Consider the following 144,179-nt stretch of genomic DNA (forward strand, 5'->3'; position numbering starts at 1 on the left):
CAGACCGAGGGAAGGCGTTTGGGGAAATTTTGGGGGTCGCCGCAAAAACGATGCGATTAGTCGCCAGGCGACCAAATCTCCCCAAAACGCCCAGTGTGGCCTGACCCTTAAATTGAAGCCATAGAGATTAGTGATACAAAATAAATGTTTGCCCAGAACTTACTGGGCCCCGCAATGAAAACACCCGAGGGCCCAACGAAGCTTTGGGACATTTCCATAACCATAGTCAGACTTACACTGAACTCATTTGTATAATCTTTCAATATATGCTAGGGCTTTTAACCCTTTCTTCCCCTGAATCAAATCTGCTAGCACCAGGAAAATAATTCCTTAATGTCACAAGCCAGATTTTCCTGCCGTTACCTTTATTAGCTTAGTTGCAGATCTCTGTACTTTGTAAGCGAATAAAGGGATCGATGGCACGGACACACAGAAGGGGGCCGGGAGACTTCAAATCTCTTACAAAAAGCCGGTTTAATTACATAAATAAAAAAAAAGCGAATGACCGGTATAATACTGATATGGTCCGGGCAGAATTCCCGCGTTAAACGCGTCACGGCATCAGAAACACAAGGGTCCATCCACAGGTAACAGAATCCACCGCACAAACACATTCGCACTCGGGGGTGTACATGCAAGATGGGTGCCCCCCACACACGTTACTAACAGATGCTCACATTTGGGTACAAAACACAGCTTTTCGGGTGCAAAAGGAACACAATCAGCGCCGGTACATCCAGTCTGTAGTCTTAAAAGCTACAAAGTTGAGCGGCGGCCATATTGGTCACGTGATCCTTTTCCGGAAACAGATTATGGTAGGCAGCCATTTGGAGTAGAGAGTCGGACACTTACCAAAGGGAAAACATTGAAAGGTACAGGAGTCTGGAATGTGGCGTTTGTATATCTGTCCTGAAGCGAAGACACAAGTCCCCCAATTAAAAACCCCACGGATTCCCCATCCCTATGAAAGTGGGTGGAACTCCAGGTTGGATTCACATAAATGTGTGGGGCAGATATGCCCATTGGTCTTGCCCTTTACCCCTTGAGGGGCATCTCTATTCATTCATTAAGTTCTGGCAAGTGACAGCGCCCCCTGTAATGTCATGGCAGTGTAATGAGACCCCCGAAACTGGTTGTCAGGAGACTATGAAGAAACGGCAACGCTGTTATTCTCTATATCCATTTTGCCCGTGGATCTGCCCAGGGGGACACAGCAGGGTTTGGCCCCATCCCCATCACAGAGGCCGTTCAGTGGCTTCTTCTCTTGGGATCTAGTCTCTGAAAGCTTTATCGTTTCTGGGGTGCTGCACCCCTGGATTTTACTCCTGGCTTTTATTTTGTCTCTCAGTGAATAGAGGGCAAGTCCCACGCAGGCCAATAACGTCAGAACCAGGAGCACCGTGACCACCACAAACTGGTTGTAATAATCCCGCTCGGCAATATTGGGGGACACCAACGGGCAGCCAACGGGCGTGACCCAGTAATGGGCAACTTCGTATCTGTAGCCGTTCTCGGTGGCCCAGCACTCGTACAGCCCCGCAGTGTCGTCCCGCACTATAATCACCTGCGTGTCCTCCCCAGTCACCATCTGCATCTCGGGGGTTAACAGATCGGGGGTCTTCCAGTTGTAACTGGCCAGGGCCGAGCGATGGGGGCACTTCAGCTCCAGGATGGAGTTAAAGCAACTGCTGTAATTCTCCTCTGGGAACAGAGAAAATGTTACAAATTATATTTTTTATAGCACAAATATCACCTAAACATCCGTATGCCCGACACTGGCACCCTATGTAGGTACAGTCTTACGGAGTTGGCACATTTTTGGACCGCGGTTCTTACCTTTGATTGACGTGCTGGGAGGACGGATTACTCTGGGTGTGCCGACACGGAAGCAGCTGGTATTTGGGTTTCCCGTCTCAATATCCTGCAGCCACGATTTCCTGGAGGAAGAGAAGGAACGTCAGGTTTCCCTGTGCTGTCAATCAAACATATAAAGGGCACCCCCTTCTTTGCCCCTCCTTCATGTGCCCACCTAGATGCCAATTGGATAGCGATGAGTAAATTTATTCATGAGCCATGGATTGGCAATGAAATTTTGAATTTCACCATGTGCAAAAAATTCGCTGCAGAAAATTCTCCACGAAAAAACGGCCATAACAAAAGAACGGCCATTGACTTTAATGCATTAGGACAAAAAAAGTCGCCATAAGAAAAAACGCCCCCTTGACTTTTAAGACGGAGACAAACGGGGAGATTTAGTCACCCAGCGACTAATCACCTCGGGGCAACCCCCAAAAGCCTTCCCGCCAGCTAGAATGTAAATCGTCGGCGGGATGGCACTTGGAGCTCTTCATTTTCCGAAGTCGCCCGAAGTTTCCTTGTGAGGCAATTTCAGATGACTTTGGAAAATGAAGCGCTCCGAATGCCATCCCGCCGGCGATTTACATGCTAGCTGGCGGGAAGGCAGTTCGGGGAGATTAGTCGCCCAAAGAAGAGGCGATGTATTGCTGGGCAACTAAATCTCCCCGAATCTCCAAGTGTCTCTGCCCTAATGAATTAGAACTAAACAAGTCGCCATGAGAAAAAAACGCCCATTGACTTTAATGCATTTGTTTGACTTTAAAAATGTGTTCCTCGTAAAAATGCCCATTAAATGCGTTTTGGGAAATTTTGCCGCTTCGAGATTTTTTTTTACAGTTTCGCTAATTTTTCGATTCGCTCATCACTACAATTGGATAGTACTGGAACCGGTTAAATTTTTCAACGGCTGCTCGACACCGCTCCAAAGGGGGGCTGGGTATCCCTGATCTGCGGAAATATTATACTGCTGCCCAAGTTGGTCAGTTACTCCATTGGCATGACTCCCCAGACAATCCGATCTGGGCCACTATTGAGCAGGATACCCTCCCTGTGGGATCTTTACATAACCTACTGTGGTCTAATCCTCCCCCCAAGCGAGGCAGCTACAGTCCGGTAGTCTCACACTCCTTGAGAGTCTGGAAGTCTGTTCCCCTTTCGCACAAGTTATTTTCCCCCCATAAACCGGTGGTCAACTTTAGCCTCAACACGGAGTTCTCACCGGGGGCTGGGAAGGGGTCTTTTCAGTGGTGGAAACTGAACAACCTCCACAGCATACATGCTTTGACCAAAACCGGCCAACTACTGTCGTGGCAACAGTTGCAGGACTCTTACCAAGCCCCTCAGTCTGAATATTTCCGATACCTACAAATCAGAAGTTATATATTTTCCCCCTGGCCTGACAAAAAATTTCCTAATCCCACCTTGTTTGAGAAAATGTGTTTACAAATACTCCCACGGGAGAAGGCTCTTTCTGCGCTTTATGACCACTTGATTCATCTGGTTCCTCTTAAGGACCTCCGTTTTATTCAACTGTGGGAAAAAGACTTGCGTATCTGCATGGAGGCAGATCAATGGCTTCATATCATTAACGACAACATACATTGTTCCGTGAACATTTCCATTCAGGAAACCTCCCAAAAGGTTCTTCACCAATGGTATTTGGTCCCCTCTACATTGGCCAGGTGGTACCCTGCTTGCTCCCCCCTGTGCTTTCGGAACTGTGGCCGCCACGGTTCGTTTCTCCATGTGTGGTGGGAATGCCCCAAAGCAGTCCGATTCTGGATTCGAATATACACGATGATTACAAATGTGACAGGACTTTCGCTTAAAAAAGACCCGGGGGAAGCATTGATCAATAAGAGAATCCCAAGGACTAACAAGTTCACCAGGAAATTATTAACACATATTTTCTCTGCCTCCAAGCAGGTCATTGCTGCAGCCTGGAAGTCTCCTATCCTGGACTTTCCTGAGGTTAAAAGGAGGCTGGACAACGTCCTAATCCTTGAGAAATTGACTAGCCACACGAACGGTTCGCAGAAATCTTTTCACAAAGTCTGGTCCCCCTGGTTATCTTACCGAAATATTTCCTCAACCTAATTTCTTTTGCATGTCCTCCCACTCTGACTCCGGGGAATCCCTAAATTTTCTTGTCCTATGCTGTCCCAGTTAGTGCAGAGATGTTGACAGTACTCACAAGTGTTATAGGCAACTGTTTATTCAGTTCTTGGTTTACTTTTGCTTATTTCTTTTCTTTTCCTCCTTTTTCTGTTTCTTTTCCTTTTCTTTTTGTTTAATTTTCTTGTCAGCTACTTGGGCTACTTTGCTATACTACTCAGGAATAATGGTTTTGTGCTTATGTGCCGTGATATTACTGCAGCCTGGGGATTGTCCAGTACCTGCAGTTTCTGAGTTTGACTTTGTGCCACTTATTGCTACCTGCTGATATTTGAAAATAAAAATTTTAAATACAAAAAAAAAAAAGGATAGTACTGGAACATCTATGCAACCCATGGACGGTGCTAGCTATCTCCACAGAAATAGTGCAACTCCTGTATGAGGCTACTTACCCTTTATTTTCCCCAACACTGCGGCACCTCTGGCTCACCCTGTCCCAGGCGCAGTAAGGGTCTCGGGCCAAAATGCAGTCGAAGCAGCTCTGGTATATACTGCAGTTAGCCAGCAGCACCCGGTGGACCCCGGCAGAGTAACCGACGTACAGGACACCCTATCAGCAGCAATACAAGGGGAGATATCAAATTTAAAGTGCAAGCTCTGTAGGACAGAGATCATTCATAATATTTCTATTAATGCATACACAGAGTAGGAATGCTCTGGGCAAATCATTTACCCAGAAGCCACCTCTCACCTCATTGGCTGCCAGAAGCAAGTTCTCCACGGGTTCCTCTGGGTTCAGCACCTCTATCTCCTCAATAATGTGCGACCCCCGGCCATTGCTCAGCAGCACAGCTTTGTGTAAGAAGCCTTTATCTGAGGGACACGAGGGAGACAGAGAGGTGTAGTTTTACCATCCTGACACAGGAGCTGGGGATAGTTTAGAGGTAAAGGGGCAATACCTGTTCCCAGGAACATGACGGTGTAGTTGAGACCGGACACTGACTGGACTGAGTCGAGGGCAATTCTGGTGTATTGGACGTTCTGTTTGACCAGGACTGGTTCTGAGCCGTTGGGAGAGACCACTTCGTCCATAAGGAAATGTTCCTTCATGAAGTTCAGGTCTGAGTCGGAGAATTTGCCCCCTGAGCACTGTGGGGAGAAAGTGGAGCGTATACTCATGGGCTCAACTAATAACCCTTTCCTCCCCAATACCCTGTGCTCTCACACGTCTCCATCCCATAACCATGTGCTCTGAAACATATCCCCACCCCTAAATAACGATTTCCTCCCTGATACCATGTGTAATGACACTTCTTCCTACCCCCTAAATAACCCTTTCCTCCCTATACAATGTGCCCTGACACTTCTGCCTACCCCCTAAATAACCCTTTCCTCCCTGATATTCTGAGTTCTGACACTTCTTCCCACCCCTTACATAACCCTTTCCTCCCTATACAATGTGGGACCGTTCTTCCCACTCCTAAGTAACCCTTTCTTCCCTGATACCATGTGTTATGACACTTCTTCCCACCCCTTAAATAACCCTTTCCTCCCTACCATGTGTTCTGACACTTCTTCCCATTCCCAAATAACCCTTTCCTCCCTATACCATGTGCTCTGACACTCCTCTGCGTCCCTAAATAACCCTTTCCTTCCTACTACTATGAGATCTAACACCTCTTCCTGCCCTCTTAACATCCCTTTCCTGTCTGACACTTTACCCTACCCTCTATTTAACCCTTTCCCGGCCAGTACCTGCCCCCATGACAATTGAAATTTGAAACCCATCCCCAGCAACCAGATGTGCAGTGTAGATTTGCACCAATAGGAGTCAGTCTGGCCCAGTATCTCTAGTAGATGGCGCATGTCTCAGTGATACTTACGCTGCCTGGACGTGGGTCGGATACAGGTTTCATGTACCGGGTCCATTTTGAGTATTCCTTATTCTGTTCCTTGTAGGGCCCGTTGAAGACTTTCTCAATCTGGGCCAATGTGAACATACAAACCGCAGAGCTTCTCAGCCCCCCAACTTGCCTGCCCAACACAGACAAATGCAGGGGGTTATGTTTCTTTAAGGGTGAGAGGATTAAGAAAAAAATCCAACTGCTTTTAGTAGAGGGGTTGCTAAGTGTCCGTGGGCTGGGGCTGGAGCGTGGGATATTCTATTTATAATAATAAATAAAACCCCAATCACAAAGCACAAGTGGGCAGCCATATTGTGTCAGGAAGAAGGTAGAAACAATCACATGACTTCCAGGAAATACACCTTCTCTGTATAAAGCAACAGTTGTGCTAAATATGTTACAATGTAACTTTATAATGTCTCTTATCATTCATATTCCCCAAAGCCCCAGAGTCTAATTTGTTCATTTCAGTCCATAGGCTCTGGGGCCCTTTGTCAGGAGCTTGGGATATTGTTGAACATCAACTTTCTGCACCACTAAAAGAGGATTAGCAGCCTACGGAGCTTCCAATCCCTCCCCAAGATGAATGGTGTGTAATTGTCCTTCCGGATCAATTCTTCCCATTCTCATTATGGTTCCTGCTAAGTGCAGAGACGGCTGCTTATCAATATATTGGCCACTTACTCCTTGTTATCGGATTCCTTACAGGAAACAATTCCATCTCTTGGGAACGTCTGGGAGGCCTGGATAATGATGGACCATTATAAGTCATCATGAGGTACTGAGTATCTGTGCTTGTTAAAGGGATTAGCCCTGGCATGAACTCTTAGACTTACACAGCCATATCTATACTCCACAAACCTTCAGCTACTCTCTGGTGTCCTTCCCCTTCCGCTCATCATTTCTACTCCCACCCCTTGTACTCACCATTGGGTGCTGAACACCCCGTAGAAGATGCTGTGCTCTGGGTCAGGGTTGTTCCGTAAGGCCACGTGATGCAGAATATTGAAAGGGACGTGATTGTTTAGGGAGCAGCTCAGTTGGGCCTTGAGGAACGTCGTCCATTTTTTCTGGAGAACCTTCTCCCCTCCAACATCATTCTGCAGAACAAGGGGTGAGATTTCAAGGGACAAGCCAATGAGCTTCATGGGCCAATTGATATGAATTATTATGTCTCTTTAGTTCCCCCTCAAGCACCATTTTAGGGTCACTTACCTTGCACACCCGGGCAACTCGTGCCACCGTCATCTTTTCAAAGAAGTCATATTCCTTTGCAGTCTCATCAAAGAAGAAATAGACCTTGCTGTCCAGAGAGGAACCCTGAGGATTGAAGGACCCCACAAACACAGCGTCCGCTGCAGGATCCAAGATAGAGAGAAAAGAGAGTTAAGTGATGCCAGGCACAAGTACTCAATGCCTACCCTGATCTTCCTGGAACCTCCTAGAATTCTGTATTGTGGCTGGCAAGGTATGGACATGAGCGATTTACAGTTACTCAGTTTAATATTTTGACCATATTTTATATTTATGAATAGATTGTGCATTGTGCCACTAGGTGGCGAGGACAGGAGGATGAACTGAAAGCTAAAACATCAGCATTCTGATGAACAAGCGATTATATCCACTGAAACGGAACATTTATGGGTGTGGTGTAAAGGCCAAATAGTGCACAACTTACACGTCAGCCAGCCGTGGGACCCTTCTGTCTTTAGGTTGACTTTTGTGCCCATATTCCGGAAAATAACAGGTTCGTTCCCTTGGAAATTATACATGGTGCCGGTGTACAGTTCTCCATCTACACAAGAAGAGATTCCATAAGCACAAGAATTAGCTCTGTGGTCCTCTGGCACATGTTCCACTGTATCATTTACCATCACTTATCTGTGCCCACACTTTTGTCTTCATCTTGCCCAACTATCTTCATACTGCCCTACTGTCTTCATCTTGCTCTAATGCTTCCTTGCTGTCTTTATCCTGACCTTCCATTTTACAGTTTCCATCTTGCCCTACTGTCTCCATCTTGTCCTACTGTCTCCATCTTGCCCTACTGTCTCTAGCTTGTCCTACTGTCTCCAGCTTGTCCTACTGTCTCCATCTTGTCCTACTGTCTCCATCTTGTCCTACTGTCTCCATCTTGCCCTACTGTCTCTAGATTGTCCTACTGTCTCTAGTTTGACCTACTGTCTCTAGTTTGACCTACTGTCTCTAGTTTGACCTACTGTCTCTATCTTGCCCTTCTATATCCATCTTGCCCTGCTGTCTCTATTTTGCCCTGCTGCCTTTATCTGCTTGTCTTTTCTACTGCGCTAGTCTTGTCCTATAGTCTCCATCATACCCTGTTCACCCTTTTGCCCTAATACATCTATCTTCTAGGTACAACTGCTGCTCTGTTATTTTATTAGGCTGAGGAACTCATTATAACTCTTGTGTTATTAGTGTTTTCATAGACCTAAGTCTCCTGCTGCAAACAGGTCACTCATGCTGCGAGTCCCATACCAACAGCAGGAACAGTTAGTTGTATGTATCACTGGATATTTGTTAGGCAAAGAAGAATAACAACAAAGTTGTGCCTAGGAAGGTTTATAAGACCCCCTTACCTACGACGATAGACGTGTGATTATGTCGGGGGTCGAAGGGCGACTGGCCCCTTCCATCTGTTGTGATGATAGTTCCATTGGAATTCTTAGGCAATGTGAAATGGTCCAGTTCCTGGAGGAGACAGAAGCACGTTGCACAGAAGAGAGTCAGGCTTTGTCACTTGGTTGTGACCCGCTAGTAGACTGTCAACTCCTTGAGAAAGTACTAGGCTAAGCTCTCTGGGGCTGGATCTGCTATGATACTAGGGACAGTGACTGTGTTGAACAGGAATTAGTAATATACCACTAGATTGCAAGCTTTGATCCAGTCACCTGCAGCCATGAGCCCTTTGGGTGCTGTTTATAACATGTCAAGGTTGGGTGGGCTTCAGACTCCCGACAGAGACAACAGCCGCACCTTCCTTGATCCCGTCTAAGCCATTTACACTTAATGTTCAGCACTCAGCCAGCAAAGCCCGACTCACATATAATTAGCACAGGCAAAAGGCTAAAGCTGTTTTCAAGGGTAAATGTGAAAGCTTTTTAACCCCTCCCTAACTGTTGATGGCCTAATTGCAGTTGGTCAGGCTAATGACACATTTCAGGAAGGGCTTAGTACTTACAATGTAGGTGCAGGCAGGGTTGAAGGCGTTCGTTCCGCAGGTATACAGATGGCTCTCATTCAATGGCACCAGTATACGGATGAAATTAAAGCACTCCGTCTGTGGAAGTCAATGATGATTATCAAGAGAGTGACCTGGTTGTGACAGATCTATGGTTTTGGCTTTCATCATCTACATCCCCAATAATAAACCAACACAGCTTCTGTAGATGAGTTCTTACTACTGTATTATATAACAACAGAATGTTCATCCATCTTGTCCTACGGTCTTCTTCTTGTCCTGCTGTCTCCGTCCTGCCCTACTGTTTCTGTCCTGCCCTACTGCCTCCATCATGTCCTACTGTCTTCATCTTGTCCTACTGCCTCCATCATGTCCTACTGTCTCCATCTTGTCCTACTGTCTCCATCTTGTCCTACTGCCTCCATCATGTCCTACTGCCTCCATCTTGTCCTACTGCCTCCATCTTGTCCTACTGTCTTCATCTTGTCCTACTGCCTCCATCATGTCCTACTGTCTTCATCTTTTCCTACTATCTCCATCTTGCCCTACTTTCTCCATCTTTTCCTACTGTCTCCATCTTGCCCTACTGTCTCCACCCTGTCCTACTGTCTTCTGCTTGTCCTACTCTCTCCATTCTGTCCTACTCTCTCCATCTTTCCCTACTGTCTCCATCTTGCCCTACTGTCTCCATCTTGCCCTACTGTCTCCATCTTGCCCTACTGTCTCCATCTTGCCCTACTGTCTCCATCTTGCCCTACTGTCTCCATCTTGCCCTGGGCATAAAGAAATATGAAAAAGAGCCACAAATGAGAGTTCAAGTTTGTGGCTTTGGGGCAGATACGTGAGAGAGGTTTAGCAGGACAAGTTCTGCAGCAGTTCAGAGAAATTAAGATCAGGTTCTTATTACAAAGTTTGTTTTAACCTAGCAAATTAAAGGGGAACTCCACCCAAAAGTGTTACATTTGCCTTTGCATAATGAGCAACGTCATTTTAAGCAGCTTCCCAATATACAGTACATGCAGTGATTGTAGAGTTACAATGAAAAAGCAGCGTCTGTCTGTCCCTGGGCTATACCCCAGCCAAGACTTCAGTTCCCATGATGCCTTGCACACTTCTTCTTCTTCTTCTTATGTCTGCTGAGTGCAGAGCATGCAAGGTATTGTGGGAAAAGGAGTCTTGGCTGGGAGATAGTCCCATATCTATATGATTTAACATCCTTTGTGTGATCTTCATTACTCACTGGCAGGGTACACTGCCCCTTTAACTGACTGTTTTAATGCTGCTCCTCATATTGTACTTATTCTGGAACTGAATCCTGACAGGCAGAAGTAGCAGAATTCGGGGAAGTTCCAGACAGAAGCTGAACCAAGGGGGGGGGTGGGAAGTTTCACTACCGATTTCTGCCATCTGTACGGTCAATAAACAATAGCGGTGACTGCTGGGAAATGTAGTTCAGCCAATGAACAAGAAGATGGGACCTCAGGATGAATTGTCTCACCTTGTTGCTCTTCGCTTTGTTTACACAGTTGGAAATGGAAGTATCATTGGCAGGCCAGGGTACCTGGGGCAATAAAGAGATAAAAAGGACTAAATGGGTGAGACAACTTTATATTATCCTTTAAAACTCAGCACTCCTGAAGTATTGCAGTGCCCCGATATACCCAATCCCTCGTTACCAGTGCCCAGATATACCCCAATCCCCCTGTTATACCCAGTGCCAATATACCCCAATCCCCCGTTATACCCCAGTGCCAGATATACCCCCAATCCCCGTTATAACCCCAGTGCCCAGATATACCCACCAATCCCACCCTGTTATACCCCAGTGCCCAGATATACCCCAATACCCCTGTTATACCCCAGTGCCCAGATATACCCCAATCCCCTGTTATACCCAGTGCCCCGATATACTACCATCCCCAGTGCCCAGATATACCCCAATCCCCTGTTATACCCCAGTGCCCCGATATACCCAATCCCCCAGTGCCCAGATATACCCCAATCCCCTGTTATACCCCAGTGCCCAGATATACCCCAATCCCCTGTTATACCCAGTGCCCAGATATACCCCAATCCCCCTGTTATACCCAGTGCCCAGATATACCCCAATCCCCCAGTGCCCAGATATACCCCAATCCCCTGTTATACCCCAGTGCCCGATATACCCAATCCCCCAGTGCCCAGATATACCCAATCCCCTGTTATACCCCAGTGCCCAGATATACCCCAATCCCCGTTATACCCCAGTGCCCCAGATATACCCCCAATCCCCTGTTATACCCCAGTGCCCAGATATACCCCAATCCCCCTGTTATACCCCAGTGCCCCAGATATACCCCAATCCCTGTTATACCCCAGTGCCCCAGATATACCCCCAATCCCCCTGTTATACCCCAGTGCCCAGATATACCCCAATCCCCCTGTTATACCCCAGTGCCCCAGATATACCCCAATCCCCGTTATCAGTGCCCAGATATACCCCAATCCCCGTTATACCCCAGTGCCCCGATATACCCCAATACCCCCAGTGCCCATATACCCCAATCCCCGTTATACCCAGTGCCCAGATATACCCCAATCCCCCTGTTATACCCCAGTGCCCCAGATATACCCCAATCCCCTGTTATACCCCAGTGCCCAGATATACCCCCAATCCCCCTGTTATACCCAGTGCCCAGATTACCCATACCCTGTTATACCCCAGTGCCCAGATATACCCCCAATCCCCTGTTATACCCCAGTGCCCCAGATATACCCCCAATCCCCTGTTATACCCCAGTGCCCAGATATACCCCAATCCCCTGTTATACCCCAGTGCCCCAGATATACCCCCAATCCCGTATACCCCAGTGCCCCAGATTACCCTAATACCCCTGTTATACCAGTGCCAGATATACCCCCAATCCCCCTGTTATACCCCAGTGCCCAGATATACCCCAATCCCCTGTTATACCCAGTGCCCCAGATATACCCCCAATCCCCCTGTTATACCCCAGTGCCCCAGATATACCCCAATCCCCCTGTTATACCCCAGTGCCCAGATATACCCCAATCCCCCTGTTATACCCAGTGCCCCAGATATACCCCAATCCCCTGTTATACCCCAGTGCCCAGATATACCCCCAATACCCGTTATACCCCAGTGCCCCAGATATACCCCCAATCCCCTGTTATACCCCAGTGCCCAGATATACCCCCAATCCCCCTGTTATACCCCAGTGCCCAGATATACCCCCAATCCCCGTTATACCCCAGTGTCCCAGATATACCCCCAATCCCCCTGTTATACCCCAGTGCCCCAGATATACCCCCAATCCCCCTGTTATACCCCAGTGCCCAGATATACCCCCAATCCCCCTGTTATACCCCAGTGCCCAGATATACCCCAATCCCCCTGTTATACCCCAGTGCCCAGATATACCCCAATCCCCGTTATACCCAGTGCCCAGATATACCCCAATCCCCTGTATACCCCAGTGTCCCAGATATACCCCCAATCCCCCTGTTATACCCCAGTGCCCCAGATATACCCCCAATACCCTGTTATACCCCAGTGCCCCAGATATACCACCCGACCCAGTGCCCGTAATATACCCCTAATCCCCCTGTTATACCCCAGTGCCCCAGATATACCCCAGTGCCGTTAATATACCCCTAATCCCCCTGTTATACCCCAGTGCCCCAGATATACCCCAGTGCCGCTAATATACCCCTAATCCCCCTGTTATACCCCAGTGCCCCAGATATACCCCCAATCCCCCTGTTCTACCCCAGTGCCCCAGATATACCCCCAGCACCCCTTTATACCCCCAGTGCCACATTTTCTAGTGACCATTCAGACCTGGTGCAGTAGTGTCATGGGGCCGCGGCCAACTCGGAGGGACAAGATATTATCCCGGGCCCCCACATACAGGGTCCGTTCATCCGGGCTCAGCAACAACTGATCATAATTGTGCACGTTATTCAGGCTGAAGCCGACTAGTGACCTGCTGGGATCCCCTGAAAAAGAAAATTCAATAGGAAGTCAGAAGTCTGAGCACCCCTAGAACCCTCAGTGTGGCCCTCAGTGTGGCCCTCAGTGTGGCCCTCAGTGGGAATCACCCGCCTATTTTGGCCCTTTGTGTGAGTCAGACGTGTCTGCTGAAAGCAAAACACAAGGTATAGTCGTATAATAGGAGATAATAACTGTTATTACAACACCAGGTGGTTTAGGCTCCGCCCAGGTATCGACTGCAGAAAGATTTAGGAAGTTGCAACTGTCAACAGAAACATTCTTAAAGGGGAACCGCTCCAAAAAACTCTTTCTTTGCCGAATGAAAGAAAATGGAATTCTGAAAAACCTCACAATAGACATTCACTACTGGTTTAACTTCTAGTTTGTTATAGAATGCAACTTTACAGTTGGTCTTCCTTTTTTTAATTACTTTATATCTTCTTCTTCTGACTCCAGCAGCCAAAAAAATGATTGCTCTGCGAGGCTACAACTTTATGGTTATTGTTACTTTGTGTTACTTCTACATCTGGCCTCTCTTGTTCATATTCCAGTCTCATATTCAAACCACTGCCTGGTTGCTAAGGTAATTTAGAGCCTAGCGACCCAAAATGTGCTGAAATCCCAAACGGAAAGAGCTGCCAAACAAAGCCAATAATAATAATTAAAAAAAAGAAAGACCAATTGCAAATGTTCTCAATATCCAAATTTAATTTTTAAGGGGTTGTTCACCTTTAAATTAACTGTTAGTATGATGTAGAGAGTGATATTCTGAGATGATTTGCAATTAGTTTTAATTTTTTAATTATTTGTGGTTTTTGACTTATTTCGTTTTTTTTGTAGTTTTTGAGTTATTTAGCTTTTTATTCAGCAGCTCTCCAGTTTGTAATTTCAGCCATCTGGTTGCTAGGATCCAAATTCCCCCAGCAACCATGCACTGATTTGAATAAGAGACTGGAATATGAATAGGAGAGGCCTGACTAGAAAGACGAGGAATAAAAAGTAACAATAACAATATATTTAGAGTGTTTCAGAGCATTTGTTGTTTAAATGGGGTCAGCGACCCCCATTTGAAAGCTCGAGAGAGTTAAGGTGGCCATACATGGAGAGATCCGCTCTTTTGACGATCTCTCTCCGATATGCCCACCTTGAGGGCCCAACGATTGGATCCTAGCGAACGGGCGGATCGCGGGACCGCATCAACGATTTTTAGTCCTGTCCGATTGAGATCTGGCCAGATCTCGATCGGGGAAGCCCGTTGGGGGCCCTATACACGGGCCAATAAGCTGCCGACTCGGTCTGTCGGCAGCTTTTATTGGCCCGTGTATGGCCACCTTTAGAAGAAGAAGACAATGAATTCAAAAACGATAAAAAAAAATAATGAAGACCAATTGAATAGTTGTTTAGAAGTGGCTATTCCATTACATTAGTGATGTGCGTACCGATCCGATACCTGCGGGTTTGGGCCGACCTTGCGCGCTTCTTTGTGGGTGGCGGGTGCGGGTTGAGCTCGTCTCCTGCTCTCCCACCCGCCACCGTCAAATTCCGATTTCCGGGTTTGTCTTTTATAGATGCGGCACCTGCTCGCCCCGCCCCTTTTGTGATGTCATCGGCGGGGTGGTGCGGGTTTATAAAAGCAATCCGGAAGCGCAGATGCAGGCGGGCTAAGGGTCGGGTGCGGGTTGGGGAAATCCACCCCTTTCAGGTGAATAAACCCTGATAATTGTTTATATTGTAGCGGAAGGCAGCTGACCCAGAGGGGAACTGAATCCTGTGACACTGAATCAAGAGGAAGACGCTGCTTTCAATAGCAATGCGGTTTAATTGACTGTGTCTGCTTATAAAAGGGGCAACCGAGGGGTTAAACTTAAAGGGCCAGTGGCAAGGACATGAATTGGAAAGTGATGGATAGTGAAGGCTCCCCCTGCTGTCATTTAACCCCTTCTTCTCCCAGCCCCCCAATTCCCTGCCACTCACCGTAACTGATTGTGATCCTGGGAAGCAGGTCGGAGGGCACACAGGGCAACAACATCAGCATCAGCCACAAACACGTGGGCATGGTTAGATCTCCTCCTCCTCTACTCACAGTCCCCGAATTTCTCTGATCCCCCGGCACTGCAGAGACACACAATCATGAGTGATGAGCGCCCCCCAATCATTCCCATCCCTTCATAGATATATATATATATATATATATATATATATATATATATATATATATATATATATATATATATATATATATATATATATATATATATATATATATATAGTCTGTGCCCCGGATTAGATTGTATATGGCTACTAATAAACCTCTGCAGCCTGCGGCATGAATCTCACCGGTCCAATGATAAATAGAAATAAGTAGCGGCCCTTGCTGTGAAATATTAAGGAGAAATGGGTGACATTCAATGCAGTTTTCCCATCTGTCTCAAAATATCTATTAAAGGGGGTGGAAGAAGAAGAAGGAAAGCTACCAAAGCAGTTTATTTCCAATAGATCAGCCACAATAGTGCAAGCTATAACACTATATTTATTCTGCAGAATGCTTTACCATACCTGAGTAACAGCTCTAGAAGCTTTCTCTGTTTGTTTAGGATAGCAGCTGCTATATAAGCTTGGTGTGACATCACTTCCTGCCTGCGTCTCTCCCTGCTCACTCATAGCTCTGGGCTCAGATTACAGCAGGGAGGGAGAGAGGAACAAACTGAGCATGCTCAAGCCCTAGCCCTGGAGATTTAAGCTGAAAACAGGAAGTCTGATACAGAAGCCCATGAGTACACAATAGAAGGAAAGAAATGTGCTGTTCCTTTTGACAGAGGACTCAGAGCAGCATTACTTTTCCTGGATTTATTCTTTTACAGCAGGATTTGGATTTGGCCAAACCGAATCAGAATCCTAATTTGCATATGCAAATTAGGGGTGGGGAGGGAAATCTTGTGTCTTTTTCGGATACTGTTTGGTATTCGGACGAATCTTTCGCAAAAGATTTTGGGGGTGGATTTGGTGCATCCCTAATTCTAAGCAACTTTTCCATTGGTTTTCATTATTTATTTTTTTATAGTTTTATAATTATTTGCCTTTTTCTTCTGACTCTTTAAAATGGGGGGTCGCTGACCCCATCTAAAAAGCAAATGCTCTGTAAGGCTACAAATGTATTGTTATTGCTCATTTTTAGTCTATTCAGTCCCACTCCTATTCATATTCCTTTGAGTCTCTTGCTCAAATCAATGCATGGTTGCTAGGGGAATTTGGACCCTAGCTACCAGATTGTTTATAATGCAAATTGAAGAGTTGCTGAATAAGCTAAATAAAGCTAAATAAGTCAAAAACCACAGATAATAAAAAATGAAAACCAATTGCAAATTGTCTCTGAATATCCCTCTGTACATTATATTAACAGTTAACTCAAGTGAAAGAGGTTAGTGTTGTGACTTCTGCAGCGGAACTGATATCCAGCAGCAGTGGGAAGTGCAACAGATAAATAGCGGAGCCTCCTGATGGGAGAAGTTTTTTAGGGTCCCTTTACTTGCTTTCTGTATGAATATAAATCAACCCAATATCCATTCATTCCTCATAACTGTCAGTGGTATCTGTTTATATTCTCTGCTGCACTGCCAGTTCTGACTCATGAAACAAAATAGCAGCCAAGTAACAGAGCTCTGCTACATTGTCTCAAGAGTCAGAATATCAATTGCATTTAAATCGCATGAATTGCATGAAATCTTTTAAAAAGTAAATGTCCCGACTGATTTTAAAATCCCAAGTGACTGTAGTGAATTCATGAATATATTTTATATATCCCGCTTTATCCCTGATCTGATCCCTATTGGAAGTTCCAAGAAACAGCCCAAGTCCCAGTCAATTCTGGCAGAAAACCTGAGTGAAGCTTCACATCCCCCTCCTGTGGTCTCTTCTTCCCCTCAGCAAAACCTCATCACTCGCCCCCTATGTTGTACTGTGTATGGGAAACAGTATGGCAGCTCCCAGCCACAGGTATAATAAATACAGGTACAGAGAAGGAACGAGCACAGAAATGCAAGGATTGGATAAAGGGGTGAGAATGTGACTAATATTATGTGGATATTGACTCACATAATGTGATTTGTCCCATTTCTAAAGAAATATTTCCTTTTTCTCATAAAAAAGAATTTGAGAGTTTGAGCAGTTGCAGGGAGTCTGGAGTTATGGAAACGAGCAACTCCCAGCAGCCTCCCCCTCACCCAGTACTGGAGTCTCAGTCCGTTGTCTGCAGCCGGAGGGTCTCTCACCCCCGGGCAGGTACAGGCCTGTGGGTTCTGGCAAATGCCAGAGGGGCTGCTCTATGGTTCCATAGAAAGTTACCATATAGTGGGCTGGTAGGGGGCTGTTTGGGCCTCTGTGTACTTGGAATGGCAGGGCCTATTTTGACTCCCAGTCCAGGACTGGGCAGGTACATTGGGAGAGGCCACAGGCTGAGCCCCAAACATATTCCTCTGAAGGCCAATAAGATTCTGACTCAGTATGGGGCGGCCAATCAGCAGCCAGTATTGGGCCACTAGTCTGAAATTTAAGAGACAGATGATCCAGGAATAATAACAGGAAGTAATATTATACAGCTGCCAATAGACATTACTGCTCCGGCTCATCAATACAAACTGTTCCATTTTAATTTCCTATTCAGCTGCCAGATCTGCGGGTCGGAACCAATTTGTAATTCACTGGCTACTGACTCTCAATCACACCTTACTGACTACTATGGACAGAACCTCATCACCCCATGTGAATCCTATGCTTCCCAGTGGGGTTAGCGAGTAGAGAGACAAATGGGGGAGAGGAGAAATATAGAAGGGGAGAGAAGAGGGAGGATGGGGGAGAGTAAGGCCAAACAGTTGGGGGAGAAAAGGAAAGGAGAGGGGATGAGAGACAGAAGGAGAGAAGGGAAAGGGGGTTAGGGAGTAGAGAGACAAATGGGGGAGAGGAGAAATATAGAAGGGGAGAGAAGAGGGAGGATGGGGGAGAGTAAGGCCAAACAGTTGGGGGAGAAAAGGAAAGGAGAGGGGATGAGAGACAGAAGGAGAGAAGGGAAAGGGGGTTAGGGAGTAGAGAGACAAATGGGGGAGAAGAGAAATATAGAAGGGGAGAGAAGAGAGAGGATGGGGGAGAGTAAGGCCAAACAGTTGGGGAGAGGAAAGGAAAGGAGAGGGGATGAGAGAAAGAAGGAGAGAAGGGAAAGGGGGTTAGGGAGTAGAGAGACAAATGGGGAGAGAAGAGGGAGGATGGGGGAGAGTAAGGCCAAACAGTTGGGGGAGAAAATGAAAGGAGAGGGGATGAGAGACAGAAGGAGAGAAGGGAAAGGGGGTTAGGGAGTAGAGAGACAAATGGGGGAGAAGAGAAATATAGAAGGGGAGAGAAGAGAGAGGATGGGGGAGAGTAAGGCCAAACAGTTGGGGAGAGGAAAGGAAAGGAGAGGGGGTGAGAGACAGAAGGAGAGAAGGGAAAGGGGGTTAGGGAGTAGAGAGACAAATGGGGGAGAGGAGAAATATAGAAGGGGAGAGAAGAGGGAGGATGGGGGAGAGTAAGGCCAAACAGTTGGGGAGAGGAAAGGAAAGGAGAGGGGGTGAGAGACAGAAGGAGAGAAGGGAAAGGGGGTTAGGGAGTAGAGAGACAAATAGAGAGAAGATCAGATTGGGAGAACAGAAAAGATTGAGAGGAAGGAAAAAACAATAAGAAGTTGTAGCGCTGCTTAGGTGACCTGGGACCCAAAGGCTTTGAAGTGTTGCTCAGAAGTCCTCTCCCTGCCCAGCTGGATATTTGTTCAGTAAATAGAGGGAAGAACAGTAGCAGGAAGGGATCAGATTCACTGGCGCAATCAAAGCACGAGGGCCCCAGGAGAATGTAAGGGCCACTATTGACCTAGTAGTCAAACGACAAATTCCAGTAATAGTATTTCATTGTGGGACAGGGATTCATGTGAATATTGAATAATGTCTGGGGTATAGGTTAGTGTTATATAAGGAATAACAGCCCCAGTGCCCATGGTGTAATTATAAGCAGGGTGGGGTGTCTGTATAGGACACAGAGTGGCTGCCAGGGAATGCTGGGAGATGTAGTTTAATGACTGCTTGGCACAGGCTGCAATATGGAAAATCAATAAAGGTGGGACCTTTGATCTCCCCCATCCTCCCTCTTCTCTCCCCTTCTATATTTCCGCTCTCCCCCATTTGTCTCTCCCTAAAAGCTCAGGAACATTCTGCTCCCCCAGACGAGGCACAGGAGCACTTGCCGGGGGATATTACACTATTTCGGTAACAATGGACGGGGCTCCCAGGCAACAAGACTCATTCACAAGCTCCTTCATTATTAATGGAAAGTGCCAGCGGCCCATGTTCACTAAGCAGTGCTCCTGTCCCGTGTCTCTGTGTTTCAGTCAAGAGCTCAGACTTTACAGACATGGGACCCAAACAAGCGACTTCCTGCTGGTTTCACAAGTTCCCTTCCTCCTCGCACACTCGCTCGCACACTCGCTCGCACCTCACACACTTGTGAAAGCAGCCGGTGTGTGTTTGTATATTACACTGCAGGATGTTTTCAAATCTGAGCTCCACCGCACTGCTCTGTTGTAGCAATCGCTCAGCCTACAGCTGCAATACTGAGACAGGTAGTGGGTACAGGGAAGGGCCTCTCAGTACAGAAGGTATAGGGAGATGCCAAGGTAACGTATTGTCCGGTATTTAATGGGTACAGATTCACAGGAGGGGAGGCTTTTTCCCTTTACAAGAACTGGGAGGGCACCTGGGTAGAAATCACCCCCTGGCACCTCAATACCAGCTCTCATATCCCTATATACAAATGTATATATACAAATATATATATATATATATATAATGTAGCAACTGAACAGCTGCAGGATTTTCATATTAAAGGGGAAATTCATTCACTTTAAAGCCACTGGAAATGGATAGTGCAAAATAATTGTGTTGGGTGGAGTTCCCTTTAATCTCCCAGTACTACTCACAGCAGGGAATTGGGGGCGGAGTCACAGTTACCTGTTCCTTATTTGGCACCAAAAATTCTCATAAACAAATCTACCTGAGGTCTGTCTTAAGGGGCAGATAATGTGTATTAAACAACAGAAGCAGTGGAGAGGGGGTTAAGTGTGTTGGGGTAGATCTAGACACTTCTCCCAAAGAGCTTACAATCTAACTGAAAGTGGGAACAGACACTAACAAATAATATAATGCAGAGAGGTAGTGGAGTCGGAGAAAGGGCGTCCAGCAGAGAAGGTGCCTCCAGGGGGTACATGTGAGTGCTGAGCCCATTTAGGGGCAGTTGTGATACAGGAATGGGCTGAGAGTCGCACACGCACTTCTTACACAACTCAATGGCACCAGACAATGGATCTCTTGTGTACTGGACTGTTTGTGTGTAGGCGAGAGTCCCCGTGACCACAACAGAGAATCCCAACAACCCACATGATGCAGGGGGCCCCCAAAGGAACTGGACAACAGAACCACAACTAATCCACATGATGCTGGGGGGCCCCTGGACAACAGAACCATAACAAATCCATATGATGCTGGGGGGCCCCAAAGGAACTGAACTGATCCAACAGAACCACAATAATCCATATGATGCTGGGGGGCCCCAAAGGAACTGGACTGACCAACAGAACCACAACTAATCCACATGATGCTGGGGACCCTGGACAACAGAACCATAACAAATCCATATGATGCTGGGGGGCCCTAGATCTGGACTGACCCAACAAAACCATAACAAATCCATATGATGCTGGGGGGCCCCAAAGGAACTGGACTGACCCAACAGAACCACAACTAATCCACTAATACTGGGGGGGCCCTGGACAACAGAACCACAACAAATCGAGGCTGAAACTTGTTACTTTGTATCTTTACACATTATTTGTTATTTTAGATCACAGGGAGTCTGGAAACCTTAGAAGCAGAGAATTGATTTAACCCCCCCCCTCATCACTAGAAACATTCTCCCACACCTGGACCCCCAGACCCCCCAGCGCTGCTACTTACCGAGTCGGAGAGAAGGTTTATGTGACAGTGAGTCGGAGCTGGTGAGTCTGACACTTCGGAATGAAGAAGATACTTAGTAGGACTGACACCCAAACCCCCACCCACCCAAGGAGCCTTAAAGGGCCAGTGACCGGGGAGAGCAGAGAGGACACGGAGCAAGACTGGGGGTAAGTGACTGCTGTGGGTAAGTGCCTGTGAGACTGCTCTGCTGAGTCTGGATTGAGCGCAACTGCCACACCCAGGAACCTGACTCACTGTCACTTATAACTGCCCTGCGGGGGGAGGGGAGTCACTAATGACTCTGCAGCCTGAATATACCTGGGAGGGAGGCTGAGACCCCCCTGCAGTGCCTGACACCCCCCTCTCTGTATCTATTGCACAGACAGGGACCCCCCAGTACACAGAGTTACACTAGGAAACTGACACTTGGTTATGGCCCCTGGGAACCCCTATATGAGATCTACTATAAATCTGCTCCTGGAATATCCGCTGCACCTTTGTTAATCCTGATTTCAGTGTTTGTGGGTTCTTATCTGCTCTTGGGATAGTAGTTCTATTCCACACTGCAGTTGGTCTTCATTTATTGCATTTGTTTAATGCTCTGCAGCTCTCCAGTTTGGAATTTAAGCAGGTATCTGGTTGCTAGGATCTCACACACCCTAGCAACATGGGAGAATGTAGAATGGGACATCGGTTAAACGAATTCCATTGGATTGTAAGCTCTTGATCCAATCGTGCTTTGTTATCCTGTAGCCCTGGTTTGTTTATCTACTAGAAATCCCTGAGGGAATAATATCAGGGTACAGTGCTGTATAAATATAATTTAGGGGGGTCCCATACAAACAGCCATAAATTGGCCCAAACTGGCGGTTCTGTTTGTGCTGCCACCTAAAGGGGTGGGTCACCATTACGTTAACTTTTAGTATGTTATAAAGTGGCCAATTCTAAGCAACTTTTCAATTGGCCTCCATTATTCATGTTATATAGTTTTTTTTAATTATTGGCCTTTTTCTTCTGACTCTTTCCAGCCTTTGAAATGGGGGTCACTGACCCCATCTAAAAAAAACAAAGTCTCTGTTTGGCTACAAATGTATTGTTATTGCTACTTTTTATTACTCATCTTTCTATTCAGGCCTCTCCTATTCATATTTCAGTCTCTTATTCACATCAATGCATGGTTGCTAGGGGAATTTAGACCCTAGCAACAACATGGCTGAAATTACAAACTGGAGAGCTGCTGAACAAAAAGCTAAATAAGTCAAAAACCACAAATAATAAAAAATGAAAACCAATTGCAAATTGTCTCAGAATATCCCTCTCTGCATCATACTAACAGTTAATTTAAAGGTAAACAACCCCATTAAGGAAACCCTTGAAAGCAGTAGTGGGTCCATGGCACTGGCACCAGGCAGAGCAGGTCGGGCCACCTGTGTGAGTGACTAGTGAAGTTAGAATGCAGTTGCCAGCTCAGGCCACGTGCCGGGAGTGTTGGTTACCTGGCTCAGATACTGGTTAAACTGGTCCCTAGGGGAATCCAGTTCATAATAAGAATACAGTGGCTGCTGGGCCCTGGCTGGACTCACCCTCCCACCTGCCAGAACCCGGAAATGTCTGGCACTGCCAGTTCCACTCACAACATCCAGCAGATCTAGGACCCAGTGGAGCCCACTCACCCCAGCTATCACCGAACTGCAACTCCCAGGACCCCTTTTTGTTCATCAAGTTGCTGAGTATTGTGCAGTTAATTCCAGGAATTGGCAGATTGTCTCCTGCCTTTTCTACCTGCAGGGTCCAAACACGGGATCCCATTGCCAGTTCCAGGAATGTAAAATGCAGCCCATGATTTGGCAGCTCTGTCTCTACCTGCAGGGGATTCACATTCCTCCTCTCAGGTTACAGGTCCCTGTGTATTAACCCTGTCCCTTCTCTACTCCGATCAGCACCAGCCAAATTCTTTAACATTGTCACAACATAACCCCCATATCATATACACACAGACAGTAAGTGTATAATATATAGACACCCCCATATCATATACACACAGACAGTAACTGTATAATATATAGACACCCCCATATCATATACACACAGACAGTAACTGTATAATATATAGACACCCCCATATCATATAGACACAGACAGTAAGTGTATAATATATAGACACCCCCATATCATATACACACAGACAGTAAGTGTATAATATATAGACACCCCCATATCATATACACACAGACAGTAAGTGTATAATATATAGAACACCCCCATATCATATACACACAGACAGTAAGTGTATAATATATAGACACCCCCATATCATATACACACAGACAGTAACTGTATAATATATAGACACCCCATATCATATACACACAGACAGTAAGTGTATAATATATAGACACCCCCATATCATATACACACAGACAGTAAGTGTATAATATATAGACACCCCCATATCATATACACACAGACAGTAACTGTATAATATATAGACACCCCCATATCATATACACACAGACAGTAACTGTATAATATATAGACACCCCCATATCATATACACACAGACAGTAAGTGTATAATATATAGACACCCCCATATCATATACACACAGACAGTAAGTGTATAATATATAGACACCCCATATCATATACACACAGACAGTAATGTATAATATATAGACCACCCCATATAAATATACACACAGACAGTAACTGTATAATATATAGACACCCCCATATCATATACACACAGACAGTAATGTATAATATATAGACACCCCCATATCATATACACACAGACAGTAATGTATATATATAGACACCCCCATATCATATACACACAGACAGTAACTGTATAATATATAGACCCCCCATATCATATACACACAGACAGTAATGTATAATATATAGACACCCCCATATCATATACACACAGACAGTAAGTGTATAATATATAGACACCCCCATATCATATACACACAGACAGTAAGTGTATAATATATAGACACCCCCATATCATATACACACAGACAGTAATGTATAATATATAGACGCCCCCATATCATATACACACAGACAGTAACTGTATAATATATGACGCCCCCATATCATATACACACAGACAGTAAGTGTATAATATATAGACACCCCCATATCATATACACACAGACAGTAACTGTATAATATATAGACACCCCCATATCATATACACACAGACAGTAACTGTATAATATATAGACCCCCCATATCATATACACACAGACAGTAATGTATAATATATAGACACCCCCATATCATATACACACAGACAGTAACTGTATAATATATAGACGCCCCCATATCATATACACACAGACAGTAACTGTATAATATATAGACACCCCCATATCATATACACACAGACAGTAACTGTATAATATATAGACACCCCCATATCATATACACACAGACAGTAACTGTATAATATATAGACACCCCCATATCATATACACACAGACAGTAACTGTATAATATATAGACACCCCCATATCATATACACACAGACAGTAACTGTATAATATATAGACACCCCCATATCATATACACACAGACAGTAAGTGTATAATATATAGACACCCCCATATCATATACACACAGACAGTAATGTATAATATATAGACACCCCCATATCATATACACACAGACAGTAACTGTATAATATATAGACACCCCCATATCATATACACACAGACAGTAAGTGTATAATATATAGACACCCCATATCATATACACACAGACAGTAAGTGTATAATATATAGACACCCCCATATCATATACACACAGACAGTAAGTGTATAATATATAGACACCCCCATATCATATACACACAGACAGTAAGTGTATAATATATAGACCCCCATATCATATACACACAGACAGTAAGTGTATAATATATAGACACCCCCATATCATATACACACAGACAGTAAGTGTATAATATATAGACACCCCCATATCATATACACACAGACAGTAACTGTATAATATATAGACACCCCCATATCATATACACACAGACAGTAACTGTATAATATATAGACACCCCATATCATATACACACAGACAGTAACTGTATAATATATAGACACCCCCATATCATATACACACAGACAGTAAGTGTATAATATATAGACACCCCCATATCATATACACACAGACAGTAACTGTATAATATAATTACCCCAAACTCTGCCTCTTTTTAACTCACAAATTGGAGTTTTTCATCTCGTGGGAGGTCCCTCCTGCAATTGGGCCCCTGACTGCCGTCCCCCCTGCACTCCCCTCATGTAGATCCTGTAGATCTTGTATAGAAATCACAGTCACACCATGAAGTTACTTTAGACTGAGGACTAGAGGCACATGTGTCACTTATTTCTGATTTGGGGGATCCCAGGCATGTGACACCCCATATGGTATGTGACTGATCCCCTCCTTGTACCATCTCTGCTGGGCAGCTGCCCATTGTGTGTGAGACTCTTTCAGAGAGTCAGGAAAGAGAGCGCTGGATACAGGGATGTGAGAGCTCAACATGAGGCATCTTGCCTGAGAAGCACGGCCCCCTGGGAATTAATGGGGGTATTGTTCCTTCCTGGGACTCAGCCATGGGATTCTGTATTTTATCCAGAAATATTCTCTGCACAGAGCGTTCCATGTGCTACTGACTGAGCTCAGGCCTGGGGATAATAATATGGTGACACGGCTCCTCACAGGAACCCCAAGAGCTAACAATCCAAACAACTATTCTTATGGAAACTTTCTTTTCAGGAGGTTTAGGTTTTAATACACACAAGTTGGTCCAACCTGTGAATGTCCTGATGCTGTGATTGGCTGCAAGTTGTTTCAGTCCTGTATTAATTCTGATGTTCTGATTGGCTGCAAGTTGTTCCAGTCCTGTATTTATTCTGATGTTCTGATTGGCTGCAAGTTGTTCCAGTCCTGTATTAATTCTGATGCTCTCATTGGCTGCAAGTTGTTCTAGTCCTGTAATTGTGATGCTGTGAGTGGTTGCAAGTTGTTCTACTCCTGTGTTAATTCTGATGCTCTGATTGGCTGCAAGTTGTTATAGTCATGTGTTAATTCTAGGGATGCACCGAATCCAGGATTTGGTTCGGGATTCGGCCTTTTTCAGCAGGATTCAGATTCGGCCGAATCCTTCTTCCTGGCCGAACCAAATCCGAATGCTAATTTGCATATGCAAATTATTGGCGGGGAAGGAAATCGGGTGACTTTTTGTCACAAAACAATAAAGTAAAACATGTTTTCCCCTTCCCACCACTAATTTGCATATGCAAATTAGGATTCGGTTTTGGCTCGATATTCAGCTGAATTTTCCGCAAAGGATTCAGGGGTTCAGCCAAATTTTTCACAAAGGATTCGGGGGTTCAGCCAAATCCAAAATAGTGGATTCAGTGTATCCCTAATACATTCTGATGCTCTGATTGGCTGCAATTTGTTCTAATCATGTGAATGTTCTGATGCTCTGGTTGGCTGTAAGTTGGTTTAGTACTGGGTTAATTCTGATGCTCTGATTGGTTGTAAATTAGTCTAGTCCTGTGTTAATTCTGATGCTGTGATTGGCTGCAAGTTGTTCTAGTCCTGTATTAATTCTGATTTCAAGTTGTTCTAGCCCTGTATTCAATTTGATGCTCTGATTGGCTGCAAGTTGTTCTAGTCCTGTGTTAATTCTGAATGCTCTGATTGGCTGAAAGTTGTTCTAGTCATGTGAATGTCCTGATGCTCTGATTGGCTGTAAGTTGGTCTACTCCTGGGTTAATTCTGATGCTCTGATTGGCTGCAAGTTCTCCTAGTCTAGTCCTGTGTTTATTTTGAATGATCTGACTGGCTGCAAGTTAGTCTGGTCCTGTGTTAATTCTTTAGTCCTAGTCTAGTACTGTGTTAATTCTGATGCTCTGATTGGCTGCAAGTTGTTCTAGTTCTGTATTAATTCTCATGCTCTGATTGGCTGCAAGTTGTTCTAGTTGTGTATTAATTCTCATGCTCTGATTGGCTGCAAGGTGTTCTAGTTCTGTATTAATTCTCAGGCTCTGATTGGATGCAAGCTGTTCTAGTTCTGTATTAATTCTCATGCTCTGATTGGCTGCAAGTTGTTCTAGTTCTGTATTAATTCTCAGGCTCTGATTGGATACAAGCTGTTCTAGTCTTGTGAATGTCCTGATGCTGTGATTTAGGATGAAGGGAGCGGTGAAAGCGCCTCAGTCAGTCAGTAGTGATATCGTCAAGGAAAACAAGACCCGCAGCCGACCCAAACCCGCTGCACCTCTCTTGTCCTCTTTAATTAAAGATCAGTGCCGCCCCTCTGCTGATGACATCACAAAAGAGGCAGGGCCTATAAAGCCAGAAGCCCACCCACCAGGATCTTCCCACCAGGAGCCCATCTGGGTTACACTGTATTTATATATTAATATTGTATTTCATATTCTGTCCCTCATTCTATTGATTCCATATACACCCCCCCCCCGTCTCTCTATTCTAATTACAATCCCAGATCAATAAAAGGAATGTGCTTATGAAACATAAAGGAGATGGACTTGTTTACTCTGTGTCCCTCCTGGGGGGGGCTCCTACTCCTACATCCTGCACCAAATCTGTCTGTCTGTCTGTCTGTCACTGCCTTGTCTGCTGTAGACCCAGTGTATCCTATAGGCACTTGTCTAAATACCCCTTGTACTATTAGCCTTACTCTTACTGTCATTTATCTCCTCCTCTACTTACCCCCCCCACTAACCTCACTAAATATCATTCTGTCCTTTCTCCTCTCTCTCTTCCTTCTCAATTTATCTTTCTTTTCTTTTCTCCCCCAACTGTTTCCTACTCTCCCCCATCCTCCCTCTTCTCTCCCCTTCTATATTTCTCCTCTCCCCCATTTGTCTCTCTACTCCCTAACCCCCTTTCCCTTCTCCTTCTGTCTCTCATCCCCTCTCCTTTCCTTTTCTCCCCCAACTGTTTGGCCTTACTCTCCCCCATCCTCCCTCTTCTCTCCCCTTCTATATTTCTCCTCTCCCCCATTTGTCTCTCTACTCCAGTGATCCCCAACCAGTAGCTCGCGAGCAACATGTTGCTCTCCGACTCCTTGTATGTTGCTCTCACGGTCCTCAAAGAAGGGGCTTATTTTTGAATTTCAAGCTTGAAATGAAGTTTTAATTGCATAAAAACGTATTACAGTCCCAAGTAGAGCTTCTTGTAGGCTCCCAGTCCACATAGGGGCTACCAAATAGACAATCACAGCCCTTGTTTGGCACCCCAAGGGACTTTTTTCATGCTTTTGTTGCTCCCCAACTCTTTTTACATTTGAATGTGGCTCACGGGTTAAAAAGGTTGGGGACCCCTGCTCTACTCCCTAACCCCCTTTCCCTTCTCTCCTTCTGTCTCTCATCCCCTCTCCTTTCCTTTTCTCCCCAACTGTTTGGCCTTACTCTCCCCCATCCTCTCTTCTCTCCCCTTCTATATCCTTGTAGAATCCTTGTGTAACTGCCCCAAACTCCCCTGCTCCTAGTAGCCAATCAGCCAGGCCCTGGAGGGTAGTTTTAGCCCCATGCTCTGTTTGGAGATGGGAGGGCCCCATTAGCAATTTGTTACTTCTCAGGGGTCCCTAGAGAATAAAAGTTTATGCTTTCCTAACAGAAGCGCCTAGTATTGGTGCCGTTGCTCATAGCAACAAACCAGATCTTTGCTTTCATACTGAAATTTGTAATGAAGTGATGGAACCTGAGTGCTGATTGGCTGTTATTGGCAATGGCACGGGTGCAATCCTCAGCTCCAATAGTATTAGTCAGTGATACATAGGTGTATATGACATGTACAGGCAGGGAATGGACCCCAATATACAAACAGAAAGCTGCACCCCATATATATATATAAGCAAGGGCTGGAACCCTTATATGCATACTGAAAATCATACCCTAATATACAGGCAGGGAATAAAACCCCAAAATGTAAAAAAAAAGAAATCAAATCAGACCCCAATATACAGTCAAACATATCTCAATATAAAAACAGGAAACTGATATTGGGCAGCTCGTGGGTGGGGTTCTGGCATGATGGGGGTGTGACTGGGGCAGATCAGGGGCGTGGCCATGGATGGGCAAACCATTTGGGGTCCAGTTTCACTGCTAATTAAGTTGAATTGGGCTTCATGATTCCTGGTGGTCTCCTGCCTCTTATGTTTAGGGCCATAACTTGGATTTTCATCTTTGTGAATTATATTGGTGCCTCCCTACAGATTAGTGCAAAGTATTCTTATGGGTGCAATATGCAGGTAAATAATATTTACCCCCCCCCACAATAATTTTATCTTTTTTGTTATTAAATATCAGAGACATTTTGGGGGAGTCCTTTATATTGGATCCCCTCATTCCTCTAGTGCAGTTTAAATCTGGTTTTGTAACTGTAGGTTCAGACTCATGAGTGGGGGACACAGTTAGATGGGGGGGGTATTGGGACACTTCTCTATTTGCCCATTATTTCCTGTGAAGATGGAGAAGTTCAGTCGTGGTCGGAGCCACATCTCTTGCCTGAGCCACATCCCATCTGACAGTTTCACCCACGCTGTGGAATAACCACCACCCTTGTGTAACGGCACAAAGTCAGACCTGCAACAAGGGGTGCAAACACTTGCTGCTCCCACTCTAATGCTTCATGCCCCCTGCCTTACTATGCACACTACTATGCACACTACTATACACACTACTATACACACTACTATGCACACTACTATGCACACTACTATGCACACTACTATGCACACTACTATACACACTACTATGCACACTACTATGCACACTACTATACACACTACTATACACACTACTATGCACACTACTATACACACTACTATGCACACTACTATACACACTACTATGCACACTACTATGCACACTACTATACACACTACTATGCACACTACTATGCACACTACTATGCACACTACTATGCACACTACTATGCACACTACTATACACACTACTATACACACTACTATACACACTACTATACACACTACTGGACAATTACAGACCCTTTGCCTTACTATACACACTATGGTTAAAGTGTCTCCCCAGTGGAGGAGTGAGGTGTAATGGGGTTCACAAGTGGGTGCTGCTCTGTGAGGAGACACTAAGGGGAAGACCCTCATATTCAGTGCAGAGAGCTGAGTGCAGAGGGGCAGTGGGTGTGACTGGCAGTTGGGAGACCCCCGCACTAAGCTGACTGTCAGGGAAAGCCCAGAGCTGGGAATGGTATCAGAGGAGAACGGACTATGTGTATAAAATGCCCCAGTGATATTTGTGGGGTATGAGAGGCACCTACCTTCAGGGTCTCCAGCCTCTTGTACACGCAGACCCCTCCCTATGGTCTCATGCACGGGGCTACCTACCCTGCTCAGTCGGCAGCAATGCACCTTAAGGGCGACTCATGCAGCTTGTACATCCTCCAGTTGCCATGGCGACCATTCAGCGTTTAACCCCTGCATGGCAAGTGGTCCAGCCAGTAAGGCAATCGGTGGCTCCAGATGCTCAGATAAAAGCCTTTTCCAGTCATTAGGGGAGGGGGGGGAGAAGGGTGTTCCCTGCTATTGTGCACTGGGCTTGGGTGGGAAATAAAGGGACGGCAGCTGTCAGTCCCCTCCCCCAGAACATATTTACTACATTGTCTGTAGTACTACTGGTACCTCCCTACTCACTCCACCATCAGCATAGGAAGGGGATCTTTACTGTAAGGACAGTCAGGTTATGGGATTCCCTACCAAGAGAGGGGGAATGAGTGATTCATTGGTGGGGAGGAAAGGAGATCTCACCATCAGCATAGGAAGGTGTTCTTTACTGTAAGGACAGTCAGGTTATGGGATTCCCTACCAAGAGAGGGGGGAATGAGTGATTCATTGGTGGGGAGGAAAGGAGATCTCATCATCAGCATAGGAAGGGGATCTTTACTGTAAGGACAGTCAGGTTATGGGATTCCCTACCAAGAGAGGGGAATGAGTGATTCATTGGTGGGGAGGAAAGGAGATTTCACCATCAGCATAGGAAGGGGTTCTTTACTGTAAGGACAGTCAGGTTATGGGATTCCCTACCAAGAGAGGGGGAATGAGTGATTCATTGGTGGGGAGGAAAGGAGATTAAACCAGCAGCATAGGAAGACAATGACCATTCCATTGATTACATTACTCAGACTGACATGAGGTGCAAATAGAAACAAATTTTTCTGACACTGTGACTTTAAGATTTAGAGTCCAGAGTTCGGCACAGACAAGAAGCCGCCCAATGGGAGCCCCAGACGGATTAACTTTCCTCCTGTCTAATTAACAGATTGGAGTTAATGAGAGCACCTGTGTCCAGTCACGCTACCTGTATCTGAGCAACTTCCAGCACCTTTCAACATAGAACCAAAGCTTGCTGGGAGTTGCAGTCCAACAACATCGGGGGAAGCCCTAAGATATGGCACCTCACACCTGTATAAATAAATAAATACAGATACACACAGAAGTAATATTCCAGAAGGGGAAGTGCCCCCTTACATCCGGTCCCCATGCAGATACTCATTACTGATCTATACGGATACAGCTGAGCAGGGCCGCAATTAGAAATCACGGGGCCCCGTACAAAAACATTTTCAAGGCCCCCTGGGCCCCGCCCACACTAGCGCCCTAGCCCCACCCCAGATCCTGCCCACTCCACCCAAACCCCACTCCAGCCCACCCAAATACCACACAGACATCAGCGCTAAAAAAGTAACCCCCCCCACACAAGTTATAAAAAGCTATTGGTGGTCAGGGCCCCCCTTACAAGTTAAAAATTGGGGCCCCCAAAAATTTTTTTTAAAAAAACATTGGTGCCACGGCCCCCCTTACAAGTTAAAAACAATTGGGCCCCAAAAAATATTTTTTCAAAAAATATTGGCGCCAGGGCCCTCCTTACAAGTTAAAAACAATTGGGGCCCCCAAAAATATTTTTTAAAAAAACATTGGTGCCAGGGCCCCCCTTACAAGTAAAAAAAAAATTGGGGCACCAAAATTTTTTAAAAAAAACATTGGTGGCAGGGGCCTATAGAGTATTAAAATAAAACATTGGTGGACAGGGGATTACAAAAAACCCCACATTGGTGTCGGTAGAATTGAACTCGTGGCTTCAGCACTTCAACTTCGCCCCCTTTTGTGACTTCGAGTCTTTTCGCCGCTTCAGGAGTTCGGCTGTTTTCGTGGCTTCGGGTCCTTGGTCTGTTCTCAGCACTTTCGCATTTCGGCTATTCGCTGGCCACACGCACGGCTTCACACTCTCAAGGGGGGTCCGACTCTTTTCAAAAGACAAAACTGCAGCACTGCCGGGCCCCCTTTGATGCCCAGGACGCCTGTCCCCCCCTGATGGCTCTGCAGTGTTAGAGCTTCGTGAGAACAAGTTTTGGGCAGAGAGAGGCGACAGGGGGAGGTTTCATGTGGAAATCCTTTAAACTCTAATTCCCCACATTCCTCTGGGATATTTCCTAACTCTGCCCAAGGACAATGGTCACTTACAGCCCACGCGCTGCCCACAAGTCTTAAAGGGGAAATCCCTGAGCGGACGCAAGAGATAAAATGAAAGAGAGGGGCGAGCGACAGGGGGTGCGAATGTTTCCTCCAGTCATTTCCTGCCCTGTGATCCCAAATGAGACCGAGTTTCTTCACATTGATCGTCTGTTCCACGAGATAATGGGGAGGGGGGGGGAAGAAATACTGCCAAGCTCTTAAAGTTAGTTACAGGCACCTGTATAGAAACTAGTGACGCTCGGTACTGATATATATTGACTCTTATCTGATGTGATTCATAACTGATACATTATATCCTGTCTCCTCTGCCTCCCGTTCCCCTAGTACTAGGTAATTATCTCTGTACCCATGAAGGAAAGACCTGTGAGGGTTGAGCAGCTCTGTGCCCATGAAGGAGAGACCTGTGAGGGTTGGGGGGCTCTGTGCCCATGAAGTAGAGACCTGTGAGGGTTGGGGGGCTCTGTACCCATGAAGGAAAGACCTGTGAGGGTTGAGCAGCTCTGTGCCCATGAAGGAGAGACCTGTGAGGGTTGGGGGGCTCTGTGCCCATGAAGGAGAGACATGTGAGGTTTGGGGATCTCTGTGCCCATGAAGGAGAGACATGTGAGGGTTGGGGAGCTCTGTGTCCATGAAGGAGAGACATGTGAGGGTTGGGGATCTCTGTGCCCATGAAGGAGAGACCTCTGAGGTTTGGGGATCTCTGTGCCCATGAAGGAGAGACCTGTGAGGGTTGGGGGGCTCTGTACCCATGAAGGAGAGACCTGTGAGGGTTGGGGGGCTCTGTACCCATGAAGGAGAGACCTGTGAGGGTTGGGGGGCTCTGTACCCATGAATGAGAGACATGTGAGGATTGGGGAGCTCTGTACCCATGAAGGAGAGACGTGAGGGTTGGGGAGCTCTGTGCCCATGAAGGAGAGACCTGTGAGGTTTGGGGTTCTCTGTGCCTATGAAGGAGAGACCTGTGAGGGTTGGGGAGCTCTGTGCCCATGAATGAAAGACCTGTGAGGGTTGGGGAGCTCTGTGCCCATGAAGGAGAGACATGTGAGGGTTGGGAAGCTCTGTGCCCATGAAGGAGAGACATGTGAGGGTTGGGGAGCTCTGTGCCCATGAAGGAGAGACATGTGAGGGTTGGGGAGCTCTGTGCCCATGAAGGAGAGACATGTGAGGGTTGAGGAGCTCTGTGCCCATGAAGGAGAGACCTGTGAGGGTTGGGGAGCTCTGTGCCCATGAAGGAGAGACATGTGAGGGTTGGGGAGCTCTGTACCCATGAAGGAGAGACCTGTGAGGGTTGGGGAGCTCTGTGCCCATGAAGGAGAGACCTGTGAGGGTTGGGGAGCTCTGTACCCATGAAGGAGAGACCTGTGAGGGTTGGGAGCTCTGTACCCATGAAGCAGAGACCTGTGAGGGTTGGGGGGCTCTGTACCCATGAAGGAGAGACCTGTGAGGGTTGGGGGGCTCTGTACCCATGAATGAGAGACATGTGAGGATTGGGGAGCTCTGTACCCATTAAGGAGAGACGTGAGGGTTGGGGAGCTCTGTGCCCATGAAGGAGAGACATGTGAGGGTTGGGGAGCTCTGTGCCCATGAAGGAGAGACCTGTGAGGGTTGGGGGGATCTGTACCCATGAATGAGAGACATGTGAGGATTGGGAAGCTCTGTACCCATGAAGGAGAGACGTGCGAGGGTTGGGGAGCTCTGTGCCCATGAAGGAGAGACCTGTGAGGGTTGGGGGGCTCTGTACCCATGAATGAGAGACATGTGAGGATTGGGGAGCTCTGTACCCATGAAGGAGAGACGTGAGGGTTGGGGAGCTCTGTGCCCATGAAGGAGAGACCTGTGAGGGTTGGGGGGCTCTGTACCCATGAATGAGAGACATGTGAGGGTGGGGGAGCTCTGTACCCATGAAGGAGAGACGTGAGGGTTGGGGAGCTCTGTACCCATGAAGGAGAGACATGTGAGGGTTGGGGGGCTCTGTGCCCATGAAGAAGAGACATGCAAGGGTTGGGGAGATCTGTAGAAAAGTAAGGCTGTAGTTGGTGACAATGACTCTGTTTCAGGACACACATAGACTACTAAATGAATCAGTAGGATATAAAGTTATGTACATTACAGAACAGTCATGGAGAGACCTCCCAGCAGAAGTGGTACAGCACAGACTTCTCTGCCACCTCTCATTCAGACTACTGGATGCCACTGGAGAGTCAGCAGATTCCCAGCATGCACAGCAAGAGCAGAGCCAGTGGCAATTCTTCCCCAAATCTTTTCCCTGTTGCGCCTCACCCCCACAATCAGTTCTCATGAACACAACCAGCTTCACTTACACAGTCCGACGGTCTCGCACCTAATGCTGGCATCTCGGGCGTCTGTCTCAGCCAGTGCCGGGGTCAGTGTGAGCTCCAGAAAAGCAGATTAGTGGAGCTTTAAAGGCAGAGCTGCCCCTCTCTCTCTCTCTCTCTCTCTCTCTCTCCTCTCTCTCTCTCTCTCTCTCCTCTCTCTCTCTCTCTCTCTCTCTCTCTCTCTCTCTCAGCCCCTCCCATAACTCCATTAGTGACACAGCCTCCTGCCAACAATTAGCCTGGGATAGGAGGGAGGGGGCACAGATCAAACTCTGGGGTCAAACTTCCCAAACAGACTGTGACCCACTGAGCTAGCACTCGCCACCAAGCTGATCTAGAGACCTCCTCATAATTCAGTAATGAAATAGAGAAAGTACAGAGAAGAGCGACTAAGCTGATAAAGGGAATGGAAGGGATCAGTTATGGGGAAAGGCAATTTGGGATTGGTTACACTGGAGAAGAGACAGTTAAGAGAGATATGATCACTATATATAAATATATAAGGGGGATATGATCACTATATATAAATATATAAGGGGATATGATCACTATATATAAATATATAACGGGATATGATCATTATATATAAATATATAAGGGGGATGTGATCACTATATATAAATATATAAGGGGGATGTGATCACTATATATAAATATATAAGGGGGATGTGATCACTATATATAAATATATAAGGGGGATATGATCACTATATATAAATATATAAGGGGATATGATCACTATATATAAATATATAAGGGGATATGATCACTATATATAAATATATAAGGGGATATGATCACTATATATAAATATATAAGGGGGATATGATCACTATATATAAATATATAAGGGGATATGATCACTATATATAAATATATAAGGGGGATATGATCGCTATATATAAATATATAAGGGAGAATGTGATCACTATATATAAATATATAAGGGGGATGTGATCACTATATATAAATATATAAGGGGGATATGATCACTATATATAAATATATAAGGGGATATGATCACTATATATAAATATATAAGGGGGATATGATCACTATATATAAATATATAAGGGGATATGATCACTATATATAAAATTATAAGGGGGATATGATCACTATATATAAATATATAAGGGGATATGATCACTATATATAAATATATAAGGGGGATATGATCACTATATATAAATATATAAGGGAGATGTGATCACTATATATAAATATATAAGGGGGATGTGATCACTATATATAAATATATAAGGGGGATATGATCACTATATATAAATATATAAGGGGATATGATCACTATATTTAAATATATAAGGGGGATATGATCACTATATATAAATATATAAGGGGGATATGATCACTATATATAAATATATAAGGGGATATGATCACTATATATAAATATATAAGGGGATATGATCACTATATATAAATATATAAGGGGGATATGATCACTATATATAAATATATAAGGGGGATATGATCACTATATATAAATATATAAGGGGATATGATCACTATATATAAATATATAAGGGGGATATGATCACTATATATAAATATATAAGGGAGATGTGATCACTATATATAAATATATAAGGGGGATGTGATCACTATATATAAATATATAAGGGGGATATGATCACTATATATAAATATATAAGGGGATATGATCACTATATTTAAATATATAAGGGGGATATGATCACTATATATAAATATATAAGGGGGATATGATCACTATATATAAATATATAAGGGGGATATGATCACTATATATAATATATAAGGGGGATATGATCACTATATATAAATATATAAGGGGATATGATCACTATATATAAATATATAAGGGGATATGATCACTATATATAAATGGACATGATCACTATATATAAATATATAAGGGGATACGATCACTATATATAAATATATAAGGGGATATGATCATTATATATAAATATATAAGGATATGATCACTATATATAAATATATAAGGGGATATGATCACTATATATAAATATATAAGGGGATATGATCACTACATATAAATATATAAGGGGATATGATCATTATATATAAATATATAAGGGGATATGATCACTATATATAAATATATAAGGGGATATGATCATTATATATAAATATAATAAGGGGATATGATCACTATATATAAATATATCAGGGGATATGATCACTATATATAATATATAAGGGGATATGATCACTATATATAAATATATAAGGGGATATGATCACTATATATAAATATATAATGGGATATGATCACTATATATATAATATATATAAGGGGGATATGATCACTATATATAAATATATAAGGGGATATGATCACTATATATAAATATATAAGGGGGATATGATCACTATATATAAATATATAAGGGGATATTATCACTATATATAAATATATAAGGGATATGATCACTATATATAAATATATAAGGGGATATTATCACTATATATAAATATACAAGGGGATATGATCACTATATATAAATATATAAGGAGATATGATCACTATATATAAATATATAAGGGGATATGATCACTATATATAAATATATAAGGGGATATGATCATTAAGGGGATATGATCATTATATATAAATATATAAGGGGATATGATCACTATATATAAATATATAAGGGGGATATGATCACTATATATAAATATATAAGGGGGATATGATCACTATATATAAATATATAAGGGGGATATGATCACTATATATAAATATATAAGGGGGATATGATCTCACCATCAGCATAGGAAGGGGTTCTTTACTGTAAGGACAGTCAGGTTATGGGATTCCCTACCAAGAGAGGGGAATGAGTGATTCATTGGTGGGGAGGAAAGGAGATTTCACCATCAGCTTAGGAAGGGGTTCTTTACTGTAAGAGCAGTCATTTTGCTTGAGTCTTCTTTCAGCCTGTGTTACTTTGGTACATAAGGTCAGGGTGAGACATGAAAGAGCCAGAGCCGGGATTTGTTTATTGGATCCTTTATTAGTACAGTCAGTCGCAGGGAATCAGATTATATATATGGAGAGTAGAGTAAGTAGAGATACAGAACTAGAGATAAGGCACTAGTTTATCAGACGGAGGCACAGGATTGGCTGCAGTATAATCTGTATATCAGCAAAGCTCAGAAGCTCAGGAGTCAGAAGCGACGCCCCCACCCCAAATACAAAGGATTCTGCTGTCACATAATTAGTCCCCTGTAATTAATTCCTCAGCCAAAGCTTGTAGCCCCACCCCCTTCCCAAATCCATCACATGCCCCTACAGGCAGCATTAACCAATGGAATTGTGTCGCCCAACAAGCTACATCCACTCATGTAGATTTCCCCCAATATGAAGCTAAATCTCCCCACTCCCCGTTATATTGATCCTTATTAACTCTCATGGTCCAAGGGGCGGAGTCAATAAATGCAAAGCTATACAGTATCATTAGATATGGGCGAGGTTTGTTCTGGGTACCACCCCCTAGATTATATATAGTGAATAAAGTACCCCAAGTTGTAAAATATAAGGATATTATAAGTCACAAGGAGTTTGATGATCATATAAAAATACGAGGCCGAAGGTCATGAAACTCCGAGGTAACTTCTAATATCCTCATATTTTACAATAGGGGAACATTATTTATTATAATACACAAGTTTGTGAGTCATGTGACACAAATGACATCAGAACTCACCGTTTATAACTGATGACATCACTAGTAACCGTTTAGAAGGATATCATTTACAAGATATTCATGGCTCTTATGTATTATATATATCTCGGGCTCAGCCATATTTCTATACCATTCCTTCAGCTCCCCACTTGTTGCACGATTGCAACTCCCTGCATGCATTCAGCCTTGCTTCTATGTTGCAGGTTGCTGGGAGTTGTAGTCCATCTGGGGACCCCAGTATAAACGCTGCACATGTACTCACCCCCGGGGGAACGTACACAATTACACTTATTTCTTCATATTCCATATAAAAAGTCTTATCCCTCCCCATTTCAAAACAAGATAATTATGTTACAACTCCCAGCAACCCCTGGTGGAATGAGCCAATTAGTATATTCTTTGTAAATAAACATATTAAAATGCTGATATTTTGTTGCATAGAAAGTGCCAGTGGGACTAATGAATAAGGTCTGGGCATGGAGGGTTGGTCAGTTTGGGGCCCGAACCCCTGATACCTAATGGAGTAACGCTAATGCGCTTGTGTGACCCCGCCCCCTTGGATATTGCCCCTCCCCCCAGTGGTGCAAACAGTTAGTGGTCATCTGAAAAGACTTTCTGCCCCGTCCCTATGGGGGTTTCATCTCCCAACCCAAGTGCAGCGCATAGTGTAATTACAGACGCAAGTCGCCATGTTTTTTACCCACAATGCCGTGTTTCCACATAAACATAAGGGCGGGGCTTGCTAAGGCGCCAGTACTGTTAATTGATGTCGTCAATATGCACAACTGCATTTCTGCATGACGGAAATAATGGCTGCAAATGAGCCCTGATTGGGTAAAGTAATACTTGTATGCAGGGTGTACAGCAACTCCCGGCTACCTTTGCTCAGCGTAGCCCCCCACACACCTGTTGCTATTCCAGTAGCATCACTGAACCAAATACAACTCCCTGCACCTTTGGTTTCTGCTATTGCAGTCGCATCATTGAAGCAAATACAACTCCCTGCACCTTTGGTTAAATCAAATAGAAATCCCTGCACCTTTGTTTTCTGCTATTCCAGTAGCATCAGTGAAGCAAATACAACTCCCTGCACCTTTGGTTTCTGCTATTCCAGTAGCATCATTGAAGCAAATATAACTCCCTGCACCTTTGGTTCCTGCTGTTTCAGTCACAGCATTGAAGCAAATACAACTCCCTGCACCTTTGGTTAAATCAAATACAACTCCCTACACCTTCGGTTAAATCAATTTACAGCTTTGGCGTAAAACGGAGACATTCACCCCCCTTCAAACTGTGTGTGAACTACAAATCCCAGAATTCTCTGTTGGCAATGCTTCAGAGGGAAGTGTTTGGGCTCTAGCACATCAATTGAGCCCCAATATTAGTAATACCCCAATCCCTGTGACCCACAGAGTGAATCCATCACTAATCAGTCCAAATTCTTCTTTTAGCTGCAGTACATGGCTCCGCCCATTGGTGGCGCTGTCATTAATGTGATAAACACTGGGAAACCATTGAGAGCCGCAGGTCTAGCCACAAGGGGGCAGCATTACGCTCTAGGCTGAGATCTGTCCATTATGTTTGGCTGTAGGGGGTGGAACCATTCTCGAGGCATTGGGGGGGGGGGTCCGGAGCAAACAGAATATACTTTGGTTTCTGCTGTAATAGATACAGGGAAATGTTGCCTTAAAAATATTTGCATATTTTTTCCTTTATAAAATTCTTGCAGTATAAAAAAAAAATAAAATACATTAAAAAAACAAAAAATTCTCTTTAGCTTGGGCACTTGGTGATAAGAACAGTGGTGGCATCCGGTTACATTATACTGCAGTTCTGCGGGGCGACCTGTAGGTGGCGACAAAGAGAGAGAATTGCAAAGGGTGTAATCAAACACAGCAAGTACTATAGGCAGCTGCTGCCACCTAGTGGTAAAATAGAAGTCTTTCAGCCTTAGCATTATTATTTGGCCCTTCCATAGAGAAAACAGCACCAGAATTCTATAAGTTCTATCAGATGACAGTTCTATCAGGAGTAGGTTCTATCAGGAGTAGGTTCTATCAGGAGTAGGTTCTATCAGGAGTAGGTTCTATCAGGAGTAGGTTCTATCAGGAGTAAGTCCTATCAGGAGTAAGTCCTATCAGGAGTAAGTCCTATCAGGAGTAAGTCCTATCAGGAGACAGTTCTATCAGGCGAAAGTTCTATCAGGAGTAGGTTCTATCAGGAGTAAGTTCTATCAGGAGTAAGTTCTATCAGGAGTAAGTTCTATCAGGAGTAGGTTCTATCAGGAGTAAGTCCTATCAGGAGTAAGTCCTATCAGGAGACAGTCCTATCAGGAGACAGTCCTATCAGGAGACAGTCCTATCAGGAGACAGTCCTATCAGGAGACAGTCCTATCAGGAGACAGTTCTATCAGGAGACGGTTCTATCAGGAGACGGTTCTATCAGGAGTAGGTTCTATCAGGAGTAGGTTCTATCAGGAGTAAGTCCTATCAGGAGTAAGTCCTATCAGGAGACAGTCCTATCAGGAGACAGTCCTATCAGGAGACAGTCCTATCAGGAGACGGTTCTATCAGGAGACGGTTCTATCAGGAGACGGTTCTATCAGGAGTAGGTTCTATCAGGAGTAGGTTCTATCAGGAGTATGTTCTATCAGGAGTATGTTCTATCAGGAGTATGTTCTATCAGGAGAAGGTTCTATCAGGAGTAAGTTCTATCAGGAGTAATTTCCAATCAGGAGATGGTTCTATCAGGAGTAAGTTCTATCAGGAGAAGGTTCTATCAGGAGTAAGTTCTGTACCCACCTGGGCACGTTGGCCATTTCCAACAATGAAGTTCCTGGTGACCAGACTCTCCCCGAGGCCACTGCCCCCGCTGGTTCCCCCTGTGCTACGGTAGGTCCGAGTAAGGGTGACGCTGGAGGAAGAAGAACCTGATGATCCAGTGACCAACCCAGAACCCTGGGAGGCCAGGACACTCTTCTCAGCTGGGCGCCCACAGCTGGTGCAAACGATAGTGCGAGAGCGCAGGTTGTACTCCCCGGGGTCTCCACTAGAGTTCTGCCCATCCTAGAGGGAGAGGAAGAGACGTTACCCACAGCCAGGGGTCATATATGGTGCAAAGATTACTACTGGTCTAACAACCCATAGCAACCAATCAGCAGGTAATGCTTAGTGTGCAGTTATTGAAAACAAACATCTGGCTGGTTGTTACAGGATACTACACCTGGGTAGGTCTTGCACCTTTTATTGCACCATCTCTACCTACTATACCTGCTATCCCACAGTCACACTCCCTTCCCAGAGACTATTATCCACTGTTACTATAGGCACCATCTCTCCCTACTATACCTGCTATCCCACAGTCACACTCCCTTCCCAGAGACTATTATCCACTGTTACTATAGACACCATCTCTCCCTACTATACCTGCTATCCCACAGTCACACTCCCTTCCCAGAGACTATTATCCCACTGTTACTATAGGCACCATCTCTCCCTACTATACCTGCTATCCCACAGTCACACTCCCTTCCCAGAGACTATTATCCACTGTTACTATAGGCACCATCTCTCCCTACTATACCTGCTATCCCACAGTCACACTCCCTTCCCAGAGACTATTATCCCACTGTTACTATAGACACCATCTCTCCCTACTATACCTGCTATCCCACAGTCACACTCACTTCCCAGAGACTATTATCCACTGTTACTATAGACACCATCTCTCCCTACTATACCTGCTATCCCACAGTCACACTCCCTTCCCAGAGACTATTATCCACTGTTACTATAGACACCATCTCTCCCTACTATACCTGCTATCCCACAGTCACACTCCCTTCCCAGAGACTATTATCCCACTGTTACTATAGGCACCATCTCTCCCTACTATACCTGCTATCCCACAGTCACACTCCCTTCCCAGAGACTATTATCCACTGTTACTATAGGCACCATCTCTCCCTACTATACCTGCTATCCCACAGTCACACTCCCTTCCCAGAGACTATTATCCCACTGTTACTATAGACACCATCTCTCCCTACTATACCTATTATCCCACAGTCCACACTCCCTTCCCAGAGACTATTATCCACTGTTACTATAGACACCATCTCTCCCTACTATACCTGCTATCCCACAGTCACACTCCCTTCCCAGAGACTATTATCCCACTGTTACTATAGGCACCATCTCTCCCTACTATACCTGCTATCCCACAGTCACACTCCCTTCCCAGAGACTATTATCCACTGTTACTATAGGCACCATCTCTCCCTACTATACCTGCTATCCCACAGTCACACTCCCTTCCCAGAGACTATTATCCCACTGTTACTATAGACACCATCTCTCCCTACTATACCTATTATCCCACAGTCACACTCCCTTCCCAGAGACTATTATCCACTGTTACTATAGACACCATCTCTCCCTACTATACCTGCTATCCCACAGTCACACTCCCTTCCCAGAGACTATTATCCACTGTTACTATAGGCACCATCTCTCCCTACTATACCTGCTATCCCACAGTCACACTCCCTTCCCAGAGACTATTATCCACTGTTACTATAGGCACCATCTCTCCCTACTATACCTGCTATCCCATAGTCACAGTCACTTCCCAGAGACTATTATCCCACTGTTACTATAGGCACCATCTCTCCCTACTATACCTGCTATCCCACAGTCACACTCCCTTCCCAGAGACTATTATCCACTGTTACTATAGGCACTATCTCTCCCTACTATACCTGCTATCCCACAGTCACACTCCCTTCCCAGAGACTATTATCCACTGTTACTATAGACACCATCTCTCCCTACTATACCTGCTATCCCACAGTCACACTCCCTTCCCAGAGACTATTATCCACTGTTACTATAGACACCATCTCTCCCTACTATACCTGCTATCCCACAGTCACACTCCCTTCCCAGAGACTATTATCCACTGTTACTATAGGCACCATCTCTCCCTACTATACCTGCTATCCCACAGTCACACTCCCTTCCCAGAGACTATTATCCACTGTTACTATAGACACCATCTCTCCCTACTATACCTGCTATCCCACAGCCACACTCCCTTCCCGGAGACTATTATCCACTGTTACTATAGGCACCATCTCTCCCTACTATACCTGCTATCCCACAGTCACACTCCCTTCCCAGAGACTATTATCCACTGTTACTATAGACACCATCTCTCCCTACTATACCTGCTATCCCACAGCCACACTCCCTTCCCGGAGACTATTATCCACTGTTACTATAGGCACCATCTCTCCCTACTATACCTGCTATCCCACAGTCACACTCCCTTCCCAGAGACTATTATCCACTGTTACTATAGGCACTATCTCTCCCTACTATACCTGCTATCCCACAGTCACAGTCACTTCCCAGAGACTATTATCCCACTGTTACTATAGGCACCATCTCTCCCTACTATACCTGCTATCCCACAGTCACACTCCCTTCCCAGAGACTATTATCCACTGTTACTATAGGCACCATCTCTCCCTACTATACCTGCTATCCCACAGTCACACTCCCTTCCCAGAGACTATTATCCACTGTTACTATAGGCACCATCTCTCCCTACTATACCTGCTATCCCACAGTCACACTCCCTTCCCAGAGACTATTATCCACTGTTACTATAGACACCATCTCTCCCTACTATACCTGCTAGCCCACAGTCACACTCCCTTCCCAGAGACTATTATCCACTGTTACTATAGACACCATCTCTCCCTACTATACCTGCTATCCCACAGTCACACTCCCTTCCCAGAGACTATTATCCACTGTTACTATAGGTACCATCTCTCCCTACTATACCTGCTATCCCACAGTCACACGCCCTTCCCAGAGACTATTATCCACTGTTACTATAGGCACCATCTCTCCCTACTATACCTACTATCCCACAGTCACACTCCCTTCCCAGAGACTATTATCCCACTGTTACTATAGACACCATCTCTCCCTACTATACCTGCTATCCCACAGTCACACTCCCTTCCCAGAGACTATTATCCACTGTTACTATAGACACCATCTCTCCCTACTATACCTGCTATCCCACAGTCACACTCCCTTCCCAGAGACTATTATCCACTGTTACTATAGACACCATCCCTCCCTACTATACCTGCTATCCCACAGCCACACTCCCTTCCCGGAGACTATTATCCACTGTTACTATAGGCACCATCTCTCCCTACTATACCTGCTATCCCACAGTCACACTCCCTTCCCAGAGACTATTATCCACTGTTACTATAGACACCATCTCTCCCTACTAATACCTGCTATCCCACAGCCACACTCCCTTCCCGGAGACTTTATCCACTGTTACTATAGGTACCATCCTCCCTACTATACCTGCTATCCCCACAGTCACACTCCCTTCCCAGAGACTATTATCCACTGTTACTATAGGCACCATCTCTCCCTACTATACCTACTATCCACAGTCACACTCCCTTCCCAGAGACCTATTATCCCACTGTTACTAAGACACCATCTCTCCTTACTATACTGCTATCCCACAGTCACACTCCCTTCCCAGAGACTATTATCCACTGTTACTATAGACACCCATCCTCTCCTACTATACCTGCTATCCCACAGTCACACCTCCCTTCCCAGAGACTATTATCCACTGTTAACTATAGACACCATCTCTCCCTACTATACCTGCTATCCCACAGTCACACTCCCTTCCCAGAGACTATTATCCACTGTTACTATAGACACCATCTCTCCCTACTATACCTGCTATCCCACAGTCACACTCCCTTCCCAGAGACTATTATCCACTGTTACTATAGACACCATCTCTCCCTACTATACCTGCTATCCCACAGTCACACTCCCTTCCCAGAGACTATTATCCACTGTTACTATAGGCACCATCTCTCCCTACTATACCTGCTATCCCACAGTCACACTCCCTTCCCAGAGACTATTATCCCACTGTTACTATAGACACTATCTCTCCCTACTATACCTGCTATCCCACAGTCACACTCCCTTCCCAGAGACTATTATCCCACTGTTACTATAGACACCATCTCTCCCTACTATACCTGCTATCCCACAGTCACACTCCCTTCCCAGAGACTATTATCCACTGTTACTATAGACACCATCTCTCCCTACTATACTTGCTATCTCACAGTCACACTCCCTTCCCAGAGACTATTATCCCACTGTTACTATAGGCACCATCTCTCCCTACTATACCTGCTATCCCACAGTCACACTCCCTTCCCAGAGACTATTATCCCACTGTTACTATAGGCACCATCTCTCCCTACTATACCTGCTATCCCACAGTCACACTCCCTTCCCAGAGACTATTATCCACTGTTACTATAGGCACCATCTCTCCCTACTATACCTGCTATCCCACAGTCACACTCCCTTCCCAGAGACTATTATCCACTGTTACTATAGACACCATCTCTCCCTACTATACTTGCTATCTCACAGTCACACTCCCTTCCCAGAGACTATTATCCCACTGTTACTATAGGCACCATCTCTCCCTACTATACCTGCTATCCCACAGTCACACTCCCTTCCCAGAGACTATTATCCCACTGTTACTATAGGCACCATCTCTCCCTACTATACCTGCTATCCCACAGTCACACTCCCTTCCCAGAGACTATTATTCACTGTTACTATAGGCACCATCTCTCCCTACTATACCTGCTATCCCACAGTCACACTCCCTTCCCAGAGACAATTATCCACTGTTACTATAGGCACCATCTCTCCCTACTATACCTGCTATCCCACAGTCACACTCCCTTCCCAGAGACTATTATCCACTGTTACTATAGGCACCATCTCTCCCTACTATACCTGCTATCCCACAGTCACACTCCCTTCCCAGAGACTATTATCCACTGTTACTATAGGCACCATCTCTCCCTACTATACCTGCTATCCCACAGTCACACTCCCCTTCCCAGAGACTATTATCCACTGTTACTATAGGCACCATCTCTCCCTACTATACCTGCTATCCCACAGTCACACTCCCTTCCCAGAGACTATTATCCCACTGTTACTATAGGCACCATCTCTCCCTACTATACCTGCTATCCCACAGTCACACTCCCTTCCCAGACACTATTATCCACTGTTACTATAGACACCATCTCTCCCTACTATACCTGCTATCCCACAGTCACACTCCCTTCCCAGAGACTATTATCCACTGTTACTATAGGCACTCTCTCTCCCTACTATACCTGCTATCCCAGTCACACTCCCTTCCCAGAGACTATTATCCACTGTTACTATAGACACATCTCTCCCTACTATACCTGCTATCCCACAGTCACACTCCCTTCCCAGAGACTATTATCCACTGTTACTATAGGCACTATCTCTCCCTACTATACCTACTATCCCACAGTCACACTCCCTTCCCAGAGACTATTATCCACTGTTACTATAGGCACCATCTCTCCCTACTATACCTGCTATCCCACAGTCACACTCCCTTCCCAGAGACTATTATCCACTGTTACTATAGACACATCTCTCCCTACTATACCTGCTATCCCAGTCACACTCCCTTCCCAGAGACTATTATCCACTGTTACTATAGACACATCTCTCCCTACTATACCTGCTATCCCACAGTCACACTCCCTTCCCAAAGACTATTATCCCACTGTTACTATAGGCACCATCTCTCCCTACTATACCTGCTATCCCACAGTCACACTCCCTTCCCAGAGACTATTATCCACTGTTACTATAGGCACCATCTCTCCCTACTATACCTGCTATCCCACAGTCACACTCCCTTCCCAGAGACTATTATCCACTGTTACTATAGGCACCATCTCTCCCTACTATACCTGCTATCCCACAGTCACACTCCCTTCCCAGAGACTATTATCCACTGTTACTATAGGCACCATCTCTCCCTACTATACCTGCTATCCCACAGTCACACTCCCTTCCCAGAGACTATTATCCACTGTTACTATAGGCACCATCTCTCCCTACTATACCTGCTATCCCACAGTCCACACTCCCTTCCCAGAGACTATTATCCACTGTTACTATAGGCACCATCTCTCCCTACTATACCTGCTATCCCACAGTCACACTCCCTTCCCAGAGACTATTATCCACTGTTACTATAGGCACCATCTCTCCCTACTATACCTGCTATCCCACAGTCACACTCCCTTCCCAGAGACTATTATCCACTGTTACTATAGGCACCATCTCTCCCTACTATACCTGCTATCCCACAGTCACACTCCCTTCCCAGAGACTATTATCCACTGTTACTATAGGCACCATCTCTCCCTACTATACCTGCTATCCCACAGTCACACTCCCTTCCCAGAGACTATTATCCACTGTTACTATAGGCACCATCTCTCCCTACTATACCTGCTATCCCACAGTCACACTCCCTTCCCAGAGACTATTATCCACTGTTACTATAGGCACCATCTCTCCCTACTATACCTGCTATCCCACAGTCACACTCCCTTCCCAGAGACTATTATCCACTGTTACTATAGACACCATCTCTCCCTACTATACCTGCTATCCCACAGTCACACTCCCTTCCCAGAGACTATTATCCACTGTTACTATAGACACCATCTCTCCCTACTATACCTGCTATCCCACAGTCACACTCCCTTCCCAGAGACTATTATCCACTGTTACTATAGACACCATCTCTCCCTACTTTACCTGCTATCCCACAGTCACACTCCCTTCCCAGAGACTATTATCCACTGTTACTATAGGCACCATCTCTCCCTACTATACCTGCTATCCCACAGTCACACTCCCTTCCCAGAGACTATTATCCACTGTTACTATAGGCACCATCTCTCCCTACTATACCTGCTATCCCACAGTCACACTCCCTTCCCAGAGACTATTATCCACTGTTACTATAGACACCATCTCTCCCTACTATACCTGCTATCCCACAGTCACACTCCCTTCCCAGAGACTATTATCCACTGTTACTATAGACACCATCTCTCCCTACTATACCTGCTATCCCACAGTCACACTCCCTTCCCAGAGACTATTATCCACTGTTACTATAGACACATCTCTCCCTACTATACCTGCTATCCCACAGTCACACTCCCTTCCCAGAGACTATTATCCACTGTTACTATAGACACCATCTCTCCCTACTATACCTGCTATCCCACAGTCACACTCCCTTCCCAGAGACTATTATCCACTGTTACTATAGGCACCATCTCTCCCTACTATACCTGTGTGTCAGTGTAACTCATTGTCTGAGTACTCGGATGGTTCAGGACTTACATGATGATGATGATGATGGTGGTGGTGATGTTCCATATCATCATTATCTTCATCATCTTCATCATTGATGACCACAGTTCGCACCAGTTTCCTCATAGCAACTTCCTATGGAGGGAGGAAAGGACTGAATGTATTAAATGTGGGTAGAGGACAAATTCCATTCATTATCTGACAGATGTGATTTTTGCCTCCTTTCCATGCAAGTCCCCTCCCCCTCAATATCCCTCTTGCACCCCCAGTACCCAACATCTCCTGTGAGCAAAGTCAGTTAGTAAGTCACTTGTACCAACCTCATTGCTTGATGTGAGCAGAGCTGTGCGAATACTGTCGCCTGTTCCCCAAGAGCTCTGGGCCTTCCACACTAAATCACTGGGGGGACTATTTGTGGCTCCAGCTCCTGATGCCCAAATCTGACAGGAAAATAGAATTAAACAGGTCAACTCATTTATATTATAATAATATCAGCTGAGTGCAATGAAACTGCTCCCACCGCTAATATAATAACAGTATTGGAAATCACTTCTGAATCCTGAGTATAAATGTATCACAAACCCTGTATAACTCAGCCTGCAGCCTTGTGCCTTTATATGGTCACAGAACAACCCCTCAGTGACTTCTAATATCCTTATCATTTACAGTAGGGGGTACATTATCCCTTATAATACATGAGTGATACTCAGAGTTCCCTGTATAACTCAGCCTGCAGCCTTGTGCCTTTATATGGTCACAGAACAACCCCTCAGTGACTTCTAATATCCTTATCATTTACAGTAGGGGGTACATTATCCCTTATAATACATGAGTGATACTCAGAGTTCCCTGTATAACTCAGCCTGCAGCCTTGTGCCTTTATATGGTCACAGAACAACCCCTCAGTGACTTCTAATATCCTTATCATTTACAGTAGGGGGTACATTATCCCTTATAATACATGAGAGATACTCAGAGTTCCCTGTATAACTCAGCCTGCAGCCTTGTGCCTTTATATGGTCACAGAACAACCCCTCAGTGACTTCTAATATCCTTATCATTTACAGTAGGGGGTACATTATCCCTTATAATACATGAGTGATACTCAGAATTCCCTGTATAACTCAGCCTGCAGCCTTGTGCCTTTATATGGTCACAGAACAACCCCTCAGTGACTTCTGATATCCTTATCATTTACAGTAGGGGGTACATTATCCCTTATAATACATGAGTGATACTCAGAGTTCCCTGTATAACTCAGCCTGCAGCCTTGTGCCTTTATATGGTCACAGAACAACCCCTCAGTGACTTATAATATCCTTATCATTTACAGTAGGGGGTACATTATCCCTTATAATACATGAGTGATACTCAGAGTTCCCTGTATAACTCAGCCTGCAGCCTTGTGTCTTTATATGGTCACAGAACAACCCCTCAGTGACCTCTAATATCCTTATCATTTACAGTAGGGGGTACATGATCCGTTTAATACAGGAGTTCCCTGAGCTGTACAGTAAGTTCATGTGTCTGCCAGCAGGGGGAGTGCTAAGCTCACAGAAGTCAGACAGACTGGGAAGGAGCCAATTGGAGCAGCTCCCTGATTTGATCATTTATTTATAAGGAACAGAACACAGTGCGGAGCTGCTGGTTGGGGGTCGCAGACCAGACAATGAACAGGTTCCTGTGATTATGGAAGAGGTTCAGTGAGATTAATACTGGTTGGTGGGGGGAGGGTAATTACAGCACCAGATGACCAAGATACATGTTGTAAAGGAGAAGTGACACCATTAAAAATAATATACAGTAGAATTTTACTGTAAAAAATGATGAAATAGGAAAATATAAAATATACATTAAAATATATATCTTTCAGTCCGATGGACCATGGGAAGGAGAGCAGCCCAGGAGCAGGAACCCATACGGATCCCATGTCTGTATATGATTTTATTCACTGACCTCCCCCCCTGTCACTCACCGTTACGGTTTGTCCGGCCTTTAGTGTAAGTCTGGGAGGGAACTTGTACACAATGGGGGTCTCGTCCCCGATCTGACGCTTGATCTGCCAGTTCCCCAGCGATTGGTCCTGTAACACAACAGGGGGCACATGAGCACAGGGGCTATGGATCATTAACCAAGGGATATGGCAATATGGCAGCTCCCACCCATGTGTATTTAAATAATATTAATAAAAACTAGGGATTGATGTTCCCACCTCATTACTCTTGTTCCTCAGTCGGACATATTTCCCCTCGGGATCCACCTCTTCCACTGACACTTTCCCGGTGGTGCGGGCGTGTTGGGTGAAGCTGCTGCTCCGCGATTCCCCTTCTTCCAGGCGACGTCTCTTGGAGGCCGAGGAGGAGATGTGGGCCCCCGAGTGAGAGGCGATGGTCCGGGCCGACCTCTTCTGGGTGTTGGGACTGGGGGAGAGACGCAGCCTGGGAAAGGGGGGCAGAGAGTTACTCAATACTGCTCTACTGTTCAACAATACACAGTATTACTCATAATGCAAAGCAATAACTAGTGGGGTAAAGAATAAATGAAGACTTGGCTCAATTGGATCTGAGGATTCTGGAAAGAAGGGGGTGAACAGAGGACATGTTGGAAATGGTTTTGGGGCACCACCATCAAGTTTACAGGGGAGGGGTTACAGGTATTTAGCCATAAAGCAAATGTTCCTGCTGCAATACCAATTTCACCCAGCAGAGGTCTTCACTGAGTTTATTTCTCAGGTATTTGGCCATAAAGCAAATGCACCTGCTGCAATACCAATTTCACCCAGCAGAGGTCTTCATTACCTTTATTTGTCAGGTATTTGGCCATAAAGCAAATGCACCTGCTGCAAAACTAATTTCGCCCTGCACAGGTTTCCACTGCCTTTATTTGTCAGGTATTTGGCCATAAAGCAAATGCACCTGCTGCAATACCAATTTCACCCAGCAGAGGTCTTCACTGAGTTTATTTCTCAGGTATCTGGCCATAAAGCAAATGCACCTGCTGCAATACCAATTTCACCCAGCAGAGGTCTTCACTGAGTTTATTTCTCAGGTATTTGGCCATAAAGCAAATGTACCTGCTGCAATAACAATTTCACCCAGCAGAGGTCTTCACTGAGTTTATTTCTCAGGTATCTGGCCATAAAGCAAATGCACCTGCTGCAAAACTAATTTCGCCCTGCACAGTTTTCCACTGCCTTTATTTGTCAGGTATTTGGCCATAAAGCAAATGCACCTGCTGCAATACTAATTTCACCCAGCAGAGGTCTTCACTGAGTTTATTTATCTGGGCAGGTCAACGTTCAAGGCTTTTTAAGGGCAAGTAAAAATCAGATAAAGGAGCTGTATGTGCATCTAAAGCTCTTAAATTTGGCACACAAGGGGCCAAATGTTTATAGAGAGAGTTAGTATATTTTTATTATAGGCTAGGGATGTCAAGCCCCGCCCACTGGGCAGCTCCGCCTACCTCTCCTCCTCTCCCTCCAGTAACTTGCGGTAGGCGTTGATCTCCATGTCCAGAGCCAGTTTAATGTCCAGCAGCTCCTGGTACTCGTCCAGCTGTTGTTGCATGCGGGCCCTCATTTCCGCCATCTCCCGGTCCTTGTCTGCCAGGAGCCGGCGGCTGGAGTCCCGTTCACGCGCATAGGCGTCCTCCAAATCCCGAAGTTTGGCCTCTCTGGCCGCCAGCTGAAAAGGAGCAGCCGTAGAGTCAAGTCACCCCTGTGCCCTAAATCCCCATAGTAGATATTAAAGGATAAGTAAACTTTTAAAATAAGTGAATGTAAAATTGATGAGGGGGCTATTGTAAGCACTTTTGTAATTTACATTGATTATTTATTTTGTTTTTATTCCAAGATATTAAGGGATACATGTGCTGTTAATATGAATGAATTTTGTTACAACAGCGCCACCTGCTGGTCAGTTTCCCACCAGTCTGACCAGCAAGTAGTCAAGGAAGTTGTCAGGAGAAAGAAAGAGGTTGATGTTCTTCTGCTTAGGAAAGATGTGAGAAAGGTTTCTAATTTTATTCCTAAGCAGAAGAACATCAGCCTCTTTCTTTCTCCTGACAACTTCCTTGACTACTTGCTGGTCAGACTGGTGGGAAACTGACCAGCAGGTGGCGCTGTTGTAACAAAATTCATTCATATTAACAGCACATGTATCCCTTAATATCTTGGAATTAAAACAAAATAAATAATGAATGTATAATACAAAAGTGCTTACAAAAGCCTCCTCATCACTTTTATATTCAATTATTTTAAAGGTTTGCTTACACAGTGCTTGTCAGGTGGTGCTGTTTCTTGATGAGAGTAAGGGAATCAATATGGCAGCTCCCATGCTTGTATTAGATAGAGATACACAGAGAGGGAGTGCCCATATACTGTAGGTAAGTACCTGTTTCTGCAGTTGGCTGAGCTGGGCCGAGAGACTGTCGATGCGGATCCTGCTCTGCTGAATCTCCTCCTGAGCTTCTCCCACCAGACTGCTGTTCCTCTCCGCCGACTGCTTGGCATTCTCCAGCTGAGGGGGGTCGAGATATTGCGTCAGCTGCACAGATCTATGTATGTATGTATGTATATATGTCTGTATGTATGTATGTATATATATATATTATGTCTGTATGTATGTATGTATGTATATATATTATGTCTGTATGTATGTATGTATGTATGTATGTATGTATATATGTCTGTATGTATGTATGTATGTATGTATGTATATATGTCTGTATGTATGTATGTATGTATGTATATATGTCTGTATGTATGTATGTATGTATGTATGTATATATGTCTGTATGTATGTATGTATATGTCTGTATGTATGTATGTATGTATATGTCTGTATGTATGTATGTATGTATATGTCTGTATGTATGTATGTATATATGTCTGTATGTATGTATGTATGTATGTATATGTCTGTATGTATGTATGTATGTATATATGTCTGTATGTATGTATGTATGTATATATGTCTGTATGTATGTATGTATGTATATGTCTGTATGTATGTATGTATGTATATGTCTGTATGTATGTATGTATATGTTGTATGTATGATGTTTATGGCTGTATGTATGTATGTATGTATGTATATGTCTGTATGTATGTATGTATATATATATATATATATATGTATGTCTGTATGTATGTACGTATATATATATATGTCTGTCTGTCTGTCTGTCTGTCTGTTTGTATATATATATGTATGTATGTATGTATATATGTATATATGTATGTATGTATGTATATGTCTGTATGTATGTATGTATAAATATATGTATGTCTGTATGTATGTACGTAATATATATATATATATATATATATATATATATATATATATATATATATATATATATGTGTGTCTGTCTGTCTATATATATATATATATATATATATATATATATATATATGTATGTATCTATGTATATGTATGTATGTATGTATGTATGTATGTATGTATGTATGCATGTATGTATGTATGTATATATAGATGTATGTATGTATATGTATGTATATATATATATGTATATATGTATGTATGTATATGTGTATGTATGTATACAACGGTAACTGATACAGAGAGTAAAGCTGTGTATGGAGCTGCTGTATGAGCACAAGTCTACACCAGCACAGTATATCTATTATATCCAGTCTTACCTTGGCATTGTAAGTCTTCCCCAGCTCTTCCTTGTACAGGCCTATCTGCCCCTCATGTTGGGCACGCAACTCATGAAGGGCATCAGCCAATTTAGACTCAAACTCCCTCTGGCGCCCGTTGTCGACCTCCACCAGTCGGGTCTCATGGCGGCGTTTAGTCTCCCGCATCTCCTGTAAGAGAAAAAAGACGGGTTCGACCACAGACACGACTTCTACACAACAACAAATTCCTTCTCTGTTTTGATTGGGGGCTTTGGAAGAAACGTTCATTGTTCCTCAATGTTTATTGGAAACCTCAGTACCGGTTAAACCGCCGGCAACTTCAGAGCACCGGCTGCCGGCCCAAACCCACAAATAGGAAGAGGAGAGGATTTAAAAAAAGCTGGGGCGGAGCTCATACTAATTGCACAAAATTTCAACCACAAAATGGTAGATAATTAATAGTAAATTGTACATAAATACTGGTTACGGTTAATAACAATATCAATTGGGAATGGATACAGTGTTTGCTGGGGTCACTGTATCGAGTCTCTAATCTGTATAGTGTGTGCTGGGGTCACGTTTTTGTTGGGGTCACTTATCTAGCCTCTAATCTGTATAGTGGTTGCTGAGGTCACTATATCTAGCCTCTAATCTGTATAGTGTTTGCTGGGGTCACTGTATCGAGCCTCTAATCTGTATAGTGTTTGCTAGGGTCACTGTATTTAGTCTTTAATCTGTATAGTGTTTTCTGGGGTCACTGTATTTAGTCTTTAATCTGTATAGTGTTTTCTGGGGTCACTGTATCGAACCTTTAATCTGTATAGTGTTTGCTGGGGTCACTGTATCGAGCCTGTAATCTGTATAGTGTTTGCTAGGGTGACGTGTTTGCTGGGGTCACTTATCTAGCCTCTAATCTGCATGGTGGTTGCTGGGGTCACTATATCTAGCCTGTAATCTGTATAGTGTTTGCTGGGGTCACTGTGTCTAGCCTCTAATCTGCATGATGGTTGCTGGGGTCACTGTGTCTAGCCTGTAATCTGTATAGTGTTTGCTGGGGTCACTGTGTCTAGCCTCTAATCTGCATGGTGGTTGCTGGGGTCACTGTATCGAGCCTCTAATCTGCATGGTGGTTGCTGGGGTCACTGGCCATATTGCATTTGAAATGCCAGGTGATAGAGGCAGAACAGGTAAGAGAAGTTTCTGGGACTGCACCTCGTTGTAAATGCTCTTTTGGAACTCAAGTTCCTCCTTCAGCGTCTGGTTACGGTTCTCAGTATCCACACGACGGAGCATCTCGTCCTGCAGTTGTTTCTTTGTGTCGGCGAGGCTGGCCTCCAACTGCGGGGAGAGAAAGAGTTGGAAAGTTCAGGCCAAGAGACCCACTATCATATTCCTCAATTGTCGTCTATAAAATAAACAGAGTCACCTATGGACTCAACATTTGCTCCCACAACAGTCTGTTTTCTTGGCCTTGAACTAACTGAAACCCTCCCAGTCTTGGCCTTTTAAAACAGTAGGTCTTAGCAATGAGTTCAACCACTAGGGATCAAAGTTGCCACTCGCAACAGTCAGTTATATGGCTTTAACTTAGTGTTGAATCAACCAATACCACTAGGGCTGGAAAGTGGTGCCCTTAACAGTCTGCTGTATGGCCTTAACTCAGTCTTGGACAAACTAAGGGTTGTATTGTCTTAACTCAGTCTTAAACATACTAAGGGTTATATGGCCAACTATACAGTAAAAGCCTTTTAGGCCACTTGGTCTCAGCAGTTGAACCACTAGGGATCACAGTTGGCACCTTCAGAAGTATCTTGTATGACCATAACTCAGCCTTGGTTTAAGTTTTATCCAGCCTTAAACCAAAAAAAGACCCCAAGTTTTGGCCTTTAAAGCCACTAGGTCCTGAACGTAGATTAATCTTGAACTCTGTCTTATTTCTGAGACCTGCAAGACTACATTTCAAAATGTTTGACACCATCAGTTATTATTGTCTTGTATATAAACAGTGTCAGCTATTGACTCGAAGATGGTCCCCTCCATCTTGGCCTGAACCTACTAACATCCTCCCAGACTTGGCAGTGAGCTGGTCCACTAGAGCTCAAAGTTGGCTTCCTCAACTGTCATGTGTCAGACTTCCACTTGAACCAACTTAGACCTCCCACATCAAAGCCTTTTAAGCCACTACATCTCAGAAGTTAGCTGGATCTAGACTAAATAGCCTTGATACATTAAGCAAGTGATTTTGCTGCATTCCTGCAAAAACTCAGATACGATTGGTTTTCACACTGCGGTTCCTCTAATTGCCTAATTACCCCCTTTAGAGCAGTAAGTGGCACAATTGGATGGCAGATGGGTGGCCATTTAGATCTGCCTAATACTCCCGCCTGCCACCCACTACTCCCACACTAAACACAGATGTAAAGACTGAGACACCAAAACATGACACAGCTTGTGCTACCCGCTCAGACGAGCTCCTGTCTAATGAGCAATAAATTCAACTCAGAGAACTCCAAGATTTTGGATCAGAGCCAGATATTATCATCCAAGGAGGAACGGATTAACCCCATGGCTGAGAGTAATCAAAAACAGGTCATGATTAAAACCAGCCAACAACTGAACCATTACCTAACTTCCAGGACTGAACCATTACCTACTTCTAGGACGACAACTCCCTTAAACCTCTGCAAATTTAAAAGGTGAGACTCTACCACAGGACTATACTTATTTACAGACACAGAAATTGTCAGGACATAAAGGTAATATGTAGAGTTGAGGTGAGGATCAGGGACGGCTTGGTCATGGAGAATGTTAAGGCCTTGGTCAATGTATGAGCTCTTCCCAGTTGGTTCCCCACTACATATTTACTGGACTCTCACCTTTGCAATGTGAGCCTTAAGTTCCCTGATCTCATTCTCCAGATTCCTCTTCTCTCCCAGCGCTGTGGTGAGGGCGGCATCTTTAGAGTTCAACAGGGCCTCCAAATCCTTCAGTCTGGCCTGCGCTGTCAATAGATCGCTCTCTTTCTTGGCATTCCTTCATTATTACAAAAAAAAAAATGAAACATGGTAAGAATGTGGCCTTCAAACATGGAGTCAGACATGAGTAATGCAAAGGCTTCTGGGTAATGAAAGGTGTGACTAAGCCACATGAGCATAGAGAAGGAACCATTGGGTGCAGATTTCATTCCCTAAAGCTTGAGAGGTGCAGAAGGGTCCTAAAAAGATTTTTCTGCGGGGCCTACTTCTTCACCTCTCTTGTAATTTCTCCATGTACTTCTCCAGACTACTGGAGGATAGATGGACAGCCAGCATTATCTACTGGGAGGGTGGATTTCCGTTCTCAAGGTCTCACAAAGTGAAAGTGATTTTTGGATGGGCTTTACACAAAGCTAATTCGTTGTGCTTTTCCTGCTGCAGGTCGGCCAGAGGAAATGAATTCCTGCAGCATAAGGGAAGATATTATCTGGTTCCAGCCTGAGCTGAATACAACTGGTTTAGATTTAATATAAACTGCCCCCCCATTCTGTAGATGTAAGTGTCTTGCAAGTATAAGTCCCCATTTTGTCACCAGGACAGCTGAGCATGTGGTGAGAAGCCTTCTCAGCCCTTAGGAGAGTTACTTACAAAAGTCATTTTGTTTACAAGAATCTCAGCTGCCGTGAAGAGCCGGAGATCCACTCGATGCACAAAACTTTCAGCTGTTGGTTATTGTTATATCTCTATTATGCCAGAGAGACCTGTACTGGTCTTCCTTCAGTTGTCTAAACTGATGGCCACGTAGGCTTGAGTGCCCTGGTGTTTCACTTCACAGTGAATGTGGATACAGAAGGACTAGAGGACAATGACAAGGTGAGGACATCAGGACTCAATGACAATAGCAGGACAAGGTGGAAATAGCAGGTCTAGATCACAGTAGTTGGACTAGGAGGAGACAGTAGGACAAGGTTGAGGTAGTGGGAAATGATGGGAACGGCAAGACAAGATAATAAACAAAAGCAAAACATGGAGGTGACAGCACGAGTAGATAACAATAGTAGAACAATGTGGAGACTGAAATCCGCTAGCAAAAATCCACTGGCTGATTTCAGCCCTACCACTGCCAGTAGCCTCCTCTCTTTTCTGTCTTCAGAAGTATTGAACGGGAAACAGTGCGAACAGACTCAGCGGATTTTGTCGAACTACCACAAGTCTCTGCATTTTGAGCTGAAATCCACTGAAGTTTGTTCATGCCATTTTCTGATTCAATACCTCTGAATGTGGTCTAAAGATGGGGCTACTGCCCACAGTAGGGCTGAAATCAGCCACCAAATTTCAGCCCGTGTGTGGCCATAGCACAAAGTTTGAGTTTTGAGCACAATTGTAGGATGAGGTGGAGACAGTAGGAAGAGGTGGGGACTTTAGGACTAGATGACAATAGTAGGACAAGGTGTAGACAACAATACAAGCTGGAGACAGCAGCGCTAGACAACAGTAGAAGGACTAGGTGGTCTATAGTAGGTCTATATGGAGGAAGTAAGACAAGTAGAGACAGTAAGAGAATGTGGAGGCAGCATGATTAGATGACAGCATTACGACTAGGTGGAGATAGCAGGACTAGATGATAAGAGTAGGACGAGTTGAAGAAAGCAGGAGTAGATGACAATAGCGGGACATGGTGGAGACAGTAGAACATTGTGGAAACAGAAGGACTAGATGAAGGACTAGGTGGAGACAGTAAGTCTATATGGAGGAAGTAAGACAAGGTAGAGACAGTAAGACAACGTGGAGGCAGCAGGACAATATGACAATAGTAGGACTCGGTGGAGATAGCAGGACATGATCACAGCATTAGGACTAGGTGGAGATAACAGGACTAGATGATAAGAGTAGGACTAGTTGGAGAAAGCAGGAGACATGGACTAGAGGACAGTAGAAGGACTAGGTGGGGACTAGGTGGGGAAGGTAGAACCACATGGAGCCAGTAGGTCAAGGTAGATGATGGAGAAAGCAGGAGTAGATGACAATAATAGGACAAGGTGGAGACAACGCAAAAAAATAAGACAATAGTACTGATGACAGAATTAGGGCAAGGCAGAGACAAAATGGAACAATATTTAGAATGGTAACTATGCATCATGTGTAACCTGCGAGGCGTGTGTATAAATATTTGAATGGGTTACAATTCAGGTTGGGGCAAAGGAGGAGCAGAGAGGTTGGTATTTACACGTGGGTGTATACAGTTAATGAAGAGGAAGCTAAATTAAAACTTGTGCCCAATATGTAGGAGTAACCACATTGTTCCCTCAGTTTGGCCAATATCCAGCGTCTGTCTCTATGCTGCACAAAGCCCATAATAACCCGACTGCACTCTCTCATAGACCCCTCGCCTTCCCAAGTAATACGGTTGGCCAGTGGCCAGCTAATTGCTCTCTCTCCGAGCTGGCAGAAAGAGAGGATTAGGAGTTGCTCAATAGGAGTCTATAATTATATAGATTTCTTTTGTAATTGTATTTAAACCTAAACACAGGATTAAATGGCGCAGCGACATGTTCTACTGTGGGGCAGCTTAAACTCCTATACAGTCTGCCTGTCTTTCCTTTAGTGTTTATTCCCCCTTATTGATAGATACACCTCTTTGGGTTCATCTGCTGCTGCACAAACTGTAGGACAGGGTGGAGACAGGAGGGTTTGATGGAGACAGTAGGACAACATGGAAACAGTAGGAAAGATGGAGACAGTAGGACAACATGGAAACAGTAGGAAAGATGGAGACAGTAGGACAAGATGGAAACAGTTGGGCAAGATGGACACAAGAGGACTGGATGAAGACAGTAAGGCAAGTCTAAACAGTAGGACAAGATGGAGACGGTAGGACAGGATGGAGACAGTAGGACAAGATGGAGACAGTAGGACAGGATGGAGACAGTAGGACAAGATGGAGACAGTAGGACAGGATGGAGACAGTAGGACAAGATGGAGACAGTAGGACAGGATGGAGACAGTAGGACAGGATGGAGACAGTAGGACAAGATGGAGACAGTAGGACAGGATGGAGACAGTAGGGCAAGATGGAGACAGTAGAAAAGATGGAGACAGTAGGGCAAGATGGAGACAAGAGGACTTAATGAAGACAGTAGAGCAAGTTGGAGACAGTAGGACAGGATGGAGACATTAGTACAGGATGGAGACAGTAGGGCAAGATGGAGACAGTAGAAAAGATGGAGACAGTAGGGCAAGTTGGTGACAGTAGGGCAAGAGGGAGACATTAGGACAAGATGGAGACAGTAGGACAAGATGGAGACATTAGGACATGATGGAGACAGTAGGACAAGATGGAGACAGTAGGACAGGATGGAGACAGTAGGACAAGATGGAGACAGTAGGGCAAGATGGAGACAGTAGGGCAAGATGGAGAGGACAAGATGGAGACAGTAGGACAGGATGGAGACAGTAGGACAAGATGGAGACAGTAGGGCAAGATGGAGACAGTAGGGCAATATGGAGACAATTAAGGAAGTCCTTCCAAGCAACAATAGCAAAGGATATTGGGGCCCCAGGGTGAAGGGGAGAAAAGGCTGAAAGTTCTTATAGTGCATCATTATTGCAGTTGGTCATTATCAACCTATATGTTGACACACACGATGGCACAGATGGAGAGCGCCAGGTAGTTGCAGGGACAGCAGGTTAGTGGCCAGGGAATATGAGCAGATTTGTCAGATTGGTTTCTATGGGGATATGAACAATTCCCAGTCTACTCCTGAATATATCATTAAAAGCATGCTGGGAACTGTAGTCCAGGAACATCAGTAATGAAAGTCACTGTATTTTATAAACACGGACCTCTTCCCAGCTCTCCACTTAATGCAAGAGGATCCAACAATGAGAATCCTGTTTCTGTTTGCACACACAACTTCCTGTTCTCAGTCAATGATCAGGGCTAGTGACCAATTGGAAAGTGCTTTGGACAACTTTCTTGGCTGGTCGGCCTTTCCCTGTATCCACTGCAGCTCAATGGGTCAGTTTAACAGACGGATTGTTTCACCTTTCCTTTGGGCAAATGGAGGGGCCCCTGTTATTTATAGAGCCAGCATTGCACTTCCAGGCAAATACCCAAGTTTCCAAACATTCTGCAGGAGCGACTGTTACGGACGCAACTCTGGCTGCAGGAATGAGGTTTTCAGGATTTCCCAGTCATGTCATTATTGCCAAGAGACAGTTCAAGCAGAGACGCTCTACAACTCCCAGAAAACCCTGAGAGCTAAAGGGAGTTGTAGTGTAACAGGAATGCACCAACCTGCTGCCGTCTGTTTATAAACACACATAATATATATATACACCCAGCAGCATGGCACACACAGTCCTGCATTTACCCCCCCATACAGTCTGCAGATAGACTGGCACAGACCCATCAGTGTGAGACTGGCACCTACATATCCCTGAATTGAAACAATCCACATTCCTACTAAATATACATCCCAAACCTGCGCACACACCCACCCCAACACCTGTTTGTAAGTGTACCCCCTACTGTAAATGATAAGGATATTAGAAGTCACTGAGGGGTTGTTCTGTGACCATATAAAGACACAAGGCTGCAGGCTGAGTTATACAGGGAACTCTGAGTATCACTCATGTATTATAAGGGATAATGTACCCCCCTACTGTAAATGATAAGGATATTAGAAGTCACTGAGGGGTTGTTCTGTGACCATATAAAGGCACAAGGCTGCAGGCTGAGTTATACAGGGAACTCTGAGTATCACTCATGTATTATAAGGGATAATGTACCCCCTACTGTAAATGATAAGGATATTAGAAGTCACTGAGGGGTTGTTCTGTGACCATATAAAGGCACAAGGCTGCAGGCTGAGTTATACAGGGAACTCTGAGTATCACTCATGTATTATAAGGGATAATGTACCCCCTACTGTAAATGATAAGGATATTAGAAGTCTCTGAAGGGTTAATTAACATATGGATTAACGAGTGAAAGTGGAATAAAGTAATGAGGATTATGAAACATCTATTCCAATGATTGTTGGGCCAATTCTCACCACACCCCAAAACATTTTTGGGAGATTTCCCAATTCTCAGCAATTGTTACGCAGGTAAAATCAACCGGAAATACAGAAACAGAATTTGTCACTTGCCCGCAGGGACCAACAAAGTGATTTCACCCTGAAATTGTACTGCCAATTGGATCAGTAGTCACCCGAAATGCCCTCAGAACCTCTGCTCACACTCACACTCACCCCAAATCTCTCAGGCTCCATTGGGTTTGGTGCAGGGGTTCCCTTTAGCTACGAGTCTGAATTCAGTGACCAGTAACTTTAGTGTGAAATGTATGAATGTCCCACTCAGGTTTCCCTTTAATACAATATCCAAATTCTATTTCCTCATTGGCACTGCCACCTCTAACTGTCACATTGTGCCACACTATAAGTTTCCTTACCCCCCAAACCCTCCTCAGTTACCCCCTTCTGCCACAAACACCCGTCCCATGGCCTGAGCCAAGAGAGAGATATTAGTGATGACAGAACCAACTGGACCCCTATATGGAGACTTCATTTTATGGTCAGAGAATGGATGTCACTGCTGGTTGTGGCCTCCTAATAAACATAAACAAGTCACTGCCGTTAGTACACACCTGTCCCAGGTACATTCCTCAGCCCTTAGGCTCATTATGGGAGGGCAGTGGCGACTAGAATGTGTTCAGCCCAACTGCGTGAAAACAAACTTGGTTGCCACATTGAAGTCCCTCGTGCCCAGAGCCTGACTCATTCTATTGTCCCAGCTTTTGGCAATGAGAACAGAACCTCCCATTCAGACAGAAACCCAAGATATCAATGAAACCTGAAACATCCCCCAATCACAGACAAGACTAAAATTGTTCAGTTTAACCCCCTCGGTCACCCCCAGTACCAAAGCTCTGCCCGACATCATGTGACACAGGAGACGATCACCCCCCCAATCTTGCCCTGGGCACGAGGATCCAATTACATTATACAGACATTCTGATATCGGCCCTGCAGGGAACGAACCAGTTCCACTACAACAGGTAACAGAATCCAATTTCCATAGAAACAGACTAACACAGAGTTGCAGTTGGGCATCTGCATAATGAAATGAGAGAACAGGGAAATCTATGCAAATAAGTGAGATGTGTGTTTCATGGTCACATAATGTGGTACCGGGATCTGTAGAACTAATTCCTCTATCTGGACTGATAACTACAAAACAGAGACTCTGTGTCCTCTGACCATCCCCTGCCCCTCATGTCTCATCAACTTATCCTCTCTCTGCTCCCAAATTCTCCCCATCCTCCCTTTTCTCTCCCCTTCTATATTTCTCCTCTCCCCCATTTGTCTCTCTACTCCCTAACCCCCTTTCCCTTCTCTCCTTCTGTCTCTCATCCCCTCTCCTTTCCTCCCCCGACTGTTTGGCCTTACTCTCCCCCATCCTCCCTCTTCTCTCCCCTTCTATATTTCTCCTCTCCCCCATTTGTCTCTCTACTCCCTAACCCCCTTTCCCTTCTCCTTCTGTCTCTCATCCCATCTCCTTTCCTCCCCCGACTGTTTGGTCTTACGCTCCCCCATCCTCCCTCTTCTCTTCCCTTCTATATTTCTCCTCTACCCCATTTGTCTCTCTACTCCCTAACCCTTCTCTCCTTCTGTCTCTCATCCCCTCTACATTCCTTTCCTCCCCCGACTGTTTGGCCTTACTCTCCCCCATCCTCCCTCTTCTCTCCCCTTCTATATTTCTCCTCTCCCCCATTTGTCTCTACTCCCTAACCCCCTTTCCCTTCTCCTTCTGTCTCTCATCCCATCTCCTTTCCTCCCCCGACTGTTTGGTCTTACGCTCCCCCATCCTCCCTCTTCTCTTCCCTTCTATATTTCTCCTCTACCCCATTTGTCTCTCTACTCCCTAACCCTTCTCTCCTTCTGTCTCTCATCCCCTCTCCTTTCCTTTTCTCCCCCAACTGTTTGGCCTTACTCTCCCCCATCCTCCCTCTTCTCTCCCCTTCTATATTTCTCCTCTCCCCCATTTGTCTCTCTACTCCCTAACCCCCTTTCCCTTCTCTCCTTCTGTCTCTCATCCCCTCTCCTTTCCTCCCCCGACTGTTTGGCCTTACTCTCCCCCATCCTCCCTCTTCTCTCCCCTTCTATATTTCTCCTCTCCCCCATTTGTCTCTACTCCCTAACCCCCTTTCCCTTCTCCTTCTGTCTCTCATCCCATCTCCTTTCCTCCCCCGACTGTTTGGTCTTACGCTCCCCCATCCTCCCTCTTCTCTTCCCTTCTATATTTCTCCTCTACCCCATTTGTCTCTCTACTCCCTAACCCTTCTCTCCTTCTGTCTCTCATCCCCTCTCCTTTCCTTTTCTCCCCCAACTGTTTGGCCTTACTCTCCCCCATCCTCCCTCTTCTCTCCCCTTCTATATTTCTCCTCTCCCCCATTTGTCTCTCTACTCCCTAACCCCCTTTCCCTTCTCTCCTTCTGTCTCTCATCCCCTCTCCTTTCCTCCCCCGACTGTTTGGCCTTACTCTCCCCCATCCTCCCTCTTCTCTCCCCTTCTATATTTCTCCTCTCCCCCATTTGTCTCTACTCCCTAACCCCCTTTCCCTTCTCCTTCTGTCTCTCATCCCATCTCCTTTCCTCCCCCGACTGTTTGGTCTTACGCTCCCCCATCCTCCCTCTTCTCTTCCCTTCTATATTTCTCCTCTACCCCATTTGTCTCTCTACTCCCTAACCCTTCTCTCCTTCTGTCTCTCATCCCCTCTCCTTTCCTTTTCTCCCCCAACTGTTTGGTCTTACTCTCCCCCAACTGTTTGGCCTTACTCTCCCCCATCCTCCCTCTTCTCTCCCCTTCTATATTTCTCCTCTCCCCCATTTGTCTCTCTACTCCCTAACCCCCTTTTCCTTCTCTCCTTCTGTCTCTCACCCCCTCTCCTTTCCTTTTCTATTCTCCCGCAACTGTTTGGCCTTACTCTCCCCCAACTGTTTGGCCTTACTCTCCCCCATCCTCCCTCTTCTCTCCCCTTCTATATTTCTCCTCTCCCCCATTTGTCTCTCTACTCCATAACCCCTATTTGATACTAGAACCCAAACACCATTCTAAAGTTATGAATAATGAGAGGTTGGTGTTGGGCAGAGCAGAGAGGCAAGAGTTAAGTAGGCATGGGAGGTTTCTCACTCAGACTTGGGTGGTGTCCCACTCCCTTTAGAGCCTTCATCCCGTGACTCATCTTCACTGCAGCCCAAGTGTCTGTGACGAGAATGGAAAAACCACGAGCAGAGCAGTTTGTTACAGTTTATATGTGGGTTGCTCCGGTGATGGAGCTGAGTGGGTTTGGGCTCTGCTGCCTGGTATTTCCTTTCTCTCCCTCTGCCACGTCAGGGACTGGATTTAGTATCTCCCAGAAATACACGTCTAACCTCAGATCTGCTGCTGTAGCTGTGGGTGTGCGGCAATAATACTGTGTATATTCATTATAGTAATTTGTATCCAATCCCAAGCCTTGTACAGCCCAGGCCTTTAGCACGGGGTACCCCAAACCTGGGACTCATAAAGAACTGTGAACAGACATAGGGACATTTATACAGAGAAGGAATGTTCTGGGCACACAATATGCTATACCCTCATACTGTACTGTCTAAGGGAATCAATATGGCACCTCCTCCTCCCATATGTATAAATACAAATACACAGAGAAGGAATGTTCTGGGCACACAATAAGCTATACCCTCATACTGTACTGTCTAAGGGAATCAATATGGCACCTCCTCCTCCCATATGTATAAATACAAATACACAGAGAAGGAATGTTCTGGGCACACAATAAGCTATACCCTCATACTGTACTGTCTAAGGGAATCAATATGGCACCTCCTCCTCCAATATGTATAAATACAAATATACAGAGAAGGAATGTTCTGGGCACACAATAAGCTATACCCTCATACTGTACTGTCTAAGGGAATCAATATGGCCCCTCCTCCCTTATGTATAAATACAAATATACAGAGAAGGAATGTTCTGGGCACACAATAAGCTATACCCTCATACTGTACTGTCTAAGGGAATCAATATGGCACCTCCTCCTCCCATATATATATAAATACAAATATACAGAGAAGGAATGTTCTGGGCACACAATAAGCTATACCCTCATACTGTACTGTCTAAGGGAATCAATATGGCACCTCCTCCCATATGTATAAATACAAATATACAGAGAAGGAATGTTCTGGGCACACAATAAGCTATACCCTCATACTCAGGACCGCCATCAGAAATCGAAGGGCCCCATACGACAAAATTTCCTGGGCCCCCTTGGCTGCGCCCACCGCTAGCCCCACCTACAGGAACACAGGTCCGCCCCCCACCACACAGTAAAAAAAACAAGAAAAATATTGGTGGCTAAGGTTCCCATATGTTAATAAAAAATAAAAAAACATTTGTGGCCAGCCCCCCCCCCGCCATTATAAAATATTGGTGGCTAGGACCCCACATGCGGAAAAAAAATTGGTGGCCAGCCCCCCCCACATTATAAGAAAATTGGTGGCCAGGGCCCCTTAAACATCCCGAAGTCAGCAGCTCTCAGAAAGATGGGGGGCCCGGCTTATCAAGTAAGTGTGGCCGGGCCCCCCTTACCCTCGGGGCCCCCTACAACTCTCCCCCCTGTCCCCCCCCTGATGGCGGCCCTGCTCATACTGTACTGTCTAAGGGAATCAATATGGCACCTCCTCCTCCCATATGTATAAATACAAATATACAGAGAAGGAATGTTCTGGGCACACAATAAGCTATACCCTCATACTGTACTGTCTAAGGGAATCAATATGGCACCTCCTCCTCCCATATGTATAAATACAAATATACAGAGAAGGAATGTTCTGGGCACACAATAAGCTATACCCTCATACTGTACTGTCTAAGGGAATCAATATGGCACCTCCTCCTCCCATATGTATAAATACAAATATACAGAGAAGGAATGTTCTGGGCACACAATAAGCTATACCCTCATCCTGTACTGTCTAAGGGAATCAATATGGCACCTCCTCCTCCCATATGTATAAATACAAATATACAGAGAAGGAATGTTCTGGGCACACAATAAGCTATACCCTCATACTGTACTGTCTAAGGGAATCAATATGGCACCTCCTCCTCCCATATGTATAAATACAAATATACAGAGAAGGAATGTTCTGGGCACACAATAAGCTATACCCTCATACTGTACTGTCTAAGGGAATCAATATGGCACCTCCTCCCATATGTATAAATACAAATATACAGAGAAGGAATGTTCTGGGCACACAATAAGCTATACCCTCATACTGTACTGTCTAAGGGAATCAATATGGCACCTCCTCCTCCCATATGTATAAATACAAATATACAGAGAAGGAATGTTCTGGGCACACAATAAGCTATACCCTCATACTGTACTGTCTAAGGGAATCAATATGGCACCTCCTCCTCCCATATGTATAAATACAAATATACAGAGAAGGAATGTTCTGGGCACACAATAAGCTATACCCTCATCCTGTACTGTCTAAGGGAATCAATATGGCACCTCCTCCTCCCATATGTATAAATACAAATATACAGAGAAGGAATGTTCTGGGCACACAATAAGCTATACCCTCATACTGTACTGTCTAAGGGAATCAATATGGCACCTCCTCCTCCCATATGTATAAATACAAATATACAGAGAAGGAATGTTCTGGGCACACAATAAGCTATACCCTCATACTGTACTGTCTAAGGGAATCAATATGGCACCTCCTCCCATATGTATAAATACAAATATACAGAGAAGGAATGTTCTGGGCACACAATAAGCTATACCCTCATACTGTACTGTCTAAGGGAATCAATATGGCACCTCCCACCACTATGCAGGTTTAAGACAGTACATTTGGATCATTCTGTAAAGTGGAGTAAGAGTACATATATCACACTGTGAAATTAAACCTGATATCTGTTCTGCCCTATCTGGGCTAATAAATAGTCAGTAGCCATGAGCGTTCCCCTGGCTGTATTGACACAAATCTTATGCCACCCCTATTGTCAACACTTTCTGTGATTAGATCCTGTCCCTGATTAAATATCTCAAGTAAAGAGGTTCCTGAGCCAATTTATTGAGGGACGTCGTCACGTTCCTGTGAACATGTACGAAAATGTGCTCTCATTGGTAACGTCTGAAGGACTGTAAGCTCATGGGATATATTCAGTTTCCGTGGGATCCCTGCTAACCACACACACATGGTTTGTCCCATAAGCTGCTCTATAACTTCTGTATTACACGAGGCTCAAGATAATCCACTTCATCTGCAGTCACATCTATGGGATCCGATATGACCTCTATAAACCGGCCCCTTCTCATAGGCAATAAGCCCACAAATTCTGGCTCATTTGGAATCACCTTCGGCTGTAGATCAAAAAGTGGCAGTGAATGGACTGTATTAACCCTTCCAACCCTGCCCAGTAATTGGCTTCCTTAAAGGAGAACTAAAGCCTAACTAAAGAAGTAGCTAGAAATGTTGTACATGATGTTTTGTGCTTCTGTACCAGCCCAAGGCAACCACAGCCCTTTAGCAGTAAAGATCTGTGTCTCCAAAGATGCCCCAGTAGCTCCCCATCTTCTTTTCTGCTGATTCACTGCACATGCTCTGTGCTGCTGTCACTTACTGAGCTTAGGGACCCACTCACAATATACAGTACACATAGAATAGAAATGTCACAATATAAGGCTGATTAGTAATTAATACACATAATTACTACATGGCAGCACAGAAACCAGTGCAATTAGCATCAGAATTGAATAATCAGCAAACCTGTAGCATCATCTTATATTACAGCCAGGGAAGGTCATTTTCTGCTGGATAATTAGTGACGAGCCCTAAGCTTAGCTTCTCAACAGCCAATCAGAGCCCACTGAGCATGTGAGTGTCACAGACACTTTCCAAGATGGTGACCCCCTGTGACAAGTTTGAAGTCCTGGATCATTGCTGCTATTGACAAGCTCAAACTTTAGCCTCGTGCAATAAGTTCACTATATCAAATAGGACATTTTTAGCCACATTCATTTTTATGGTTTAGTTCTCCTTTAAAGTCCGGGCAAGAATGTGAGTCAGTTGGCAGTGCCAGCAGGAAGGAAGTCTGTTGTGTTGAGTTAAGACACTCGCTCCTTATCCCGGTGCCATTAATTCATGTATTGCCCTCTGGAGTGTCATTATGAGCTGTAACAGGAATACTGCATGGACTGGGTATAGCGCCAGGAAAAAGCATGGCACTGTTGTGTATATGCCACACCCTTGGCACTATATCAGTGGCACTTTAGCATTTGCATTATATTATTGGCACTATATCATGGGCACTATATCATTGACACTATATTATCGACACTATATAATTTGCATTATATTATTGGCACTATATCATTGACACTATATCATTGGCACTATATCATGGGCACTATATTATTAACACTATATCATTGGCACTATATCATTGACACTATATCATTGGCACTATATAATTTGCATTATATCATTGACACTATATCATTGACACTATATCATGGGCACTATATCATGGGCACTATATCATTGACACTATATCATTTGCACTATATCATTGCCATTATATAATTGGCACTATATCATGGGCACTATATCATCATTAACACTATATCATTTGCATTATATCATTGGCACTATATAATTGACACTATATCATTGGCACTATATCATGGGCACTATATCATGGGCACTATATCTTTGACACTATATCATTGATACTATATCATTGACACTATATCATGGGCACTATATCATGGGCACTATATTATTGACACTATATCATGGGCACTATATTATTGACACTATATCATTGACACTACAGTATATCATTGACACTATATCATGGGCACTATATCATTGACACTATATCATTGGTACTATATCATTGACACTATATCATGGGCACTATATCAAGGGCACTATATTATTGACACTATATCATTGACACTATATCATGGGCACTATATCATTGGCACTATATCATTGGTACTATATCATTGACACTATATAATTTGCATTATATCATTAAACACTATATCACTGACACTATATCATTGGTACTACATCATTGACATTATATCATGGGCACTATATTATTGACACTATCATGGGCACTATATTATTGACACTATATCATTGACACTATATCATTGGCACTATATCTTTGGCACTATATCGTTGGCACTATATCATGGGCACTATATCATGGGTCCTATATTATTGACACTATATCATTGACACTATTTCATGGGCACTATATCATTGGTACTATATCATTGACACTATATCATTGGTACTACATCATTGACATTATATCATGGGCACTATATTATTGACACTATCATGGGCACTATATTATTGACACTATATCATTGACACTATATCATGGGCACTATATTATTGACACTATATCATTGGCACTATATCGTTGGCACTATATCATTGGCACTATATCGTTGGCCCTTTATCTTTGGCACTATATCATTGGCACTATATCATTGACACTATATCATTGACACTATACCATTGACACTATATAATTGGCACTATATCATGGGCACTAAATCATTGACACTATATCATTGGCACTATATCATTGGCACTATATCATTGACACTATACCATTGACACTATACCATTGACACTATATAATTGGCACTATATAATTGGCACTATATAATTGGCACTATATCATGGGCACTAAATCATTGACACTATATCATTGGCACTATATCATTGGCACTATAGGGACAGTCTGTACTAAGGAACAGCTGAGGGAACTGACACTCATTAAACAGCCAAAGCAGCAGCTGCAGAACAAGCTCTTACCCCCCCCCCATGCCCTGGCATCACTATTTACATAGGGAAATATTATCCCTAGAATAAAGGCTGATTCTATTGTATCAGTGTGTGGGGGGGGTCTATAGACAGGGGCATTTGGGAATAACCAACTCAATGCCCCCCCACTTCCCTGTGACTCACTGGTTAACCCCGACAAAGAGGAATTTAAATTAAAATAAAATGAGGTGGAAAATTGTATCGTGTCCCAAATTCAATGAGCCCCGGGGCCCAAACAATGAGTTTTATAGGATCTGGGAACGGCACAACTGAGTCTCTAATGTTCTTTGTTCTCTTGTGCAACACGAAGCATCGCATCTACGCCACCCCCTCAATATCTACAGCACAGCACCGGCTTGTGAACTACATCTCCCACAACCCCATGCAGCCCCAAGCATAGGGATAAACATTAATCTGCCTTATTTAAGGGGAAATTACTCTCACACTCACGACTGTGCCAATTTAACCCAAAACAGATTGAAAAACCCGACAAATTGTAGATCTTTTTAATAAAATACGCCATTGTAGAGTTTACTTCAAAGTTATTTCCCCTGTTACAGGAATGTGGCCAAAGCAGAAGGGACTCAGCTTCATGAGAATTCTGGGTCAGAAAAGTGCTGATCACACTGGGCACATACCAGGCATGTCGGGCGGAGCCCATGTCATGTATTAAGGGGGGGGGAGTAGAGACTGTACCTATTATATATATTATATAGGCCCACGTGGGACCTGCAGAAGGCTCTGTTTGTCAGTACATTTGTGTCTGAAACCTGCCCCTCCCCCATCCAGAATTTGAGCAGTTGCTTCTTTTATTATTATTATTATTATAAGGAATCCCAGTAGAATCCATGAAGCCTTTAGTTCCCCTTTAAAACAAAATAAGCAGTGTTACATAAGGTGAGATCAGTAATGATTATCTATCACTTCTTTCCAAATTGTGCCCAAGTGCTGTGATCCTTTCACCTTCCCAGAACCCCTTAATCGGCTCCCAGTAGCCTTTCCTGTAAAAAAAATACCGGCCTTCCAATATATTTATCTTTATTCCCTATTAATAACATTGGGATCACTGACCTTCCTATATATTTATCTTTATTCCCTATTAATAACATTGGGATCACTGACCTTCCTATATATTTATCTTTATTCCCTATTAATAACATTGGGATCACTGACCTTCCTATATATTTATCTTTATTCCCTATTAATAACATTGGGATCACTGACCTTCCTATATATTTATCTTTATTCCCTATTAATAACATTGGGATCACTGACCTTCCTATATATTTATCTTTATTCCCTATTAATAACATTGGGATCACTGACCTTCCTATATATTTATCTTTATTCCCTATTAATAACATTGGGATCACTGACCTTCCTATATATTTATCTTTATTCCCTATTAATAACATTGGGATCACTGACCTTCCTATATATTTATCTTTATTCCCTATTAATAACATTGGAATCAACCATCATATTTACCGGCCAGGTGGCAACCTTAGTTCCCAGGGAGGGCCCCAAGGAGGAGGGGGAATTCTTAAACCTGATCCAGCGGCTTCTTTCTCTGCTGAGATGTCACATGTTTGGCACAAAGTAGAAATGTTTAAGGGAAATAGAAAGTGAAAGGAACTTTCCTCCCCTCCCCCTATGGCTATAATGGTTTAACCCTCATGGGCTCAGTGCCTAATATCAAGGCTCAGTAGGTCTGATTCCTCCCAATTACCATTCCAGAGCACCTGATCTTCCAGTTACTTTACATCATTAATGCTCTCCCAGTTAAATAGACCCCCGGGTATCTGAGCACGGGAGATGCCATACTGCTTCCCTAAACGGCTGAGAGCTGCCATATGTTTTGCAATACGAGGCAGTATCCAGGCACAGCTATAGTCCAGGGAACCCCGAGTGATACAAAGAGACAGCGCTGATGCATGTAGGCAATTCTATAGCAACTCCATTTGTACCTTAAAGGGGAAGTAACACATAAAAGTCTTTCATACTGTAAACAAAATTGGGATTTCCCTGTGGGGTGAGTAATGTTACAGCCCTTGTCTTTATATTCATTCAGTAGGATGTTGCGGGAACAGGTTCTTTCTATCTGAATACTTTGTACTCTGCCGCCTGCTGTTTCTAGTAAATACGGTTTCCGTGTACCTCGTATACACTATCCAGATACAATGTCTCTTTAAAGGGGAACTCCACCGAAGAAATAAAAAATATCACTGTACCAATGAAACAACACAGGGTTTAATGCACAATTGCTGTGGAAATAGGGAAACTTCCCGGCTCTCTGGGGATAATGAGTCCCAAGCTGGATACTCCCTGGGGTGGGTCAGTGTCTCATTATGGTTAATAAACAGGTTGGTGTTTGTCTGGTTTCTATTAAATAGGTTGTTCACCTTTGAGTTAACTGTTAGTAAGATGTAGAGAGGAATATTCTGAGACAATTTGTAATTGGTTTTCCTTTTTTATTATTTATGGATTTTGAGTTTTTTATTCAGCAGCTCTCCAGTTTGTAATTTCAGCAGTCTGGTTGCTAGGGCTCAACTTACCCTAGCAACCATGCATTGATTTGAATAAGAGGCTGGAATATGAACAGGAGAGGCCTGAATAGAAAGAAGTAATAAAAATCAGCAGTAATGATAAATATGTAGCCTTACAGAGCATTTGTTTTTAGATGGGGTCAGTGACCCCTATTTGAAAACTTGGAAGAGTCATAAGAAGGCAAATAATTAAAAAAAACTATAAAAAAAATTAAATAATGGCGACCAATTGCAAAGTTTCTTAGAATTTACCCTTCTGTAACATATTAAACGTTAACTTTAAAGGGGTTGTTCACTTTACAAACACTTTTTTCAATTCAGTTTTCAGATTGTTCCCCAGAAATACAGACTTTTTTCAGTTATTTTCCATTATTTATTTTGTACTGTTTTTCCAAAATCTAAGTGTAAAGTTGAATGTTGGTGTCTCTGGTGTTTGAGTCTGACAGCTCAGTAATTCAGGGGCAAACTCTGGACTGTTATAATTTTACAACATTTAGTTGATACATTTAGTTGATACAATTAGTTGATCCATTTCTCAGCAGCATCTCTGGAGTATCAGTAACTATTGTATCAAGTCTAACAGCTGTCTGTAATGAAACCCAGAGATTCTGCTCAGCAGGGACAAAGATAAGAAATGTAGCGACTAAATGTATCAATTTAGAACAGTTTACAGGGTCGGCGACCCCCCTCCTAGGGCTGGTTCAGAAGGTGAAAAATGACACTTTACACTTCAATATTAGAAAAACGCTGACACATAGAAAATAGAAAGTAATTGGAAAAAGTCGTTATTTCTGGTGATCTATCTGAAAACAACTAGGTGTTTGAAGGTGAACCATCTCTTTAAGGTGAACCACTCCCTTTAACTGGGCACCACTATGGGGCATTGTTTGGGCACATGAAGGGAAATATTTCAGCTGCAAAGCCCAGAGCAGCCCATTTGTTGTGTCTTCCCTTCCTAAAGACTGACCTTTGCTGGAGAATGCAGCGGCACCCACGCAGGCCACATTGTATGGGACTGTGCCAACTGCAGCCGTAGCCATGAGGGCTGGAAGCCAGATTTAAATTCCCTCCTGGCATCAAATCAGCCCTTGTCCGAAGCAGTTGTTTGGGGGACAGTGTGAGGGTCCCCTGGTAGTTCCTGGGGTGAATCTTGTGTCCTGGCACAAAGCAGTGGGCACATGGAGCAATGCCAATCCCAATAGGGGTGCAAGTAGGAATAGTATTGAATGATACTCACAGCTTGGGGACTGTAAGTACAGTAGGAAGAAAGGGGTGTGGCTGTCCCTTATCCCCCCAAAACTAAATACAAAAGGGAATGACCCACAATTCAGCTGCAAACTGTTGGTGCAGTAGGGGAAGAGGAGGGGCTGCCTTTTTAGATTGTGAGTACCAAAAAACATGCCCATAATGTCAATACTTAAAGGATAAGTAAACCTTTAAAATAAGTGATTTTAAAACTGATGAGGGGGCTATTTTAATCAATTTGCAATTTACATTCATTATTTGTTTTCTTTTAATTCCAAGATATTAAGGGATACATGTGCTGTTAATATGAATGAATTTTGTTACAACAGCGCCACCTGCTGGTCAGTTTCCCACCAGTCTGACCAGCAAGTAGTCAAGGAAGTTGTCAGGAGAAAGAAAGAGGCTGATGTTCTTCTGTTTAGGAATAAAATTAGAAACCTTTCTCACATCTTTCCTAAGCAGAAGAACATCAGAGCAGCCTCTTTCTTTCTCCTGACAACTTCCTTGACTACTTGCTGGTCAGACTGGTGGGAAACTGACCAGCAGGTGGCACTGTTGTAACAAAATTCATTTATATTAACAGTACATATATCCCTTAAAGGGATACTGTCATGGGGAAAAACATTTTTTTCAAAATGCACCAGTTAATAGTGCGGCTCCAGCAGAATTCTGCACTGAAATCCATTTCTCAAAAGAGCAAACAGATTTTTTTATATTCAGTTTTGAAATCTGACATGGGGCTAGACATATTGTCAGTTTCCCAGCTGCCCCAAGTCATTTGACTTGTGCTCTGATAAACTTCAATCACTCTTTACTGCTGTACTGCAAGTTGGAGTGATATCACCCCCTCCCTTTTCCCCCCCAGCAGCCAAACAACAGAACAATGGGAAGGTAACCAGATAACAGCTCCCTAACACAAGATAACAGCTGCCTGGTAGATCTAAGAACAACACTCAATAGTAAAATCCAGGTCCCACTGAGACACATTCAGTTACATTGAGAAGGAAAAACACCAGCCTGCCAGAAAGCATTTCTCTCCTAAAGTGCAGGCACAAGTCACATGACTGGGGGCAGCTGGGAAATTGACAATATGTCTAGCCCCATGTCAGATTTCAAAATGGAATATAAAAAAATCAGTTTGCTCTTTTGAGAAATGGATTTCAGTGCAGAATTCTGCTGGAGTAGCACTATTAACTGATGCGTTTTGAAAAAAACATGTTTTCTGATGACAGGATCCCTTTAATATCTTGGAATAAAAACAAAATAAATAATAAACGTACATGACAAAAGTGCTTAACATAGCACCCTTATCAATTTTTCATTCACTTATTTTAAAGATTTACTTATCCTTATTATATTGGAATTAAAACAAAATAAATATTGAATGTACATTGCAAAAGTGCTTAAAATAGCCCCCTCATCAGTTTTACATTCACTTATTTTAAAGGTTCACTTATCCTTTAAGTGGTGAGGCTTTACTACTGCCCCCCAATATAAACACATCAGTGCAGAAGGGTATGAGTCTGTCCTACTGTTCCTCCCCAGATGGTAAATGGATGGCTCCATGTTGTGAGGTGGGTGTTGGGTTAGCGCAGTGAATTTGGGTGCCCATCCCAAAGGCCAATGAAGGTGCGGTGCCTATTTAGTATATTAAAATACCTGGAACTATAATGGGTGACAAGCTGGTAGTGAAGAACAGGCTGGGGCCGGCCTATCATTCTAGCCCCTCCCACAACTTTCAAGTATAAGGGGGGAGTGGGTGTGGCTGCCCTTAATTAAACCCCCAAATTAAATGGGACTGCGGGTGGTCAGAGTTGTATGGGTGGGCAGCACTGATCATAATAATAATATACCCCCCCATATATATTGGGCATGGGGGGCAAGGCATCCCAGTTCAGCAGGGGAGTCACGGGCGGAGCAAGGGGGGGTGTCAGGGCTCAGACATGTCAGGAATTTACTCTCACCTGTAACAGGAATGTCTGGGTGGGACCTTAGTCACATGGCTGGGGGGTGCAGGTTGTAGCTGGCGCTTACAGGTAAAGGAAAGGGGCGGAGTCTTAGAGGTGCTTAGCAGTATGACACTTTCACTAGGAGTCTGGCAGTTTTGTGCAGCTCAGGGGGAGACGAGTAATTCATAATTAAATGCAAGAGACTGAAATCACCCCTCCCCCCAGAAATGAAAGTCCCATGATCCAAGAGAGGATGATCTTTACTCTTGTACTGTATAGTAACTGATATGGCAGCTCCCTCCCACATGTATAATATACAGGAATATTCCATATACTGCAATGCAGGGAAGCCGGCCAATAACAGCCCTGCGTCACATAATAATGCACTTCCTTGATTTCCCAGCATGCCTTGGGCTCCACGCAACATGTTTCCTAATTACAGGGGAGGGGGCTGATTAATTTAAGGCAGATCCTGGGAAGCGACTGTGCAAGGAAATCTGTGTAACTGCTGTAAAATGAGCGGCCAGACTCCCGCCTCTTGGCTTGGGAGAGCAAAGTCTGGTTTTTCCCGGGATCTGAGGAAAACACAAGACCATATAAGGGAATTCTGTGTCTGTGGTTGGACTGCAACTCCCAGCATCCTTAGTTCAGCAACAGCAGCAGAGAGTTGTGCAACGTGGATGCATTGGTGACTATTTCTTGCAACTTGTTGCGCCAACAACCACTCATGTCTGGTAAATATTGTTTTGTGTGCCACAATCTCATGACACAATGGGTGTGACTGTAAGTGCCGGGTGAGATGTACTTACAACCGATAATGAGGAGTAAACAGGGCTGGGCCCAGCATTACATGCCCTTCCCTAGTGCCACTGTTGGGCATCGAGCTGAAACCTTGGCTGAGAGCCCATAGGGAATATCTACATTGGGTTGGCACAGATACAGGGTAAAGTTATTGGTCAAGGGCATCGCTTGTAGGTAGAGTTAGAGTAAGTGGGCACAGCTTTATAGAACCTGCAAGTGCCCGGGTACCACTGAACCAATCCAAAGAGACATTCACTGGAGACGGAGCCCTAAATTGTGTGCCAAATGCAATGGCTGCAATAAGTTCCCTCTGAGTGGGGGCACAGGGTCTCTGTATAGTGGGAGGGCAGGGAGCAAAATAATGTTGTTTTCTATTTTAGCCGCTGACTCCCGGCACAGACTCCCGGCACAGTAGGGACAACACCGAACAGCACAGGGATTATTAATAATGGAATGAGCTCATTGATAAGAAGTGGTGGTACTTGGTATGTAGCGTGTGCCACTCATATATCAATGAATGTCTCTGTAATAACAACTACCACTTCTGTAGGTGTAAAGTCATGTTAGTAGCAAGGGGAATGAGGATCAGACTCCCAGCAGGGGTGGTAGGACTAATACAGTAAAGGAATAGGAGGGAGAGTGAAAGGGAACATAAGGAAGTGATACTTTACAGAAAGGGGGATAGATACAGGGAACAGACTCCCAGCAGGGGTGGTAGGACTAATACAGTAAAGGAATAGGAGGGAGAGTGAAAGGGAACATAAGGAAGTGATACTTTACAGAAAGGGGGATAGATACAGGGAACAGACTCCCAGCAGGGGTGGTAGGACTAATACAGTAAAGGAATAGGAGGGAGAGTGAAAGGGAACATAAGGAAGTGATACTTTACAGAAAGGGGGATATATACAGGGAACAGACTCCCAGCAGGGGTGGTAGGACTAATACAGTAAAGGAATAGGAGGGAGAGTGAAAGGGAACATAAGGAAGTGATACTTTACAGAAAGGGGGATAGATACAGGGAACAGACTCCCAGCAGGGGTGGTAGGACTAATACAGTAAAGGAATAGGAGGGAGAGTGAAAGGGAACATAAGGAAGTGATACTTTACAGAAAGGGGGATATATACAGGGAACAGACTCCCAGCAGGGGTGGTAGGACTAATACAGTAAAGGAATAGGAGGGAGAGGGAAAGGGAACATAAGGAAGTGTTACTTTACAGAAAGGGGGATAGATACAGGGATCAGACTCCCAGCAGGGGTGGTAGGAATAATACAGTAAAGGAATAGGAGGTAGAGTGAAAGGGAACATAAGGAAGTGATACTTTACAGAAAGGGGGATAGATACAGGGAACAGACTCCCAGCAGGGGTGGTGGGACTAATACAGTAAAGGAATAGGAGGGAGAGTGAAAGGGAACATAAGGAAGTGATACTTTACAGAAAGGGGGATAGATACAGGGAACAGACTCCCAGCAGGGGTGGTAGGACTAATACAGTAAAGGAATAGGAGGGAGAGTGAAAGGGAACATAAGGAAGTGATACTTTACAGAAAGGGGGATAGATACAGGGAACAGACTCCCAGCAGGGGTGGTAGGACTAATACAGTAAATTAATAGGAGGGAGAGTGAAAGGGAACATAAGGAAGTGATACTTTACAGAAAGGGGGATAGATACAGGGAACAGACTCCCAGCAGGGTTGGTAGGACTAATACAGTAAAGGAATAGGAGGGAGAGTGAAAGGGAACATAAGGAAGTGATATTTTACAGAAAGGGGGATAGATACAGGGAACAGACTCCCAGCAGGGGTGGTAGGACTAATACAGTAAAGGAATAGGAGGGAGAGTGAAAGGGAACATAAGGAAGTGATACTTTACAGAAAGGGGGATAGATACAGGGAACAGACTCCCAGCAGGGGTGGTAGGACGTAGAAAGGAAGGGTGCAATGGAATTGCTTTACATTTACATGAGGTGCTCCCTAGAGGCAGGTCTGATAATACAAGTAGCAGTGGAATGAGTCAGGTTTGTGCCAGTGTTATGACCATTTATATCCAGGGTACAAATGTAACCGCGCCAGCAGTTGGCACATTCATGGCACAGTCTCCCCTGGGTCCTACCTCGCTTTCAGCTCCTTGTGCTCCTCGCGGATCTTGCTCAGCTCCAGCTGCAGACGAGCCCTCTCCTTGGCCACCGAGTCCAGAGTTTTCCGTGCGTCCGCCAGCTCCGTCTCATACGCCGACTTGATGCCCGTGACCTCGCGGCTGATGACGTCTTCAGACTCGGTGATTCGCAGACGCAGCCCGGCGTTCTCCAGCTCCAGGGAACGCACCTTGTCGATGTAGACGGCCAATCGGTCATTGAGCCCCTGCAGATCTTCCTTCTCCTGCAGGCGGGTGATACGGGTGGGGGAGAGTGGGGTGTGGGTGCTGCGGGTCGCCCGCTTCTGACCTGGGGTCTCCATAGCTTGGTGAATTCACAGCTGACAGTCAGAGTCCTCTGCTTTCCTTCTCCAACTGACAGTCTGATGTGCCCTGTGCCTCCCAGTTACATCCACTCACAACTGCCAGCCCCTGGGAGGGACCCGAGGAGGAGGAGGAGCTTAAAGGGAAAGGAAAACCAAAATCCTTGCATCGCCCCTCACAGCCGGCTGCTTGACGTGAGCCATCTGGGGGACACTGGTTGCCACCTGGCCGGTATCTTACTGGTCTGGCCGGTAAAAATGATGGTTGATCCCAATGTTATTAATAGGGAAAAAAGATCTAGGAAGGCCGGGATTTTCTTCCAGAAAAGGCAGCGACCCTAGGGACACAGCAGCTGCAGAACCTCTATGAGCCGGAGGAGCTGTCACTCACCAATAACACCGGCACTCACCAACGTCTGCACAACTACATGTCCCATCAGCCCCGGCTAGTTTGCTCATCCCTGAATGTTACAGCAGCTTGGATCAATTGTACTTCTGCAGAACTACAACTCCCAGCAACCTCCGGGGGAGGGTCATTTCACAGTCACTTCCCCCCTGCTCCACAAATAAAACCAAAATAAAATCATTATTCAGATTGTAAGCTCTTTTGGCCAGGGCCCTCGTTACCTCTTGCGTTGCTTATTGCTGATGTTTAACCATGTATTGTACAGCACTGCAGAATATTTTGGTGCTTTCTTTCTAATTATTATTATTATTATTATTATTATTATTAATAATAATACAAATAATCAGTGCTGTGTAGGTAAAAACCGGTTCAGCGAGTGGAGAGGAGGGAGGTTTCCATTAGAATTAGATCGTATGTGTCCAACAAATGTGCCCTTTATAGATATTCCATATGGAACCTGGGCTCCTTTATGGGGTACACATATAGGGCCCCACAGTACTAAGTGGGTTCCAGAAAACAGCCTGATAACCCCTAATAGCCAATCAGCAGTTAGCTTTGGATAGCTCAGGGCCGTTGGGTTAATAGAAGCCGCACTCTGATTGGTTACAATGTTACAGAAAGGCTCCCGTGTGTATCAGATTTCCTAATCTTTGGCCCCATAGGAGGGGCCCCGTGGCTTCACCCACACAGGGGACACAACAGCAAGAAGCCTATGACCCAGGGGCACCGAGGCATTTTCTATATGAGTGGATAGTGGGGGTTGGGGGGGAAGGGTATACATTATTTAAAGGGGAAGTTCACCTAAACACCCAGTTTTAGTATGTTTTAGATAGAAGTCCTCTAAAAGTATTTATCTTTGCCTGTTTTCTCTCGCTCTCTCCAGAGTCATTAATGTTTTCCTGTCTGGTTGCCTGGTTAACTGACCCATAGCAACTGACCCTTAGCAACCAGACCAAAGAGCTGTAAATCCTTGTATTTGAAGCCCCTCACACACCCTGCTGAATTGTGCTTAGTACAGGGAATACCTATGCTGTATAGTTTTATGGGATCTCTCTGTACAGACTATGAGCAAACTTAGGGACTGTTCCTGCTGAATTGTGCTTAGTACAGGGAATACCTATGCTGCCATAGTTTTATGGGATCTCTCTGTACAGACTATGAGCAAACTTAGGGGACTGTTCCTGCTGAATTGTGCTTAGTACAAGGAATACCTATGCTGCCATAGTTTTATGGGATCTCTCTGTACAGACTATGAGCAAACTTAGGGACTGTTCCTGCTGAATTGTGCTTAGTACAGAGGAATACCTATGCTGCCATAGTTTTATGGGATCTCTCTGTACAGACTATGAACAAACTTAGGGACTGTTCCTGCTGAATTGTGCTTAGTACAGGGAATATCTATGCTGCCATAGTTTTATACTAACACAATAGGGGAGCTATGAGAGGAGAAGAGAATGGTTGTGGCTATATGAGGGCAATGGCAGATCAGACGAGACTGCAGGGAGCCAGGGAAAGTGTCGTGGAGGCTCATGGGAAGGAATGACACATCCCATTAGACAAATATAAAGGGCAAATAAAGAAGCTGTGATTGGTTCCAGTACAAGGCAGGGGTTGGTACCATGCAGTGGGTTATAGGGTACAATTTAACTCCCCTGTGCCCAGGATACAATGTCACATTCTTGCAGGGAGACACTGTGGGGCCCCAAGTACTTTCATAAGTCTCCCCTGCAAACATGTCTGATGTCTTGCCCACACCCTACAGTGGAAACTCTGAATCCCTTTATCCCCAATTGTTCCCAAACTACATATCCCAGCATCCTCAGCCAACAACTGCCACAATTCTCCCTCTGTGACTTAATATCTATATATAGAGAGAGCTGGGGCTCTGTCAGTGTTGCGTGTCTCAGCTCCGTGACGCTGTATAAACATGTGATTTATCTACACACTCTGTGCACTTTATTTGTCAGTGTTTGGATAAAGAGGGAGCTGTGTACTAAATAGCAACAAGCCCCTCCCTCCTTAAACACTTAAAGGGATACTGTCATGGGAATTTTTTTTTTCAAAATGAATTAGTTAATAGTGCTGCTCCAGCAGAATTCTGCACTGAAATCCATTTCTCAAAAGAGCAAACAGATTTTTTTATATTCAATTTTGAAATCTGACATGGGGCTAGACATATTGTCAATTTCCCAGCTGCCCCCAGTCATGTGACTTGTGCTCTGATACACTTCAGTCTCTCTTTACTGCTGTACTGCAAGTTGGAGTGATATCACCCCCCTCCCTTTCCCCCCCCCCCCAGCAGCCAAACAAAAGAACAATGGGGAGGTAACCAGATAGCAGCTCCCTAACACAAGATAACAGCTGCCTGGTAGATCTAAGAACAGCACTCAATAGTAAAAACCCATGTCCCACTGAGACACATTCAGTTACATTGAGAAGGGAAAACAACAGCCTGCCAGAAAGCAGTTCTCTCCTAAAGTGCAGGCACAAGTCACATGACCAGGGGCAGCTGGGAAATTGACAAAATGTCTAGCCCCATGTCAGATTTCAAAATTGAATATAAAAAAATCTGTTTGCTCTTTTGAGAAATGGATTTCAGTGCAGAATTCTGCTGGAGTAGCACTATTAACTGATGTGTTTTGAAAAAAACATGTTTTCAGATGACAGTATCCCTTTAATGATCAGCTGTCTCTTTATACCGGCAGTTACCCCAATATACTTCTGTAACGCATGGGGGCAACACTGTACCCCTGGGACCCACAGCAAAGTATATTCCTGGGCCCAACTTCCTCACCCCCCATGCACAACCCCTTCAATGAATCACTCATCCCCCCTCTCTTGGTAGGGAATCCCATAACCTGACTGCCCTTACAGTAAAGAACCCCTTCCTATGCTGATGGTGAGATCTCCTTTCCTCCCCACCAATTAATCACTCATTCCCCCTCTCTTGGTAGGGAATCCCATAACCTGACTGCCCTTACAGTAAAGAACCCCTTCCTATGCTGATAGTGAGATCTCCTTTCCTCCCCACCAATGAATCACTCATTCCCCTCTCTTGGTAGGGAATCCCATAACCTGACTGCCCTTACAGTAAAGAACCCCTTCCTATGCTGATGGTGAGATCTCCTTTCCTCCCCACCAATGAATCACTCATTCCCGCTCTCTTGGTAGGAAATCCCATAACCTGACTGCCCTTACAGTAAAGAACCCCTTCCTATGCTGATGGTGAGATCTCCTTTCCTCCCCACCAATGAATCACTCATTCCCCTCTCTTGGTAGGGAATCCCATAACCTGACTGTCCTTACAGTAAAGAACCCCTTCCTATGCTGATGGTGAGATCTCCTTTCCTCCCCACCAATGAATCACTCATTCCCGCTCTCTTGGTAGGGAATCCCATAACCTGACTGCCCTTACAGTAAAGAACCCCTTCCTATGCTGATAGTGAGATCTCCTTTCCTCCCCACCAATGAATCACTCATTCCCCTCTCTTGGTAGGGAATCCCATAACCTGACTGTCCTTACAGTAAAGAACCCCTTCCTATGCTGATGGTGAGATCTCCTTTCCTCCCCACCAATGAATCACTCATTCCCCCCCTCTCTTGGTAGGGAATCCCATAACCTGACTGTCCTTACAGTAAAGAACCCCTTCCTATGCTGATGGTGAGATCTCCTTTCCTCCCCACCAATGAATCACTCATTCCCCCTCTCTTGGTAGGGAATCCTATAACCTGACTGCCCTTACAGTAAAGAACCCCTTCCTATGCTGATGGTGAGATTTCCTTTCCTCCCCACCAATGAATCACTCATTCCCTCTCTTGGTAGGGAATCCCATAACCTGACTGCCCTTACAGTAAAGAACCCCTTCCTATGCTAATGGTGAAACCTCCTTTCCTCCCCACCAATGAATCACTCATTCCCCCTCTCTTGGTAGGGAATCCCATAACTTGACTGTCCTTACAGTAAAGAACCCCTTCCTATGCTGATGGTGGAGTGAGTAGGGAGGTACCAGTAGTACCAGTAGTACTACAAGATGGAGGAGTGGAGGCAGAACTTAGTGGAATTTAGTTGAAAATGTTAAATGTATATAAAATTGATTTGTTTTCCTGCAGCACATTTGGGCGCTTAAATAAAGGGGGCGCCTGTTAGGGGTTGCACTGGGGTGGGTAGATGCAGAATACCTGCATATCAGCAGGTCGCGTTTATTGGTCACCTGTTTATAAGCAAATATTGGTTGCTATGGGTTACTGCACCCGGACAAACTTTCTGTCTTTCATTACATATAGGGATATGATTTCATCCTACAGAATTCACTGATCCCAAATCTCTACCATTTCTATTGCACTGATCTGATTCTCCCATAGGCAGGAAAGTGGCAGCAAATGGGCAGAGGCCAATACAGAACATTCCCAGGCACAGATCCCAACACACAGTCAATGCTGTCACCGGATCCCTATGGTTATTTTAGGAATCAGGGAGTCTAGACGCACTTTAAAGCAGGATGTTACCTTATCCTTGTGCATACAATTCCTACAGTATATTCACTCTCTGCCCTCAAGAGCTTGCACTCTTCTCTCCTGCTGACAAACTCCCAGCATCCTCTGACAACCAAAAGCAGTTGCTGGTAAGTGTAGTTCAGCAGGAGACCTGTTGTGCAGCATGAAAACAATGTAGCAGAAGGCAACTGATTAAAGGGATACTGTCATGGGAAAACATTTTTTCTTCCAAAACACATCAGTTAATAGTGCTGTTCCAGCAGAATTCTGCACTGAAATCCATTTCTCAAAAGAGCAAACAGATTATTTTATATTCAATTTTGAAATCTGACATGGGGCTAGACATATTGTCAATTTCCCAGCTGCCCCCAGTCATGTGACTTGTGCCTGCACTTTAGGAGAGAACTGCTTTCTGGCAGGCTGCTGTTTTTACTTCTCAATGTAACTGAATGTGTCTCAGTGGGTCCTGGATTTTACTATTGAGTGTTGTTCTACCAGGCAGCTGTTATCTTGTGTAAGGGCTCTTACACACGGCCGTTCCGACCTGCGTTCCGTTTTTTGGCGTTCAGCCGCAGGGGAGCGCAGGAATAGACGCAAGTCATTATTTGAAATGGGGCTGTACTCACTCAGGCGCGTGTAGGCGCCGAACGCAGGTTCAGACGCAACATGCTGCATTTTTCCTGCGTTCGGCGCCTACACGCGCCTGAGTGAGTACAGCCCCATTTCAAATAATGACTTGCGTCTATTCCTGCACTCCCCTGCGGCTGAACGCCAAAAAACGGAATGCAGGGGAGCGCAGGTCGGAACGGCCGTGTGTAAGAGCCCTTAGGGAGCTGTTATCTGGTTACCTTCCCATTGTTCTTTTGTTTGGCTGCTGGGGGGGGAGGGAGGGGGTGATATGACTCCAACTTGCAGTACAGCAGTAAAGAGTGACTGAAGTTTATCAGAGCACAAGTCACATGACCAGGGGCAGCTGGGAAATTGACAAAATGTCTAGCCCCATGTCAGATTTCAAAATTGAATATAAAAAAAAACCTGTTTGCTCTTTTGAGAAATGGATTTCAGTGCAGAATTCTGCTGGAGCAGCACTATTAACTGATGCGTTTTGAAAAAAAAAATGCATCAGTTAATAAAAACAGCAACCGCAACTTTTTTGTCTTGGTAAATTATTGTCTAAATTTATTGAAGTTAATGGGTGTTTTTTTCTTGCAGTGATTTTTTTGTCTCTGCAAATTTTTTTTCACAGCAAATTTATGGTGCAGTTATGCTAAAATGTAAAAAAAAAATTGTTTGTTTTTTTTAAAACAAAATTTTTTTTCCCAAAACAGTATCCCTTTAACACAGTAACATAGTAAGTTAGTTTGAAAAAAGACACGTCCATCAAGATCAACCTCAAGGGTAGAACTACACGAGCGCTTTTACCTGCGATATCGTCCATTCGTCCATATCGTCTCCGCTGAGATGAATTGCAGGTGTCATGTTGGATGCGCTAAATCTAAGGTAAGTAATAGGAATGTTGGATGAAGACGCAACTTGCAGCGTTCGCATCCGACAGTCGTGTCCTATTACTTACCTTAGATTCAGCGCATCCGACATGCCGCCTGCGATTCATCTCAGCGCGTCGGAATGGACAATATCGCAGGTAAAAGCGCTTGTGTAGTTCTACCCTTAGTCTATATATAACCTGCCTAACTGCCAGTTGATTCAGAGGAAGACTTCAATCTGCCTCATCTTACTTACCTCATCATAAAAAGCAATCAGATTAGTCTGACATGACCTATCCTTCATAAAGCCATGCTGATTGTTGCTCATAATGTCATTCACTAGGACAACATTTTGAATGTGATCTCTTAACAAGCCTTCAAATAATTTGCCCACCACAGATGTCAGACTTACTGGCCTATAATTGCCAGGCTGAGATCGTAACCCCTTTTTAAATATAGGAATGACATCAGCTTTCCTCCAAGAACTGATTTAGCGCATTTAACTTTTCTGTATCTGTTACAACCATACTGGTACCATTAGGTGCAAAACTCTCAACCTGCATCTTTTTACTACTAATATACTTAAAAAACTTGTTGGGGTTAGTTTTAGCCTCAGCTGCAATGCGCTCCTCATTTCCTATCTTTGCCTTCCGGATTGCTGATTTACAACATTTATTAAAGTGTTTATATTTACTAAATGCAGCTTCTGTCCCCACAGACTTGTAGTTATTAAATGCCTTTCTCTTCTTTCCTATTAACTTCTTTACTTCTATATTAAGCCACATAGGGGGATTCTTAGAGCTTCTACATTTACTCCTTAAGGGAATAAATTGAGAACAATAACGATTTAATATCATTTTAAATGACAACCATTGCTATGTTTTTAAGCAGAAAACACACAACTGCTACAATTTTGCAGGAGTCAGAACCATCAGTGCAGGGACAAGAGACTAATTTCAATCACAGGAATGGATATTGGGGGGCTGCTGGGATATCTTTTGGTTGGATGATGTAGAAAGCCTCAGTACATCAGCTCCACACACACACTCCCCACCAGTTGGGGAACTCTGGACTCTGACTCATGCTATTTATTATCTCCAGGGATAAAAAACTCAGCTCTGTAACATTTAAATCCAAATGCTCCAATGAAGCGACCGTCTCCTGGCTCCGCCTCTCCGACATTGCCATGGTGACGCACTTTGTATGTTTTTGAAAGAAAAAAACTTTGGATGTTGCAGTTTATATATATATTTTTTTCTTTTACATTGACGGGAATGGGCTGCACCCAGTGGGGGAAATACTATATCCCTACTCACCCCCCTGCCCCATCCAAACATCTCGCCCACACACCCTGCGTCTCGTCTGCCAATCAGTCTGTAACCAGTAGCAACGCCTTCAGCTGCACTTTATTGGGACGAGGGACAATTGCATTGCTAATAGAGGGGGTTAAACCAGCACCCCACCCTCTAATCCATCTGCCTAAACAACATTAACCCATAAAACGCCTTATTGTTCCCTAATGAGCATGACTGCCTATAAAAGCAAAGGTGAAACCAATAAAAGTGCTTTCCTATAGGCAGTCGGTACATTGGATTCCCAGGGAAGGGGGGGGGTACAGTGGCCTAGATACAATAACAACATTATTGCCAACAGGTTTCATTTGGCCTTGGTAGAGCAGTAGGGCAACTCCCTCCTATATTAAAGGGTAAGTAAAACATATTGCTTGGTAGGACGAGGCAGAGGTGGTCAGGTTTTGGGTTAGAATCTGCCCCAGCAAATGAAACCCTATAAATGAATTAACTACCCCCCTCCCAGTGGTACAGACCAGCCTGTGAGCAGCAGTAAACTGGTTAATGAGCGGCAGATGATGCGATTGTGACTCATTCTCACCAGCAGACTCAGCCCAAATTATAAGCGGCTCCTTGTGTGTTTATTTAACAATCAAGCTGTAGGGACCCGGAGTTCTGAAGCACATTTATACAGCAATATCTAAATGCTGGCCCCTAGCTAGGGGCCAAATGCCTGACAGCAGGGGCCCCACATGCCCGGGGATATCTGAGGGGGCTCACTCTGCACTTGTCACATTTCTCTCTATGTACATATGAACACATTAGATAGTAAGCTCTTGGGGCAATTTTCATTATTCACTGGTAAGGGGGTCATTCTCTGAACTAAATATTTGCACCCCCAACTGAAAACCATTCCTGTAGATTTTGTTGATTTTGGGGGATCCAATGAGTCTTATTGGAAAAGATTTCGGAAAAGCGCCCGATGCAATCAGGGGCAACTTGATCCATATGGGGAGAGGTTGGGCCCCTAGAACTGATCCCAGACTGTTCTGTTTAAATCCTGCATCAAAGCTACAACCCCCCGGCCTCAGTTTTCCATTCCGACAGCCAAACCACCAAATCCCTGCCAAACCCCCCTGCCAAAGCCCAAATCTGCTTCTTGCTCTTCCCAGACTTGAGTGCGGAGGGGGGAGTCAGGTCCTGGTAAAGGAGCTTGTGCCTGTCACTGACTATACTGCTGATGTAGTTGTTTCAGGGAACTGACTCCCGGCTGTGGTGGTTAAGGGAGTCACTAAGAGGCTTGTATATCATGTAAGGGAATGGAAGATTCACAGTGATGCCTCAATCAGCCAGAATAAGAAATATATATATATATTTTATATGCTGCATGGCAGAAGGAGTAGTGGGTTGGTGGAGTGGTGCCCCAGCAGATGAGGTGCAGCTGGTGGATATAAGGCTTGGGAACACTGGGAAGCACTAGCCGGCCGGACACTCTCACTGTGGGCCACACTATTCTCAGCTCTGTTTGTTTCCACTCATTTCCTTAGATACGGGGAAGGGAAACCCGGAGTATTTTAGGCTCGTGGCGAGTGACGTTGCTCAGGCTTCTCCTGATTTCTGCAAATAAACTGCTCACGTGTAACCGCGTCTGCTCACACACAGCAACTGCCCCCTAGCAACTGCCCCCTAGCAACTGCCTCTTCTACTTGCCCCTAGTTATCACCCGAAATAATGTTTCCCATGTTCTTGCAATACAGGGTTGTGGGCGTCTGTAGCCTAGAACATGTCAAATGTGAGGAGTTGGAACCAAACATTTATTCTGAAATTCTCCTGCTTGTTACATAATTATATAGTTATATAGTTACATAGTTATATAGTTATATAGTTATATAGATACATAGTTATATAGTTATATAGATACATAATTATATAGTTATATAGTTACATAGTTATATAGATACATAGTTATATAGTTATATAGATACATAGTTATATAGATACATAATTATATAGTTATATAGATACATAATTATATAGTTATATAGTTATATAGTTACATAATTATATAGTTATATAGATACATAGTTACATAGTTAAATTGGGTTGAAAAAAGACAAAGTCCATCAAGTTCAACCCCTCCAAATGAAAACCCAGCCCCATACACACACCCCTCCCTACTGTCACATAAATGATATATACCCATACCTATACTAACTATAGAGTTTAGTATCACAATAGCCTTTGTATTATGTCTGTCCAAGAAATCATCCAAGTCCCTCTTATAGTCATTAACTGAATCATCACCCGGCAGTGCATTCCCCAACCTCACTGTCCTCACTGTGATGAACCCCCTACTCTGTTCCTTTAAATGAAACTTCTTTTCCTCTAGTCTGAAGGGGAGGCCTCTGGTACGTGATTCTCTTTATGGGTAAAAAGGTCCCCTGCTATTTGTCTATAATGTCCTCTAATGTACTTGTAAAGTCTAATCATGTCCTCCTTGCTTTACGTTTAGTAAATATAAGGCATCTTCCTGTAAGCAGGTGCTGGGAGTTGTGCTTCAACATCAACTGTGGTCAACATTTATATAAAACCAAATTCTTACAATATTGCCCTATTCTCTCCTTCTTGCCTCACTCTCTTCATTTTAGCCTTTAATACATCTCCTCCTGTCTCTTAAAGTGGCCATAGACGTTACAGTGTTCAGGGAATGTTCAGGGAAGATCACTTGTTCCAATACACACATATACAGCTGAATGGTCAGATATCCATATACTGTACATACAATATAATTCTACCTGTATCTGATGATCCAGCACTAACAATGGCTGATGTTCTGGTGCCTTCAAAGGTGTCCTATCGACAAGCCGACTGATATCAAGGTCTTCTGTCAATATGAGTCAGCTCGTCTCCCACCATACGCACCGAATATTGCATGAAAATATGTTTTGTACGATATTATCAGTGTGTCTATGGCCACCTTTATACTACTAGACATTTTCTGCTGTCTTCATCTTGCCCTACTGTCTCCATCTTGTCCTACTGTTTCCTTGTCCTACCATCTCCATCTTGTCCTACTGTCTCCATCTTGTCCTACTGTCTCCATGTTGTCCTACTGTCTCCATCTTGTCCTACTGTCTCCATCTTGTCCTACTGACTCCATCTTGTCCTACTGTCTCCATCTTGTCCTACTGTCTCCATATTGTCCTACTGACTCCATCTTGTCTTATTGTCTCCATCTTGCCCTACTGTCTCCATATTGTCCTACTGACTCCATCTTGTCTTATTGTCTCCATCTTGTCCTACTGTCTCCATCTTGTCCTACTGTCTCCATCTTGTCCTACTGTCTTCATCTTGCCCTACTGTCTTCATCTTGCCCTACTGTCTCCATCTTCTCCTACTGACTCCATCTTGTCTTATTCTCTCCATCTTGCCCTACTGACTCCATCTTGTCTTATTGTCTCCATCTTGTCCTACTGTCTCCATCTTGTCCTACTGTCTTCATCTTGCCCTACTGTCTCCATCTTCTACTACTGACTCCATCTTGTCTTATTGTCTCCAGCTTGTCCTACTGTCTCCATCTTGTCCTACTGTCTCCATCTTGTCCTACTGTCTCCATCTTGTCCTACTGTCTTCATCTTGCCCTACTTTCTCCATCTTGTCCTACTGACTCCATCTTGTCTTATTGTCTCCATCTTGCCCAGTCCTGCACCAAGAAGAGTCCCCAGTAAAACTGAGTTGATGGATAAAGTGTTTGTAGTAGATTGTTCCCTTATTGGTTCAAGTAAAACATTAAGAGGCTTCAGGCATCCCGTGCCAACCTCTTTATCTCCCGGGCACTGCACCATGGGCGGTTTTTCAAGGACACACTTTATTCTGTATCACAGTATTATGTTGCCACGGTTACTCGCTAAGCAACCCAAAATAGTGTCCCAGGACTTCCCAGCCCAAACACAGTCAGACTTTCCCTGCACTGAGAGTGAATTAGCGTCACGTTTCCTCTCATTTTCGTGGGTTTCTCTGTCTTTCTGTCTCCGAGAGTCGCTCTGTGGCCGAGAGAGATTAATGGAGATTCTTGTCTTGTGACTCACCCAGAACCCCCGACCCAGATGCCTCTGCAGATGCCGAATCCTACACACAACCCAGCACCTCCATCATACAGAGAGTTTCTGTTTATATTGCACTGACTTATTATATATTGTTTCCTCATATTCTGCTACAACTTGTACTGGTCCTGTAATCACAGATCTGACTGTCACGCACCACTAATGTTATGTTTCTGCTTATGTGTCACTCAATAAGAATCTCAGCTGCCATAAAGCAGGACAGGACTGCTGCTTACAATGGGGATCAGATAGGATCTGTGCAGCCACTGGGACAGAATGTTCTGTTATACAGATAGCTAGAATCTCAGCTGCCATAAAGCAGGACAGGACTGCTGCTTACAATGGGGATCAGATAGGATCTGTGCAGCCACTGGGACAGAATGTTCTGTTATACAGATAGCTAGAATCTCAGCTGCCATAAAGCAGGACAGGACTGCTGCTTATAATGGGGATCAGACTGATACAATACGCACCCTACTGTGTGACGTTGGTATTGCAGCTATGCACTCAGTAAGGAGGCTGGGGCTGTTTATACAGAGGTGGAGACACCCCAGTGGGCCCTGTGACATTTGTTAGCAATACATTTCCTTGTCTTGAAGTTTTAGGGGACATAAGAGACGTTGGTGAGATTCATTATGGAGTCATTAGTATTTCTATATCAAGTCCCAGGTCAGACAGTAGTGGAGGAAGAGCAACTCCCTGCAGCCTGTGAGTAGTAGTAGAATGAGGATGGGTGCCAGTTGGCTGTACCTCCAGTTTGGCAGTTGACCTATCAGATAATGACCTGGCAGGGGGGAGGGGTGCCAGCAGCATACAGTAAGGATAATATTACATGGGTTGGTGATCAAAACAACACACGTGGCATTTGCCGATGTTCCCAAACTCCTTTTGATTGTAAGCTCTTGTGAGCAGGCCCCTCTGATCCAATCATTAGTATGAAGCCCGTGTTGGCTAAATAAAAGGAAAGTGCTGTGTAACTTGCTGGCACTATATATATATATATATATATATATATATATATATATATATATATATATATATATATAAGTGATGATGACGCACCTGTCAGTACTGTCCTGCAGAGTCGAGGTTCCCTCATTGATACAGGGGATCCCCCCTCCCCCCAGTCTGTGCATGAGGGGCCGTGTGACTCATTCACATCCAAGTGTGGTCCAACCGCAGACTCTATCGCTTTCCCTTGACTCACTCGTTTCTGTTTACTTCCCCTTTATTTTGTTTCGATTTTACTCCTGATATCCACATACACATTTAATTACTCCGTCACTCAGAGGAAAGCAGCACAGGCTTCGACCCTGTCATCTGCAATCAGGGACTGATCATAAGCACATAAGGGCAGCGTGTCCCGTTATACCACTAGAGTGTAAGCTCCTTAGGTCAGGGTTTCCCGTTTTATTACCGGGAATAATTGAGAGCGCAAAAGAATTAAGGGGTGGGTTACCTTTAAGTTAGCGTTCAGTATGTTATAGAATGGCCATTTCTAAGCAACTTTTCAATTGGACTTCACTATAAATGAGAGAGTGAGTGATTGAGTGAGTAAATGAGTGAGAGAGTAAATAAGACAGGGAGTGAATGAATAAGTGAATGAGTGAGTGCTTGGGGCAGTTAATGGGTTACCCATTCATGGAGAGATCAATGTTACAGAACTCGCCCTGTTTCATGTTTTGTGTCTGACACCCCAGCACCCTCTAGTGGAAAAGTCCCGGAAGTCACTGGAATCTACAGACTGTGAATTAAATCTTGGATAACAAGGGATCCTGCAGCTACACTGCCCTCTAGTGCCCGTGTATAGTAGGTAATTACAGGCAACAATACTGCCCTCTAGTGCCCGTGTATAGTAGGTAATTACAGGCAACAATACTGCCCTCTAGTGCCCGTGTATAGTAGGTAATTACAGGCAACAATACTGCCCTCTAGTGCCCGTGTATAGTAGGTAATTACAGCCAGCAATACTGCCCTCTAGTGCCCGTGTATAGTAGGTAATTACAGCCAACAATACTGCCCTCTAGTGCCCGTGTATAGTAGGTAATTACAGCCAACAATACTGCCCTCTAGTGCCCGTGTATAGTAGGTAATTACAGGCAACAATACTGCCCTCTAGTGCCCGTGTATAGTAGGTAATTACAGGCAACAATACTGCCCTCTAGTGCCCGTGTATAGTAGGTAATTACAGGCAACAATACTGCCCTCTAGTGCTCGTGTATAGTAGGTAATTACAGGCAACAATACTGCCCTCTAGTGCCCGTGTATAGTAGGTAATTACAGGCAACAATACTGCCCTCTAGTGCCCGTGTATAGTAGGTAATTACAGGCAACAATACTGCCCTCTAGTGCCCGTGTATAGTAGGTAAGTACAGCCAACAATACTGCCCTCTAGTGCCCGTGTATAGTAGGTAATTACAGCCAACAATACTGCCCTCTAGTGCCCGTGTATAGTAGGTAAGTACAGCCAATACTGCCCTCTAGTGCCCGTGTATAGTAGGTAATTACAGGCAACAATACTGCCCTCTAGTGCCCGTGTATAGTAGGTAATTACAGGCAACAATACTGCCCTCTAGTGCCCGTGTATAGTAGGTAATTACAGGCAACAATACTGCCCTCTAGTGCCCGTGTATAGTAGGTAATTACAGCAACAATACTGCCCTCTAGTGCCCGTGTATAGTAGGTAATTACAGCCAACAATACTGCCCTCTAGTGCCCGTGTATAGTAGGTAATTACAGCCAACAATACTGCCCTCTAGTGCCCGTGTATAGTAGGTAATTACAGCCAACAATACTGCCCTCTAGTGCCCGTGTATAGTAGGTAATTACAGCCAACAATACTGCCCTCTAGTGCCCGTGTATAGTAGGTAAGTTACAGGCCAATACTGTCCTCTAGTGCCCGTGTATAGTAGGTAATTACAGGCAACAATACTGCCCTCTAGTGCCCGTGTATAGTAGGTAATTACAGGCAACAATACTGCCCTCTAGTGCCCGTGTATAGTAGGTAATTACAGGCAACAATACTGCCCTCTAGTGCCCGTGTATAGTAGGTAATTACAGGCAACAATACTGCCCTCCTTACTGCCCTCTAGTGCCCGTGTATAGTAGGTAATTACAGGCAACAATACTGCCCTCTAGTGCCCGTGTATAGTAGGTAATTACAGGCAACAATACTGCCCTCTAGTGCCCGTGTATAGTAGGTAATTACAGGCAACAATACTGCCCTCTAGTGCCCGTGTATAGTAGGTAATTACAGGCAACAATACTGCCTCTAGTGCCCGTGTATAGTAGGTAATTACAGGCAACAATACTGCCCTCTAGTGCCCGTGTATAGTAGGTAATTACAGGCAACAATACTGCCCTCTAGTGCCCGTGTATAGTAGGTAATTACAGGCAACAATACTGCCCTCTAGTGCCCGTGTATAGTAGGTAATTACAGGCAACAATACTGCCCTCTAGTGCCCGTGTATAGTAGGTAATTACAGGCAACAATACTGCCCTCTAGTGCCCGTGTATAGTAGGTAATTACAGGCAACAATACTGCCCTCTAGTGCCCGTGTATAGTAGGTAATTACAGGCAACAATACTGCCCTCTAGTGCCCGTGTATAGTAGGTAATTACAGGCAACAATACTGCCCCTCTAGTGCCCGTGTATAGTAGGTAATTACAAGGCAACAATACTGCCCTCTAGTGCCCGTGTATAGTAGGTAATTACAGGCAACAATACTGCCCTCTAGTGCCCGTGTATAGGTATTAAGGAACAATACTCGCCCTCTAGTGCCCGTGTATAGGATATTAAGCAAATACTGCCCTCTAGTGCCCGTGTATAGTAGGTAATTACAGGCAACAATACTGTCCTCTAGTGCCCGTGTATAGTAGGTAATTACAGCCAACAATACTGCCCTCTAGTGCCCGTGTATAGTAGGCAAGTACAGCCAACAATACTGACCTCTAGTGGCACAGTAGGGTAGTGCCAGGTATATTCCCTGTATTTCCTTCATCTGCATTAACTCTATGATGCCAAGGAGTTAAGATGTGGACGGCTGATTAATTAGCAAGTTCTATAGCCCCTCTAGCTGCATGGAATGGCCCCTAGATGGCTCAGTAATGTACCCCTGGAAGCTCAGCAACAAGGTCTGACTGCATGAGAGGGTGAATACTTTTTGCCTTTCCCTGGTCCTGCCCCAGTTGCACCTCAATGAATCCCATTCAGGCAGCAAAGGCATGTCAGTATTTCCAGCAGTGCAGTAAGGCAAAGCCCTTAGAGAGTGAGTGGACATGGGAGTGGTGTTATGATGATAACTAATAGCAGATACTGCATGTTATAGTAAAGTTAGAGAATTGTGGAGCAGACATTTGCTTTGGCCTACTCAGTCCTGCTAAACAGCAGGAAGGGCTACTGACAGCGGAAAGGGCTACTGACAGCATGTATAGCTCCTCCCATGTTATTAAGGGCTGAGACTCCCCAAAGGGTCATACAGATAATATGCCTGAACACATGGGTACCTGGAATATTTACTCATGTACCCCACATGCCCTCGTCCTACTCACCTGTCTGACCAATATTCTTTATCTTGTTCTTTATCTTATACTTTACCTTATATATTATCTTATACCACTAGAGTGTAAGCTCCTTGGGACAAGGTCTCCGATTATAACTACTAGTGTAAGCTTTTGTGTTATATCAGTGGGTGATAACTGAAAGAGTAGTTCTAGCAATTTTTTGGGTGACAAAAATTAAATCCAAGTTCTAGACCTGGGATATGTACCTGGGGGGGGGCACATTTAGGGGGAAATTGGATTGACTTAGCCAGGGGTGGCCTCCTGTTTGACCATGGGAAAGAAGCAGCCCAGGAGGAGGGAACAGAGAGAATCACATCTCTGTTTATAGGTAAATATTAGACAGACCAGATTCAATTACCCAGATGGGAGTTTGTGTCTGACCATGGGAAAGAGAACAGCCCAGGATCAGGAAGTACAGAGAATCAGAGCTCTGTACCTGGGTAAGTACTGGGGGAGATTGGATTCACTTACCCAGGGGGAGGTTCCTGTCTGACTATGGGAAAGAGAACAGCCCAGGAGCAGGAAGTACAGAGAATCAGAGCTCTGTACCTGGGTAAGTACTGGGGGAGATTGGATTCATTACCCAGGGGGAGGTTCCTGTCTGACCATGGGAAAGAGAACAGCCCAGGAGCAGGAAGTACAGAGAATCAGAGCTCTGTACCTGGGTAAGTACTGGGGGAGATTGGATTCACTTACCCAGGGGGAGGTTCCTGTCTGACCATGGGAAAGAGAACAGCCCAGGAGCAGGAAGTACAGAGAATCAGAGCTCTGTACCTGGGTAAGTACTGGGGGAGATTGGATTCACTTACCCAGGGGGAGGTTCCTGTCTGACCATGGGAAAGAGAACAGCCCAGGAGCAGGAAGTAGGGAGAAACAAAATCTGCACTTAAGTTCTAGTGGGAAATCAGATTCATATGGCAGCTGGAAATTAAGGCACAAGCCATGGAAAATCATTTTGAACACAAATGAGAAAGTTTTTCTGTCCTGCATATTAATAATACCCCCCACATGTTCTACTCTCTTCTAATGAAAACCCAAGACTGTAAGCTCTTTAACCTAGGAAATCAGAGTTTCTTTACAGCATTGCAGCCTTCCTATTGGCACGTGAGACTGAGAGTCTTCCCAACGGGTATTTGATCCCTATGAGGAATCACATGTGCGGCCTGTCAATATTCTGCCAAAGCTCTGCTAACGCCGCCACCTACAGGCACAGGGGGAGAAGTGCGGCCTCCTGAGCATTTGGCGCATTGATCTTGTATTTAAATAAATCTCTGTCTCACCTCAGCCCCCCGCCCTCCTTCTTCGTAGATAGGGGGGGGTGAGCGCTAGGACCTCAGCGCTGGAGCTGCCGCACACAACACACTGATATATAAATACAGAGAAGCGGGGGGACCAATGTTACCCTCTCCCTCGTGGGTTAAGGGGTGTGTGAGGTTTGCAGCCCCCCTAATTTTTCTGCTCCGCCTCTTGGGGGTCAGCGCAAGGGGGTGTAATGTGATCTGCCTCAAGGTTGTCAGGGGGATTTTGGTTTCGCCTGACGAGGGGGCCCCTTTTGCAAGATTGGGGGGATTTTATTGCCATGGGATGCTGCACTTCTATTGAGGAGTTGGACCAGGCCCCCGTCTTTATTCTGCTCTGTTCTTTGTGAGAGGGGAGCCCCCCGCCCTCGCCCCTGTCCTGTCTCTAATCCCCTCTCTGGCCACAAAAAACAGGTGTGACCCCTCCCAGGCACAAGCGCAACCCTGCCCCCTCCTCTAACCAACGCCGTGTCCCACCCTAACAGCCCAATATACCCTGCACCTCCTCCCATATGTATAAATACAAATATACAGAGAAGGAATGTTCTGGGCACACAATAAGCTATACCCTCATACTGTACTGTCTAAGGGAATCAATATGGCACCTCCTCCCATATGTATAAATACAAATATACAGAGAAGGAATGTTCTGGGCACACAATAAGCTATACCCTCATACTGTACTGTCTAAGGGAATCAATATGGCACCTCCTCCTCCCATATGTATAAATACAAATATACAGAGAAGGAATGTTCTGGGCACACAATAAGCTATACCCTCATACTGTACTGTCTAAGGGAATCAATATGGCACCACCTCCCATATGTATAAATACAAATATACAGAGAAGGAATGTTCTGGGCACACAATAAGCTATACCCTCATACTGTACTGTCTAAGGGAATCAATATGGCACCTCCTCCTCCCATATGTATAAATACAAATATACAGAGAAGGAATGTTCTGGGCACACAATTAGCTATACCCTCATACTGTACTGTCTAAGGGAATCAATATGGCACCTCCTCCTCCCATATGTATAAATACAAATATACAGAGAAGGAATGTTCTGGGCACACAATAAGCTATACCCTCATACTGTACTGTCTAAGGGAATCAATATGGCACCTCCTCCTCCCATATGTATAAATACAAATATACAGAGAAGGAATGTTCTGGGCACGTAACAGTTGCTGCTTTAAAGGTATTTCATAGAATTACAAAAACAATGTGGTTGATGGAGAACAAAAGAACTACAAGTCCCATGATGCACTTGGGAAAAAGAGTGGATGCCAGTATGGGGGCTCGGGTGATTAATCATCACTGCCCCCCCTTTGTTTTCACCCACCGGGGAGTCAAGATCAAGTGTATTGATTATCAGTTTTTAAAGGGTTGGGCCCTGCTCCCTCCCCTGGGGCCCCGGGGGACAATGAGATCATGCCAGAGATGCAGTAATCCTCTATGATGTAAGCAGTGGCCAATCAGATCGCTCGTGTCTCTGTGGAATTTCAATTGGACGGTGACATTTCAGATGCCCCCTGGTGTCAGGGCATTTAGAACAAAAGTGACGGGAATGTGTTAACCCCTGCGCCGCCATCGTTGGGCGAAGTGGGCGGAGTTAAACACCCTATTGTTCTGGTTACTATATTTAAACCATTTTCTCTACAGACCTTTAACCTTTTGGTTGAAGATAGAAACAAATAGGGTCCTGGCACAGTATCAGAGGGGTCGCCGCCCCCCTCCCTATCAATAGGATTTTTAATTACAATGAAACCGCCAATGGTCATTAATTGGAGATGAATCTTCTATGGTTCCTCGGGATGGAGTCCGGCCCGCGACTGAACCCTGACCCACAATAGGTTAAGAATCCAGAGGCGGTGCGAGGGGAGCAAGATGGCGGGCGGCCAGTTTGGGCTGAGGGGGAAAGAGCCAAAGAAAGCGCCGGAGGGAAGGAAAGACAAGCGGCACATCTAATCCCCTTTGTTCTCCTCGCTGCAGAGAAAAAGCAGAGTGGGGGGCCCAGCGCTGGATTCCAGGAGGGGGGGAGAGGACCCCACAGGGCCACTGTAATGCAACATCTGAGCCACATGTTCCTGCAATAAAAGGTGGGCGTGGCGCCTTAACTGCATGGAAGCCTTGCAGCCTGCGGCAGATCTCCAGCACATCACTGGTTAATGACATTTCAGAGACACACCCCCCTGCCATTGAGACGTGGGATAGGGGGGGGAATAAAAAACCCCAAAACCTCCTCCCAATCCCCGAGACCCCCTCCCTCTCCCCAGTGATACAGGAGCTGAGCAGTGAGTGAGTGGGGGGCACCGAGCGAGTCTCAGTCATCTGCTCAATTACTGTCTAGACTCGTCGCTATCAGCCCCCCAGTCACTGGCAGAACAGCAACTCCCTGTACAGCTTGCTGGGAGTTGTAGCTGGGCGCTGCACGTGCACCCCCTGATTCATAGAAATACATAGAGGTGTATTGTTCATTCCAGCCAATTAGGAACCCACACACTAATTCATCTAAGTAAGGAGAATGCACTGGCAGCAGGTGTGTTACCCTAAAAAAAGAATGTTGTGTCCCAAGAGCTTACAGTCTAACTGGGAAAGGGCTTAATAATGCAGAAGGCACAGAGGCTTTTATTTGTTAACGAGATGTCCTATAGGTCTGACACTGGGACCTTCCATTAGTCATTCTCTTACTCTGCTTTTTGTCCAAGGAGCTTATAATCTAGTGCTATAATGTCAGACAGTACTCCAAGGATTTTACAGTCTAGTAGTTTGTGGGAAACCCTTGTCTCAAGAATCTTACAATCAACTATTAATAATAATGACAAACTCTGTCCCAAGGAGCTTACACTCTGGTGGTATAATGGGAGACCCTGCCCTAAGGAGTTTACACTCTAGTGGTATAATGGGAGACCCTGCCCCAAGGAGCTTACGCTCTAGTGGTATAATGGGAGACCCTGCCCCAAGAAGCTTACACTCTAGTGGTATAATGGGAGACCCTGCCTCAAGGAGCTTACACTCTAGTGGTATAATGGGAGACCCTGTCCCAAGGAGCTTACACTCTAGTGGTATAATGGGAGACCCTGCCCCAAGGAGCTTACACTCTAGTGGTATAATGGGAGACCCTGCCCCAAGGAGCTTACATCCTAATGGTATATTAGGAGACCCTGCCACAAGGAGCTTACATTCTAGTGGTATAATGGGAGACCCTGCTCCAAGGAGATTACACTCTTATGGTATAATGGGAGACCCTGCCCCAAGGAGCTTACACTCTAGTGGTATAATGGGAGACCCTGCCTCAAGAAGCTTACACTCTAGTGGTATAATTAGGAGACTCTGCCCAAAGGAGCTTACAATCTATGAGTATAAAGGAAGGCACTGTCCCAAGGAGCTTACCCTCTAGTGGTTTAGGGGCGACCCTGTTGTAAGAAGCAAATAGATAGCATTAGGGCAAACTTTGCACCATTACACTCAGTTCAGGGCTGATACTCTGCTTTCTGCCCAATATAAAATACTGTATGAAATATTGTATGTTTGTCTCCCTTTACCCATCATAGGGGCAGTTTTGTGGGCGAGGGGTGATGTTTACTGTACTCGGGCACCTGGGAGCTTCTCTCCATGGATTGGCTGAGGTTTGGGGTGGGGGGGTGTTGTTGTACATAGAGGTGTAACATGATCCTCAGTGAGACAGGTAGTGAGACCCAGGGGAGGATACACCTGCCGCTCTATTAAACCTGGCGCCAATGAGGATCCCGTCGGGATTGTGAGACAGAATCATACGCCAACTCTCCTCAGAGAAATGTACTATCACTAGTCTGTGCCAACCCTGAGACATGAGCTTTTCCCTGTAATTAGTAGTAGTGCAGAAACCAGCAACCATTTCATTTAACATTAATGGACTTGGAGGTACCTCCCTGTACTAAGCACAATTCAGCAGGACCAGTCCCTAAGTTTGCTCATAGTCTGTACAGAGAGATCCCATAAAACTATGGTAGCATAGGTATTCCCCTGTACTAAGCACAATTCAGCAGGAACAGCCCCTAAGTTTGCTCATAGTCTGTACAGAGAGATCCCATAAAACTATGGCACATAGGTATTCCTCTGTACTAAGCACAATTCAGCAGGAACAGTCCCCTAAGTTTGCTCATAGTCTGTACAGAGAGATCCCATAAAACTATGGCACATAGGTATTCCCAGTACTAAGCACAATTCAGCAGGAACAGTCCCTAAGTTTGCTCATAGTCTGTACAGAGAGATCCCATAAAACTATGGCAGCATAGGTATTCCCAGTACTAAGCACAATTCAGCAGGAACAGCCCCTAAGTTTGCTCATAGTCTGTACAGAGAGATCCCATAAAACTATGGCAGCATAGGTATTCCCTGTACTAAGCACAATTCAGCAGGAACAGCCTGAAGTGTGAATATAGTAAAGAACTTTCCCATGCTTCTGCTTCTAGACTGCTCTGTTCCCTCTGATCAGACAGGGGGGTGGAGCTTTATCCTATAAGAGAGGTGGTTACAATTAAACCCACCAAATAAGTTATTTTATCAGGAACATCAGATAAATGCCCTCTACTGACCCCAGAGAGACAGTGCAACTTAAGAGCAGTGCATAAAACCTAACTCTCTACTTGTTTAGGGAACTGAGAGTAGTGAGCTGAGTATTATTACTCAGGGGTTATTAATGTATCACCCTAATATAAAGGATAAGTCACAAAGGAGCCCTATGAACAGATAAAGGTACATAGGCCTTACACAGCTCATGGAATTCCAAGATGACTTCCTATATCCTTATATTTTACAACTGGGGGTACATTATTTATAATAATACACAAGTTTGAGTAAGTCACTAAGCGCTGTTTATAAGGATATCATTTATAGGATATTCATGGCTCTTGTGAATTATATAGTGAATAAAGTACCCCCTCTTGTAAAATATAAGGATATTATAAATTACAGAGGAGTTTCATGACCATATAAAAGTACGAGGCCGAAGGCCGAGTTATACAGGTCATGGAACTCCGAGGTAACTTCTAATATCCTCATATTTTACAACTGGGGGTACTTTATTTATTATAATACACAAGAGCCATGAATATCCTATAAATGATATCCTTATAAACAGCGCTTAGTTTACTCACCGTTTATAAGGATATAATTTACAAGATATTCATGGCTTTTGTGTATTATAGGATTATTATATATCACTGGACATTACTGGTGGTTGTCTCAGAATATCCCTCTCTACATTATACTAACAGTTAACTCAGAGGTGAACAACCCCTTTAAGCTACTGATAGAAGTAAAAGATGAACTTCAGGGGTTCTTATATGGCTCCGATTATCATTACAGAACTGTAACATTCCTCGAGTCATTACTATAGGAATACGGGGGATATTATGTAGTTCAAACCCTTATTACAGATCTGTGGGGGTTGTTACAGTCACTTAGTAACCCACTAGGGGGTTTGTAGTAACATATTTCAGACTTTGTGCTGTTCCTTGGAAACTTCCCCAAAAATCTTACTGGTACCATTGTAGTTATTGTAAGCAGCAGTCCTGTCCTGCTTAATGGCAGCTGAGATTCTAGCTATCTGTATAACAGAACATTCTGTCCCAGTGGCTGCACAGATCCTATCTGATCCCCATTGTAAGCAGCAGTCCTGTCCTGCTTTATGGCAGCTGAGATTCTAGCTATCTGTATAACAGAGCATTCTGTCCCAGTGGCTGCACAGATCCTATCTGATCCCCATTGTAAGCAGCAGTCCTGCCCTACTTTATGGCAGCTGAGATTCTAGCTATCTGTATAACAGAACATTCTGTCCCAGTGGCTGCACAGATCCTATCTGATCCCCATTGTAAGCAGCAGTCCTGTCCTGCTTTATGGCAGCTGAGATTCTAGCTATCTGTATAACAGAACATTCTGTCCCAGTGGCTGCACAGATCCTATCTGATCCCCATTGTAAGCAGCAGTCCTGCTCTGCTTTATGGCAGCTGAGATTCTAGCTATCTGTATAACAGAGCATTCTGTCCCAGTGGCTGCACAGATCCTATCTGATCCCCATTGTAAGCAGCAGTCCTGTCCTGCTTTATGGCAGCTGAGATTCTAGCTATCTGTATAACAGAGCATTCTGTCCCAGTGGCTGCACAGATCCTATCTGATCCCCATTGTAAGCAGCAGTCCTGTCCTGCTTTATGGCAGCTGAGATTCTAGCTATCTGTATAACAGAACATTCTGTCCCAGTGGCTGCACAGATCCTATCTGATCCCCATTGTAAGCAGCAGTCCTGTCCTGCTTAATGGCAGCTGAGATTCTAGCTATCTGTATAACAGAACATTCTGTCCCAGTGGCTGCACAGATCCTATCTGATCCCCATTGTAAGCAGCAGTCCTGTCCTGCTTTATGGCAGCTGAGATTCTAGCTATCTGTATAACAGAGCATTCTGTCCCAGTGGCTGCCCAGATCCTTTCTAATCCCATTGTAAGCAGCAGTCCTGTCCTGCTTTATGGCAGCTGAGATTCTAGCTATCTGTATTACAGAACATTCTGTCCCAGTGGCTGCACAGATCCTATCTGATCCCCATTGTAAGCAGCAGTCCTGTCCTGCTTTATGGCAGCTGAGATTCTAGCTATCTGTATAACAGAACATTCTGTCCCAGTGGCTGCACAGATCCTATCTGATCCCCATTGTAAGCAGCAGTCCTGTCCTGCTTTATGGCAGCTGAGATTCTAGCTATCTGTATAACAGAACATTCTGTCCCAGTGGCTGCACAGATCTTATCTGATCCCCATTGTAAGCAGCAGTCCTGTCCTGCTTTATGGCAGCTGAGATTCTAGCTATCTGTATAACAGAACATTCTGTCCCAGTGGCTGCACAGATCCTATCTGATCCCCATTGTAAGCAGCAGTCCTGTCCTGCTTTATGGCAGCTGAGATTCTAGCTATCTGTATAACAGAACATTCTGTCCCAGTGGCTGCACAGATCCTTTCTAATCCCATTGTAAGCAGCAGTCCTGTCCTGCTTTATGGCAGCTGAGATTCTAGCTATCTGTATTACAGAACATTCTGTCCCAGTGGCTGCACAGATCCTATCTGATCCCCATTGTAAGCAGTAATCCTGTCCTGCTTTATGGCAGCTGAGATTCTAGCTATCTGTATAACAGAACATTCTGTCCCAGTGGCTGCACAGATCCTATCTGATCCCCATTGTAAGCAGCAGTCCTGTCCTGCTTTATGGCAGCTGAGATTCTAGCTATCTGTATAACAGAACATTCTGTCCCAGTGGCTGCACAGATCCTATCTGATCCCCATTGTAAGCAGCAGTCCTGTCCTGCTTTATGGCAGCTGAGATTCTAGCTATCTGTATAACAGAGCATTCTGTCCCAGTGGCTGCACAGATCCTATCTGATCCCCATTGTAAGCAGCAGTCCTGCCCTACTTTATGGCAGCTGAGATTCTAGCTATCTGTATAACAGAACATTCTGTCCCAGTGGCTGCACAGATCTTATCTGATCCCCATTGTAAGCAGCAGTCCTGTCCTGCTTTATGGCAGCTGAGATTCTAGCTATCTGTATAACAGAACATTCTGTCCCAGTGGCTGCACAGATCCTATCTGATCCCCATTGTAAGCAGCAGTCCTGCTCTGCTTTATGGCAGCTGAGATTCTAGCTATCTGTATAACAGAGCATTCTGTCCCAGTGGCTGCACAGATCCTATCTGATCCCCATTGTAAGCAGCAGTCCTGTCCTGCTTTATGGCAGCTGAGATTCTAGCTATCTGTATAACAGAGCATTCTGTCCCAGTGGCTGCACAGATCCTATCTGATCCCCATTGTAAGCAGCAGTCCTGTCCTGCTTTATGGCAGCTGAGATTCTAGCTATCTGTATAACAGAACATTCTGTCCCAGTGGCTGCACAGATCCTATCTGATCCCCATTGTAAGCAGCAGTCCTGTCCTGCTTAATGGCAGCTGAGATTCTAGCTATCTGTATAACAGAACATTCTGTCCCAGTGGCTGCACAGATCCTATCTGATCCCCATTGTAAGCAGCAGTCCTGTCCTGCTTTATGGCAGCTGAGATTCTAGCTATCTGTATAACAGAGCATTCTGTCCCAGTGGCTGCCCAGATCCTTTCTAATCCCATTGTAAGCAGCAGTCCTGTCCTGCTTTATGGCAGCTGAGATTCTAGCTATCTGTATTACAGAACATTCTGTCCCAGTGGCTGCACAGATCCTATCTGATCCCCATTGTAAGCAGCAGTCCTGTCCTGCTTTATGGCAGCTGAGATTCTAGCTATCTGTATAACAGAACATTCTGTCCCAGTGGCTGCACAGATCCTATCTGATCCCCATTGTAAGCAGCAGTCCTGTCCTGCTTTATGGCAGCTGAGATTCTAGCTATCTGTATAACAGAACATTCTGTCCCAGTGGCTGCACAGATCTTATCTGATCCCCATTGTAAGCAGCAGTCCTGTCCTGCTTTATGGCAGCTGAGATTCTAGCTATCTGTATAACAGAACATTCTGTCCCAGTGGCTGCACAGATCCTATCTGATCCCATTGTAAGCAGCAGTCCTGTCCTGCTTTATGGCAGCTGAGATTCTAGCTATCTGTATAACAGAACATTCTGTCCCAGTGGCTGCACAGATCCTTTCTAATCCCATTGTAAGCAGCAGTCCTGTCCTGCTTTATGGCAGCTGAGATTCTAGCTATCTGTATTACAGAACATTCTGTCCCAGTGGCTGCACAGATCCTATCTGATCCCCATTGTAAGCAGTAATCCTGTCCTGCTTTATGGCAGCTGAGATTCTAGCTATCTGTATAACAGAACATTCTGTCCCAGTGGCTGCACAGATCCTATCTGATCCCCATTGTAAGCAGCAGTCCTGTCCTGCTTTATGGCAGCTGAGATTCTAGCTATCTGTATAACAGAACATTCTGTCCCAGTGGCTGCACAGATCAGATCTCATACAGATTGGAAGCAGGAGGGCCACACTTTGGATCTTGACCTCTGATACATTGCTATAGGTTCAGGCTACAGACAGCATTAGACTATATTATACTGTGTTTCTATGGAATTCTCAGGACAAGGGTTTGGCCATTCAGTGGATAACACAGGCCTTTCCTTCACTCCTGACCCTTAACATCCAACTGACCGGCCAACAAAGATCCTTCACCTCTTTCTAAACTCTCAGCCTCTGACTGACCCTTCCATTGTGTCACCCAGTGATCAGAAGTGACCAAATCAAACTGCCCAGGGCACCAAATTCCTTCTCTATAAGACACTTACCAGTCCCCATGTTAATCCTAATGTACAACCTGATAACTAGTAAATATCACCCCAGATATTAAATTAACCTTCCAGTCCTGACAACTGTTTTGTGTCAGTAAATTCATAGCCGGCCCCCGGGCACTAAATCTCCCAGCACTCTCTCTCTACTTATTTGCCCTAAAATTGTCCCCAGCCCCCACTCCCAGAACATGATGTTTGGTAATTGCTTCACCTTTGTACCATTTTACATTTTTGGTCACATTTGGTTATTTTGATCCTCAGTGTATGGAGAATCCCTGCCATAAAGCAAGCCTGACACTGGTGCATCATTATCTACCAGCACACGGGTACAGAGTAACATGAGTAGTAAGTACCCACTGAGGAATAATCACCCATTAACTGACATAGAACCTGTGCCAGACATTGTTAAATGAGTCCTCAGATTATACAATTCTGTATTTAGCTTCACCTGTTTTGGCCCTTGTTGGGACTGATAAACTAGGGCTCCAAAGCTTCATTCATAGTCTGTACAGAGAGATCCCATACAACTATAGCAGCATAGGTATTCCCTGTACTAAGCACAATTCAGCAGGAACAGTCCCTAAGTTTGCTCATAGTCTGTACAGAGAGATCCCATAAAACTATGGCAGCATAGGTATTCCCTGTACTAAGCACAATTCAGCAGGAACAGTCCCTAAGTTTGCTCATAGTCTGTACAGAGAGATCCCATAAAACTATGGCAGCATAGGTATTCCCTGTACTAAGCACAATTCAGCAGGAACAGTCCCTAAGTTTGCTCATAGTCTGTACAGAGAGATCCCATAAAACTATGGAAGCATAGGTATTCCCTGTACTAAGCACAATTCAGCAGGAACAGTCCCTAAGTTTGCTCATAGTCTGTACAGAGAGATCCCATAAAACTATGGCAGCATAGGTATTCCCTGTACTAAGCACAATTCAGCAGGAACAGCCCTAAGTTTGCTCATAGTCTATACAGAGAGATCCCATAAAACTATGGCAGCATAGGTATTCCCCTGTACTAAGCACAATTCAGCAGGAACAGTCCCCTAAGTTTGCTCATAGTCTATACAGAGAGATCCCATAAAACTATGGCAGCATAGGTATCCACTGTACTAAGCACAATTCAGCAGGAACAGTCCCCTAAGTTTGCTCATAGTCTATACAGAGAGATCCCATAAAACTATGGCAGCATAGGTATTCCCCTGTACTAAGCACAATTCAGCAGGAACAGTCCCTAAGTTTGATCATAGCCTGTGTGTTCCCCTAAGCACAATTCTATTGAAGAATATAGAAGTACAGCAGTGCTGTAAGGCGTTACCTGTATGAGTGTTGATAGTCAGAGTACAGGTGTATCTGCACACACAAGCAATGTCGAGGGATATCTTGTTAGCCTATAGAGGAAAGACAAAGAATGTTCTAGTTCATCTGAACACTCAAGTATTGAAAGTCTCGTCTACATTTCCTCCCATAATTCCTTGCAGTATTCTCCATCATTCTCTGTTTTTTTTTTTTAAACTTTGGCCCACGTGCAACAGACTCATTAAGAACCTTATGTCTGGAAGTGAATCCAATCTCTCACAATCTTTGCTTTCTGTGCCTGCGAAAGTACTGGGGGAGATTGGATGCACTTACCCTGTCTGACCATGGGAAAGAGAACAGCCCAGAAGCAGAAAGTACAGAAAATGAGAGGTCTGTACCTGTATGAGTAACAGATAGGGGTTGATTTGGACTCTCTTACACAGGGGAGGTTCCTCGTTAATAAAAATAGCTGCAGGTCGCATTGATAATTGGCTTTCCCTTTTATTCTTAATATGTCAGTTCAGATTAAAGGGAAGTTAAACAGGAAGGTTTTTTATGGGGTTTCTAATAAATAATATGCATGCAAGGTCATTTAACCTGCTGGGTGCCACCTCTCAGTTTGTTGCTGATTTAATTTTGATTCAGGAGTGGAAGTAGTATGGCCACAGCCCATTCCTATGAATATATACAGATACTATGAATATATACAGATACTATGACTATATACAGATACTATGAATATATACAAATACAACAACCTCTGTGCAGAATAACACACTGATATGTTCCATACAAAGTAGTGGCAAAGTTTAACCTTCATCATTTAATTAACCCCCGCCAGACCCATTCACGATTCTCCAGAACTTTTTTCACCCACGCACAACATCTCATTGGTCCACATATCAGAGAATTAGAAACTCTATACTAATAGTACCTTAAACTGAACCCACATTCATTAGGTCTGACCCTTTGCTCCAATCAGATCATAGTATAGTGATCACATGATCTATAGAATAAAGTTCCAGACTAACTGCCAGCTTAGCATGATCAGGGCACTCAGCACGTCCCCAGGCAGATAGTGGTCAGGCCAGCTGTCATACGGCTCCGTACAAGGACCAATAAACTGCCAACTCAGCATGGTGGGGCCAAATTACCAGCAAATATCTGTTTTCTCAATGGGCAACTTGGCATAAAAACTAAATGATGAAAATGTCCTGTTCTACTGAGTCACACACTGTAACCTACTGCTGTAATGAGACATATACCTTTTCCAATCACCCCAATACACCAGAACGTATATTAACCTCCCCATCCCAATCACTGAGCCCCAGTCTTATCCATCATCCCTCCCAAACAATTTATTCCAATTCCTTTGCCTTCCAGCCTCACCTCCGTGAGCTCCTTCTGAACAATTCTTTATTCCCCAATATAACCCCTATCAATTCCTTTATTCTCCCCAGTCTAATGCCTCATCTGCCCCCCACCTCAATTCCTCATTAACCAATATACCCCACCCCATTCTCTCATCCCCCCTAGTCTTAAGCCTCATCAGAGCCCCAATTACCTGCCCGTCCCCTTATCCCAATATAACCCCACATCTTCTCCCAAACACCCATCCAATTCCACTTTCATCTGCTCCCCAACCTCAATTCCCGTCCGATTCATCCCCACCCCAGACTAATACCTCATCAGCACCCCCAATTGATTCTCTAAGTCTATATAACCCTCTATATATCCCGGCGTTTCCTCCCAAACCAACTGATGCCTCATGTGCTGCACAATCTCAATTCCTCCTTATTCTCCAATATACTCCCACCCCATTCCCTTATGCCCTCAGTACAAAGCTTCATTAGCTCCCCAACCCCCAAACCAATTCCTTATCCCCAGTAAACCCCCCACATCTCCTCACAAACCCTCCCATCCAATTCCCTTATCCCCCAGTGTAAAGCCACATCAGCACCCCAACCGTCCAGCTCCTTGTCCCCCAATGTAACCCTAATCTGTCCCCAAATCCTTGTCCCCCAGTCTAATATCTCATGTGTCCCCGAAATCCTTGTCCCCCAGTCTAATGTCTCATCTGTCCCCCAAATCCTTGTCCCCAATCTAATGTCTCATGTGTCCCCCAAATCCTTGTCCCCCAGTCTAATATCTCATGTGTCCCCCAAATCCTTGTCCCCCAGTCTGTCTCATGTGTCCCCCAAATCCTTGTCCCCCAGTCTAATGTCTCATGTGTCCCCCAAATCCTTGTCCCCCAGTCTCATGTCTCATGTGTCCCCCAAATCCTTGTCCCCCAGTCTGTGTCCCCCAAATCCTTGTCCCCCAGTCTAATGTCTCATGTGTCCCCCAAATCCTTGTCCCCCAGTCTAATGTCTCATCTGTCCCCAAATCCTTGTCCCCCAGTCTAATGTCCCATGTGTCCCTGAAATCCTTGTCCCCCAGTCTAATGTCTCATGTGTCCCCCAAATCCTTGTCCCCCCAGTCTAATGTCTCATGTGTCCCCCAAATCCTTGTCCCCCAGTCTAATGTCCCATGTGTCCCTGAAATCCTTGTCCCCCAGTCTAATGTCTCATGTGTCCCCCAAATCCTTGTCCCCCAGTCTAATGTCCCATGTGTCCCCCAGTCTAATGTCCCATGTGTCCCCGAAATCCTTGTCCCCCAGTCTAATGTCTCATGTGTCCCCCAGTCTAATGTCTCATGTGTCCCCCAAATCCTTGTCCCCCAGTCTAATGTCCCATGTGTCCCCCAAATCCTTGTCCCCCAGTCTAATGTCCCATGTGTCCCCCAAATCCCTGTCCCCCAGTCTAATGTCCCATGTGTCCCCCAAATCCCTGTCCCCCAGTCTAATGTCTCATGTGTCCCCCAAATCCTTGTCCCCCAGTCTAATGTCTCATGTGTCCCCCAAATCCCTGTCCCCCAGTCTAATGTCTCATGTGTCCCCCAAATCCCTGTCCCCCAGTCTAAAGTCCCAGTCCCTACACCAGACACTTGGCCGCCACACTGTCACTAACCCCAAATTTGTTTCCCATTGCAAATAATTGTTCCCCAGTCTGAATCTTCAGATTCTCCCCAAATCCTAATCCAGGAGCCCCTTGTATCTCCTCCCTCTTATCTGTCCCCCCAGTGTAAATCCAGAGACTCCAGACTGCTGAGCTACCCGACCCCGACTGACCCCGATACCGGACTCACATCCCTCACTTTCCTTCCCTTCTACACAATCTCCTGTATCTTCTCCCAAAGCTTCCCCGGCCCCGCCCCTCTCCTCTCCCGGCCAGTCAGAGAGCGGCAGGAGCAGCAGCAGACGGGAAGGAGGCGCGGCAGAAACTACAAGTCCCGACATGCCCCGCGGCAGAGCAGCCGCAGACACAGGCTGGGCTTGAGTAAAACAAAAGAGTTTCCCGCACGCTGGTTCGGTCCAAGCTGTGGGCGTGGCTTGGGGGCCGGGGCTGTGTCTGGGGATCGCGTTCCTCGGGCCCAGGGTGGGCGTGGCCAGGCAGGAGGGGGCGGAGCCCAGACTCCCCATTCCCCCGTCTCTGTGTGTGTCTCACTCCTGTGCTGGTGAGTGTGTTTCCCCTTCTTTGTTCCCCAGTCTTTGTTATTAGCCATGCCGAGCCTGCTGCTCTCAGGGATGATGGAGAGGAATGGGACGGTGCAGCTGATGGCAGATCTGGCCGGGAAGGAGCGGGTGGTGCTGGAGGATGAGCGGGCTCTGCAGATCGCGCTGGACCAACTGTGTCTGCTGGGACTGGGGGAGACCGAGGAGGAGAACAATAACAACAGTAACAGTAACAGCAGCAACACCGGCAGCAGCACCGGCAGCAACGGCTCCGGACACCCCCACAAGGGCGAGACCAAGTTGTGTTCCCTGTACAAAGAGGCAGAGCTCCGGCTCAAGACTTGTAACACTACCGAGTGTGTCCCGGTGCCCAGCTCCGAGCACGTGGCCGAGATTGTGGGGAGACAAGGTAAGTGGCTGCTGCTGCTGGGGGAGGGGCACCTCTCTTCTGCCCTCACCTGTGTCCTCACCTGTAGCCTCTTACTTCTACCCCTATACCCCCCCTACTTGTACCCCTATACCCTCCCAATGTCCCTATCCCATTCCCAATGTTGCACCCCTATCCCATTCCCGGTGTTACACCCCTATCCCAGTCCCAGTGTTGCACCCCTACCCCATTCCCAATGTTGCACCCCTACCCCATTCCCAATGTTGCACCCCTACCCCATTCCCAATGTTGCACCCCTACCCCATTCCCAATGTTGCACCCCTACCCCATTCCCAATGTTGCACCCCTACCCCATTCCCAATGTTGCACCCCTACCCCATTCCCAGTGTTGCACCCCTATCCCATTCCCAGTGTTGCACCCCTATCCCATTCCCAGTGTTGCACCCCTATCCCATTCCCAGTGTTGCACCCCTATCCCATTCCCAGTGTTGCACCCCTATCCCATTCCCAATGTTGCACCCCTATCCCATTCCCAGTGTTGCACCCCTATCCCATTCCCAGTGTTGCACCCCTATCCAATTCCCAATGTTGCACCCCTATCCCATTCCCAGTGTTGCACCCCTATCCCATTCCCAATGTTGCACCCCTATCCCAGTCCCCATATCTCTTCTTCGCATGATTTCCTGGAACATTGAAACATTGTTCCCTGAAACTCCTTCTTGTTTCATTGTATCAACTCCCAACTCCCTGCTCTTGTCTCTAGAGATTTCACATTTTGTGCCGTCGCTGCATCTCACCCCCTTTCTTCTCCCAAACAAAAGAACCCGAGTGCCGAAACTCCTTGAGCCCCCCACTCTGTGCCGAGCCCTTATCCGGAGCCCTTTTCTGCAGTCTCGGGGCCCGAGTCCTTTTGTTTGGGATGATGAGACTTTTTGTCACACCCCCCAGTGATGGAGATGCAGAAATATGACAAATATCACATGTGCCCTTTGTGTTCCCCGGGGAGGGAGAAGCTCAGCCGCTGCTTTTGTCTTTTCCTTTCAATTTAACCATTTTGCTTTTATGGCAAATCTTATATTTTTTTCTTTTTATTCTCGGTGGGTGAGATTTGTGTTTCCCCTTTAATTCCTTGAAGTCTCTGCAAAGCTTTAGTGTTGTGTATTGTTGTGTGTCGTTGTGTATTGTGGAGTGTGAGCGAGTCCCTTTGTCTGGCTCCTCAGCACATGGAGCAGCAGATACTAAAGTTTATATGAGGATACAATAAGCACAATATCTGCTGCTCTCACTTCTCTGCATAGGGACATGCGTCGTCTATACGTGATCCCTCATACCGGACATTATTAGTATTATTAGTATTATTATTAGTAGGTAATTGCAGAGGTGCTTCTCTTTGTTTAGGCTGGGGGTCTGTAGGGCAGGGGGCTTTGCTCCGAGCAACTTATCATGTGACTCAGCAGGACTTGCTGCACTTAGTTGGTTGGGTTGTGTCTCCGCTTGGAATTCGGCTTTGTTCTCTGCTCGAATGATTATGCGAGTTATAGAGGAGGCTTACACACACACACACACACACACACACACACACACACACACACACAAAAATAAAAATGGATACCACACCCACTTTCCCCTGAGTCTCTGGACTCAAGACTCTCTCCTGGAGCAGTAATGGGGTGCACTCCTATACCTGCCAATTGTCCCCTCCGTTGCATAGACACATGTTCTTGGGGTAACCCAACTCCCGTGGGATGTGCTGCTTTGTTCAGCCGTCAATGTGTGATAGATGAGATGCTCTAGAATTATGTCTGATACAATGTAGCTGTCCTGTTGTGATATGGACTGTGACCCACAGAGCTTGCAATCCAAGGGAAACAGCCGAGGGGTGTAAAGTCACCGTCAGATGTTTTTTTTTTTTTTTGCCTTAAATGATAAGCGCAAGGGTGACCTCCGGGTAAACTCTCCGGAGCAGATGGCACCAGCGGGTGCCTGGGGTAAATATTCAAATAATAACGGGTTGAACTTGACTTTTTCTGTGGCCCTTTATTTTGACACTTAGAGGCAGGAGGGCCCCATTGCCCCCATTGCAAGGTTTCAGAAGTTTGGTGGGTGTGTGAGCAGTACAACAACGACCACGTTCTCCCAAATAGCAGAACAAAATGCTAGCGCTCTAGCTGCCCATCTAGTCCTGTCTTACACCCCAAATACTCCCTGCAGCCTCAGCCCTCACACCCCAAATACTCCCTGCAGCCTCAGCCCTCACACCCCAAATACTCCCTGCAGCCTCAGCCCTCACACCCCAAATACTCCCTGTAGCCTCAGCCCTCACACCCCAAATACTCCCTGCAGCCTCAGCCCTCACACCCCAAATACTCCCTGCAGCCACAGCCCTCACACCCCATTAGTGGGTCAGGCACCTTGAAAGAGCAGAGTTCAGTTTTCGCAGGAGGTGCTGGGGATGTGGATACAGTCGACCAATAGTAACGTTTGAGACTTGATATGTTGGCACCGTTGAGGGGTCCTATTTAGAGCTTAATGGGTTGAGCAGAAAGGGGGGGGGAATGATTCTCTGCGGATATTTGTAGCAGGGGGTCGGTGTGACCCTTCCAGTTCTAGTGATGCCCCCCATGTTGGAAACTGGTCCCCTAACAAACCCCTCGGTGCACAACATCACTTCTCTTTGCCTTTTGTGTGAGAGTCTGACTACACCACTTGGGGTCCGACTGTTCGTTTGCTGCACCTCCAATTAATCTGCTGCTGATTTGGGAGATGTTTCCAAACCCTGTTATGAGATAAAAACCAGAGATTTTATTGGGGGGTGTCAGGCTGTAGGACTGAACCCAAGAGGCAGCACCCGCCACCAAATAAACTTGAATTACAGCCCCCACGACCTGTCAAGTCTTTGTTCAGTCCGACACGTGCTCCGCGCATTGTTACGGGCTCCTTGTAAATAAAAGTGATATCGCCGTGGCGATAAACGCCCCAGTACCCCCCCTCTCTTCTTTTTTTAACATGTTCCCTTAATCTGTAAAGACTCGGCTTGAGCAGGGGGTGTGTGTGTGGAATCCCAGATGGAGGGGTGTGATTGGCAATGGCTGGAGAGAAAGCGAGTCTGTACCCAACGCGTTTTGGGCAGAATAAAGGGACTCACTGAAAGTGCTTGTGCTTCTCACCTGGGGTATCACTTTTGGGATTTATTATGTCACGGGGCTGCTGTGCTTTCTGGCAACTCAACTGGAGGCATTTGTTTGTAGTCTTGCCCAGGCAACGTGCCTCTTGGCTAACTGTTTGGGGGGCAGAGCCGCAGCCGGGGGGTTTGGGATAATTGCGTCGGCGGTTGTTATACGAAATGGACTTGTTCAATAATCCAGAAATGTGGCGAGAGGGGGAGCAGGAGGGAAGGCTGGGGGGGAGCAGACAGTGTGGCGGTGGGGTTTTTGTGTGCTGGGTGCAGGGGATTGGTCGGGAGATACCTGTGTGTCTATGTGTGTGTCTGTGTGTCTATATGTGTCTGTGTGTGTGTGTCTATGTGTGTCTATATGTGTCTGTGTGTGTGTGTCTGTGTTTGTCTATATGTGTCTGTGTGTGTGTGTCTATATGTGTCTGTGTGTGTGTGTCTATGTGTGTGTCTGTGTGTCTATATGTGTCTGTGTGTGTTGTTAGTGTGAAACAAGAGGCTGCCGCATGTCTCAGTGCAGGAAGTGGTGTTTGCTGGTTTCTTTGTGTAGAACGACACAGACTTTACCTACACCGTGTGCCACAGACATGTACAACCCTCTGCCTGCGCTTTTGTCTGCAACAACCACAACAGACCCCCCAGTCCCCTCTCCTGCCCAATGGGGCTCATTGTTTTCACTCCTATTCTCATTCCACCTTCTCAATGAACCCCTTTTGGCCCAGAAAAAGTAAAATATTTTTGAATCACGTGAAAAATGTGACATTTTAAAAGACAACGGAATTTAACCCTTTCCCAGTGCGCTCGGCGAAGAGGGGGGCGGTTTTGGCGCAGAAGCAATTCCGCAGGGTTCCTGAGAGGAACCGTAAATTATCTTGGCTCCCCAATTATTCCTCAAACGATAAAAGTGCAACAAAATTGAAGTGCAGCGTCAAGGGGGGTTAACTCACTGCCAGGCAAAATCTGCTTTAAACCTTTTTTTACATTTTAATCTGATTTTTTTTTCCGTTTTTTTGCGAAACAACCCAGGGGCAAGTGGGGGTTTTCTATAACTTGCGGGCGGCAAATAAAGAAGCGGGCATGCGGGCAATGGTGGCTGTATGTGGTGGCGCAGATGCGCATGTTGTTGCAATAATAGTTGTTGGGGGGTGTGGCCCTCTGTTTTACTGTCTCCTCGGAGCGTGCCTGCTTTACAAAGACTGCAAGGCAGAGGGTCAAATCCAGAGACAAAAAGATCATTCCGACCTCCCTCCAATAAAAAGAGAGAATTCTCTGCATTCAACATGTTACTGAATGTGGAATCGTTTCTGCGCCCATGTGCCAGTCGAGGTGGGCGTGACGCGGCATCTTCTGCACCCGTTAAATCCAAAATGATGATTTTAATAGAAAAGGGATGTATTTATAAAGAGATTTAATGTGTTATTGATGAAAGCGTTGGCAGGGAGTGGACAAATTGAGTACAAAAGGTATATAGTGTATTGTGCAACAATAATTAGATGTTTGACATCAACCTCCCGCTTTAGTGGTGGGAGTTGTAGTCACTCAATAAGTAACCGTTAATCCCTTTCTTTCCATCAATTTTATTTTCTGCCCAGATTAGGGCCCCAACTTGGGGCCCCTGGTCTGTCGCCCCAGCCCTGGAATGTATCTGGAGTGGGTTTTGTGAGAGCGCTTGGAACTTGTTGAAGCAGAACTGGAGGCGCGGAATGACTTGAGCAACACACAAAGCTCTTTCTAGGAATCTGGGGTGGCACCAGTTTGTAGAACGTGCCCGGAATTCTGTTCCACCTTGAGTACTTCAGAGAGAGAGAGAGAGAGAAGCTGGAGCTGCCACTCTAAATACGCTGCTACATCAGAAACTTTTCAGATTTTTAGGGCCATTTGTATTAGGGACCCCAAACCCACAAACACACACACAATGGGCTCCGCGTCGGCACATCTGCAGCCCCTCTTATAAATCTGGGAGCAATGCCTGCCCCCGTCATCTTCCTGATTTTATTGGCGCATGGAATGGGCGGTGGCATTGTGGGGCGTGACGGCCGCTGGCAGAGTGGGAGCCTCACGCGTTTTTTTCCGAGCAGGCGCAGTGTTGGTAAACACACGGCACGCTTAGTGGGGACCAAAGTGCTGATAATGGGAAGGAGGGACGCTCGCTGCAGTTTGGCTTAACTCGTTTTGGGTGGAATGGAGAGAACCAATCAGATCTCTCCAGAAAGACGCCGCTGGCTCAAGCGGGGCAACCGTCTCCTGAGTGGGGTAATGGGGGGGTGCATGGACTCAATGTTGGGGTCACCAGCACTTTATGGCACACTGCATTTATTCTTTATATGGCGTTAACATATTCCGTAGCACCTTACAGGCATTATACATTGGTACCTGCCCCAGCAGAGCTTACAATCTAATGTTAACCCCTTCATCTCGAGACAAGTCTAAAAAGCATTAGCCTGTTCCAAAGGGGGAGGGATCATTCCATCTCTAAATCAAATAATTCTTATGTTCGACAGGTTCCCCTGGGAATTATGGGTAGAGTTAATCGCAATTAAAGTGAAATAGCACCCAGCATGTTATCCGTTCCTATTGTACCTTGTGCGCTTTTTGTGATGGGCGGCCCACTCTCCATGGGGCTAAGTGATCTAATTTGAGCTTAAATCCAATTTCACCGATAGCCATTCCATGTGGGTGTTGCAACTGGGCCCTAGAGTGGACTACTGAGCTTGGCAGATTTAGATGCCGCATATCATATGTACAAAGTATAGGTTACCAGTTTTAATAAGTCAAGGGCCAAAAATATTTTGAGCTGCACCATTCTATACAAAGGGATATTTGAATGTTACTTTACATCCAGAATAAATAGGACCATTATTCTTAAGATTAGAAGTCTTCACAATACTTTCCAGTTAAAGGCAAACTCCGCCCAAAAACTCTTTCTTTGCCTGATGAAAGAAAATATAATCCTGAGCAACTTCCCAGTTTCCATTGATCAAAAATTCTCAATGGTTTTAGAATTACGTGCAAATGTAAGTGCAAATGTAAGTGCAAGTGCGCGGCCATTTCTCTACTCCCGGGTCTGACACAATAAAACAATGTTACAAAACTCGGTTTCTCCAGCAAGGACTCGGCGGCTGCTGTTACATTGTTTCTAAAGTCACAGCAGGGAACAGAAATGGCCGGACTGGCAGAGCTTTCAGTAACGACGACATTCACAAATAACTTTCAAATCATTCAGAATTTTTAATGAATGTCTATTGGGAAGTTGCTGAGAATTGTATTTTTTTTTCATTTGGCAATAAAAGCCGTTTTTGATGGAGTTCCCCTTTAAGGGGCTGGTTATGTATTTATAGCAGAGATTAGGTAGAGCTTTTATACAAGGTTCCCTCCATGTCGGAGAGAGAATTTGTGCAGAAGTCATTACTTTGAGAGCAGAGGGGATAACTCTGCCTTTTTCTGTAGTTGTTATTCTCCAACACAAAACAGGGTGTCGTTTCCCTCAACACTTGGGAATGGCTGTTTCTGGGTCCCCACAATTGTAACTCCCAATGCTGCTTCACCCATGAGCGTTAATCAGAATAAATTCACTGAGATCTGACGACCCTAAGCTCTTAACTAATTAACCCCATCAAATAAGCTCATAAATGCACCTTCTGTCCTAAGAGTCCAGTTGACTTTAGAGATTCCTAATTCTTTCACCTTTCCATAACTTCCTTGAGGACAAGGAGGGGAGCGGGTGCTGCAGTGCTGGTGCTCAGGGTTTGGTACGTAGGACATATGGTGGATGCGTCATGTGTTGCCGTACGAGAAGTGTGGTCATCTGGACAGTGCGCCCTCTCTAGCTCCCGCTGGTGAACAGTTACTTGCCCCCGTGCCATCCATACAGCCGGGACACTGTGCCCATCTCATTCCAACGTTGGGCCTTCTCTGCCTCCTTCATCATTTTGTACCAACATTTTGGCTAAAAGTTTCTCAAACACCCTCTTGAGATTTAGGGTAAATTATTGGGACAAAAGAAATGCTGCCGTGACACCGATACTTGAAACCCACCCCCATTGACCCCTGGTGAAAGGGACCCTTTGCATTTTTGGACGTGCCTTCTATTTTTTTTTTGTCTTTCCCAACTCATTTGGGAGTAAGAGGAGATTGGGTTACGGAGCTGGAGAGACGGTGATAGTTTCAGACAAAGGGAATCCCTCTGAGAGAACGAGGCCATGTGCCCAAATACAAGAGGCAGTTACCCACCAGCACCAGAGGAGGAGGAGGAGGAGGGAGTTGAGGGATGAGAGACAGGAGAAGAGGGTAGGTTTAGATTCCCAATGCAGGAGGTAATAAGCTTCTTTTTTTCCCCTTTTGCTCTCTATTGGAGGACCCCACCCATTCTCATCTTATTCCCCTCAGAATCCTCATCTTGTTGATCTCCCCTTGGCTGAGGTCCAAGGCCGCATTAGGCCAATTTTAGCATTTAGAAACAACACGACCAGGAGCCTCCTCTCTCTCTCTGTCTCTGTGCATCTGTCAACTTGAGGATTCCAAATCCCCTTGGTCCCGTCCTTTTCTTCCATTCAATGTTCTTGGAAACATTTGGCATGGCGTTGGAGGCCGATCAAGTCCCCCCCTCTGATTTATAAAGGATGACTGATCCCTCTAGACCAGGAGTGCCCATACTTTACTAATGTGAAGTCTACTTTTAGTCATGTTGTCCCATCACAATCTACATCCATTAAAGCATTGTTAGCATTCGGTTCCATGGAAATTATTGCTTAAATATTATATTGATTTGTGAGAGCATTTCTATTGTTATATTTAATAAACAACTATTTCTCATGTAACATTAACAGAATAAATATCTGAAATAAAGCAGGAGGGTGATTTAGACAAGCTGTTTGTTGAGATCTACTGATCACCAGCTAAAGGTCTACTGCTAGATCCCGATCTACCCTTTGGGCTCCCCTGCTCTAGACAGCCCAAATGTCCTCCCGAAGCCTCCCTTACATGCACGCCCCCCAATTCCTATTGTTAAGATGTCACTGAATATTCAGTTCTAAATTTAAAGGGGTTGACGCCCAAAACAGGCCAACACGGTGTAACGATTTGACTCCACTATAACATTTTTTAGGTTGAACCATGAGGCCTCCCTTACACCTGTCTATGGAATTATGTTGTGTTTCCAACACTCCAGTGTCAATGACCAATATGTTTATCACTTATTCAGGGAAATCTTTCTTGTCCACGCGCAGCCACTAAATATCAGTCCATCAAATCTGTCAATCATGGAGAGCACTTGCAATGCATCTGACAGTTTAGCTCCTTGACACCCTCAGACGCTCGTTCTCTTATCACCGTTGGAACATCCCTTGTCCATCTTTTCTTTTTAGGAAACTTTAGATTTTGTGGCTGAATTTGAATTTCAGTCGGAAGCGTGGACAGTACCAGCGCTTATGTTGGTGGAGGTCAATTGTCTGTTTTTCTAGAATAACTAAAAATAGTTTTTGAAAAAGTGAGAGAAGACCTGGCCACCGCATTGGCCGTACTCTCCCCCATCACATGGAATAGGGCTAAATCCTATGTAAATGTTGAAAAAGAACTAGATCTGTCTGACCTTCTTCTAACCATCTAACAAAATTAGAGAGACCACCCATTTTATTCCTAGAAATAAGACTCTTATCTCTCAAGTTTTTGGGGAACATGTCGGAGCTGACGTCTTCTAACCATCTAACAAAATTAGAGAGACCCTCCTTTTTATTCCTAGAAATAAGACTCCTCATCTCATGAGTTTTTAGGGAACATGTCGGAGCCCTGAGAGCATTGCAAGGCCCTAATATATAGAATAGAGTACCAAGAAGCCCCCGTCCCGGCGTTGGAACAAGAATCTGGGAAAGGCTTTTGTGAAAGGTCCGTGCCCCCCGCACACCCTCCCCAAGAGAATGGGGCCTTTTCAGAAGGGATTATTACAAGTGAGACCCACAGTCCATTGCAGTTAACACCTTCATTGCCTGGGCCGTATCTTGTATCAGCCGATACTCAGCCTTTCCGACCATTTTATGCAGGAATCGCACCACCTACAGAACCAGCTCCCAAAAATGGTTAAGCCTGCGAGGCGCAAACAAAGAGACGAGAATCATAATAGATATCATTTTTTTTCCATTTTGTATTTTAGATATTTTGTATATGGGATATTTACTATTTTAGATATTTTATACTTTTAGTATCTTAGATATTTGGTATATTAGATATTTAGTATATTGGATTTTTAATCTATTGGGGCAGAATTGAAAACATTTGAAAACATCTAAAATTTAAAACAGTTATTTAAAAAAAATCAAATTGGAATTAATTGTGCTCATGTTTGTCTCGGTCAATTATTTATAATAATATTTTCTGGCAGCTTTCCCCTTTCTCACGGGCTGATGTTGTTCATGTAGCGCTGCCATATAGGCTCACGACATAATTAGAAAGGTAGAACTGAGCCGGTATATATAGTTGCCATTATCGGTACCATAATGAAGGAGTCTCCCAAAAAACTGCACATATTACTGAAATGTTTCAACTATGTTATGTAAGAGGAAAGCTTCTTATAATCCATGTGTAATGGGAGACCCTGCTCCAAGGAGCTTACACTCTAGTGGTATAATGGGAGACCCTGCTCCAAAGAGCTTACACACTAGTAGTATAATGGGAGACCCTGTCCCAAGGAGCTTACACTGTAGTAATATAATGGGAGACCCTGCTCCAAGGAGCTTACACTCTAGTGGTATAATGGGAGACCCTGTCCCAAGGAGCTTACACTCTAGTAATATAATGGGAGACCCTGCTCCAAGGAGCTTACACTCTAGTGGTATAATGGGAGACCCTGTCCCAAGAAGCTTACACTCTAGTAATATAATGGGAGACCCTGCTCCAAGGAGCTTACACTCTAGTGGTATAATGGGAGACCCTGTCTAAAAGGAGCTTACACTCTAGTAGTATAATGGGAAACCCTGCTCAAAGGAGCTTACACTCTAGTGGTATAATGGGAGACCCTGCCCCAAGGAGCTTACATTCTAGTAATTTAATGGGAGACACTGCCCCAAGCAGCTTACACTTTTTTGTAATGTCAGGCTCTGTCCCAAGGAGCTTACAATCTAGTAGTATAATGGGAGACCCTTCCCCAAGTAGTTTACAGTTTAGTTCTCTAATGGAGTCCCCCTCTAGTATCATGAGTGACCTTATCCAAAGGAGTTACACTCTAGTAGTATAATGGGAGACACTGCCCCAAGAAGCTTGCACTCTTGTGGTATAATGGGAGAACTTGTCCCAAGGAGCTTACATTCTAGTAGTATAATGGGAGACACTGCCCCAAGGATCTTACAATCTAGTGGTATAATGGGAGGTCCTGCCCCAAGTAGTTTACAGTCTAGTTCTCTAATGGAGCCCCTCCCCCCAAAAGAGCTTCCACTCTGTTGATATAATGGCATACCTTGTCCTAAGGAGCTTATACTTTAATAGTATAATGGGAAACACTGCCCGAGGAGCTTACACTCTAGTGGTATAATGGGAGACCTTGTCCCAAGGAGCTTGCACTCTAGTAGTATAACGAGAGACACTGCCCCAAGGAACTTACACTCTAGTGGTATAATGGAAGGTCCTGCTCCAAGTAGTTTATAGTTCAGTTGGAAGTCCCTGTTCTCTAATGGAGTCCCTAACCCAAAGAGCTTACACTCTATTGATATAATGGGAGATCTTGGGCCAAGGAGTTTATACTCTTGTGGTATAATGGGAGACTGTACCCCAAAAGAGCTTACACTCTATCCCTGTTCTTTTAGACTTATTTAGTAGCCTAGTTTTGGGGTATCTGTGTTTACGGTTATAAAGCTAAAATGTAAGGCATCAATCTGAGCTAAAGAGCTGCCGGGAACTTTGCCATAAATCATGACTCAACTGCCGTTTATTGTCAGGAAGGAAGAGCCCAAAAGTCACATGACTGCGAGGAAACTGTTTGCTGCGTTCATGCTAGAAGAATAATATCAGTAATATACTTGTGTGGGTGCAGAATATTGTCAGGTACAAATAGTAATTATAAGAGATATCCCTCATATGTAGGACGTGCCAGTGCCTTCACTGATTCTGTTGTACCATGTGATACATGATGGGCGGAGCTCAGACTATGGGAATAAGTGACTAATTATCACAAGCAATGTATAATTATTCATGATTATGTTAAAGGGGCCCCGCAGTGATATCTGGTTCAATGCTTATTGCTCCCGGGGTGATTACTTGCCCCTTCTCTGGGCAGAGAGAGGTGGAAGGTAACCCACCTATAAGTGCCTCGGGCCTCATTATTCTACAGGAGGATGAATGTAGATTTGCTAATTCAGGTTTATGGGGTATTGGGGGGTCCCCACATGCTGGAGGGGGTGCTGTCACCTTACCGTAACAACTCGGTGCTAATAAAGCGGATTCATGTGAGCGGCGCAGGGACCCATGTGAGACTCCGACAGACAATGGTCTCTTTGTTTGGGATCCAGCCACTTTCTGGCCAAGGGGAGGGGATTAATAGCCCCCCCATGTGGGCAGGGTTCACTCACCTAGTTGGCTGTAAACCCTCTCACTGCCAGGTAGTCAGTCATGGAGCCAAGAGCTGCAACTGTCACGTGGGCCTCCCAGCAGTGCAGAACTCCCCCCGACCCAAGCTTTGGATTCTGTCAGAACCTGCACCATTAAAAGACCACATTGCTGTATCCCATTTCATGCCAACCTGGAGTTGAAAGGATGACTCCACTCCTTGGGCTGCTCCCCTCCCCAAAGTTAAATCCCCCCTCCCCCACCTTAGGTTATACCAGTTCTCTAAAACCATTATTTGCTTTGTAAATGTGGGCCCTACAGCCCCAGTGTAACTTGAATGGCTGCCTCCCCTGGCACCGAAGAATAGTTTTGGGTTTAACAATAACGGGGTACCAGAATGGGCCCTATTAATTTGGGGTATTGATGAGCCTGTGAGACTGTAAAATGTGTGCAATGTTATATGTCAGGCCCAGGGCTCGGGGTACAGAACATGGGAGTTGCATATTCCCTGGCCTCCCCCTGTAAGCTGCCATGAGAATGTTCTCATCCCACCCACTGCTTGAGTCACAGACTTCCTGCCCCTCCCCTGTAACTTGTCATCAGAGTGTTCTAGTTCCACCTACTGTTTGAACTACAACTTCCTGCCCCTCCCCCTGTAAGCTTCCATTAGAGTTTTCTAGGGTTCGGGAGAGAAGAACATATTTTAGTGCTCTGTTTCTGCAATTATGGGTGAGAAAGTTGTTTAAATTAATTTTCTGCTGTGATCCCACTATTATGTGTGGGGGTAATGAAATGTTCTTAATCTATTTTCTGCAGTGATCACACTAGCAAGTCTGGGGTTAATGCAAAGCTCTGAATCCATTTTCTGTAGTGATTTTAATGGCATTTGTGGGGTTAATGAATTGCTCATCCTTTTTGTGCACTGATCTTACTGGAGTGTGTGGGAACAGTGTTCTGTGACCTCTGATCTTACTGGTATGTCTTGGGTTAATGTAATGATCTGTATCCATCCTCTGCAGTGATCATACTGGCATGTTTGGGGTTAATGCAATGCTCATTACCCATTTCATGCACTGAATCATTTACTGCAATAATCATACTAACATGCGTGGGATTAATGCAATGCTCTGAATCTGTTTTTTGCAATTATTTTACTGCCATGTCTAGGGTTAACGCAACACTCTTATCAAATTTCTGCAGTATTCTTACTGGCATTTCTGGGGTTAATGTGATGCTCATTATGTTTTTCTGCAGTGATCTTATTGGCGTGTCTGGGGTTAATGCAATGCTGTGACTCCATCTTTTGCAGTGAGCTTTCTGGCATGTCTGGGGTTAATGCGGGGCTCATGATCATATTTCTGCAATATTCTTACTGGCATGTCTGGGAGTAATGCAATGTTCTAAATCGATTTTCTGCAGTGATCTTTCTGGCATGTCTGGGGTTAATGCAGTGCTCATTATCAAATTACTGTAGTAGTCTTAATGGCATATCTAGGGGTAATGCAATACTCTAAATCTATTTTCTCCAGTCACCTTACCGGGTTCTTCTCTTTCTCTTTCCAGGTTGCAAGATCAAAGCACTACGAGCCAAAACTAACACCTACATCAAGACGCCGGTACGAGGTGAAGAGCCAGTGTTCATGGTGACGGGTCGCAGAGAGGACGTGGCCATGGCTCGGCGGGAGATTATTTCCGCCGCTGAGCACTTCTCTATGATCCGAGCATCTCGTAACAAGGCCGGCACAGCATTCGGCAGCGCCCCTACCCTTCCCGGGCAAGTCACCATCCGTGTACGAGTCCCTTACAGGGTGGTTGGCCTAGTGGTGGGACCCAAAGGAGCCACAATCAAAAGGATTCAGCAGCAGACAAATACTTATATAATCACCCCAAGTCGGGACAGGGACCCCGTGTTTGAGATCACAGGGGCCCCCGGGAATGTGGAGCGGGCGAGGGAAGAGATAGAGACCCACATCGCAGTGCGCACTGGTAAAATTCTAGAATACAACAATGAGAATGACTTCTTGTCTAGCAGCCCAGACTCTGGAATGGAAAGTCGGTACCCGGAGAACTGGAGGGTGCATGGAACTGCTACTGGGTGCAAGCCCCTGTCCACCTTTCGCCAAAACAGCCTGGGCTGCATCGGAGATTGCCCACCAGAGCCCGTGTACGAGACCCCGAGGCTAAATGATCAAAATGATTTCAACTACGGCTATTTGTTCCCCAACTACAAGCAAGAGGTATACTACGGTGTGGCAGAGTCTGGGGGACCGATGTGGGGGGGACAGGAGAACACCAACCCTGCCCCTGGTATCTTTACAAAGCAGCAACGTTCTGGGAGCAGCGGCAGTGTGCAGACCACCACCACCCAGCGTTCACCAGAAAACAGCCTTAGCACCCTGCAAAGAAGAAGCCAAGGGGAAGCTCTGCCCGGCTTCACCAAACTCGCCGCCACCCGGACCTCTATCTCTGGAAGCCGGGAGTGCATGGTGTGTTTTGAGAGTGAGGTCACGGCTGCACTGGTGCCCTGTGGGCACAACCTCTTCTGCATGGAATGTGCCGTGCGCATCTGTGAAAGGAACGAGCCTGAATGTCCAGTTTGCCACTCGTCGGCAACTCAGGCCATCCGAATATTTTCTTAAAGAGAGACACAGTGGGTGAGGGGGTGGGAGAGGGTGGGAAAATGTGGACTCTTGGTGCATAGAGGTCAAAAGACAATATCTCAAAATTCCTCAAAAAACAAGGAAGGATTGCCCCCTTCTGAGGGAAAGTCTTGCAGACAGAACCTTTATTTTGGCAAGGCCATTGGGGGGGAGGTACGAAAGACTCAAACACACAGTTGTTTACTGGATATTTAGAGGACTCCACTTTACCCGCTCTTATTTTGCGGTATTGCCACCCATTGATCTGGATATCGATGTCTTCAAACCAGGTCATTGATAAAAAAAAAGTGCTTTTCAAGAATATGTTTAGGCAAGTTTATCGAAGCATGGGAAGAATCGAGATCAGGGAAGAACCAAGGAGGATGGGTTTGCTCTTCGGATATTGGAAAGAGTCGAGTCGCTCCAGCCGCTCCAACGTTTTAGTAGCTCCCAAACAGCCCTCTGTGTTTTTGTATGTTTTTTCTGTTACGGTTGTTGGTTTCGTCGACGACGTTTTACAAGGGAAAGAGTCAAATTTAAAAAAGTTCCGAATTGGTTGCAGTTTCACTCAAAATCAACAAATTTTAGAGGTTCCTGTAGACAAATGCTTAAAGTGAGGCCAGCTTTTGCCTTGTTCCGGTCACATTTCTTGGTGCACAGTTGGAGATAAGCCCCTCTCTGAAAGATGAGAGGGTAAGAAGGCAGAAGGGCTATATCAAAGGATATTATCTGCCTCTACTGATGGCAACATGGTGGGCACTCAGGGTTCAATTCAGGTCTCTCAGCGCTGGCATCAGCCGGCCTCATCTTCCTCATCACTACCTGGCTAATGGAATCTGTTTTTCATCAATAATTGCAAAAAAAAAAAAAAAGAATAATAATAATAAAACACAAACTGTTTATCAATCTCTGGGAACCTTCAACATGAGGACACAACGATTACCTCAAACTCAACTTACAAAGCAGCTAAATCAACTGTGCGCAGTTACAATGTCACGTGCTGTAATGTTTCACATTCAAACAAAATCCTGATGGATGTTAGGACCGCAATGGAAAAAAAAATCACAATAATCAGGACTTTGTGCATGTAGGAATTGTTTGGTTATTTTTTATTTTTTACGTGGCTCGGACTTGATTTTACTGTGCGCTGCAGTGGGGGGCACCCTTGCTTGACTTCCTCCAGAACCAACTGATTGCATTTTTTTGGGGGTGGGGGATGCTGACCATGCTGTCAATGTTCCACAAAAAAACAATTAAAAATATGAAAATTATTTTGCTTCCTGCTAAGCTGGACCAGAACATTTTACTAGGGAAAAAAAACAAAAATGTTGAAAAATGCAGATGTGCTGGACCAAAGTTACACACTCTAGGAAATGTCTAGTGGGCATCGGGTTCACTAATCTGCCCTTGTGAAGATATTTCAGAACATTGTGTTGAGTTTCCTCATCCAATACTGAACACGACATGAGGAGCTGTCTGACCAGGAATTTGGGATATTTCAAGATCGTTCCATTTACATAATTAACCCTCATTTATTCCAATTGGGGGAAAAAGGTTTTTTTGGTTTTTTTTTACATTTTAATTTATTTCATTATGTTGGTGCTTCCTGAATATTTAAATTTAACTCTCTGGCCAAATTATTTTGAAATCCCTTATGAAATAACATAAAAATCGAGGAATATCGATTGGGTTGGGTGGGAGGGTTTCATCGAATATCCCGTTCCCTGGTTCAATATGGAGACTATGGTCCATTTGCTGGACTGAGAGACATGTTAATCGCAGCCTTATTGTTGCCATTTTTGAAGGTGGGCTCCGTGATCTCCATCCCTACCAGAAGGCCTTGTTCCCCTCAGGACAATGGCTTCTTTGATTTTCTGGAAAGAAGGAGCCCATCTTGAATGCACCTTGCCCAATCCTGCTGCCCTAGCCAGTGAATAATGGAGGCCCAGCTATGACTCCCACTATTCTTCAAAAGCTATTCTTAACCAGGGGGCTCCCTTGTTGCTTTTTAGAGGGAACACTTGGAAATATTTTGGAAGGGTGGCGGGCTGAACAGTTCGGCCAGAATTTTAGAATGCCTTTATTTTATTGTCATAGTTTCAAACTATGTAGCATCCGTTGTTACAGTTTAGCAGTATTTGAGTTTCATTTTATTTTAGTTTTTATTTAAATATTTTGTTTTATACTAAAATGTAGCGATTTACTTGAGAAGAAGGGACCTTAAGTTAAAAAAAAAAAAAATCAAGTCAAATTTTGGCGGGCTGCTTACACAGTTTTGGAAGGGTGAGACAAGGCTCATGAAGTGACCAGTCTGAAGACTAGAAACTGTTTCTGAAAGTCTTTGGTGGGAATGTAACGCTTGCACTGAAGCATTCATCTCAGTAGAAAGGTCCTCAGACGCAGTGGTCCTCTCGAATGGAAGCATTGCATTGGGTTGCAGGCCCGGGGAGTTATCTCAGCACCCTTCTTTTCTCAAAGAGATCTTTCTTTAACAAAGGCAACCGATTTAGCCAACAATGTGGCTTTGAGGCAAGCTCTAAATTTTCTCAACGTGAATGTAATCTTCATGGTGTGAGCCACAATATATTGTACGGCGTTCATTGCTGGTGTCTGTAGTAGAGTTGGCATGAGTGGAGGACTGGCAGTGCATATCAACCAGATATTATTGCATTGTGCTTTCAATTGTTCGTTGGCAGAGCTGTCTTCAGAAGGTCACAGGGACATCTTCTTAGCGTCCCCACACTGGTGACTTTATTTGAAATGTAAGATACCAACAGTAGCGCAAGATTCTTTCCATGTTGCCCAACCTCCGTTGCTGTCTTCCTTGTTGAAGTGCACTTCCCAGCACTCACTCCTGATCAGATGTGTTGGTAGTAGAACCTTAGCAACAGCTGAAGGGCCATAGATCAATGGAGTCATCCTTTATATAAGGGACTTGACTCCTACTAAAGAAAGCTCTGTATGGTGGTTCCTCTTCAGCCAAACAAAGTATATTCTGATGCTGGAACTTTAGAGCACATTGAGTGGGGTATCAAAGATGGCAGGCTAAAAATGTTGCCTCTCATAAGTAGATTGATTAGATTTTTGCATTATTCATTGACCTTCTGTAAACCGGCTCTTCTGACCCCCCTAAAAATGCACAGTTTTGCCATTCGCAGAGGTATCCTAATATATTTATCTATGAGAAACCAAAACATTCTTATGGAATCATAAGAAGCAGCCCATTGTAACGCTGAGCCAGTTTACTTGCTTGGATTGGGGGGGAGGGGAAGAGTATTTGCTGGGGTTGGGTGGTGGGAACTAATTTATTTTAATTGTGGCTTACATGTAAGGAACTTTGCCGTCCATGAACCAAAATGAAATGGAGTCGTGAAGAAGTAGCATGTTACGGGAAAGAGTAGGGAAGCCAATCGATACTAAGCTCCGTTGGCCATGTTGAATTCATATATATATATATATATATATATATATATATATATATATATATATATATATATATATATAAATATATAAGGCACCTTTAATGGGGTCTCTCATGCCTCATTGCTGATCACCACTTAATCTCTATAACTCTTTGCCTGGGAGACACATGTTTTGTGTCAATACATTTCAGAATTCTATGTGAATCTAATAGGGACGCGGCATTTTGGAGTGTCTGTTACTGTTCATCCCGGTCTTGGGGGACTCCTTCATTAACCCTGAGATTGGGGGAGGGGTGTTAATACTGTCTCCAGAGGCCACAAAGACATATGGAATATAGACGTGAAGTTGAGAGCTATCCACTCAGGAAACGGATGGCTCGTTCTGGTACAAAATACAAGATACTATGTTGACTCTATGAAGATGAATGTAGGTGGAAGGGTAAAGACAACCCAACGTGATATAGTGGGGTGTCTGATTGGGGCAGCGGCCCATTTGTCCGTGATAGTGCTTCTGCAAAACTGGGGGTACAGCAGTGAGAATATGTGTCGGACACCCCAATCATGGGTATGGTTTCCAGTGACGGGATCCTTACTTCAAGTTCATTGAAGGCATTGCTTGATGCTGGCAGTGCCAACGGGAGGAATCTGTACAAAATAAAGTGTGATTCTGTGCAACACATCATGTCCGACTCGGTGATGTCGATCTACACCAGGAATGTCCAAACTGTTTCCAAGAAGCTGTTACTGCACTGAAACAACCCATTCCCAATGGGGCTTGGAACTCAACGATGACTAGACATGGACAGCTTGGCCACCCCCGGTGTAAATCCTTCAGATAAATCCATTCAGATGGGAGAGCTCAGTAGAATTTCATTATTTGCCACTAAAGGGTGACATTGGGCAAGTAGGTGTGACGTTGCCCAGTCTCCTGTCTTCGATGCCTTTAAGCATTTGATTGCTGGAGAGGACTGAGATGGATTGCCAAGCGGTTGTCTCCAAAGTCCTTCTTAACCCAAACTGCACCTATTCTCCCTTCAAACCCAATGCTTTTTTGCCATTTCCATTTCAGATTTAAATATCTTCATATGTTAACCCCCAGCCAGGGCTACAAAAATAGGCACTAAAAAAAGAGAAATTATAGAACAAAATACATATGACGCAAAAAAAAAAAAAATATACTGTGATATGATCATCAGAAATTATATAGAGAATAGTATGTATTATTCTACACAAAAAAAAAATTGTTTTATATTTGAGGAGCAGTATAAAAAAAATTGTTCCCTTTGCCCCACTATGGAGAAAAAAATAAGGTATTTTAAAGAAAGATTTTGGAAGGGAGAGAGTTTTTTTAATTATTATTTCAAATTCTATTCCTGACCTGTGAGGAGGCCAAGACTGTTAAAACAAACAAACAAACAAACCTGTATTTCATTTGTTTTGAAATCAAATGTAAAAAAAAAAGAAAAAAAATGTAAAAACGTAAGAAAAAAAAACAGAGACAAAAATAAGACATTGCTTAAAAAAAATTAGATCTTTTCTTTATAATTTAATATTCTATTTTAATAAATGCATTTATTACGTGTAACTGTAACCAGGACGGACAAAAAAAAAAAAATACTTTTTATTGGGTAATTTATTAAAAGAAAGGATTTTATTTTATGATAAAGTAATCCTTGAGTTTTCCAAGCATAATAGTTATGTAGACAGGAAAAAAAATTAAAATAAAACTTTTTGTAGCCAGAATTAAACTTAAGTATTTCTTTAAAAAAAAAAAAAATAGGTTTTTTTTTTTTTTTGGTTGAAATCTAGTTTTTTTTTGGTGTGTATGTGCGGGGCATGTCGCTGTTGACTTAGCGGTCAGTTTCTTGTCTAGTGATCACTTCATTGTTGGGTAGAGTACTGAGCAATTAACTCCTTCATGCCTACATAGAACTTTGCTTTGATGCCTTAGTGTGAGTGTGCGCTCACACTCAAGGAAACGATTTGACCCACCAGCGGTGAAGGGGCTTTATTATTGGTGTTGTTTTAGTGATGTAAATGCAATATTTTGTAGCTAGGGGAGGGGGCGGGGTTAGGTGCTTCTACGGTGACATAGATCGTTCAATGTCCGCTTCATTTCAACATTTTTTCTTGGGCGGGGGAGGGAGAAACATAAAAGATTTTTGTTGCTTCAACGTTTCTGAATTGCCATATATTTTTATTAACCTAAATTTTTTTAAAATATTTTTTTGCGAGCGGGGAGGGGGAAGGGTGCAGTTCACGTTCAGGAAACGCATTTGTTTCGTTCTCGACTCCCATCTCCTGGTGTCAATGAATAAAAAAAAAACGAAGGGGGGGGGACATTTCATCCAGAAAATAACATTCCGCATGCTGTAGATCGTAGTGGTAGAAGTATCTTTGCAACTGGTTTTATTTCCTTTAAACGTTTTCTTTCAGCTACTTCGGTGGCTTGTATCTAATGATGGGCAAAAAGGGCTCATTTTGGTCATTTATGAGAGTTGCGGTTTATTCCTGTCTTGTTCTTAATTGCACTGTGCAGCTAATTACTTTGGGGGTACCACTTCCAATTGGTCGGCACTTCCCGGCTGAGACTGGTCATGCAGTGGCATTATTGGCCTGCAGAGGGTGCTATAATCAGAGCTAAAGCATTTTAGCCAGTATTCCTTTAGCCCAATTCAAAATACAAATAAAATGCCACAATATCCTGTTTTTTTTTCTAAGCTAGCGTATTGCCTTTGGGTTTGGTTTTGATGACGGCACCCGTTGCTCGTTAATTATTTGGTGATTAATAACTTAATGCTTCCAGGGGCTCATTGGTAGAGTTAAAGAACCCAAGACTGTTATAATAGTTGAGGCACATCATTATTTTACACTTTAGATAAGTGGTGCCCAATATTAGACCCTTCAATTATCGTTGTACACCTTCTATCCCCAAATGAGTGTAAATGAGTGCTGGCCGTAAGGGCAATAGGCTAGCCTTTCTAAATTTATATAAATATTTGTCCCCTATAAAGTCAGATTTGTTTGGGACCCTTATAAGTTTGGCAATGTGAGAATTCCAGGCATAGGGTTAAATCCCAATCTTAGTGGGCTACTTGCCACATTTTCACCTCCGCTACTGGGGGTGGTGGGTGCCACAAGCCCAACTCAAGGATACTGAACGACAGACTAGTAAACCTGGTTAAGATATTGTATTTGTGCAGGCAGGATCCACTCTTTAATATATTCTACATTTTTTAGCTTTTACTTAGCACCAAAATATTTTTTAAAAAATATGTTTCTAAGTTGTTTTGTCCTACAAACAATTCCATCCCACTTTTCATTCAGAACGGGAGTAGTGGCCTTGTGTGATGGAGAGAGAGAGAGAGCAAACATCTCAAAAGCCATCCTTAAAAGTATTTTTTTAATATATTTCCCCCCCCCCCCGTGCCCTATGAGTTTATAAAACCACTTTTAGTGCCCCAATTATATTTCTATAAACTAAAGCCAATGTAATTTCTTTCCCTCGCATACCCTCTTTACAATTGGATAGCACTTTCAGCGATACGTCGACGACGTTTTTTTTTAAATTTTGGGTAGAAGGCACATTTCTGTCTTCTGCCTGTTGCATGGCTATTTTGAATCCTGGCACTTTTGTATCAAAAAATATTTATTTTTAATCGAAACACTTAAAAAAGCCATTTTTGCATATTCAGGTGTAATTCTACATGAGGTACCGACGTGGGGAAAGACATCTTGATGTGAATTCATCAAGCATTTATTAGGGATTAGCAGGTGGGGGGATTATTCCCTTTGAAAGCAATTTGAAGAACCTTCTTGAAAACAAAAATTATGTCCGTTTCTTCCATTTTCTTTCCTCCAGGGCATGAGCTGATCACCAATAGAGACTGAGCAGTTGCTCCAACATGGGGCAATATGGCTATAATCCAATGAAATATATTGCCTGCCTTCTTAAACCCCCATTTTACGCTGTCCTTTGTATTCTGGAGTGAAAAGGAGGGGTGGCATAATACACCTTGCCCTCTATTGAGTGACAGCCATGCCCCTCCCCTTTGTAATATAGAATTGTAGTGATGATGTCATAATCATGTAGTGATGATGTCATAATCATGTAGTGATGTCCATCTGCACTAAAGCTCTTGCCAGGCTGTAAAGCTTCATTCTGTATCTTACTACCATGAAAAATGTTACAACCCAAAGCGTTGCATGCCTTTGAAAGTTAAAGGGTTAAAAAAAAACTTCCCGTTAAATTTAAAAAAAAAATGTATGCAGGAGAGAGGGTCATTGTTTGTGTGTTGCTGTTTTCTTTTTTTTCTATGTTACCAAAAGATGAAACAGAAGGATTTTTTTTAGAGAAAGAAACTAAGTGTATATACATTTGGGGGGCTTGTTTTTTTTATTCTTACGTTGAATCAGCAAAGCTGTTAGTAACTTTAAAGCGATGCAGCAGCCCAGCAATAAACCATGTGCACTAAAGTAGACTGAAAAAATTTGCAACAATAAAAATGACCCACAGCCAAATGTTGTATAAAGGCAGGGAGCATGACTGTAACTCCTTGCATTATAAGGGTTAACTTTCCCTTTAAATTGTAGGGGTTTTTTTTACTTTTAAAGTGTTTATTGTTTAGGTTTGAAGGGGCTCATCTTAAAAGGAAAACTATTTACCCTTTTCAGGTCTCTCTCACCCTCAACAATGATATTTTCTGACGAACCTTGAGTTGTTTCTTTTTTCTGTAGGAATTTAAAACCAAAAAAAAAAATAAGTTCTATGTTTCAGTTTTTGTTTTAATAGAATTTTATCGACTGTATTCCGCCGGACAGGTGCGCTTTGTTTTTTTAATATATTATTATAATTTTTTATCATAAAAAAAAAATGTTCCTAATATAGCACTTAATATATTGGAAGGAAAATTAAAAAAAATAATCTGAGCTGGGCGGCAAATTGTTATTTGGTTTTTTGGCCCAGCGTTTTTTCGCAAATAGCTTTAACATTTAGGGCCCGGAAAATATAAAATTCTGAGCCAAAAAGAAAATACTTAGGAGGAAACCTAAACTGTAGAGTAAGGTGCTTTTTTTTTTTTAATTTTTTTTTTTTTAATAAAAATAAAACACACAAAAAAAGTTTATGTAGAGGATAAAATACAACCTGAATGGCTATTTAATACTTGTATGAAATGGGGATTTATGACATATATAGCTCTTGGTGTCTATAAAATGATCACAATATGATGCTAATCTTACAGCTTTTCATTTTTTTATTTTTTACCTCATCCTTTTGACAACATTTGGTCATGGAAGGATTTTTTTTTTTTTTTTAATTTTTAACAACTTGAACAAAACTCTGAATTTAATTTTTGTTGATGTAATCATACTCCATGCACTTTATATTTTTTTTTTTTTTTTTTTTTAAATACATTTCATTAAAAAAATATAAGACCTGGGGAGAGAAAAGCATATATGCATAATGATAAAAATATATACCACGGATTTATTGCTTGTTCAGGGAAAAAATAAGCGAGATATTTAATGGGCAGCGTTCTTCCGCCTGTTTCATCTTCTTTGCTCATAAAAGAAAGGCACCTGACTTACACCCGTGTCATAACTACATCCTCTTCATTTTATATTGTATCTAGAAGTTCCGCCCCCTGAATATTTTTTTTTTTTATAAGCCACTGATTAGTATAGGATCAAAAATAGCAATGCCTAGTGTTGTCTTTATTTCAAGTCTTACCAATAGGAGTAGCCCTTGAGATCTGGAGAGAGAAGAAGCTGCCATACTTGTTTCTCCAGATAAGGCTAGCATTGCTGCACTGATACCAAGTGTCCTCCAGGTGTCACCAGCGAATCAGTGGGCATCTCATTCCATTTGGGAACTTCCCTCCACCCACCTTGATTCCTGCACCTGAAGGAGACTAAGCCCTTCTAAGTGATATTGTACCCTTGAAAAATGCATCTCACATGACCCATGAGCTCTTTGCAGAAAGTAGGTTTTTAGCCCTGTTTTTATGGATATTTTTTTTGTTGTTATTATTATGCAGATAGTTAAAGCATTCATGATGTTGCACAAATTGTAGGAAACAAAGAAGGGAAGGGTTAATGTATTAAATGTGCTGAATTGACATTAAGAACTTAATTTTATTAAAGTATTATTACTTAAAAAAGAACAAGCGTCTGGTGTTTATATCATTCATGTCCCACTGACAGTCATCAAGTGGTATCTCTGTCCCCTGGGGATCGGGTCTCTAGAACTGAACCCAGAGCTCTAGGTGAGACCTTACCAGGGATCTATAAAGTGGTATCACTGTCTCTGTCCCCTGGGGATCGGGTCTGTAGAACTGAACCCAGAGCTCTAGGTGAGACCTAACCAGGGACCTATAAAGTGGTATCACTGTCTCTCTCTGTCCCCTGGGGATCGGGTCTGTAGAACTGAACCCAGAGCTCTAGGTGAGACCTTACCAGGGATCTATAAAGTGGTATCACTGTCTCTCTCTGTTCCCTGGGGATCGGGTCTGTAGAACTGAACCCAGAGCTCTAGATGAGACCTTACCAGGGATCTATAAAGTGGTATCACTGTCTCTCTCTGTCCCCTGGGGATCGGGTCTGTAGAACTGAACCCAGAGCTCTAGGTGAGACCTTACCAGGGATCTATAAAGTGGTATCACTGTCCCCTGGGGATCGGGTCTGTAGAACTGAACCCAAAGCTCTAGGTGAGACCTTACCAGGGATCTATAAAGTGGTATCACTGTCTCTGTCTGTCCCCTGGGGATCAGGTCTGTAGAACTGAACCCAGAGCTCTAGGTGAGACCTTACCAGGGATCTATAAAGTGGTATCACTGTCTCTCTCTGTCCCCTGGGGATCGGGTCTGTAGAACTGAACCCAGAGCTCTAGTGAGACCTTACCAGGGATCTATAAGTGGTATCACTGTCTCTCTCTGTCCCCTGGGGATTGGGTCTGTAGAACTGAACCCAGAGCTCTAGCTGAGACCTTACCAGGGATCTATAAAGTGGTATCACTGTCTCTCTCTGTCCCTGGGATCGGGTCTGTAGAACTGAACCAGAGCTCTAGGTGAGACCTTACCAGGATCTATAAAGTGGTATAACTGTCTCTCTCTATCCCCTGGGGATCGGGTCTGTAGAATTGAACCCAGAGCTCTAGGTGAGACCTTACCAGGGATCTATAAAGTGGTATCACTGTCTCTCTCTGTCCCTGGGGATCGGGTCTGTAGAACTGAACCCAGAGCTCTAGGTGAGACCTTACCAGGGATCTATAAAGTGGTATAACTGTCTCTCTCTATCCCCTGGGGATCGGGTCTGTAGAATTGAACCCAGAGCTCTAGGTGAGACCTTACCAGGGATCTATAAAGTGGTATCACTGTCTCTCTCTGTCCCCTGGGGATCGGGTCTGTAGAATTGAACCCAGAGCTCTAGGTGAGACCTTACCAGGGATCTATAAAGTGGTATCACTGTCTCTCTCTGTCCCCTGGGGATTGGGTCTGTAGAACTGAACCCAGAGCTCTAGCTGAGACCTTACCAGGGATCTATAAAGTGGTATCACTGTCTCTCTGTCCCCTGGGGATCGCGTCTGTAGAACTGAACCCAGAGCTCTAGGTGAGACCTTACCAGGGATCTATAAAGTGGTATCACTGTCTCTGTCCCTTGGGGATCGCGTCTGTAGAACTGAACCCAGAGCTCTAGGTGAGACCTTACCAGGGATCTATAAAGTGGTATCACTGTCTCTCTCTGTCCCCTGGGGATCGGGTCTGTAGAACTGAACCCAGAGCTCTAGGTGAGACCTTACCAGGGATCTATAAAGTGGTATCACTGTCTCTGTCCCCTGGGGATCGGGTCTGTAGAACTGAACCCAGAGCTCTAGGTGAGACCTTACCAGGGATCTATAAAGTGGTATCACTGTCTCTGTCCCCTGGGGATCGGGTCTGTAGAACTGAACCCAGAGCTCTAGGTGAGACCTTACCAGGGATCTATAAAGTGGTATCACTGTCTCTCTGTCCCCTGGGGATCGGTTCTGTAGAACTGAACCCAGAGCTCTAGGTGAGACCTTACCAGGGATCTATAAAGTGGTATCACTGTCTCTCTCTATCCCCTGGGGATCGGGTCTGTAGAACTGAACCCAGAGCTGTAGGTGAGACCTTACCAGGGATCTATAAAGTGGTATTACTGTCTCTGTCCCCTGGGGATCGGGTCTGTAAAACTGAACCCAGAGCTCTAGGTGAGACCTTACCAGGGATCTATAAAGTGGTATCACTGTCTCTCTCTGTCCCTGGGGATCGGGTCTGTAGAACTGAACCCAGAGCTCTAGTAAGACCTTACCAGGGATCTATAAAGTGGTATCCACTGTCTCTCTCTGTCCCCTGGGGATCGGGTCTGTAGAACTGAACCCAGAGCTCTAGGTGAGACCTTACCAGGGATCTATAAAGTGGTATCACTGTCTCTCTCTGTTCCCTGGGGATCGGGTCTGTAGAACTGAACCCAGAGCTCTAGATGAGACCTTACCAGGGATCTATAAAGTGGTATCACTGTCTATGTCCCCTGGGGATCGGGTCTGTAGAACTGAACCCAGAGCTCTAGGTGAGACCTTACCAGGGATCTATAAAGTGGTATCACTGTCTCTCTCTGTCCCCTGGGGATCGGGTCTGTAGAACTGAACCCAGAGCTCTAGGTGAGACCTTACCAGGGATCTATAAAGTGGTATCACTGTCTCTCTCTGTCCCCTGGGGATCGGGTCTGTAGAACTGAACCCAGAGCTCTAGGTGAGACCTTACCAGGGATCTATAAAGTGGTATCACTGTCTCTCTCTGTCCCTGGGGATTGGGTCTCTAGAACTGAACCCAGAGCTCTAGGTGAGACCTTACCAGGGATCTATAAAGTGGTATCACTGTCTCTCTCTGTCCCCTGGGGATCGGGTCTGTAGAACTGAACCCAGAGCTCTAGGTGAGACCTTACCAGGGATCTATAAAGTGGTATCACTGTCTCTCTCTGTTCCCTGGGGATCGGGTCTGTAGAACTGAACCCAGAGCTCTAGATGAGACCTTACCAGGGATCTATAAAGTGGTATCACTGTCTATGTCCCCTGGGGATCGGGTCTGTAGAACTGAACCCAGCGCTCTAGGTGAGACCTTACCAGGGATCTATAAAGTGGTATCACTGTCTCTCTCTGTCCCCTGGGGATCGGGTCTGTAGAACTGAACCCAGAGCTCTAGGTGAGACCTTACCAGGGATCTATAAAGTGGTATCACTGTCTCTCTCTGTCCCCTGGGGATCGGGTCTGTAGAACTGAACCCAGAGCTCTAGGTGAGACCTTACCAGGGATCTATAAAGTGGTATCACTGTCTCTCTCTGTCCCTGGGGATTGGGTCTCTAGAACTGAACCCAGAGCTCTAGGTGAGACCTTACCAGGGATCTATAAAGTGGTATCACTGTCTCTGTCCCCTGGGGATCGGGTCTGTAGAACTGAACCCAGAGCTCTAGGTGAGACCTTACCAGGGATCTATAAAGTGGTATCACTGTCTCTCTCTGTCCCCTGGGGATTGGGTCTGTAGAACTGAACCCAGAGCTCTAGGTGAGACCTTACCAGGGATCTATAAAGTGGTATCACTGTCTCTCTGTCCCCTGGGGATCGGGTCTGTAGAACTGAACCCAGAGCTCTAGGTGAGACCTTACCAGGGATCTATAAAGTGGTATCACTGTCTCTGTCCCCTGGGGATCGGGTCTGTAGAACTGAACCCAGAGCTCTAGGTGAGACCTTACCAGGGACCTATAAAGTGGTATCACTGTCTCTCTCTGTCCCCTGGGGATCTGGTCTGTAGAACTGAACCCAGAGCTCTAGGTGAGACCTTACCAGGGATCTATAAAGTGGTATCACTGTCTCTCTCTGTCCCCTGGGGATCGGGTCTGTAGAACTGAACCCAGAGCTCTAGATGAGACCTTACCAGGGATCTATAAAGTGGTATCACTGTCTCTCTCTGTCCCTGGGGATCGGGTCTGTAGAACTGAACCCAGAGCTCTAGGTGAGACCTTACCAGGGATCTATAAAGTGGTATCACTGTCTCTCTATGTCCCCTGGGGATCAGGTCTGTAGAACTGAACCCAGAGCTCTAGGTGAGACCTTACCAGGGATCTATAAAGTGGTATAACTGTCTCTCTCTATCCCCTGGGGATCGGGTCTGTAGAATTGAACCCAGAGCTCTAGGTGAGACCTTACGAGGGATCTATAAAGTGGTATTACTGTCTCTCTGTCCCCTGGGGATCGGGTCTGTAGAACTGAACCCAGAGCTCTAGGTGAGACCTTACCAGGGATCTATAAAGTGGTATCACTGTCTCTCTCTGTCCCCTGGGGATCGGGTCTGTAGAACTGAACCCAGAGCTCTAGGTGAGACTTTACTAGGGATCTAAAAAGTGGTATCACTGTCTCTATCCCCTGGGGATCGGGTCTGTAGAACTGAACCCAGAGCTGTAGGTGAGACCTTACAAGGGATCTATAAAGTGGTATCACTGTCTCTCTGTCCCCTGGGGATCGGGTCTGTAGAACTGAACCCAGAGCTCTAGTGAGACCTTACCAGGGATCTATAAAGTGGTATCACTGTCTCTGTCCCCTGGGGATCGGGTCTGTAGAACTGAATCCAGAGCTCTAGGTGAGACCTTACGAGGGATCTATAAAGTGGTATCACTGTCTCTCTCTCTGTCCCCTGGGGATCAGGTCTGTAGAACTGAACCCAGAGCTCTAGGTGAGACCTTACCAGGGATCTATAAAGTGGTATCACTGTCTCTCTCTGTCCCCTGGGGATTGGGTCTGTAGAACTGAACCCAGAGCTCTAGGTGAGACCTTACCAGGGATCTATAAAGTGGTATCACTGTCTCTCTCTCTGTCCCCTGGGGATCGGGTCTGTAGAACTGAACCCAGAGCTCTAGGTGAGACCTTACCAGGGATCTATAAAGTGGTATCACTGTCTCTCTGTCCCCTGGGGATCGGGTCTGTAGAACTGAACCCAGAGCTCTAGGTGAGACCTTACCAGGGATCTATAAAGTGGTATCACTGTCTCTCTCTGTCCCCTGGGGATCGGGTCTGTAGAACTGAACCCAGAGCTCTAGGTGAGACCTTACCAGGTATCTATAAAGTGGTATCACTGTCTCTCTGTCCCCTGGGGATCGGGTCTGTAGAACTGAACCCAGAGCTCTAGGTGAGACCTTACCAGGGATCTATAAAGTGGTATCACTGTCTCTCTCTGTCCCCTGGGGATCGGGTCTGTAGAACTGAACCCAGAGCTCTAGGTGAGACTTTACTAGGGATCTAAAAAGTGGTATCACTGTCTCTATCCCCTGGGGATCGGGTCTGTAGAACTGAACCCAGAGCTGTAGGTGAGACCTTACAAGGGATCTATAAAGTGGTATCACTGTCTCTCTGTCCCCTGGGGATCGGGTCTGTAGAACTGAACCCAGAGCTCTAGGTGAGACCTTACCAGGGATCTATAAAGTGGTATCACTGTCTCTGTCCCCTGGGGATCGGGTCTGTAGAACTGAATCCAGAGCTCTAGGTGAGACCTTACGAGGGATCTATAAAGTGGTATCACTGTCTCTCTCTCTGTCCCCTGGGGATCAGGTCTGTAGAACTGAACCCAGAGCTCTAGGTGAGACCTTACCAGGGATCTATAAAGTGGTATCACTGTCTCTCTCTGTCCCCTGGGGATTGGGTCTGTAGAACTGAACCCAGAGCTCTAGGTGAGACCTTACCAGGGATCTATAAAGTGGTATCACTGTCTCTCTCTCTGTCCCCTGGGGATCGGGTCTGTAGAACTGAACCCAGAGCTCTAGGTGAGACCTTACCAGGGATCTATAAAGTGGTATCACTGTCTCTCTGTCCCCTGGGGATCGGGTCTGTAGAACTGAACCCAGAGCTCTAGGTGAGACCTTACCAGGGATCTATAAAGTGGTATCACTGTCTCTCTCTGTCCCCTGGGGATCGGGTCTGTAGAACTGAACCCAGAGCTCTAGGTGAGACCTTACCAGGTATCTATAAAGTGGTATCACTGTCTCTCTGTCCCCTGGGGATCGGGTCTGTAGAACTGAACCCAGAGCTCTAGGTGAGACCTTACCAGGATCTATAAAGTGGTATCACTGTCTCTCTCTGTCCCCTGGGGATCGGGTCTGTAGAACTGAACCCAGAGCTCTAGGTGAGACCTTACCAGGGATCTATAAAGTGGTATCACTGTCTCTCTCTGTCCCCTGGGGATCGGGTCTGTAGAACTGAACCCAGAGCTCTAGGTGAGACTTTACCAGGGATCTATAAAGTGGTATCACTGTCTCTGTCCCCTGGGGATCGGGTCTGTAGAACTGAACCCAGAGCTCCAGGTGAGACCTTACCAGGGATCTATAAAGTGGTATCACTGTCTCTCTGTCCCCTGGGGATCGGGTCTGTAGAACTGAACCCAGAGCTCTAGGTGAGACTTTACCAGGGATCTATAAAGTGGTATCACTGTCTCTCTCTGTCCCCTGGGGATCGGGTCTGTAGAACTGAACCCAGAGCTCTAGGTGAGACCTTACCAGGGATCTATAAAGTGGTATCACTGTCTCTGTCCCCTGGGGATCGGGTCTGTAGAACTGAACCCAGAGCTCCAGGTGAGACCTTACCAGGGATCTATAAAGTGGTATCACTGTCTCTCTGTCCCCTGGGGATCGGGTCTGTAGAACTGAACCCAGAGCTCTAGGTGAGACTTTACCAGGGATCTATAAAGTGGTATCACTGTCTCTCTCTGTCCCCTGGGGATCGGGTCTGTAGAACTGAACCCAGAGCTCCAGGTGAGACCTTACCAGGGATCTATAAAGTGGTCTCTGTATCTCCCTCGTTATCTGGGTAACGTAAGGAACACTATATTTAACTGTGATCTAGAAAATAATACATTTCTCTGTGTTGCTCCCAGACCTTACATATCCTTTATAAAAAAGCAACACTTTACAAAAGCTGTTAATCAGCCTTTTCCACAATGGAGCTTACAATCTACAGATCCCTATCACATTTAGAGGATGGCCAGTTTTAGCAGAAGCCTATCACCCAGATCTGCTCCCTTTGCAGTTGCTTCTGACCTCCCTACCAGATGCAACCACCCTCCGCCCCCCCCGCGCGTACTTTTTTCTTAATGCGGCTGTGCATTAAAGGATAAGTAAACCTTTAAAATAAGTGAATGTAAAATTGATGAGGGGGCTATTCTAAGCACTTTTGTAATATACATTCATTATTTCTTTTATTTTTATTCCAAAATATTAAAGGTTACATGTGCAATTTAAGGACCAGTAACATCAAATTTTTAAAAAAAATAATAAATCGTTAGTATACATTGAAAAATAAACAGCAACACAAATTAAACTTTTAAATTGCAAAGCCTTTATTAAAAAATAACCAGCGCCGATTCTAATGAAGACGCCGCCTGAGGCGGCTCCTTAAATCCTGCCCCTCCCCTCGCAGAAACACTAGTGCGAGCGCCTCAACTCGGCTCATTGGCGGAGCGCACCTGAAAATAACTTACTGAAACTCCATTTCCGTTCTTCTTGAGAAAAGGCGACAGGACGACCATCCATCCTGCAGCAGTTGATTTCACCTCCCTGGCTATCGCTCCTGGCCGCTCTGCTCTGCCGGCAAGAT

At 44.8% G+C, this 144,179-nt stretch overlaps 2 protein-coding genes and 1 non-coding gene across 6 annotated transcripts; 1 reads left to right on the forward strand and 2 right to left on the reverse strand.

The window, feature by feature from the left end:
• Positions 1-455: 455 nt before the first annotated feature.
• Positions 456-35,067, reverse strand: sema4a.L (sema domain, immunoglobulin domain (Ig), transmembrane domain (TM) and short cytoplasmic domain, (semaphorin) 4A L homeolog). 4 transcript variants are annotated; one of them, XM_041573762.1, is made up of 15 exons: positions 34,989-35,067; positions 15,044-15,181; positions 12,917-13,074; positions 10,574-10,636; positions 9,076-9,174; positions 8,474-8,585; positions 7,555-7,671; positions 7,092-7,231; positions 6,804-6,976; positions 5,856-6,006; positions 4,932-5,121; positions 4,724-4,845; positions 4,425-4,582; positions 1,837-1,937; positions 456-1,701 (listed from the first exon to the last, which is right to left on the reverse strand). In XM_041573762.1, exons 2-15 carry the CDS (start codon positions 15,123-15,125, stop codon positions 1,145-1,147), a joined length of 2,223 nt encoding a protein of 740 aa, XP_041429696.1. In that variant the 5' UTR covers positions 15,126-15,181; positions 34,989-35,067; the 3' UTR covers positions 456-1,144. The 4 variants fall into 4 exon arrangements, with proteins under 4 accessions (XP_041429696.1, XP_041429698.1, XP_041429697.1 ...); XM_041573764.1 differs by lacking the exon at positions 34,989-35,067 and adding an exon at positions 30,523-30,640; XM_041573763.1 differs by lacking the exon at positions 34,989-35,067 and adding an exon at positions 30,456-30,477.
• Positions 35,068-40,425: 5,358 nt separating this feature from the next.
• lmna.L (lamin A/C L homeolog) lies at positions 40,426-80,604 on the reverse strand. The gene is given in 12 exon segments (NM_001101740.1): positions 40,426-40,561; positions 41,518-41,781; positions 49,072-49,176; positions 49,362-49,481; positions 51,017-51,124; positions 51,254-51,479; positions 52,504-52,724; positions 53,433-53,558; positions 54,704-54,874; positions 55,898-56,023; positions 57,562-57,718; positions 80,254-80,604. Coding segments are annotated over 12 exon segments (1,998 nt in total). The 5' UTR covers positions 80,598-80,604; the 3' UTR covers positions 40,426-40,531.
• Positions 80,605-112,197: 31,593 nt separating this feature from the next.
• mex3a.L lies at positions 112,198-130,027 on the forward strand. Its single transcript, XR_005963613.1, has 2 exons — positions 112,198-112,787; positions 126,031-130,027. It is a non-coding gene; the product is annotated as a mex-3 RNA binding family member A L homeolog (transcript).
• The last annotated feature ends 14,152 nt before the right edge of the window (positions 130,028-144,179 follow it).

The sequence above is a fragment of the Xenopus laevis genome, chromosome 8L (genome assembly GCF_017654675.1).
Source record: "Xenopus laevis strain J_2021 chromosome 8L, Xenopus_laevis_v10.1, whole genome shotgun sequence".
NCBI lineage: Eukaryota > Metazoa > Chordata > Amphibia > Anura > Pipidae > Xenopus > Xenopus laevis.

Excerpts from the sequence above, each read along its gene's own strand:
- sema4a.L (XM_041573762.1), bottom strand. The coding sequence starts at position 15,125 with ATGCCCACGTGTTTGTGGCTGATGCTGATGTTGTTGCCCTGTGTGCCC. Across the intron at positions 9,175-10,573 it reads ACAAAGCGAAGAGCAACAAG|ACGGAGTGCTTTAATTTCAT; the intron begins GTGAGACAATTC and ends TGACTTCCACAG. Across the intron at positions 7,232-7,554 it reads GTCCCACGGCTGGCTGACGT|CGGACGCTGTGTTTGTGGGG; the intron begins GTAAGTTGTGCA and ends TGGATCCTGCAG.